General features: G+C 43.9%; 6 protein-coding genes and 1 pseudogene across 7 annotated transcripts in view; 5 read left to right on the top strand and 2 right to left on the bottom strand.

The window, feature by feature from the left end:
- The window catches only part of LOC146219522 (ribonuclease inhibitor-like), a 6,103-nt gene extending 2,232 nt beyond the window's left edge, over nt 1–3,871 (top strand). The window contains exons 4-7 of the mRNA XM_084695286.1: nt 518–691; nt 1,617–1,790; nt 2,091–2,264; nt 3,601–3,871. Coding sequence (XP_084551412.1) covers nt 518–691; nt 1,617–1,790; nt 2,091–2,264; nt 3,601–3,871 — 793 coding nt within the window. The remainder of the gene's footprint in view (nt 1–517; nt 692–1,616; nt 1,791–2,090; nt 2,265–3,600) is intronic.
- Nucleotides 3,872–4,761: 890 nt separating this feature from the next.
- LOC146219521 (ribonuclease inhibitor-like) lies at nt 4,762–16,921 on the top strand. The gene is made up of 9 exons (XM_084695285.1): nt 4,762–4,873; nt 5,174–5,347; nt 6,684–6,857; nt 7,783–7,956; nt 11,435–11,617; nt 13,073–13,246; nt 14,166–14,339; nt 16,461–16,631; nt 16,879–16,921. Exons 1-9 carry the CDS (start codon nt 4,818–4,820, stop codon nt 16,919–16,921), a joined length of 1,323 nt encoding a protein of 440 aa, XP_084551411.1. The 5' UTR covers nt 4,762–4,817.
- Nucleotides 16,922–19,266: 2,345 nt separating this feature from the next.
- On the top strand, nt 19,267–27,356 carry LOC146219520 (stonustoxin subunit beta-like; the record flags this gene model as incomplete). Its single annotated transcript, XM_084695284.1, has 3 exons — nt 19,267–19,454; nt 23,438–23,484; nt 26,818–27,356. Coding segments are annotated over 3 exons (774 nt in total), but the record flags the coding sequence as incomplete, so codon positions are not given.
- A 24,547-nt stretch (nt 27,357–51,903) lies between these two features.
- On the top strand, nt 51,904–80,396 carry LOC146219519 (stonustoxin subunit beta-like). Of its 2 annotated transcripts, XM_084695059.1 has the most exons (8): nt 58,367–58,418; nt 58,584–60,354; nt 60,484–60,651; nt 63,942–64,112; nt 64,912–65,082; nt 70,795–70,968; nt 75,419–75,465; nt 79,547–80,396. In XM_084695059.1, the coding sequence occupies exons 1-8, from the start codon at nt 58,382–58,384 to the stop codon at nt 80,083–80,085; spliced, it is 3,078 nt and encodes a 1,025-aa protein (XP_084551185.1). In that variant the 5' UTR covers nt 58,367–58,381; the 3' UTR covers nt 80,086–80,396. The 2 variants fall into 2 exon arrangements, with proteins under 2 accessions (XP_084551186.1, XP_084551185.1); XM_084695060.1 differs by lacking the exons at nt 58,367–58,418; nt 58,584–60,354; nt 60,484–60,651; ... (1 more) ...; nt 64,912–65,082; nt 70,795–70,968 and adding exons at nt 51,904–51,992; nt 52,116–52,235; nt 54,337–54,453.
- Nucleotides 80,397–89,561: 9,165 nt separating this feature from the next.
- On the bottom strand, nt 89,562–92,950 carry LOC146219518 (uncharacterized). Its single transcript, XM_084695283.1, has 9 exons — nt 92,832–92,950; nt 92,496–92,598; nt 92,274–92,386; nt 91,987–92,032; nt 91,715–91,816; nt 90,991–91,494; nt 90,773–90,853; nt 90,100–90,669; nt 89,562–89,597 (listed from the first exon to the last, which is right to left on the bottom strand). The coding sequence occupies exons 1-9, from the start codon at nt 92,948–92,950 to the stop codon at nt 89,562–89,564; spliced, it is 1,674 nt and encodes a 557-aa protein (XP_084551409.1).
- Nucleotides 92,951–109,470: 16,520 nt separating this feature from the next.
- LOC146219517 (uncharacterized) lies at nt 109,471–118,048 on the top strand (annotated as a pseudogene).
- Nucleotides 118,049–130,485: 12,437 nt separating this feature from the next.
- On the bottom strand, nt 130,486–135,128 carry LOC146219516 (uncharacterized). Its single transcript, XM_084695282.1, has 9 exons — nt 134,988–135,128; nt 134,766–134,878; nt 134,538–134,583; nt 134,266–134,367; nt 133,546–134,064; nt 133,347–133,427; nt 132,608–133,243; nt 131,045–132,262; nt 130,486–130,890 (listed from the first exon to the last, which is right to left on the bottom strand). The coding sequence occupies exons 1-9, from the start codon at nt 135,078–135,080 to the stop codon at nt 130,486–130,488; spliced, it is 3,213 nt and encodes a 1,070-aa protein (XP_084551408.1). The 5' UTR covers nt 135,081–135,128.
- Nucleotides 135,129–144,179: the final 9,051 nt, after the last annotated feature.

Below are 144,179 nucleotides of genomic sequence, written 5' to 3'. Positions count from 1 at the left end.
GATGAAATAGAGGAAGAGATTGATGACAGAGAATATGTTTGTAAAAATTGCTGCGTGAAATCTTCTTGATAAAGGATGACTAGCCTTAAATCATCACACGTATATTTATATCATAGAAAGCCCTAGTGCTTCTCTGCAATGTGGTATAAACAGTTCAGGTGTCTGGTTTAACATGAAAATTAATGTAATATGAATATGCATATTAAGATAATATTCGAGCAGCAAATTTAATTCTTCTGAATGTTGGCTCAGGCTGGAAAGGCTTGAATCATTAACTTGACTTCTGGACTGGAACAAAACACAAGTGATACTTGTGGAAGGATTCATGTTCAGCACCACTATTAGACAAGTCCTTCTTCCTTCTCAGCAGTGGAGGGGAGCCGTGTGACGAGCTATAGCCTCAATACACAGACAGAAACATGGAAGATAACATCTTGACACATTGGACTAAAATATTCGACTTATGTATACGTATATACCTAGATGAGTCAAGTATGTTATTTGATCAATTTTGCAGGCTGTCATGCTGTGGGGTCACAGAGGAAGGCTGTGCTTCTCTGGTCTCAGCTCTGAGGTCAAACCCCTCCACCCTGAGAGAACTGGACCTGAGCAACAATGACCTCCAGATTCCAGAAATGCAATTGCTGTCCGATCTACAGTGGAATCCACTCTGCAAACTGGAGACGTTGAGGTCAGTAAGCATGTTCAACAGCAAACTACTAATAGTTACTATCACACATCACACTTTGTATTTGGATGCTGGATTTAGAGAATGTGGTTGCTATTGAAATGATTTAGTAAACGTATGCCTGCAAGGACAAATCTGAGTTATGAAAAACTAAAAGTAGGAGATGCGGTTGTCAACGTGAGTCAGTCTTTCAATGATCAACAAGAGAATCTGCAATCTTCACCCTGTATCAGGTTTAATCTGGTCAACAACAGGGGCCAGTTGCATACACTTAGTTTTAGCCTCGTCTTGGCTTTAGACGGTCTTAAATTGTAAGGTCAGATTAGTCTAATTAAGCCTGTCTGTTGTGTAAATAGTAAGACTATCTTAATTTGCAGTAGGAAAGTTAGCCACTTCTTCAATCGGGCTAAGCCTGAGGTAAGAGCTGTGTTGCTATGCCAACGATCTGCTAGTACGTCCTTATCGTAGCATCATTTATTACAAAATAAATGCCGTTTGTTAATGTTACTGCAGAGATGTTGGAGTGGGCTCTGCGTTTCCACTAAAATGGCATGACAGCATAAATCATTGCATTGACACTAGCCATCTGCGTTGGAGTTGTTGATAAATGGAAGTAGTGTTGGGGTTAAATTAAGACGTTTGAAAACACATTATGTTAGTCACTCACCGGGAAGCTTTATGCAACAGGTTAATAGAAGTGTCTATGGCAAGTCAGACTTAAAGTCGCATTTAAGTCTAAGATTAATTCTATTTGTATGCAACCGGCCCCAGCATGTAGTACCCTGTATCAGGTTTAATCTGGTCAACACCAGCATGTAGCACTGTGTATCAGGTTTAATCTGGTCAAGACCAGAAATGAAGATAATCCTTCCAATACCAGAGGGCAGTAGAGATTGTAATGCTTTTTGTAATAATGATCCTTTCACAGGGTGTCCAGCTGTAACATCACAGAGGAAGCGTGTGCTTCTTTGGCCTCGGCTCTGAAGTCAAAGCCCTCCTCTCCGAGAGTACTGGACCTGAGTAACAATGACCTGAGGAAATCAGATATGAAGCTTCTCTCTGCTGTTTTGAGGAGTCCACTCTGGAAATTGGAGACACTGAGGTCTGTAATCATGTTTAGTCTTGAACTAATAGTTTCAATCACACATGAAGGGGAAAGACAGGAGGGAGGTTAACTGGTGAACACAAGCTTTAAAAAGGTGGGTTTTGAGGGCCTCAATGAAAAATAGCAGGCATGTTGGAATTTGGTTTGGGAGGGAGGAAGGGAGGGAGGGTGCTGCAACTGTCAGGTCCAGAGCTTGGTCCTGGGCTTGAGAGTGGTTGTGGTGGAGGAGGAGGTTGGAGAAGTAGAGCGGGGCCAGACACAGTGTTTGTAATCTTTTTTGTAATGATCCTTCTACAGGCTGTCAGGCTGTCACATTGCAGAAGAAGGCTGTGCTTCTCTGCCTTCAGCTCTGAAGACAAACCCCTCCCTTCTGAGAGATCTGGACCTGAGCAAAAGTGACCTGAAGGATTCAGGCATGAAGCTGCTCTCTGCTGTACTGGAGGATCCACTCTGCAAACTGGAGACACTGAGGTCCGTAAACATTTTCAAGGGGCAACTAGTAGTTACACATTCAATCACATTTGCGTGTTTGATTTAGATAATGTGGTTGCTTATTGGTTACATTGAAACTGCATGACTGGAAGGAGATACAGGCATAAGGATGTGATGGAAATTTGTGGGAGATACATAGTTCCTTTGATGAATTAAGAGTTTTTTAAACGACCAAACAGAAATCCTTTATAGCGATTAATCATGAAGAGTTTAACACAGTAACACAAAGACAATTCGCTACACAGCTCCATTTAGTTTCCTAGACAGGGCTTGAGAATGGTTGTGGTGGAGGAGGAGGTTGGAGAGGTAGGGAGGTGCCAGGTCGTTTATGACTTTAGAGGGGGTGAGTAGTATTTTAAAGTGAATCCTGTATTCAACCTGGAGCCAGTGGAGGTTGTGAAGGACAGGGGTGATGTGATCTTGGTGGAGGTGAGCATATGAGCACCAGAGTTCTGGGCTTATTGAAGTTTATTGAGGAATTGACTGCAGCGGCTAAGGACAGGGAGGGTAGAGGAACCCATGATGGATTAGGATCTGTCCAAGAGCAAGGCTGTACAGGAGGAAGAGGAGGGAGGTGACCAAGCACTGAACCCTGGATGTCACCATGGTGACTGAACACTGGAGGGTGCCATGGTGACTGAACACTGGAGGGTACCATGGTGACTGGGTGGTGGAGCATTTGCAGTTGTGTAGATGTTTGAAGATATATTTTCTCGAACCTAAATTGTTTGCAGATTTCTGTGAAACTTGCTAAATAAACATATCTTGTAATCAAAGTGGTTGAAAATGAAGTTGTCTGATGAAATAGAGGAAGAGATTGATGACAGAGAATATGTTTGTAAAAATTGCTGCGTGAAATCTTCTTGATAAAGGATAACTAGCCTTAAATCATCACACGTATATTTATATCATAGAAAGCCCTAGTGCTTCTCTGCAATGTGGTATAAACAGTTCAGGTGTCTGGTTTAACATGAAAATTAATGTAATATGAATATGCATATTAAGATAATATTCGAGCAGCAAATTTAATTCTTCTGAATGTTGGCTCAGGCTGGAAAGGCTTGAATCATTAACTTGACTTCTGGACTGGAACAAAACACAAGTGATACTTGTGGAAGGATTCATGTTCAGCACCACTATTAGACAAGTCCTTCTTCCTTCTCAGCAGTGGAGGGGAGCCGTGTGACGAGCTATAGCCTCAATACACAGACAGAAACATGGAAGATAACATCTTGACACATTGGACTAAAATATTCGACTTATGTATACGTATATACCTAGATGAGTCAAGTATGTTATTTGATCAATTTTGCAGGCTGTCATGCTGTGGGGTCACAGAGGAAGGCTGTGCTTCTCTGGTCTCAGCTCTGAGGTCAAACCCCTCCACCCTGAGAGAACTGGACCTGAGCAACAATGACCTCCAGATTCCAGAAATGCAATTGCTGTCCGATCTACAGTGGAATCCACTCTGCAAACTGGAGACGTTGAGGTCAGTAAGCATGTTCAACAGCAAACTACTAATAGTTACTATCACACATCACACTTTGTATTTGGATGCTGGATTTAGAGAATGTGGTTGCTATTGAAATGATTTAGTAAACGTATGCCTGCAAGGACAAATCTGAGTTATGAAAAACTAAAAGTAGGAGATGCGGTTGTCAACGTGAGTCAGTCTTTCAATGATCAACAAGAGAATCTGCAATCTTCACCCTGTATCAGGTTTAATCTGGTCAACAACAGGGGCCAGTTGCATACACTTAGTTTTAGCCTCGTCTTGGCTTTAGACGGTCTTAAATTGTAAGGTCAGATTAGTCTAATTAAGCCTGTCTGTTGTGTAAATAGTAAGACTATCTTAATTTGCAGTAGGAAAGTTAGCCACTTCTTCAATCGGGCTAAGCCTGAGGTAAGAGCTGTGTTGCTATGCCAACGATCTGCTAGTACGTCCTTATCGTAGCATCATTTATTACAAAATAAATGCCGTTTGTTAATGTTACTGCAGAGATGTTGGAGTGGGCTCTGCGTTTCCACTAAAATGGCATGACAGCATAAATCATTGCATTGACACTAGCCATCTGCGTTGGAGTTGTTGATAAATGGAAGTAGTGTTGGGGTTAAATTAAGACGTTTGAAAACACATTATGTTAGTCACTCACCGGGAAGCTTTATGCAACAGGTTAATAGAAGTGTCTATGGCAAGTCAGACTTAAAGTCGCATTTAAGTCTAAGATTAATTCTATTTGTATGCAACCGGCCCCAGCATGTAGTACCCTGTATCAGGTTTAATCTGGTCAACACCAGCATGTAGCACTGTGTATCAGGTTTAATCTGGTCAAGACCAGAAATGAAGATAATCCTTCCAATACCAGAGGGCAGTAGAGATTGTAATGCTTTTTGTAATAATGATCCTTTCACAGGGTGTCCAGCTGTAACATCACAGAGGAAGCGTGTGCTTCTTTGGCCTCGGCTCTGAAGTCAAAGCCCTCCTCTCCGAGAGTACTGGACCTGAGTAACAATGACCTGAGGAAATCAGATATGAAGCTTCTCTCTGCTGTTTTGAGGAGTCCACTCTGGAAATTGGAGACACTGAGGTCTGTAATCATGTTTAGTCTTGAACTAATAGTTTCAATCACACATGAAGGGGAAAGACAGGAGGGAGGTTAACTGGTGAACACAAGCTTTAAAAAGGTGGGTTTTGAGGGCCTCAATGAAAAATAGCAGGCATGTTGGAATTTGGTTTGGGAGGGAGGAAGGGAGGGAGGGTGCTGCAACTGTCAGGTCCAGAGCTTGGTCCTGGGCTTGAGAGTGGTTGTGGTGGAGGAGGAGGTTGGAGAAGTAGAGCGGGGCCAGACACAGTGTTTGTAATCTTTTTTGTAATGATCCTTCTACAGGCTGTCAGGCTGTCACATTGCAGAAGAAGGCTGTGCTTCTCTGGCTTCAGCTCTGAAGACAAACCCCTCCCTTCTGAGAGATCTGGACCTGAGCAAAAGTGACCTGAAGGATTCAGGCATGAAGCTGCTCTCTGCTGTACTGGAGGATCCACTCTGCAAACTGGAGACACTGAGGTCCGTAAACATTTTCAAGGGGCAACTAGTAGTTACACATTCAATCACATTTGCGTGTTTGATTTAGATAATGTGGTTGCTTATTGGTTACATTGAAACTGCATGACTGGAAGGAGATACAGGCATAAGGATGTGATGGAAATTTGTGGGAGATACATAGTTCCTTTGATGAATTAAGAGTTTTTTAAACGACCAAACAGAAATCCTTTATAGCGATTAATCATGAAGAGTTTAACACAGTAACACAAAGACAATTCGCTACACAGCTCCATTTAGTTTCCTAGACAGGGCTTGAGAATGGTTGTGGTGGAGGAGGAGGTTGGAGAGGTAGGGAGGTGCCAGGTCGTTTATGACTTTAGAGGGGGTGAGTAGTATTTTAAAGTGAATCCTGTATTCAACCTGGAGCCAGTGGAGGTTGTGAAGGACAGGGGTGATGTGATCTTGGTGGAGGTGAGCATATGAGCACCAGAGTTCTGGGCTTATTGAAGTTTATTGAGGAATTGACTGCAGCGGCTAAGGACAGGGAGGGTAGAGGAACCCATGATGGATTAGGATCTGTCCAAGAGCAAGGCTGTACAGGAGGAAGAGGAGGGAGGTGACCAAGCACTGAACCCTGGATGTCACCATGGTGACTGAACACTGGAGGGTGCCATGGTGACTGAACACTGGAGGGTACCATGGTGACTGGGTGGTGGAGCATTTGCAGTTGTGTAGATGTTTGAAGATATATTTTCTCGAACCTAAATTGTTTGCAGATTTCTGTGAAACTTGCTAAATAAACATATCTTGTAATCAAAGTGGTTGAAAATGAAGTTGTCTGATGAAATAGAGGAAGAGATTGATGACAGAGAATATGTTTGTAAAAATTGCTGCGTGAAATCTTCTTGATAAAGGATGACTAGCCTTAAATCATCACACGTATATTTATATCATAGAAAGCCCTAGTGCTTCTCTGCAATGTGGTATAAACAGTTCAGGTGTCTGGTTTAACATGAAAATTAATGTAATATGAATATGCATATTAAGATAATATTCGAGCAGCAAATTTAATTCTTCTGAATGTTGGCTCAGGCTGGAAAGGCTTGAATCATTAACTTGACTTCTGGACTGGAACAAAACACAAGTGATACTTGTGGAAGGATTCATGTTCAGCACCACTATTAGACAAGTCCTTCTTCCTTCTCAGCAGTGGAGGGGAGCCGTGTGACGAGCTATAGCCTCAATACACAGACAGAAACATGGAAGATAACATCTTGACACATTGGACTAAAATATTCGACTTATGTATACGTATATACCTAGATGAGTCAAGTATGTTATTTGATCAATTTTGCAGGCTGTCATGCTGTGGGGTCACAGAGGAAGGCTGTGCTTCTCTGGTCTCAGCTCTGAGGTCAAACCCCTCCACCCTGAGAGAACTGGACCTGAGCAACAATGACCTCCAGATTCCAGAAATGCAATTGCTGTCCGATCTACAGTGGAATCCACTCTGCAAACTGGAGACGTTGAGGTCAGTAAGCATGTTCAACAGCAAACTACTAATAGTTACTATCACACATCACACTTTGTATTTGGATGCTGGATTTAGAGAATGTGGTTGCTATTGAAATGATTTAGTAAACGTATGCCTGCAAGGACAAATCTGAGTTATGAAAAACTAAAAGTAGGAGATGCGGTTGTCAACGTGAGTCAGTCTTTCAATGATCAACAAGAGAATCTGCAATCTTCACCCTGTATCAGGTTTAATCTGGTCAACAACAGGGGCCAGTTGCATACACTTAGTTTTAGCCTCGTCTTGGCTTTAGACGGTCTTAAATTGTAAGGTCAGATTAGTCTAATTAAGCCTGTCTGTTGTGTAAATAGTAAGACTATCTTAATTTGCAGTAGGAAAGTTAGCCACTTCTTCAATCGGGCTAAGCCTGAGGTAAGAGCTGTGTTGCTATGCCAACGATCTGCTAGTACGTCCTTATCGTAGCATCATTTATTACAAAATAAATGCCGTTTGTTAATGTTACTGCAGAGATGTTGGAGTGGGCTCTGCGTTTCCACTAAAATGGCATGACAGCATAAATCATTGCATTGACACTAGCCATCTGCGTTGGAGTTGTTGATAAATGGAAGTAGTGTTGGGGTTAAATTAAGACGTTTGAAAACACATTATGTTAGTCACTCACCGGGAAGCTTTATGCAACAGGTTAATAGAAGTGTCTATGGCAAGTCAGACTTAAAGTCGCATTTAAGTCTAAGATTAATTCTATTTGTATGCAACCGGCCCCAGCATGTAGTACCCTGTATCAGGTTTAATCTGGTCAACACCAGCATGTAGCACTGTGTATCAGGTTTAATCTGGTCAAGACCAGAAATGAAGATAATCCTTCCAATACCAGAGGGCAGTAGAGATTGTAATGCTTTTTGTAATAATGATCCTTTCACAGGGTGTCCAGCTGTAACATCACAGAGGAAGCGTGTGCTTCTTTGGCCTCGGCTCTGAAGTCAAAGCCCTCCTCTCCGAGAGTACTGGACCTGAGTAACAATGACCTGAGGAAATCAGATATGAAGCTTCTCTCTGCTGTTTTGAGGAGTCCACTCTGGAAATTGGAGACACTGAGGTCTGTAATCATGTTTAGTCTTGAACTAATAGTTTCAATCACACATCACAAGCTGTATGGGGTCATAACCTGGCAGCCCTACTGTCTCTGTACCTACCCCAACAGGTCTATGTACCTTCCGGGGGGGGGGGGGGGGGGGGCGGGGGGGTTGCCTCTGGCAAACCACAACCTATATTCTCTCTCACATACATTTATTATTATTCGGTGTGCTTGCGTTATCTCACATATCAGTTTATTTATTTATTTATTATAATGTATTTCCCCATTCTGTTTCCCATTCTCTCAATTACCTAATGAATATGTTTTGTCTTGATTTGCTGAAGCAGGCAAATGTGGGGTTGAATGGCTCTTGCAGTAATATGTTACAACTGTGATATGCTACATGTGTGTATAATTCATTATTATTTATTTTTACCAGGTTAGTTTTGCAGCATAAGCTGCCTTAGAAATTAAAGTACCCAAAAACAGTTCACTAGACAGCTCCATCTAGTTTCCTAGACAGAACTGGAGTATCCAGTAACATCAGCACTTCCCAGCTGATGCACACTGAACCCCAAAGAACTTCAGACAACATTGGGTACGATGTATTATAAAACAATGTTTTATAATACATCGTACTCAAGAGTCATTGGTCCGTCCCACAATCACAAGACAGACACACAGCTGCCCCAAGGCCCTTCAGACTTTGGCTCACTGCACATCAAAGACTTATTTCAGCCTAATCAATGATATGGCGCCAGGGCCGCGTTTGTGCAAAGGGCAGGAGGGGCTGCTACCCCGGGCCCCGGCCACTAGGGGGCCCCGGCACGGGAGATAAAAAAAAAAACACAACAATTTTTTTCATGCATTTACCCACCCGTCGTGAGGTCCACGTTCTCTTAGCGTCACGTGTCGTTGCTGGTATCAAAACATGCAAGACAACAATGGCTTCGCATGAAGATGATGTCAAACGATGTTGACCTGATTCGCCAAATTGACGATTAACGATTTAATTCGTGACTTTGCCTTCAAAGAAATTAGACGAGTGGAGTCCCACACTGATTATCTAGCTTATGTTCTTTTCAGTAGGCGGCCACAGCCTGATAATTAAATTATTCAATCGAGTTGTTTGTTAATGTGTGTTCGCTGGGCTGTGTGTGTGCACGCTAGACTGCATGTTCCAATGTATTTTGACATTGTGGCTGGCTAGGGGTGCGTGTTACAATGTATTACAATCAGTGGCGATTTCTTTAAGAATGCAAGGGAAGCTCAGCTTCCCCTGCAATTAAAACACGTTTCCTTCTCATACATTCCCGTAGCGTCACAGTGCATTTCCCTGTTGAAGCTCAGCTTCCATGGACTTCAATGGGGCTGCTCTGAACAGTTTTTTTCAGTGCTTCGAAACTATACGGTCATTGGATGAATGCTGAGATTTGTCCCGCCTCGGACGCTCAGCATCTCTGGGGGTGAATGGAGGAGTGGGCTGGACTGGACGCTGGGCTTCCGCGTGATGATTAGAGGGTCTGTCTAAAGACTGCATCTCCTTTTGATTGACAATAATCTTGTACTACAAAAAGTCACCGAAGGTATTCAAGCTCAGTCCCATCGTGGATTTTGCAACTGTAGTTGAAGGACAAACTGCAGCAACCTATTTCTTGCTTCTTTGCATGGCGAAATTGCTAACCAATATTCATCATACATTTCATACAATTATACACCACGTTCTTTGTTTCAGTTTAACCTCATTTCCACATTTCCTCCTTGATTAATATTGTTTTGTTAGATTGTTCGTTCATTCATTAATTAGGCTAGGCTTGTTGTAGGGGTGAACTAGCCAGTGAACTAGCCAAATAAATAAAACATTTTTAGGATGTAGGCCGAAAATGAGCTTCCCCTCTTCGAAAGACCAGCAGCCGCCACTGAAATTACAATGTATCACATACGGATATTTTTTTCTGTCATAATTTAATTACCAATCCCTCTCTCTCTCTCTAATATATATTGATCATAGTAATAATATATATATATATATATATATATATAAATATTTTGCGTGTTGGGGGGGGGGGGACGACTCGGGTCGGCTTCCGCCCCGGGCCCCAGATGTCCTTAACCTGGCCCTGTATGGCCCTGTCCTGGATACAGGGCAGAGGTCACATCTGTGGTAAGTTAACACATACGAGGTTGTTGGTTGGGGTGTAACAATAGAGTAGAAATATAAACACAGATACAAAAATAATGTACAAAAATACAACCTTATTTACAGTAAATACAGACTTATTTACAGCAAATACAAAAGTGAACAGTATTACAAAAATACTGCAGTAAGATACAAGCCAAAGATGCCTTAGGCCATGTTGGGTAGCGTCAGGAAAAATAAGCTGTGCGTAGGACTATGGACTCTGCACAGCAACCTGAGGAATATTTGTCTCAAAAACCCTAACTGCCAATTGCAGAATTGTCAGTTTGAAATGCGGATGATATGCTGCAGTCTGCCTTTAACCTTGGCACTGACAGCAGTGTACCAGATGGTGATGGCGGAGGTGAAGATAGACTTAATGATGGCTGTGTAGAAGTGCACCACCCTTGTCTTTAGCAGGTTGGACTTCTTCAGCTGCTGCAGGAAGTACATCCTCTGTTGAGCTTTCTTGGTGAGAGAGCTGATGTTCAGCTCTCACTTGAGGTACTGGGAGATGATAGAGCCCAGGAAGCTGAAGGCTCCACAGTGGAGTTAGGGTGGAGGAGTCACACAGCGTGATGGGGCTGAGTGGGACCAGGCTCTTTCTGAAATCCACAACCAACTCCACTGTCTTCAGAGGGTTGAGCTCCAAGTAGTTCAGGCTGCACCAGTTCATCAGATTCATTGATTCATCAGACCATTCATTGACAGTGCGCCTTATAATCCAGTGCGCCCTATAGTGCAAAAGAATACAGTGCTGATATTTTCTGCCAGCTTGGCAGCAGCAACTTTGTTGAATTTTGCCTGTATTATATGTCTGTATTCCTGATATGTTTGTATTACAATATTTCACGCAGGAGGAGTAGACCAAGTTTGTAAGATTGTTGTCTGATCCTGCGTGAAATATGTGGCGCTTGTTTCGTCCATGTTTGCGATTGGACATACGGTGCAAACACCGCCCCTTTATGTGAACGCGCACGTCTCTAGATTGGAAAGATCTGGGTTGAGTTAGAGAGTTGATAATCGCCGTCGTGATACCACTTATCGTGATTGCGATTGTTACACTTTCGCGTAGACGGGTAACTGAAAGTGATTCACATCATGTTGACCTTGATTCGTAGTGCAGGCCCTTTTTTTACATATTAAAGGATGGTATTGCATTTAAGATAAAGGGAAAGTTAACCAACCAGGACAGACAGTCATCCGACTTATCAAACCTTCTTCGTGTTTGAGAAGAAAATGATCAGACTGATATTCTATATTTCTACCTCTAGAGGGTAGTAGTGTTTTTGATCCCTCCCTAACGATAACCTTCTACAGGCTGTCAGGCTGTCACATCACAGAGGAAGGCTGTGCTTCTCTGGGCTCAGTGCTGAAGTCAACCTCCTTCCTGAGACAACTAGATCTAAGTAACAATGATCTGAAGGATGCCGGCATGAAGCTGCTCTCTGCTGGACTGGGGAACCCACTCTGCAAACTTGAGACACTGAGATCTGTATTTATGTTTTACATGAGACAATAGCAAAGTTATAATAGCACAATGTCTTCGTATGGTTGATTTTAGACAATATAATTTATTCTCAAGTTGGATATTAACATCATGCCAAGATTAAGATATGCTTTCTGTCATCAGTGAGGACTAGTTTGATAAGTATTCGATGGTAATTCTGCATACCTTGGTTGTAACGAGTGATTATTTGAGTTATTGTTGCCTTTCAATCATCTCGAACCAGTCTGCCCGTTCTCCTCTGACCTCAACAAGGCATTTTGGTCCACACAACTAGAGATGGTTGTGCGTGAAAATTCCAGATCAGCAGTTTCTGAAATACTCAGACCAGCCTGTCTGGCACCAACAACCATGCCACGGTCAAAGTCACAATTACCGGCTTTGGGAAGTGAACCTCGCCTAACAATTTAGGAATGAGAGCGCTCACAAACTCAGTCGGATTTCCCTTTTCCTCTCCTTCGGGGATCCCCACAAACTTGATTTATTTATTACGCCTCGAGTCGTTCGTCCTGGTTCGGAGAAAAGCGTTCTCCATAGACTGCAGACGGGCGTTGTCGTCTGAAACCGTCTCATCTATTTTGTCCATTCGGGTCGCCAGGCTGTTGTGCGACGACTGGAGAGACGCAAACTTCTCATCCAGTAGGTCGAACCGGGTGTTGATGGTCTTCAGGATCGTATCCTGCATGTTTTTCAAGTCCTCCATGGAAGAGGCGTGTTGCTCGCCGGGGGCGTCCTCGTTAGCCACGCTGCTGTTAGCTAGCCTCGGCCTCGACGGTCTGTCTTTCTTTTCTTTGGCTTTAGAGTTAGCGATAGTCTACATTTCTTGGTCTCAAACGATCATGCAGGGATATAGAAACATAAGTGTGATGATATTTTCGAGCAAACTTTGTTAAAGACGGCAAATTTAAACATATATAAACTGAACAGAGAGGAGCTCTCGCAGAGACGTCTTACTCCATACACGGCACACTAGCGCCCCCGTCGCGTGAAATCTTCTTGATAAAGGATGACTAGCCTTAAATAATCATACGTATATTTATATCATAGAAAGCCCTAGTGCTTCTCTGCAATGTGGTATAAACAGTTCAGGTGTATGATTTAACATGAAAATTAATGTAATATGAATATGCATATAATACATATAATATTCTAGCAGCAAATTAACATTTTCTGAATGTTGGCTCAGGCTGGAAAGGCTTGAATCATTAATTTGACTTCTGAACTGAAACAAAACACAAGTGATACTTGTGGAAGGATTCATGTTCAGCACCACTATTAGACAAGTCCTTCTTCCTTCTCAGCAGTGGAGGGGAGCCGTGTGACGAGCTATAGCCTCAATACACAGACAGAAATATGGAAGATAACATCTTGACACATTGGACTAAAATATTCGACTTATGTATACGTATATACCTAGATGAGTCAAGTATGTTATTTGATCAATTTTGCAGGCTGTCATGCTGTGGGGTCACAGAGGAAGGCTGTGCTTCTCTGGTTTCAGCTCTGAGGTCAAACCCCTCCACCCTGAGAGAACTGGACCTGAGCAACAATGACCTCCAGATTCCAGAAATGCAATTGCTCTCTGATCTACAGTGGAATCCACTCTGCAAACTGGAGACGTTGAGGTCAGTAAGCATGTTCAACAGCAAACTACTAATAGTTACTATCACACATCACACTTTGTATTTGGATGCTGGATTTAGAGAATGTGGTTGCTATTGAAATGATTTAGTAAACGTATGCCTGCAAGGACAAATCTGAGTTATGAAAAACTAAAAGTAGGAGATGCGGTTGTCAACGTGAGTCAGTCTTTCAATGATCAACAAGAGAATCTGCAATCTTCACCCTGTATCAGGTTTAATCTGGTCAACAACAGGGGCCAGTTGCATACACTTAGTTTTAGCCTCGTCTTGGCTTTAGACGGTCTTAAATTGTAAGGTCAGATTAGTCTAATTAAGCCTGTCTGTTGTGTAAATAGTAAGACTGTCTTAATTTGCAGTAGGAAAGTTAGCCACTTCTTCAATCGGGCTAAGCCTGAGGTAAGAGCTGTGTTGCTATGCCAACGATCTGCTAGTCCTTATCGTAGCATCATTTATTACAAAATAAATGCTGTTTGATAATGTAACTGCAGAGATGTTGAACTGGGCTCTGCGTTTCCACTAAAATGACATGACAGCATAAATCATTGCATTGACACTAGCCATCTGTGTAGGAGTTGTTGATAAATGGAAGTAGTGTTGGGGTTAAATTAAGACGTTTCAAAACACTATGTTAGTCACTCACAGGGAAGCTTTACGCAACAGGTTAATAGAAGTGTCTCTGGCAAGTCAGACTTAAAGTCACATTTAAGTCTAAGACTAAGTCTATTTTAGTGCAACCGGCCCCAGCATGTAGTACCCTGTATCAGGTTTAATCTGGTCAACACCAGCATGTAGCACTGTGTATCAGGTTTAATCTGGTCAAGACCAGAAATGAAGATAATCCTTCCAATTCCAGAGGGCAGTAAAGATTGTAATGTTTCTTTTAATAATGATCATTTTACAGGGTGTCAAGCTGTAACATCACAGAGGAAGCGTGTGCTTCTTTGGCCTCAGCTCTGAAGTCAAAGCCCTCATCTCCGAGAGAAATGGACCTGAGTAACAGTGACCTGGGGAAATCAGATATGAAGCTTCTCTCTGCTGTTTTGGGGAGTCCACTCTGGAAATTGGAGACACTGAGGTCTGTAATCATGTTAAGTATTGAACTAATAGTTTCAATCACGCATCACAAACTGTATGGGGCCATAACCTGGCAGCTCAGCTGTCTCTGTACCTACCCAACAGGTCTGTGTACCTGCCAGACAATTCTTTTTGTGATATGCTACCTGAATTTGTATAATTTATTATAATTAATTTTACCAGGTTAGTTTTGCAGCACAAGCCGCCTTAGAAATTAAACTTTATTTAATGGAAATAATGTGAACTTCCTTTTCTGGAACCCAATGAACTAAAAATGAGTGTGACTACATGCACGGTCAGAGAGAGACTGTTCTCTCAGCCCAGATGCTGTGACTACCAGGGCTGCAACAACGAATCAATTAAATCGATTAAAATCGATTATTAAAAGCGTTGGCAACAAATTTCATTATCGATTCGTTGTGTCGCGCGATTATTACGCCACTCAATATGTTGCGGAGATGTTTAAGTATTTAAAAAAAGTTTAGTTGAGCGCGGAGCGGAGGTAGAGGAAAGGCCATCGGAGAGACGTTGTTCTGAAACACATGGCGGAGGCAGAGAAATCAGTACGACCCAAGTCATCCAAGGTGTGGGAGCATTTCACACTAAATACATTGAAACAGTGTGTTCATTGACCGAGGTGAAGTTATTTTCATATTCGACATTCGTCTCACTTTCGGAAGACGCTACTTTGCAGCATCGCGTTAGAGACCGGGTGAAAATAACCCATACCATTTTGAAAAATGTAGACTTTTATAATATTTTTAGGAATATAAAACCTCAAACAGACACTAGAGTATCTTAACAATGTCTGGTATACTTCCACAGCCTTTACCTTTTCAATTAAGTTTGAAATAAAATGATAGAAAATCACTAATCTTTGAAAATAGCTTAATCCTCACAAATCTTAACTTTTTTCAAAATGGTGTCAAAAAAATTCTAATAAAGTCTGGCCTACTTCCACAACCTTTCAATTTTCAATCGTTTTAAACAAAACTCAAATAAATTGCTCATCTTGGAAAATAGCATTAAATCCATGCTAATATTAATAATTTTTTCAAAATTGTGTGCCTGTTTGTGCACATTCTGAAGATTTTTTGCACTGTGAATTTGCAGTTTGTCAGTTGTGTTTTTGAATAATGGGTTGGAAATTAATTAATTGTATTTTTATCCGATTCATTGATGAATCGAAAAAAGAATCGACAGATTAATCGATTATTAAAATAATCGTTAGTTGCAGCCCTAGTGACTACCTGCAGGGTCAGAGACTGTTCTCTCAGCCCAGATGCTGTGACTCCCAGTTCTTAAGTCCTCCTATCTTGGGCTCCACCTTCAGCCCTCCAGTTATCCTCAAGGGGGATGTTTACCTGTGGCCATGGACACTCACTCACACATTAATAACAGCAAATAAAGAATGAATATCAACTAAAAACTCAATATAATAATAACCATATTTATTAATATGTACAATTAATAATTTATAACACAATCAAGCTAACTATTCCTGAACAGTGTCATATAATCATTCATAGTTTGATCATGTCAGTACAACAGTGTCATCTATAGCACTAATAATAGGAGATACTAAACCTAGTATTGATCCTAGTACCAAGGGGATTGTGATCTGATTGGCTCAGAAAGACACTAGACAGTCAAGAATGAAAGATTCACTGATGGCCTACATTTCACATTATATGATTTAGAAATACCTCAGGAAGACCACATGATGTCTCAGTATACATTAGACGGGATCGTTATTGGAATATTTCACAAGTACAATCCAGTTTAGTAAAATCAGCTTCTCAGGCAGGTTCATTTTCTTGAACCTGCCTTCATTTTCACATTGGTTACTGGCTACTATGTCATTGTGTTCAAGTCAAATGTTATTTGTATAGCTTCACACACACCCATAGAACTGCAACTAAACCAACCTAAACCCTCAAGAAAGACAAGGACAAACTCTCAGGGAAACTTAGCAATTCAGTGGGAGAGTTTCACTCCTCCAGAGGTGGTCGATGTTGAAGAGGAGGTGCAGACCATAAGTAAAGCATAATCATGCATCAAGAGTAGAGATAACAATAAAAAGTGTTTGTGATCCCTCCCTAATGATCCCTCCCTTCTACAGGCTGTCAGCCTGTCACATCACAGAGGAAGGCTGTGTTTCTCTGGGCTCAGTGCTGAAGTCAAACTCCTTCCTGAGACAACTAGATCTAAGTAACAATGATCTGAAGGATGCCGGCATAAAGTTGCTCTCTGCTGGACTGGGGAACCCACTCTGCAAACTGGAGACACTGAGGTATGTATTTATGTTCTACATGAGCCATTAGTAAAGTTATAATCAATGCATTTGTGTGGCTGATTTAGACAACAGAGTTGAGTCAAGTTGGGTATAAACTTAATGCCAAGAATGAAATATGCCTTCTAGTCATCAGTGAGGACTAGTTTGATAAGAAACAGGCAGATTTGCTGCATCTGAAACACTCTCAAACATGCTGTACATAATGATTGGCTTATATTTTATTTAATGTTTTTGTTTATTTTAGACAGAATAAAAATGATGCAACTGTTTCTGAATGTGCAACATGATTGCAGTCTCTTTGGGTACTGTTAACAATCTGTATGCCCTTGCCCAAAGGGTAATAAAATACAGCTTAATTTAATTTTCAACCTTAAATATATTTCGCATTGAAACACAACCTGTCATTCATCAAACTTTGTGAACATCTGGGGTTTCCCTCTTCACAGTGGAAATACATTGACTTTAATCTGTGAACACCACCAGTTTTATTACAACATTGAAATGTGCAGTCATGGCTTTCGCAAAGAGAGAAATGGAGGTACTGTCATCTTCAGCACCTTTTATAGACTCTGTAACCTACATCTGTAGCACACATAATCTAAACTTCTTATTGTGTACGTGTGTGTCGGTGATTGTTGTGATGTATTTTTATGAATGTTAGGGTCAATAGGAAAAGTACGACATTTGAAGTTAAAAAAAGACTATGAGGGTTTTCTCTGCTGTTAAATATAATAGCAGTCATGTTTTTGACCCTAAGACAACACAAGGGTTAAGATATTCTAATCACCATGTACATTTACCTGAGCAGTGAGTTTAGCATCTGGCGGCTGTTGTTCCTGTGGTTGACGCCTTTTCCACTACATGAAGGGTTTCAAATTAGGATAGCAAGAAAAGTGTGCTTGATGTATAATACTACTGTATATACTGTATGTATGTATGGAACTGGATTTTTACATTTATTCTGACATCCTATCTTCATAGGATGGTAGTATTCCATCTGAGATGCAGGGAGAGTCAGCCAAATTACCCTTACTGAGTGAGATTTCAAACACACATCTGCTCTTTATAAAAGGGAAGAAAGAAAGTTGAACACAGAACGTCAGTCTTTTATTGGTCCTTTACACCGATCACAAAAGTTGACATTGGCCATTTAATTTATTGAGGTTGGCCCTGCTAATGCGTCCTAACATTAAAGCAAAAAGAGCACAGAATGCAAACATGACTGTTACAACTTTAAACTCGAATTTTGGAAAGAATATAAAATGTTAAAATAGCCTATATAAAGTCATAAAAATGATTTTTGTTAAATGATTATCTGTAATCCATGAACAGCATGCTAATATAGCAGTTCTTCTTCTCGCAGGGGGTGCAGAGCCAACGGGCAGTCATTATCTAATGACTTAACAGTTAAATACATACTGACAGGCATTCTCTGTTATTAAAAAAATATGTTTATTAGCTAGATACTTTTTTTGAATACTTTTGGTTAATTTCACTTCCATTAATTTCCCCTTTAATTTTTTAGAAGAACTTCTTTTACAATGCTAATATTGTCCAATAGCCTGAAGTGTTTTTTGGCACGCACTGTCATGTGATCTCTGTCTCTGGATCAGCTAGCCGTGTTGCTAAAAAGAACCATGTTAACTGAAGGCGTCTGAAGGGAACCATGTCTATCTGCTCAGAAAGATAGAGAAAAATTGACCATCTGAAAGTTAAAGTCTATAAGTAGCCGGTCCAGAACAAATAAGTTTACTGAGGCTTTTTACAGTTATTTAGAAGCAAATTACCTCAGGTTTACCACAAAAAATTATCAGGGTATAAACCAGGATGTTTTGTAGCTAATAGGCTACAGAGCGACTGAAGTGGGATATTCTTCATTTGGAATCCATCTCAGTTGAACAAGTTGGGCAGGTAGGCTGATATTTTACCACTTGATATGTATAAATTACGTTTTAGTTGACTGCGGCAGGGTGTGGGGAATGGGAGGTAGTGACAAATAACTAGAAAGAGGCAGCAGGAGAGGGCTTTATGTCCTAGTCAGGGTTTTCTCTGGGATTTTTCTCAGCAGCGAAGGGAGGAGGAGGAGCGGGAAAGGGGTTGTAGTATCTGGTCGCTGTTGTTTATTAGGTTGTCATGACTTCATGAGTGATTAATGTCCTGTCACTGTTAAGTTGGTCATCCTCCTTGATATCGTGATATTTAACACAATTCTGAAGCAGGAGGGAGAAGGGCAATGATTTACGCTTCATCGAGCTGTCATAGAACTTATTAAAGGGAAAGGTCATGTGGCCGTGAACATTGCTTTCTGCAATGGTGGATAGACATGATCCATGTTCTATATCTCGTACTGCTTAAGAATAGGGGCTATAGCCCCAACTAATTTGTTGTGTTCTTTCAAGTCAAGTTTGGGACTTGAATCCTAGTTTTTTTGGAGCGGTCTTTATGTAGCAGACGTCCTGATGTTCCATAGAACTACTAGCCCCAAACTGAAGACAAACCTAACCTTCCTGAACTGGGGGGAAAGGTCACTCTGTCTAATGAGGGGGAGGAGCAGCTATGACAGCACCTGCCAAATGAACCCCTCTGTGCTGACTCACTCTGGAGGCCCAGATGGATTCTGTCCCAACATTGATCCTCTTTCTACAGGCTGTCAGGCTGTCTGGTCACAGAGGAAGGCTGTGCTTCTCTGGCCTCAGCTCTGAGGTCCAACCCCTTCCACCTGAGGGAACTGGACCTGAGCTACAATCATCCAGGAGAAAAAGGATTGAAGCTGCTCTCTGCTGGACTGGAGGATCCACACTGCAGACTGGAGAAACTCAAGTAAGGAGATGTTTGTGTTTTTATATACCTCTTCATGTAATGTTGCTTAACACTCAATAGACATCTATGTATGTTAACATGCCTTGCATTTCATGATGATACAATCACAGACTGCATGTTTATTTAGGACAGTGGGTTAGGAAGAGAGAAGCCCTATATAATCTACAATAGCCTTTAGTGCAACTGGGGTCTATTGCAGAAAGTGGGTTTAAGTGAAAACAGTGAGTTTGTTAACCCCGGGATGAGGGAAACTCTGGGTTTTCTGTTCCAGAAAGAGAGGAAACACGAACTCTGGTTACGTTACCACGGTAACTGATGGTAACTAACCTAACCTGCTTGCTGGCAGCAACAAACCATGAATTTCTCCCTCTTTCCTCCCTCATGCCGAGCCTGAAGCAACTATCAGACATGGGGTGTCCTTTCCTCATCCAGGGCTCCAGACTAACTTGTTTTACTAGCAGCCCTGTAAGCCCCTAACTGAACATGTTGGGGGCACATCCAGAACATGTAGGGGCCTACACCTTAAATTGACCTGCAAAGCAATTATTCACTTTTTCCCCATTTTAAATGTGTTACTGATAATGTGCTGTTGTATTTTAGTTTGCAGTAGGGCTGTGCGATATGACCAAAATCTCACATCCTGATATAGATCCTTTCACATCCCGATAACGATACATAACACAATATGGCACATTTTCTTTCAATTCATTGAATAAATAGTTGATATAAAATGACCACATGGAGAGGCTCTAAATTGCAGCCATTTTGGTTGCATATGTTCCCGAAATGTTATCTGTGCGACCTCTAAATATATTTGGGAGTGTAGCAGACTACTTGTACATAATTCCGTGGACAGGTTCAAGTGGACACTGCACCTTTAAGGGTGCAGTGAAGTCTGGGCTACGTTGTGGGTAGTTAGCATAGACTGTATATATAATGGACATAGTCATCGTGACGTCACCCTATTGGTTTGTGAAAGCCCGTTTTGAAGCCTTGATTTTTGCACTTCCTGGTCGCCATCTTGTGTTTTTGGAGCCAGAAGTGACCATATTTGGACGAGAGGGTGAAGTTGTGGAGGGGCGAAGGGCGTGTGGTTTAATTTTTCAGCCCTGAAGGTAGCCAGCTACGTTTTCTGTTCAAAAAGTAATGTCTGTGTGGGCCTTTGTGACTAGGCCTGTCGCGATAGTCAATATATTGACTTATCGCACGGTATATGGAAATGAGTGCAATCATTTTTGGTGCCTTGTCTGCTTTCTGTGTCGAAAGCGTAGGCGGGACTAGCGTCTCCACACACACAGAGTGGACACCGACAGGTGAAGGCGTGAACTCACTGTGTTGTAAAGTGTTCTGTTTCGTGACACCTACAGCTAGTAAGGAAGAACAAGTAATATTGACTTGGTTTCAAAGCCGCAATCTTTAGCTCCGGTGTGGGAACATTTAGTCTTTAAGCCGAATGAGATGAGAGCCAATTAACGTGAACAAGCCGGTTTGTTGACTTTGTTTAAAAACTGTGTAAACGAAAAGAGGCAACTAACCTAACATCTCACCGAGCAATACATAACTATCCCACCCAGTTTTTCAACTTGTGAACAACAACTGCAGCTGGAGCTGGAAAGGGGTCTTCCATAGTTCTGTTACAGATGCCTTTTCCCGACAGTGCAAATATAAACGTGACAGCACGAAATGGCGCACACTCACGGATAGCGTAACTCACTATATAGCCAACGAGATGCAGCCATCAAACACGATCAAAAAAACAGCATTTACAAATATGCTGCAAACTTTTGACAAACACAGGGCTGCCAACTCTCACGCATTGGCTGGGGGGGGGGGGGGGCAGTGGCATAAGATGGACTGAAAATTACAATTGACGTGTGTGCAATAATATCGTTTATCGCAATTAATTTTGGTGCAATATATCGCACAAGGAAAAGTAGTTATCGTGACAGCCCTATTCGTGACAAAACGTTTTCATATCTCAGTAGTAAACTAAAACTACAGTAGTATGTGCCTGCTGTGAGCTGATACAGTGACCGGTCCACCTTTCTATCCAACGTTACACAACCAATTAAACTTCATCTTTAGACTCTTAACTTAAATGCAGTTTCGATTGGTTAATATTACCCGTCAATCACTCCCTTTGCGAGACACAAGAGAGACACACGAGTGTAGATGACGTTACACACACAGTTGAATAATCACTCCTGGACCCTCCCCCCTCACACACGTTGGCCAACTCTGGCAGACTCGCTCCCTCCTCCTTTTTCTACTTGAAGAAAAAAAGTATTTATGTTCAAATCTTAGAAATGTCAATGACCTTTGGGAGAAATGAACCCCCCAAATGAAATCTCCACAAACACACTAACATGTTATGTGGGCACTTGTGTCCTCGGGGCTGATAGGCTTGGATGAGCTCCCTCCAGGGATGCCTTCAGCCACTGGTCGCCCAGCGTTCTGGCTCAGAGCCAGCTCTTCTGCCTCTGTCAGAGGTGGTGCCCTCCTCTGCCTTCTTTCTGTTAGTCCACTACAAGTCCAATGTTCATATACTGAGCAGGATATTAGGTGACAACATCTATGTGTTAAGACAGCATTTGTTGAGACAGCCACTGAATGATTTTTACTTTACTGTTACTTCCTGTCAAACATGATTAAAACCATCATGTGTCTGGTAGGCCTAAGCAAAATATGCCCTACCTGTTTGAACTGATTTTATATTTCATTTTCAGCTGCTGCCAAGTGTGTTTTGTGCCCATAGGATTGTTCCACCACTTGTTCAGCTGTAGTAAGATGTGTGGTTAAATGTCAAATAAATAGACTGCACTGAAATGTACTCATTGACCAATTGTCTGTTGCAGTTGTTGTTTATCTTTCAGAAAATGTTTGCATACTTGCCTACAAGCATGAGAATTTCTAATTCCAGTGAATGAGCGAAGCAGGTTCAGGCATGGCACTCGGGCAGCGCGCCATATCACCCATCGCCGTGTTCTCAGCCCATAGGCTCAGCTTGATAGGCGGCGCTATAAAGTCGCGTCCTCGATGACCTTGTGTTCTGTGCTGCTGCCACCCAGGGGCGGTTTTAGGCACGGGCCGACCGGGCAGTCGCCCGGGGCGCCACCAAGTTAGGGGCGGCATTTTCCACTGAGAGGGGCAGCTTTTCCTGGAATTTGTGTGTTTGGCCCTCTGCCATTTGTCATGTGGATGAATAAATGGTGAAATCAATCACGTGAGTGTCTTGACTGAAATTAGAATTAAACTAACTCTGATCTGCTTTTCTGGAACTGATAACTCTGTGCTTCCCATCTCAGGGTTCATCAAGTCAGAGTTCAGGGTTAGGCTCAGAGTTTGTAAAACCTGCTTTCTGGAATACATCTCTGATAAACATAGAAACAACATGTTTACTTTAGTCGCTTAGCAGCAGGTGAAGTGTTGTTGGGAAAATTGAAGATGTAACACATTTATCCTGTATAAGAATGATTCTGTGTTCAGCATTCCTTGTGTGTAGAGAGAGGCCTACCCCCAAATCTGAACTTTGGGGAACACGAGGCATATGTAAACAAGGAGACCTGGGCTGACCACTCTCTCTTACTGGAGAGGCCATAAAAGATGTTTGGCCTTATCTGTGTTGGGTGAATCATGTGGTCAAGCTTACAGGGGTCAAAAGGCACACACACTCAAACACGCACGCACAAACGCCTGCGCCAGGTCTATGCAAGGAGCCAATGAAGAAGAGCAATGGAACATTTGCATGCCTTTGTCTTAACCAATGACTGTAAAGAGCGGTTCTGCTTAAATAGCTAGCTAGCACAACATGCTAGCAGACGAACTTGTAGCACAATGGCATGTGATGTTTTTGTCTCCTTGTGGGCCGGCCGCAAGCAATAAAGCTTTCTTAAACTTGTTCACCGACTGACTGTGCAATGCTTGATAGATTAATATTTCTGACAGGTGTTATTTCCTCATCATTCCTCTGCTTCTCCCTACAGTGTGGATCATGGTGGAGAGTGCAGGATCAAACCTGGTCTCAGGAGATGTGAGTATTGACTGCTACTTAGTTCTAGTACACAGGGTCATACAGGGACAATACCATGAGTGACTTTGACACTGTCAGAAATGGACACACGTATGTGCCCTCCCTTCACCCTCTCCTCCTTCTCCTCCCCTGTCCCCCTCCCCTCTCTCCACCCTCCCTTCTCCCCTCCCCTTTTCCCCTCCCTCCCTTCCCCTGGACATGTCTGCACATTTGCCATGACATTATACGAACTACAACAGTGATTTAAGAGAAAACTACAGCTCTGAATTAATCTGTCTGACACGCCCCGAGCGTGGTGCACTGTGGGAAGGCCAGCAGTGCAGAGCGGTAAAAAACGCTGCAGTGTGAACGCACCGTAACAACGTTGTCACTGGAAGTATTTCAGATGGAATTGCGATTCAAATAGTACCGTCTGCTAACTGAAAATAAGCCCCCCAAAACGTAAATAAGTTCAATATTAATTTAGGGGGACATGGCTAATTCAAACGCAGTTTGCTAGAGGCAAGCTAGCTGCCGTTGCTATCCACACGACACTGATTGTTTGAAAGCGCAGGGAATTAGAACGTTTCTTTTGTAAGGGATAATTAAGCAATAAGCCCCAAGAGGCCGTGGTTTGCGCTGATTTTAGAACAGGTAAGGGGAGTTGTAAGGCACAACACGAATCAGAGTTTTCGCCAGTTTTGTTACGCCATGAAGGGGCTTATTTCCCCAATAATGACCGGCGTTCTATACATTATCCCAACAAAAATGACTTAACAGTGTGTCTTTTTACAATGTATTTGTTACCATTCCTATTGTTGATCAGCAGAGAAATAGTTCGCCAAAGACGTTGAACTTCATAGACTTTGAACATTATTTCGGCTTCAAAGCAGCTGACGTTGAGGCAAAAAGGCCACTTCCCTTGACAGCGGTCAAATATGCATAGCAACGGTCAAATATGAGAATTGTTTACCGCAGAACGTTGGGAAGCCCCATTCAAGTGAATGGAGCATTCTACAGAACTAAGAACAGCCGTGTAGTAAGACATAATAAAGTTTAGCTATAGCTGTTCATTTAAGACAGTACTGTAGCCCAGCGGTTCTCAAAGTGAAAGGTTTTCGGGGGGGTCGTTAAAAATGTTCGGAGGCAAGATGATTCCTGCCGGACAATTCAAACATGGGAAATAAAATTCCCATTTTTCCTGCCTTAATATCTTTGCCGTCCAATCACCGATTTTATTTCTGAAAACTGCAAGATACTTGTGACAACTTAAGCTCAAAGCACATATCATTGGTTAACGGGTTACTGGGAGGGGGAAATAAATGTATCCTCAGCAATGGCAGCCATTGTTTTCCGAGGCGAGGCAGAGCGGATACCATGGGAGATAGCCTACAGTGTTAGATTTACAGCTTCGAATTGAAATCGGAGACGATATTATGAGTAAAGACATCTTAATATGCGTTGTCAATATTGTCAATTAAAAGTCTAAACTTTTTACTTACGAAGAATTTGTTTATGGGAGTGACGCAAGTTTTTTTAGGAAAGAATTACATGTCCGACAGGACAGGCAGCTATGACAGTACTGTAGTAGTAGCAGCACTGTTAAGCCTCAATTTGAGCAGATTTCTAGAAAACAACATTAACTAGCTAAATGTACACTGTAAGGTAAATGTAAATGCCATGTTTGGCCAATTCGGACGATTGTGGAAGAAACTCGAAAGTTTTTAAGTTATCGAGAGGAGTATCCAGCCATAGCGCTAGCTACTTTTGGGGGAGGATAATTCCGGTTTCCCCCATGTTTCCACTAGTCACTAGAATGGTCATACCTTTTAATCAAAAAATGATATTTCTAATCTGTCTTCTGTTCTACATTTCCCACAGATTTGTGGATATTTCAACTACTCTATTTCAAGAAAGTATTTCTCCATCTTGTAAATAAAGTGGTTAAAAATGTATTAAATTGTCTGATGAGGTATGGTGGATGGAGAAGTTTATATAAAAAATGGCTGCCTGAAATCACCTTGATAAAATATTATTTTCCTTTAGTAATCATATATTTATTCATATCATAAAAATCCCTTAGATCTCCTCTTCAATATGGTATAAACAGTTCTGCAGATCCACTGTTCTGTCGTGTTTAAGTTCTTGTTATAAATAAACTAGTCATCTTGTTATTTTTCCTTTGATATAATTGTTTCTTGTTTGATTATTTTCCTTTCAGTTTGTACAATTGTGGGAACATGCAATAAACAGGTTTTAAAATAAGAAAACAATTAAATAGGGGGTCGCCAGACGTCACTACGGCTTTTGGGGGGTCGCCAGGGGAAAAGTTTGAGAACCGCTGCTGTAGCCTACTACACTGCCAGTGGGTGAGCAGAGTCTGTGACTCTGTGGCTAACTCAAAACAAGACGCAGTCTCACTCAAATACCAAGTTTTACACAAATAACAAACTATGCTGACCCGCTGGCTGTCTTTGCAATCGCCATATCTTTAAAACACTGCTGTCCATTTAGATGTAGAATTGACCCTGGTACAAAATTAAGAAAATACTCACCAGACGCAGATCGACAGTTGACTGAGTGTCAACACTGTTGACAACACTGTTGTTGCTGCCGCAATCGTCAATGGAGGCTGACAGGCTCTCACGTAGCAAACAAATCAACGTTTTTACAGCAATCTATATTAAAATCTCGACACCTGGCTGTTTTCACAATAGTCATATCGTCATAACATTTCCCTCTTTCAGTTTTTTTGTGTGATATTGAACTATAAAATTAGCTAGCTACAAAAAATACTACTATGAGGCTTTCTAGCATGGCTGCCGCCTAAAAGACGAGGCGGTCTCACGGGCGACCCGCACTCGCTCAAATTTCAAAGACTGTCACGATCTAAGTCAAAAATGCGAGATTGCAGTTCCACTCAAAATCGCTTTCTCTACAAAGCCAAATGGTTGTGATTTTTTGGGGGTGGTATTTTTCACTCCTAATCCAAGCTCCAATTTGCGAGCTAGAAAGTCTCCATCACGTTGTATCCATGCGTCGTTGCTAACGTGTGTTGACGTGGTGACGTAGCTAGCACAGATTACCCTTCGTCAACTAAAGGCACTTTGTCCCCACAAAAACGTTGTAACCTCCTAAACTGTGCAACGGAACGTAAATCCAAATACAAGCAACTCAATCGAGACCAAGACACACATTTTGACACAGGCATTGTGTATGTAGTCCAAATATTGACAAAGTTTTAGGGGGGCAAAAATAAATAATAATAATAATATATATGTGAGATAACAATGGTTTGTGCTTGCCCCAATGATGATGATCAGTAATATAATGTGTCTTGGTCTCCCCCATCAGATGCCTGTAAGCTCACACTGGACCCAAACACAGCACACAGAGACCTCTCTCTGTCTGAGGAGAACAGAAAGGTGACATGGAGGAGAGAGAAGCTGGTGTTTCCTAATCACCCAGAGAGATTTGAGGACAGTCCGCAGGTGCTGTGTAGAGAGGGTCTGTCTGGGCGCTGTTACTGGGAGGCAGAGAGGAGTGGAGGAGGACGGGTTAATATAGCAGTGACATATAAAGGAATCAGCAGGAGAGGATGGGCCCACTGTAGGCTTGGACGCAATAACAAGTCCTGGAGTCTGAGGTGTGATGGTAACAGATACTATGCCATGCACAATAATGAGTTCACTGTCATATCTGCCCTCCCCTCCAGCTCCCACAGAGTAGGAGTGTATCTGGACTGGCCGGCCGGCACTCTGTCCTTCTACACAGTCTCCTCTGACACACTGACCCACCTGCACACATTCCACAGCACATTCACTGAGCCCCTCTATCCTGGGTTCTGTGCTTACAACTATGACTCCTCAGTGTCCATGTGTCAGGTAGAATAGCCCACACACACTCTCACACACTGTGCTCACATAGTGATTGAAGATTGAACTGTATACAGTTGTAATTTATATCCCAGACGTAAATATTGGTGTGTGTTGAATGTTTGTTTTGTTGTCATTGTTGACAAACAACAATCCTGTCTTTGATCTCAGTTCCACTGAATGTGATGAACTAAATAGTGTCTTACTGCCTAAAGGCCCTTGCACACTGAGTCCGAAATTCGTATCTGAAATGTTCGCACGTAAAAATAAAAATAAACGACCTCACCTTATGTCAATCGCGCTTGCACACTGCCTCCGAAACTTTCGTCCGTCAAAAAAAAGTTAGGATCGGGTTCGATTTTCTGCGTTTTTCGCATCCGTAGCCAGCATTTTGAATGTTTTTTTGGCAATTCAGAGCCACCGTACAAGCGAACGACAAAATCCATAATGGTGTCAGACCATAGAGTTGCGTCTGACAAGTTGATACACTTGGTCTCACAGCACAGAGCACTGTATGACAAGAAAAGTGTGGATTGCTAATGTCATTCATTCATTCGTTGTCAAAAGTGATAACGTCGTCCCAACCAGGGTGTATTCACTCAGTTGCTAGTATACTTGGACTTTTACAGTTTTTCTCCATTGCATTGGCTCATTTCACGAAACAGAAATGACATTCTCAAAACAACACGTGCAAACCTCCAAATCGCTGGGCACTTGTTCACAACAGATTGGAATTGTTCATTCCTTTAATCAAATTGCAATTGTATTGGCACATCCTTCTAAATGACAAGTGCAATTGCCTACAGTTTTCACACATTTCAAATGATTTAGCACATCTTTGAAATGGTTAGGTATAATTGCCTTCAATTAGGCCAACTATCAATTGAAAATATCTTGCTGGTCTAAACTGACTGTTGTTTCTCAGTCAAGTGATTGTTCTCTGCAAAACATATTGGCATAATTTCCTTGTTTACATCATCACCTGCACAATAGTTAACTCCACTGTCAAAATCTTTCAGGCACATAATACCATAAAACACATTATGGTATATACTGTAATATGGATCTCTTGGATCATCTGCTTACAGTCATTGTCAGGTGCAACTAGAACTTTACAAAACAAGGGGACACATCCGATCACCAATCACACAGTAAGTTTAGTTAGCTGACAGGAGCAATGCAGCAGTATAAATGCTTCCATCAAATATATAGAGCTTGTCCCAGGCCAGCTCGGTGGAAACATCTCTGTTTGTGCTGCCATTTCAGAGAATGGTGTAGTCACCCACATTCCCAGTCTTGGTCCATACAATACCCAGACGCTCCTGGTGTCCTTGGACCGCCTGCACTCCGATCTTATCCCTCTTCATGAAAGGGGTTTGGTAGGGCCTCACTTCCTTAGATTTGTCAAGGATGAGCAGTAGAGTGAGGACGACAACTAGTGAAACTCCAGCTTTGCTTTACTTTCTTACTGTATGTGTTTCCTTCTTGCCATGAAATGCACCCTCTGCAACTCTGACTACGAAGGGGTCACATGCCTGAAAAGTACCATGGTTACTCATACTAGTCCCCTCAGTGTACAATAGGAATCATTTGATGCTGGGATATACAGAACAGACAATAGAGGAGGTGCATTTCATGCCAGGCTTACTGTAATGCACCCCCTGCTAACTCTGACTAGGAAAGTGTCACTTGCCTGAAACTTACTGTTGTTACTCATACTACTAGTGTACGTTATACATAATGTTAGTTTTGTGCTTATTGTATGACAGTATATTGTGCTGTACATATTTCCTGTTACAGTAACCATGATGTATGGCAATTACAGTAACAATTTCCATGGCGGTGTAAGTGCAATATGTGATGTGAAACCTTGTAGGCTACTTTTGAATTACTGTAATCTTTTTTCTGTTTGATACACATTTTACATGTATTCATTTAGCTTTTATCCAAAGCGACTTCCAAGAGAGAGCTTTACAAAAGTGCATAGGTCAATGATCCTAAACAACGAGATAACATTATGGTTAGCCAAAACATGAAGCATACATTACAGTATTGTTGCTTGCTTTTCTACAGGTACACTCCTGCACTTTTGAGGTTCATGTTGTTTAGTTGTAACTTGTTTAACTACATGCTCTTATGGTTCTTCTCTTTGGCACTTCTTTGGGTTTTTCACAATGTATGCTTCATGTTTTGGCTACCTGCAATGTTTGGGGCTATTGCGTTGTTGTGGTCAGTGACCTATGCACTCTTGTAGAGCTCTCTTGGATGTAGCTTTGGATAGAGACATCTGCTAAATGAATACATGTAAATGTAGATTGAGACACATTGTATTCTGGAAAGAAAACATCTACTACAGAAACTGTAGCACAGTGCACATAAGGGATATTTCAAAGGTTCACTGCCATACTGACAAAACATCTAAACATTTTGACCTGCAGTGTTAAACAATGCCAAAGGGACTTTTCATTTTGGGGGAACTGTTTATTTGGATGAGAAAAGGATTTAGTTTTGACTGATAAGTTGTCTGTTTTAGATGACCCTTTGCAGGTGTTCCATGGTGTTTTGCTGAACCATCTGGGTTATTTTGGCAAATGTATTTAAAGGTTTGAGAATGTTCTCTTTTTTCTCGAGAGATGAGCCAAAGCAATCGAGAAGGAACTTTTCATTTTGGGGGCACTGACTATTTATATGAGAACATGATTTGGTTTTGAAGCATGAGTTGACTGTTTTGGGTGAGATATGACCTTTTGAAGGTGATCTATGTAGTTGTGCTGAACCATATAGGCTATTTTGCAAAATGCACGTGGAGCTTTGAGAATGTAATTTCTGTTTCAAGAATTGAGCCAAAGCAATGGAGAAAAACTGTAATAGAATACACGCAATGCCCTGGTCACCTAAATGACTGCAATAAACTACATAACAATATATCTGTTAAGTTATAATATATGACATTAGATAATCAAACTGATCCACTGACATTCTGAGGTAAATTTTAAATTCCTCCGGATAATTTCTGAGCTCCTTAATAAGGGAGATGAAACTCTCCTTCCTCTCTGTGCATCTGGGCAACAAAACCATCCTCACTGCTTGACGAATCCATTTAGTATTCTTTCCGTTTTTTTCTCGCAAACGTTTAATAAATACGCATCGGACTCAGTGTGCAAGGTGTCTGTGCGTGACGAATTTTAGTCTGACGAATACGAAAAAAACGCATACGAAAATTTCGGACTCCGTGTGCAATGGCCTTAAATAAGGAGAAATTAAGATGTTTTATACAGGATGATAGAAGACATGCTGTGTGTTTGTTGGTGACCCAGTGGTCCTACACACACACACACACACGTACACACACACATATACACACACAAACACGTACACGCACACAATGTTAACACTACATTTAGGACCAGTAATGGGACACTATTACACACTTGAATATGCACTGTGTGTGTCTAGTGTGATCCCCACTCCCCCTGACCTCCTCTCTACCCACCACCTCCTCTAACTCACTGTGAGTGATGAAGAGGGGTGTTGGGAGGGGGGGGGGTGTAACTCACTGTGGGTGATAAAGAGGGGTGTTGGTAGTGGGGGGGGTCTAACTCACTGAGTGATAAAGAGGGGTGTTGGTAGGGGGGGGGGTCTAACTCACTGTGAGTGATAAAGAGGGGTGTTGGGAGGGGGGAGACACAGATCAGGGTTCAGTTTGAGAAGCTGCACCAGTTCCTGAGAGAGGAAGAGGACTACAAAGTAATACGAGAGATAGCTGAGTCATTGGAAAAACCTTAAAGTAGGACATGAGTTCAATTTAGTGTGTGGTGTTATGACAGTGTTTACAGCAGCTTGTGACTGCCAATAATAGTTGACCCTTTTTTACATTCAGAGAACACATACAACAGGAAAGAAGGACTGGTTTAAGGCAAGGTCCAGGCCTGATGTTATTTTATCTATTGTCAGACACTTTGTTTAATATGTGAAGTAAAACTTTCACTTGTTTAGTTAATTGATGATTTGCTGTATGACAAAGAAATACATCATTATGTACCATATTAAATTGCATAGCATCATATTCTTTTGCACCACATCTCATTGAATCACATCTTGTCTAATCGCACTGCATTGCAATAGGGGTGAATCGTATCGCATTAGTAGTTGCTTTTATGTATCGGATCGTTGGCAGTGCATCGAGATGTGTATTGCATCGTCCTCAGTGATGGAGATGCACATCCCTACTGAGAAGGGGAAAAAAGGAGTTTAATATGGCTATTAAATGTGACTAAAACTAGACTAAATCTAGACTAAAATGTAATTAGTTTTAGTCGACTAAAACTAGACTAAAATGTTTTGAGTTTTCATCGACGAAAACTAGACAAAAACTAAGAAGGATTAAAATGACTAAATGTGATTAAAACTAATAAGCATTTGTCTAAATACTAAGACTAAATCAAAAATAGCTGCCAAAATTAACACTGCCTGGAACCTGGGGTGGAGGAGAGCAGGAGGGAGGCTGGATCTAAACTGTTACTGACACATCTGTCAACCACTTATACACTTCAGTGCAGACTGTGGAGTAGATGGTCATGACTTCCATGTCCCTATCTAGACATGGTGATGTCACTGCAGCCCTGTGATGTAGGACCGGGGAGGCGGGGCTCTTACGGTGACGGGCGGCTGGTGACGGTGCAGCTCCATCAGGCCCAGCAGAACCAGCTCAAACACCACGTCTGGGACGCTCAGGGGACGCATCTGAAAACAGCTGACCAGGAGTCAGGGTTAGGGTCAGCTCTCAGACTCTCACATCTCTGATTCTGATCATGTCAGGGGAGATGAGAGGAGTCAGGAGGTGTCCAGGTCATTAGACTGTGCATATTGCCTGGGCTTCGAGGCCAATTTGTCCTTGAATAACAATGTCAGTCAGACAGGTTGGTTTCCACAGAGACGGTGTCTCACACCTTCTAGAATGTGTAAGGTCACAGCCCCCATGCTAAAGCTGCACAGTGGGACTGACTTGCTCAGTAAAAGCTTTGTGAGCTGGGCACATTTGAAAGAGTATTACATTAGAAAGAGCATTGCTCTTTGTGCCAAGCACAGGGGTGCAGTGACCTCACCATGTCTAGATAGGGACATGGAAGTCGTTACCATGTACTTCACGGCCCACACCAAAGTGTGCAAGTGGTACAGCTGTATGGCCTACTGCAGGGTGTCAAACTCATTTTAGTTAAGGGGTTAAATACTGCCCACTTTGATCTCAAGTGGGCCAGACCAGTAAAGTCATAACATAATAATGCATACATAACGACTATATTTATCGGTGTTTAAATCATTGGTGAAGGTCTTTTGATGATAAACCCTATTTTAAGGTTTTTCTACAATAGACTAGAAACATAAAGACCAAAAACTCAGACATCAACCCACTGTGTATCTCCTCTGCTGATTCCCTTGTTTTGTGACGCGTCTGACGTCAAACGCGTCACAAAGCGAGCAGCGAGCGCTTCTGCCTCCGGAGCAGACATCGCATCTACGCTGTTTCTTAAGCAATTACTGGATCGATTCAAAACATGACAAGACGTTTGTACTCATAAACCTCCATATTCTTAAGAGACATTTGGATTCGGAATAACACTTTACTTTTATAGAAATAAAATTCAGGTATTTTCTGTCATTTTCTAACTTAGCAAAGACATCCGCCGGGCCGAGCTGGACCACCTGGCGGGCCGTATGTTTGACAGCCCTGGTTAGAGGCTGAGCTAATGATACCTGATGAGAGAGGGGAGGGAAGGAGAGGAGGAGAACGGCCTCCTCTGTTGATCCATTAGGAGAGGATGAGGGCGAGAGAGAAGGACGAGTGGGACTGAGGATGACAAGCAGGAAGAGAGAGAGAGTGGAGGAAAGGAGGAGGAGAGAGGGAGGGGGTAGGGGTGCCATGTCCCAGTCAGAGAGGGACAGGGCAAGAGAGGAGGAGAGTTCCCTGGACCACGGTTCATCAGGGGAGTTTAGGGGGTTTGAGTGATACTGGGAGGGCGGGCCTGGGGGTGTGACCAGTGGTGGGGGGGGGCATAGGGGGGAGGGGCATCAGCACCCACACACTCTCCCATGTCCACACCTTCTATCATTGGCCTGACACGGGGGAACTGGGAGCTTGTTGGGCTCCCCAGGAACTGGAGGGGACCATCTCCCAGGAGACCCTCCACGAGGCCATGACCTATCTGCTGGTTACCATCTACCCTCAGCAACAAGGTCCCTCCACCCTCCTGTGTCCACATGGACAGTGGAGCCATCCAGCCCACTTCCACCTGCTGTTTGTGCCCTGCAGGCCCCACCTGGGAGAAGGGGACCCCCAGGCCGTCACCTCCCAACCTGCCACTCTGCCACCAGGGACCCTCTCTCATGGGGGACAGGCCCCCTCGACCCGGGGGGTCTCTACGGAGGAACAGGGGCGCCGTGTGGAGGTCGCTGACTCAGAGGAACCAATGGACACAGACCACCAACCGTCAGGGGAAATGTCCTCCTCCGATCGTCCCCTCTGCCCCCCATGACGAGCCCCCCGTGGTGGAGGCAGTGGACTGGAGTGACATCAACGATCTGGAGGGTGCTGTGTGAGCAGAACCAACACGGACCACACGGCACCTGTCACAGTGAGCCCCTCAACCAATCATCACCTCTACGTACTGCAGTGGACCTGTCACAGTGAGCCCCTCAACCAATCATCACCTCTACGTACTGCAGTGGACCTGTCACAGTGAGCCCCTCAACCAATCATCACCTCTACGTACTGCAGTGGACCTGTCACAGTGAGCCCATCAACCAATCATCACCTCTACCTACTGCAGTGGACCTGTCACAGTGAACCCCACAACCAATCATCACCTCTACCTACTGCAGTGGACCTGTCGGAGTGAGCGTGTGGCAGGATCTGGACGAATCAGAGCCCCCAGATCCCGCCCCCTCCTGCCCCCCACAACAAGCCCCCATGGTTGAGTCTCTGAACATGTCTGTGTAATCCATGACTGACAACATGTAGTCTGTATGTTCCAGGTACTGCGTGCGTCAGAGGGGGAGGACCATCCTGCAGCAGGGCTGGCTCTCTGCTCCTGGACCAGCCTTGCTGCCCAGCCTCTCCCTGCAGCAGGGCTGGCTCTCTGCTCCTGGACCAGCCTTGCTGCCCAGCCTCTCCCTGCTGCCAGGCCGCTCCAGCAGTACCTGGAGGGACACCAGCAGCCCTTCCTCTGTGTGATGCAGCAGGACCAGCAGCACGCCAGGCTACCCAGCAAGGACGGCCCAGCCCTGCAGCCCCCACTGCCATGCCTATCCTGCAGCCCCCACTGCCATGCCTATCCTGCAGCCCCCACTGCCATGCCTATCCTGCAGCCCCCACTGCCATGCCTATCCTGCAGCCCCCACTGCCATGCCTATCCTGCAGCCCCCACTGCCATGCCTATCCTGCAGCCCCCACTGCCATGCCTATCCTGCAGCCCCCACTGCCATGCCTATCCTGCAGCCCCCACTGCCAAGCCTATCCTGCAGCCCCCCTCACAAGGTGCCAAAGGGGTAGGATGTCTTACAAGTCGTGTTATTACATATTGGGGAGGACTTGAACATATGCCTCCATCTATTCTTATAGTAGCAGAGTTAACAGTGTTTGGTGTCATTTCTTTGTGTTGACGACTGAGAACTGTAAGTTAAAGACTTCATTCAGTGCCGGTCCTAGCACATTTGGCGCCCTAGGCAGGGTTTACTTTCAACCCACCCCCTCTCCCGGGGCGCAAACCAGGACGAACGCCCCCCCCAATGGTCAACCACAACACGGACATATGACGTGCCGCGGTTGGGCTAGTGCGTTTGAAACTCAAGGAAAGCTGGAGGGTTCGTTTAAATGGATGCACTTGGGAAATTGCCGCCCCCCTCTTCATGCCGCCCTGCGCGGCTGCCTATGTTGCCCATAGGAAGGACCGGCACTGACTTCATTAAGTCTGTCTTAAAGTATTATCATATTGATATTAAACAGTGTTACCTGTTAGGAGAGAAAGTTCAGTAACACTCCACTGTTTTGTAGCAGTGTCTTGTAGCAGTGTCCTTCCTCATTTAGTCTGTCCATATGTATTATTATAATGACTTACCCTTTCATTCATCACCTTTCCACATTTCACACTACCTTTCATTTGGCTTTGTGTCCAGATTATTCCTCCTTGGCTGCAGAATGGTGCATGTTCTTGAAAGCTATTTCAATCATTTCTGATGCCTGCTTCCTTCTCCTAAAATTTACTTTACTCACAAAGCAATGCAGTGCAGATTAACTTAACATCTCATTAAATGTACTTTACTGTTTTGGTGAAGCTTTATAGATTTTCTAACGTATCATTTTACTGTGCCTTGAGCGTACAGGTCCACCATGCCCCCAGCCCCAATGAGGGAGGCCCCTCCCCCTCCAGTGAGGGCCCCCAGCCCCAATGAGGGAGGCCCCTCCCCCTCCAGTGAGGGCCCCCAGCCCCAATGAGGGAGGCCCCTCCCCCTCCAGTGAGGGAGGAGCAGGAGGAGCAGCAGCAGCTGATGTAAATCAGTATCTACGTTTTACTGATAATTCTGCTGCACTGATAATACTTAACCTACTAAAAGTTCCACAGATCAACTCTGGAATAGTAATGAGTGAATATGAAGATGTTCTCTCTCTCTCTCTCTCTCTCTTGTTGTGACACAGCTGTGCCCCCCTGGCTGGCAGCCACTCTCAGCACTGCAGCAGCAGAGGGTCGGCCGGGTGCTCTTCATCTGGAAGAACAACCTCCCAGAGGTGAGGCCACATCTCCAGCTCCAGTGGATTGGAGGGACATTGACCGTCTGGAATGAGCTGGCATGGACCCTCAAATACACCAAGCCATGACCAGGGTTTACAGACTCATCACCGCACCTCTGATAGGAAACACCCAGAACCCTGGTCAGGGGTTGGTTTCTCACCACTGTTGTCTCTGATGACAGCTGAATGACACTCTCACCACTGTTGTCTCTGAGGACAGCAGAATGACACTCTCACCGTTCACAAATCACTTCACGGAACTCAGACAATCAAAGCGAAAGTTTACAATGCATGTTAGGAGGAGAGAGACAGTGAGAGAATCAAAAGCTGAAGAGAGAGAAGTTTTAGAATGGTGTGTGCAGATGTCAAGGTATCTCCATAAACAACCAGTACCAGGATTCAATACAACATGAACCATCTTCTGTCCTTAATACCAGAACACTTGTAAAGTCTTGACATTTAATGAGACAGGTGTAGCACCACTAGGGGGCAGCATTAAGACATGGCTGCATTGTGAACCACTGGTCTGGGCCTCCTGTTTGTGTGTGTCTGTGTTCACCCCACTACCACAGTACAACCACACACATTTAGTTAACAATGAAACACATTGTTAACTATCTCTATCTCTTTCCCTCTCTCCTCTCTCTCTCTCTCTCTCTCTCTCTCTCTCTCTCTCTCTCTATCTCTCTCTCTGTCTCTTTCTCTCTCTCCTCCCCTCTCTCGCCATCTTTCACTTATTTTTACTCCCAATAGCTACTTTAAATGTCAAGTGTTTCGCTGGCATGTTTGGATATATAATTGTAAAGAAGCCTGTGACAAAGTGGGTGAGAACGCTCCTCTTCTCACCACATGGGTTAGGGTCAGAGGTCACCACTGTACCATGTGTGTTCTAGGATTTACCTGTTTGTTTGTGTTAGCATTTGGTTGCAGCTTGCATCAAAGCACATACACACAACACCTTGCTAGCATAGATACCTTTAATTATGATGCAGGATGGAACATAAAAACATGTTTGATTATTTATGTTCATACTCATCACTTGTTCCTTCCAATCATAAATACATACACACACACACACACCTACATACATACATACCTACATTCATAGTGATACACATGGTTGACAGAGTATTGTCTATAGTGTGACGCCACGAGAGGCTACACAGCCCTCAGGGGGACAGCTCAGAATAGTGCGAGGACACCGGGGTAGAACAAAAACAAGGGGTTTATTAAAGATCCTCAGAATTAACAACACTTCCAAATTTTACATAGGATTTAAAGAAAACGTGTATGGCGCCTCTTGTAGCCACAGGAATCCTTCTCCTCACCCCACCCCACCTAACTGTGGCTCTCCCTCTTTAACCAAACCCTTTTGGTCATCAGGGTCTGATCAGTCCCAGTGCACGGGACGCCCCGCTTTGAGGGAGGGATGGAGCTCCCGACTCCCCCAGCAGAGGGAGCTACAGCTGCTCAGGGCTGCAGCCACCTCCGGGAATGGAGCACCCCTCCAGGACCCAGCCTCTCGTGACGTCACAATAGTCTGAGGTCCCGTCTCTCCTTCTCACCTCCCCTATGTTTCCTCCTCACCTCCTTATATCTCCCCTCCTCACTTCCCCTATCTCCCCTTGCTTTCCCTCCCCCTCTGTCCTCCTCAAATCCACCTCTTTACCCTTCTCTCCTTCTCCTCTCTCCTCCCTTCCTCCTCCCCGCCTTCCTTTCTCCCCTCATGTTAGGCCATGCATATACCCTTACAGAAGGAAGTTCTAGTAATGACTCTCCAAACAGTGAGGCATGTATGTTTGGAATTGTGAATTATACTGAATGTACATACACCGCATTAAGTAGAGCTTAAAATAAAACAGAATCTATTTCCTTGTTTGTTTAATGTCTCTGTATGTCTCTTTCCCCATCATTCTTATAAGTCATGGGACCTACAAATCTTGGCAACACTCAACATTTCTACCTGCAGCGTCAAGTTCCAAACCATAGCATTTCCTCATACATGAAATGGTTTCTACAGAACAGGCTGACAGACAGATAGACATCAGACAGCAGGAATGATGTGTGGAGTTGAGGAGTGAGGGCCTGTTGTCAGAAAGAGGAGCTTCATATCCCTTTTCTACATATGTAATACATTCCATCAGTTACAAAAAGAAAAAAGAATAACCTTGTTAACCTTTAAGAATTTATATAGGAAGCAAGTCCAAGTCTTTCTACTTTCTGCCAAAGCTCACAATGAATGTCACAGACTATCTTTAATTAACTCTCTGTCACCTCCCTCTCCCTCTCCCCCTCCCCCTCCCCCTCCCCCTCCCCCTTTCCCTCTCCCCCTCCCCCTCCCCCTCCCTCCCTCCCTCCCTCCCTCCCTCCCTCTCTCCTTCCCTCTCTCCCTATCCCTCTCCCTCCGTCTCTTTTCCTCTCTCCATCTTTTACTTTCTCCCAATAGCTACTTTAAATGTCAAGTGTTTTGCTGGCATGTTTGGATATATAATTGAAAGAAGCCTGTGACAAAGTGGGTGAGAACGCTCCTCTTCTCACCACATGGGTTAGGGTCAGAGGTCACCACTGTACCATGTGTTCTTGTGCCTAGGATTTACCTGGGCTGTTTTAACAGTGCTTCAATTACTATCTCTGTTTGTTTGTGTCAGCATTTGGTTATAGCATCAAAGCACATACACACCACACTGCTAGCATAGATACCTTTAATTATGATGCAGGATGGAACATCAAAACAGGTTTGATTCATTATGTTCATACTCATCATTGCTTGTTCCTTCCAATCATACACACATACACACACACACATACATGCATACCTCCGTTCATATAGTTATACACATATGGTTGACAGAGTATTGTCTATAATAACTCCCACACCACAGGGTGTTCAACTTCGGTGTTCAACTTCGGTGTGCATGCACACTTACAGAAGTAAGTTCCAGACAAGTTAAAACGAGCCTCCAAACAGGATCAACTGGTCCAACCAGAAGTGTGTGTGGGTGTGACACATTCAGATATGTACTGTATGTTCCATGAACAGAAACGATAACAGCAGTAAGAGGAGTCTTCAAGGTTGGGATCAGATGAGTACAAGGCAGCACTACAGGTGATCAGACTGTCAGCATTACTGTCAGACACACACAGAACCAGATGGAGCACAGAGAGGAGGCTGATGGTGAAACCAGAGTTTTATAAAGGTCAGTAGAATGCAGTTTATTCACATGTTGGAGAGTGGATGATTTACTGTCAGTCCAGAATAGGTTATGATTAAACACACAAGTGTGTCTGTAAATGTGATCATAAGCTAAAATGTGTTAGCAACACAGTCAGTCAGTGGTTAAGGACCTCCTATTGATTTACAGGAAGAGGATGTACTGTGTTATCAGTTAACAGTGACCAGGGAAGGAGACAGGCTATGACAGTTGACAAGGAAACTATACATGTGTAATTAAGGGTTTAAATGAACATATCAAATGTATATATCCTTTTTAGAGTGCTTTCGTCCTCTATAGACCGGGGAGCTAGTGCTAACAGCTTTTGGTTGTGGTTCAAAGAGATGGCTAGCCCATGACAACCCATAATGACATAAACCTTCACTCAAAACACCCCCAGGTGTAAACCTGTTCCACATGTTCCTCTGTGCATTGGTAAAGGTTTCATTTGCACAGTGCAATACTATCATGAGCATGAGAGAGACCCTGATCAGAGACAGGACAGAGAGAGGATGGTTCTGGCAGGGCAGGTGATCAGAGACAGGGCAGAGAGAGGAGGGTTCTGGCAGGGCAGGTGATCAGAGACAGGACAGAGAGAGGAGGGTTCTGGTAGGGCAGGTGATGTAGACTGTAGGTGAGGGAGGACACACATCCAGAGTTACAGTACAGAACACAATACAGTGATAATCATAAGAGAGGATGAGAAGTCACGTTTCTGGAGATTATTGTACATTTGACTGAGTTACGAGTTACATAATTTGTCATAATTTGTTCAGATTGTGTTATATTTGCCCATCATTGACCAAATGATGGGACCCACAACTCCTAAAACCGCCCATAATTTCTACTGGCGTCAAGTGAAAAACAATAGTGTTTCCTCATACATGACATTGTTTCTACAGAGCACTGTAACAGCTGAAATGTAACAGAGAGGACATCTGAACCAGATAGACGAGAATCAGACTAAACTCTACAGTGGAAAGAGAGAGAGGCAGAAAGAGAGATTAAGAAGTAAGACTTTATTTATATAGCACATTTCATACAAGAATTGTAGCTCAAGGTGCTTAACATTAAATCAATAAAAACAATAAAAACAATAATACAAGTGATAAAAGTCATAATTAAAATAGCAACAATAATATAACTAATAAAAGTAGTAAAACGACTTAAATGCTTCAGTAAAAAGGTAGGTTTTAAGCTGTCTTTTAAAAATATCTAGCATGTTTGCTTCCCTAATATTTATGGGTAATTTGTTCCATAGTTTTGGGGCATAATTAGCAAAGGCCGAATGACCAATCTTCTTATGACTGCTTCTGGTGACCTCTAATAGGCCTGCATTTGATGATCGCAGTGTTCTAGCTGGTGTGTAGTTTATAAGGGAGTTAGCAATGTAGCTAGGTCCTTGTCCATGTAGAGCTTTTTATGTGAGGAAAAGGACCTTAATGGACATGAAACAATGTTATTGTACAACCTAGGATCTATGCTGTCAAACAAACACACATGTAATACAAACAATATTTGAAAGGAGAAGACATCAGACCAGGGTTAGGGATGCTAATTTACTTAAAGTCAATTCTGAAGGTAACAGGGAACCAGTGTAAATAGCTAGGACAGGACTAATGTGTTCTCTCCTTTTAGTTTTGGTTAATAATCTAGCTGCAGAATTTTGAATGAGCTGTAGTCTTTCAATGGTTTTCTTGGGAAGACCATTGAAAAGTGCGTCACAGTAGTCCAGCCGGCTGGATATAAAAGCATGAATTAACTTCTCTGCATCATTTTGGTTCATGAATGGTCGTACCTTTGCTATATTCCTCAGGTGAAAGAAAGCTGTTTTGGTCACTTTATTTATGTGAGAGTTGAAATTCAAATCTGAGTCCAGGATTACACCGAAACTCGTCACCTCTAGTTTAAGACAGGGGGTTAAGCCCCCTATGATACCTGAAGTGTAAAGTGGAATTCCTGCACTTCTACAAGCCCATCTAAGTAAGCCTGAATGGTGTGTTATTTGGAATAAAAACAACCTGTTTTGGTCTTTCAATGTCAGGATCCTATCCACTATTGTAACGTAAATGTACAAAGCGATAAAGCACAGTATTAAACTTAAGAAACAAGTTTGTTGAGATAAGTTTTAAATTATTATTACAATCCTGAATATGACACATACTCATGAGCACAATAGACATCTAATGCTGAGAATAACGTACTTCTGTAAACATGTCAACATGTAAAAAATGCAGTGAAATACAGTTTGTCAGTAACATCTGTCCTTATGTTCACAAGTAGTTTGGAAACACACTATTTAGTCGAACTGTCACAAAAAAAATCAACCAAGACAGAGAAGGTATTTCAGACAACTTTATTTGTAAATCACTTTTCAAATCCGTTTGACAAAAGGCTTTACACTTACCAACAAAGCTAACAGAAACCAAGGCCAAGTGATAATGAAGTATCGACGTGAAGCAATGAATATCAATTCAATAGGCAATTTTATCCAAAGCAACAAGTAGTGTATGGAGAAAGAACAGCAGAAAGAAAGTTCAGAACAACAGGACTTCAATATAGTCTGAGTAAATATAGACAGAACATAAGTCAGTATTGTCTGAAATATATTCAGTATGGTCCGAAAAACCATAACAAATGATCACTTGGTGTGAGACACAGTAACCCTCCACATCAGAACCACCAAGTCTACTATCACAGGAAATGCTTATACTTGTTCATAGTGTGTTTGGAACAACCCACACGACCCTCAAAACACTGAAGGCTTCTCTTCAGTGTGGATCTTGCGGTGACATTTGAGATTAAAAGCCTGGCTAAAGGTTTTGCCACAGAGGTCACAGCTGTATGGTTTCTCCTCAGTGTGGACCCTGCGGTGACCTCTTAAATGGCCAGCCTGGATAAAGGTTTTACCACAGAGGTCACAGCTGTAGGGATTCTCTCCAGTGTGGATCATCATGTGCTTTTTGAGGCTGCTGGATGAGGAAAGGCTCTTCCCACAGGTGTCGCAGTGATGTGTCTCCATAACTCTGGTCTCTCTTTGTTCTCTGTCTAGTCTCTCTGGATCCTGTCTTGTATCTAGTCTCTAGAAGCTTGTTCTTCTCTGGGAACTGTAGTGTCTGGTTGAGTGTCTCTCTGTAGTCTGTCTGGTAGAGTCTCTCTGGAGCCATAAGATGTCTTCTCTGTCTAGTCTCCGCCCACGATCAAATATTGTTGGCCAATGGGGGATCTCAAGGAATCAGCTCCAAGTTAATGAGAACTCAGATTTTACATATAAAGGAAATATTTTGTCTGTGCTAATGGCCACTCTGCATATGTTATGGTTATTATTTGGTGAGAGGTGTATGTTTCTCAGGTTTATTTTGTCTGCAGAAACATGTAACACTGTGATAAAAACTTAATCTCTGGCATACAACTCCTTATAATAATTTGATTTTCTTCAGAATAATAATGTGGGATTAGTTACTACACAAGCATTTCATGCAACTTAATAATACTCTTAGGATATGTTAGATTTTGGATTGGAATTGCAAAGTTTTAAATCCAATAATAATATTCTCTATTGAATATCTCATTTTCTATTTAAACATACAGAGGACTGCTGTAGGAAGTCCTATAAAGGGTTTATAAACATACCGAGACTGACATACTGCTTTAGGAAGTCCTATAAAGGGTCTATAAGGCAAGTTTTTGTACTCTTTTTGTTCTCTCTCTGTCTCTCTCTCTTTCCCTCCCCCATTCTCTCTCTCTCTTTCCCTCTCTTCTCTGCCTCTCTTCCTCCTTCCCTACCTCTGTCTCTTTTCCTCTCTCTCCATCTTTCACTCTCTCCCAATAGCTACTTTAAATGTCAAGTGTTTCGCTGGCATGTGTGGATATATAATTGGAAAGAAGCCTGTGACAAAGTGGGTGAGAACACTCCTCTTCTCACCACATGGGTTAGGGTCAGAGGTCACCACTGTACCATGTGTGCTCTTGTTCCTAGGATTTACCTGGGCTGTTTTAACAGGGCTTCAATTACTATCTCTGTTTGTTTGTGTCAGCATTTGGTTATAGCTTGCATCAAAGCACATACACACCACACTGCTAGCATAGATACCTTTAATTATGGTGCAGGATGGAACATAAAAACCGGTTTGATTCATTATGTTACTCATCATTACTTGTTCCTTCCAATCATACACACATATAAATACATACATGCATACCTCCGTTCATATAGTTATACACATATGGTTGACAGAGTATTGTCTATAAAAACTCCCACACCACAGGGTGTTCAATTCGGTGTTCAACTTCGGTGTGCATGCACACTTACAGAAGTAAGTTCCAGACAAGTTAAAACGAGCCTCCAAACAGGATCAACTGGTCCAACCAGAAGTGTGTGTGGGTGAATGTATGTGGGAGTGACACATTCAGATATGTACTGTATGTTCCATGAACAGAAACGATAACAACAGCAGTAAGAGGAGTCTTCAAGGTTGGGATCAGTCTGACCCTCCCGCGAATGCATATGCATGACACGGAAAAGCGCTATTTACCCTTTTCAGTTCCTGTGACTGGCAGTCTGCGCTTTTAACTCATTGTGGCATGTTTGTACATACCTCGCCATGCTTTTACGCGCAAATTGCGAAACAAATACGCCTGAAGTGGTCGCAAAAGCGTTAGTACATAAGGCCCTTAATGTTTAGTTCCTGCCTTGCCTGCCTCTCCCTGTGTTGGGGTCCAGCCCCCACACTCACACCGTGACAGTAGGCTGCAGGTGAACGAGGAACATCCAGACTTACAGTACTGAACATAGTACTGTGATAGGCTAATCATGTTAGAGGATGACGGAAGTCATCGTTGTGTCCATAGAAGTCAGATTTCTGGAATGATTAGGCCGCCTAATCATTATCAAATGACCCCTAATCATTAGGGGTTATTGTACATTTGATTTGTCCATAATTTGTTTATGTTGTGGCATAGAAAGAGGTCGAGTGGAGCGTGAATGCTTTTTTTTAATACAACCAACTGAAAGTACACGGCAGACCATCTGGTGGTGAACCAAACTGTGGGGAAACAACGTCTGGGAAGGAGGGAGAGAGCATAACAATACAGCACGTTAGTCCTTCGTCTTCCTGAAACAGGGTGCTCACAAGACCGGCCGCCTGGGCTTGCTCTCTCTTCTCCCTTTATGGCACGGCTGACGTGGTCTAATCCTGTGCAGGTGTGTTTCCTCATGATCCCTCACCAGCCGTGCATCATGGGAGGTGCAAGCTCAGGAGGAGCTGTCCAGGGTGCTGGTGGTCCTTTGTGGGCGGCTGGACCCCACGCTGATAACAGCCTTCATGTGGTTGCGCCTTCACAATGTAATCTAATTTAGTCATCCTTTTTATGGGACCCACAACTCCTGGGAACACCTAACATTTCTGCTGGGAGCGTCAAGTCAAAAACAGCTGCATTTCCTCATACAGGACATTCTATAGAAACCATGTAGATAGATAGATAGATAGATACTTTATTAAACCCGTGGGGAAATTCCAGTATTTCTCACAGCTCTCATACCACAACAACCACAGACACTATGTACAGACAACACAATAAGGCCATGATGTACAGTGTACAGTAGATAAGATGCAGTAGCAAGGGTGTTGAGCCGCCCGCTACGGAGCCTGCTGGACTGTCCTGCCAGGACACGGCGGAGATGATCGACACCGCCCACGATGGCCAAGAGCTTGCCCCGCGTCCGTATCTTGATCTTCACAACAGTCACACCTTCCTGACCAGGGGCCCGTTCGTCGTAAGGGTTGAAGCTAAGTTAATCATTTGTCCCTTTAGCCCGTTAACATTAGCGAGCTAACTGAGAACCGCAAATATCGGTTTGTCGACGGCTGATCCGCATCCAAATCATGTGGTTAATTCCAATCAGGCTAAACTTATCAGGGCAAGTGCACGAGCACGTCCTACTTCAAAAGGCAGGAAAGGTCGATAACCAAAACCATGATTTTCTAACGGTATGATGGCGGAAAAGACAAAAGTTAGAGCGGTGATATTCTCGCCATCTGAGCAAACTATTATAATAAGTCTCTACGAAGACAATAAGCATATTATTATGGCTAAGTCAAACACCGCCACCGCTGCCAGAGCAAGACAGGCATCTTGGCAATAATAAAATATAATTATTTAGGCCCTACAGTTCTTGAAACATCAGCTGTGCCAACTTTTTTTGCACGAGCAGTTTCAGGTAAAATGGGCCAGTGAAACTGCAAAGGGAAATTTTTATTTTAAAACACAGTTGCTTATACAGCCACATAACATTTAAACTGCATTAAACAAACATATTCATATGTGCCATAATAAAAAAAAAATGATCCTGAAGCCCAGACTCGTCACATATATATATGTGACGGTGGGCCCTCAATACCCAGCTCGACCATAAGGCTCTCATACTGGTTAAACCACTGGCTAACCACCTCTTTGTTGAGTCCAGCAGCCCGTGCTGCAGACAGGACCTCTGGCTTGAGCATCCCAAGCTCTGGGTTGTGCTTTAGAAAGTTCTTAAACCAGTAATTTCCGGTCCTCCCTGCTGTCTTGGAGAAACCAGATATGTTGTTATCGGCTGCAAAATCAAAGGCCACTTGCTGGACATCACGTTTTGTGAAGGGAAACCCCCTCTGCGCCAATGTGTTGAGGGTGGCAGCAAGCTCCCTTTCCGCCTCCTGTGGAAGGTAGGGCTTCCGCCCTGACACATGTTCACTGCCAGTCACCTTTCCACTGATGCGTCTTTGCAGTGTGGATCGCGGCACACCCCATGCTCTTGATAAGAGGTGCACACTCACTGTAATTCCTTTCTTCTCTCCCTCCATGTATTCATCTAAGGCCCCCTTCATCCTCTCCTCTTTCCACTGATTGTAATTGTTTGGCCTTCCTTTCCATCCCTGTTTTATCTTTGTATCTTTTCCTCTCTGGTCCTTGCTCCTCCTCTCTTTTCTCTCCCTTTCCTTCTCCCTCTCTCCTCTCCTCTCGCTTCCTTCTCGTTCGCCATACTCACTGTACATAAAATATCTACTACCATTATTACTGTTGGGGGGGTCATGGTGTGACACACACACCCTCACACACACACACACACACTCCAACATGTGTATGTGTGTTTGTGAGGGACACAGATGATGGCCCATTTTAGCTGAAACCATGTTGCCCATTTTACCTCAGTGGGTTAAGGTAAATTGGGCCACCAAGTAAAACATCACTTTAAAAAATATGTTCATATAACAAACTAACCACATTATTTCTGATTGATGCCATCAAGACAGATATTATGCATAGTTTTTTATGCGCATGTTTAAAAAAAAAAAAGATTTATCATCCTTATAATAGTTTAGTTAGATTTGGTATGCCAGGCTACTTACCATGCAGCTTTCTGGTGCAGTCTTGTTTGAATTATTGGTCCGCTCACCATAGCAACCATAAAGCAATCAAATCCCCTGTTACTTGTCAGGGCTGGGAACCCCAAACCTTAAATGCTCCATTTTACCTGATGGCCCATTTTACCTGATATCACCCTATATATATGTATATGCATGTAGGCCTATGTGTAAATCCGTCTTTGATTTCATTGACTGGGACATGCCAGGGAATATGATGAATTGATTCATCAGCTGGTTAAGCGCCAAGTAGGCCTACACTTTTCTTACAGCAACGCATGCTGCGGCTTTGCCAATGTTTTCTGCATCGCCTATAGGCTACTGTATAAAAATGTAGCCTACCTGACGCAAAAAACCTCAAGGCTATGCAGAGAGTCTGAAGCACAGTAAAAGTTTCAAGTAGCTTTATTGTCAACTTCTTCACGTCAAGACATAAAAAGGAATCGATATGACATAGTTTCCCACTCTCCCACAGTGAAACATAAAAAGCACAGGCACAACAGATAAGACATTTCTTAAAACATAGCGTTACATATTCACATACAGCAGTATAAAGTCATAAAGCATAGCTTGCTGCGGCGTGTGATATTTGCAATGTACGGCCCGAAAAGGTTTTGCAAATAAATGAGTCCTTGTCGGCTGAATCGATATCGCTCAAACAAGAACTAATCCATGTGAAATAAAGGATTGGCGATCGCGAAGAACTCTATTGGTATGGAAAGCTAATCGAACTATATATCTCCTTGGTCAGCTGGGTTTCTCAAAAAGGGAGCTGCCAATTATTTTCCGGGGGTGTGGCAAGCTTATCCAGCTACACTTACGTTAGCCTGCTCTCGAGCAGGTTAGTGCTAATTGATATGTTACTATGGTGATTTATCTAAACTTGCTTCCACGAACCAAAAAGAGGGGCGTGTTTTATCTTAGCCTGAAAGTTAGCTCGCTAAACTGCTTAGCGAGCTACGACGAATACCCCCCAGTCGGTCCAGCCTGTATCTCATCCTCGACTCTGTGCCACTAACGGTGCGTTCACACTGCAGCGGGGCGGGCAGAGCGGGGCGTCGGCTTCCCATTCATTTTCAATGAAACCAGGCGTTGACGCCCGCGTAGGGCATTGTGGGAAGGCGAGCGGGGCGTCGCCGCTCGCGTAGGGTATTGTGGGAAGGCGAGCGGGGCGGCGAAAGTTGGATTTTCTCAACTTTATGTAAATGAGGAGCGTGAAAACGCCAGCGATGGCCAATCCGGCTGGTTTCTTGTTTCTCGTCATGGTAAACATTTCTAGGTTTGACAATTTCAAGATGGAAGAGCAACTCATCGTATGTGTGTCTACGCACTCAGTCTTGTTTTATACGCCTCTGTACGATTAAAGAGACGTTAACAAAAAATGTATAACTGGCGCAGGGTTGCCGAGGTTGTCGATGTCCCTGGTGTGTTAAATTCAGTCTCGTCACTTTAGCTAGCTACAGTACGTAACTTATCTCTAACTTTCTTCTGTGCTAGCCGCATACTACTAGTCTAGCTACAGTAGTCTATTACCCGTCACACGATTGACATTCAACGTTGAAATTCTGGTTGGCAGTCACTCGCTAGCCATACAGTAAATGTGTAGTGGACATAACCTAGCGAATGTTACTGGAAAAATGTTTGAAGTGCTGTACAGTGCTGTAGCCTATAGCCTATAGTTGACACGATCATGCAACATCTAGTCAGCGTATCTGATTCCTTGCATCATGCCGTGTAAAAGCTGTATTTTGATCAAGACAGGAGCACCTATATATCAATAATGATCGCTATTGTAAATACATGAACCCAAGTCTGCACACTTGTCCATGACACCGTTTTACACAAACTACAACAGTGACCTTAGAGAACTACAACTCTATTAACTTTTTTAACACGTCCCCGAGCGTGGAGCACTGTGGGAAGGCCAGCGTTGCAGAGCGGTAAAAAAGTCTGCAGTGTGAACGCACCGTAACCCAGCCTTTCGCTTAACTCCAGCTCTGCACGCCTCGCCATGGCAACCAACAAACAAATCAAATAATGCCGTATCCGCTGCTCCGGCTGGTTTAAAAAAAGAAAAAACACGTCTAACCGGCCAAGCGAGACCCCCCCAAAAAACATTCATGTAGGTAGATCAGTACACTACCCCAATACAAACAAAATCATCACAATAGAACAAAAATAAAAACAAAAGAGCTGTTGACAGCTGCCACTCACAGCGGCACTACAGGACTGGAATGTAGCACAGACACGTCTAAACCAGACAAACGAGAATCAGACTAAACTCTACAATGTAGAAAGGGAGGCAGGGAGAGAGCTTAAGAAGGGGAGTGAGAGAAAGAGGAAGGGGGTGGAGGGACAAGGAGCACATGTACAGAAAGTGGGAGAAAAAGAGGGGGGAGTTTGACTTGGTACAATCCTCTGTAAATCTTTGTTAGGTTTGCAACTCAGACTTCCTGACTACCTAGACCTGTATCTCCCTCAAGCTGTCCTCGACCTGACTACCTCCACCTGTATCTCCCCATACCAGATCAGCCTAACCTGATTCATGGTCCCCACACCAGATCTGACCTATCAGCCTATCCTGATTCATGGTCCCTGTACCAGAGCTGACCTATCAGAACACGTATAAATTGCTTTATGCGTAAAGACCTTTAGTAGTACAAAATCCTTGACTGACTTTTATACTCCTCCTAATGATCTGTAGTCACACTCGTGGTGCCGATTTTTATTTTATTTTCTGAAGTGTCTTCTGAAATGTGTTCTTACGGACTTCGGAAGTTCAACGTAAGAAATGAAACGTATATGATGTCATTTCTTCGTAATCATCCAAAATAATGCTAAGTGTGTTTTGTTTGGTATTGTACTTTTGGTATTTTTCCAAGTAGGCCAATGAATGGTCGGTACGTGTGATGCATTGAGTGGACAACATGCCGTTTACTGAGTGGGCCGGTCTGACAGTATAACTCCCGGGCCACTTTTTTCCCCCAGTCCGCTCCTGGTTGTAACCTACAGTATATATACATGTTAAGGTTGTAACCTGCAGTATATATACATGTTAAGGTTGTAACCTACAGTATATATACATATGGAGGTTGTAACCTACAGTACACAGGGCTCGACATTAAGGCTTGTCTGCTTGTCCGGGACAAGTGGATTTTTTGTAGGGCACGTGAAAGAGACCTTTACTTGTCCCACTGGACAAGTTAAAACTCAAACTAAATAAAATGCTATGTTACTTCACGTTATGTTCCAATTATTATGTCTATTTTACCGAATTTATTTGACCAAATTCTGCATTAGCAAAACACAAAATAAGTGGCTTCGTCCCAAGATCTCTACAGTGCAGCTTATTTAATGCTATAACACTTAAATGGGGGCTTATTACTTGAAAGAGGAATGATTTACAGTGTCATCGCAATTACACTATCAGGGCTTAAAAAAACAGTGACTTGCTCAAGTAGGCAAATGGCTAGTGGAACATTTCAAAACAAATTCAGTAAATCAAGCAACGCTGTAAGACCCAGTGAAATGTTATACAGCTAGCAAACTAACGCTGGCTAGCATCGCTACGGCATTGGCTACGTCTACTTCGGTAGGCTATCTTCAGTATTTGCAAGCTATCTAAACTTATACTCTATCTAAAATAAGAGAAATAGCCCCGAGAAGAGCTTTCACGGGTGTTCGCGTGCACCTCGTCCATTACTGTTTACAACGTTAGCAGGATTACTTGGTTGGCGTTGCCTTCTCAGCGTGAGAAGTAGGCTACAAGGTTTGGTGTGAGAGCGTCTGAGCAGGGGCGATTCTAGGATCAGACTTCTAGGGGTGCTCAGGCCCCAATTAGAATGTGACATGAATACAGTGCCTTGCAAAAGTGCTAGACCCTCTAAATCGTAAAAAGTGCTAAATCCCTAATTTCACTTGATAACAATTAATAGATTTAGTATTATTATGCAAAATATTGAATGAATGAAACAACTAAGGATGTCCCTTTCTTCATGAACTACCAGCATCAAATGATAATAAAGAATAATATTTTTTTTTATTTATTTCATTTTTTAAGGGTGCTTGAGCACCCCTAAAAAGGGTCTAAAATCGCCACTGGTGTATAGCCTACTTTACAGTTGAATATTAGCTGATATTTAACTACATACATTTAACCGATACAAATGCTGCTAAAGCTTCCTAGGTACACCACTGCCGCTAGCAAACTTTTTACATAAAATGATAAATCTTTACCCGGACAAGTGACTTTTGTTTATGGACAAGTGAAACGTTAATGTACTTGTCCAAAGGACAAGTGCCTCAAAAAGGTAATGTCGAGCCCTGGTATATATACATGTGGAAGTTGTAACCTGCAGTATATATACATGTGGAGGTTGTAACCTACAGTATACTGTATAAGGAGCTTCCTGTATCGACGGCCGTGCAGGAAACAGGGCAGCTGCATGACATGCTGGTGTCCAGAGACAAGTTGCTGGTCTCTCTACTCACTGAGCAGCCCAGTCTCTCTGGGGAAACATCACATTTCTGACAGATGCAAGTCTGCACATGATGTCACAGAGGGACTCAAAAGGCCTTAATACTGGATGTGAAAAGCATAGATATATATATACACTAGATGTCTTACGGCGGCGTCTAGAACGTCCGCACATGGCAGCCATCTTGCCACAGGCAACTTGCTCACCCATAACATTGTGTTGATGCTACATGTACTTTTTGAATGACCATAACTTGCTCAATTTTCAACCGATTTTTAAACGGTTTGGTTTGTTATCAACGTCAGAGATGTCGCTATTCCACTGCATACTTATGAATAATTCTGTAATTTTTAAAACATTTAATAGAATTATGCAGTGGAATAGCGACATCTCTGACGTTGATAACAAACCAAACCGTTTAAAAATCGGTTGAAAATTGAGCAAGTTATGGTCATTTAAAAAGTACATGTAGCATCAACACAATGTTATGGGTGAGCGAGTTGCCTGTGGCATGATGGCCGCCATGTGCGGACGTTCGACTCCGTTGTCCAGCAACGCGGACGAGACATCTAGTGTATATATATATCTATGGTGAAAAGATCCATGTATCAACATTGTAATCCGTGTTTTAGAATTATACTAAGCAACCAACAAAACATTACTGTGTTTCAGGGTGCTGCCTCTAAAATGAGTCTCTCAGGGAAGAGAGAGGAGGGGGGCACTGCTTCTAAAATAAGTCTCTTTGGGGAACATGACATGGACACCAAAGCTAAAAGGTAAGATGAGAATCCATAACTGTTCATGACTGTTCTCCATCTCAGAGCTCAGCAGTGATATTATGACATCATCATTAGTCAGAATAAATGAGAGACTGAAGGTCTGTCTCTGTTGTGTTGAAGCCCAATCCAGCAGGAGAGACCAGCCTCACCTGTACCCAGCTGTGTGTCCATGAAAAGTGACAGGTCCATGAATCCACCTATAAAGTTAAATGATGGAGGAGGACCTTCTAATGAGGAAGGGTATGTACTGACCTCTGCTGGTGTTCAATGTTATGTGATGAAGGTGACATGGTGTGAAGAAGCTGTCTCTACTGGGACTCAACATTCCTATATTATAGTTGTCTTATAGTTTATTTATGATGAGTGTTTAAATTTGTGAAGCAGCAAATGATTCTGTGCTGAAAACGCCATATTTTATATCAGAGATGTTTGAATGTATTTGAAATGAATATTAATTAATACAAAATAGCGTATCCAATTCAGAGCACAACCTACCAGCCTCAGCCCTACTGTTCATTGTATTTACTGTCTAATTGTTAAGACAAGGCCACACACATTACCTGTGCCATCGCCTGTTTGTTGATAAGAATGAGCAAGTAAAATGTTTGGAAAGTAAAAATCTCAAATGGAACTAGTTTAATCTATTTGTACTGACAAGGATGTTTTAAAGGAGACATGACATGAAAACGTCATTTTATGAGGTTATTTAACATTAATATGAGTTCCCCTAGCCTGCCTTTGGTCCCCCAGTGGCTAGAATTTTCGATATGTCTAAACAAAGCCCTGGGTGTTCTTCTCCGCCTTTGACAAAATGAAGGCTCAAACGCTCTGTTTGAAAATCTCCTCCAAGTGACGTAGATACGAGAAAGGTTACCTCCCCTCTCTCTGCTTTGCCTGCCCACATCATCTGGCCCGCCCATGAGAAACTGAGCTCACCATGCAAGGGCAAGTGCGATATCGGTTTTTCCTGGAGACATCATGGCGAGCAAACAAACGAAGCACAACAGTTGCTCAGTGCTTGGATGTACACATGCACAAATCTTTATTTAATTCCTTCATCCGAGCCTCTGCACAACCAATATCTCAATTGTATTTTCGCTGGAAATGCTCCGACACAACTTCCCAAAGTTTTGCATGTCTGCGCCAAACATTTCAGCCACTACTGTTTCCTCAACTTGAGCCAACACAAAGCTGGCCTTGCTGAAATTAAATTCTGGATCATTACTAAATCTCCTTGGTCAAGCTACAAACCTTGGACAAGTAAGTTAACTAAAGCTATATCATTTTGTTGCTTTACTGTATATGGTTACCTAGCTTGCTACCCTTAGAATGTGGCTGTTACATTAGCTCTGCAGCCAACAGCTGAGTTACTGTTGCTAACGTAAAGATAAATGGCATCAAGTGTGTGTGTGAATACAAACGCTGTAACGCCAGTGTTGTACACTTCTTTGTTATTTGGATAACCGTTCTGCTGTTGGTGTTATGGCTCGCGATATCTGCCTTTCTCCACATTGAAATGACTGAGTGTGCACCTCTGCAAAACAGGGTGATCAGATGAGAATGGCTAAATTAGAGGCATCTTACAGCAACGGGGGCTACGAGCCATTGCGATACATCCGTTGTAAACATTAGCGCATGTTGCCGCCCCTCTCCTCCTCATTAGCATTTAAAGCTACAGACACAGAAACAGCGCGGCTGTTCAATATATAAAAGCATCCAAAAACAGCATTTCATGTCTCCTTTAAGCATGGTAGATAGATAACGTTGTTAAATAAATCACAAGTACAAAGTAGTATTCATGAAAAAAAGTCTAATATAGCCCTTTGCTTCGTCACATCCCTACTAAAACACAGGATTAGCGCTACTGACTGTAGATACTAAGGCATCCCTCATCACTTCCCTACTAAAACACAGGGTTAGAGCTGCTGACTGTAGATACTAAAGTATCCCTCATCACATCTCTACTAAAACACAGGGTTAGAGCTGCTGACTGTAGATACTAAAGTATCCCTCATCACATCCCTACTAAAACACAGGGTTAGAGCTGCTGACTGTAGATACTAAGGCATCCCTCATCACATCCCTACTAAAACACAGGGTTAGAGCTGCTGACTGCCAGCCTGGCTGACATACAGACCATGTGGTAAAGGTTCACAGTGAGAGATACAGAGTAACAACAGGTCTGGAAACCTGCCTGTCTGACTCTCAACAGCAACATTCAAGCCTGGTTCTGACCCTACTAATGAATGAATCTTGCAACAAATGTTTGTTGAAATGATGGCTATGTCTGTGGTGTCTACTTTAGTGATTTATGTTTGTAAGACACTGTTGTGTTTGATAGGATCAGACAGCAGAGACCAGCCTCACCTGTATCCAGCTGTGTGTCCATGAAGAGTGACAGGTCTATGGATCCACCTGTCAATTTCAGTGATGGAGGAGGACCTTCTAATGAGGAAGGGTATGTACTGACCTCTGATGGTGTTCAATGTTAAGTGACGAAGGTGACATGGTGTGAAGAAGCCATCTGCACTGGGACTCAGCATTCCTATATTATAATATATTTGTCCTATAGTTTATTTGTGATTATACTGATAGTGTTTAAATGTATGTGGGCCCATATGAATAGATGCAGTATTTCTTATTAATGTCAGAGCACAACCTGCTGTTGTGTATTTTATTCAAGTTTTCTCCAAATTCTAAGTACAAAAACTGTCAGGAATCTCAGCAGAGTTTGAAAAGTGTATTCAGTCTTTACAAAGGTCAACATGTCAACAAACAACAAGCCAGAGACCGTTCGTCAGGTAGTGTGAGCTAGGAGATGTGATTATGAAGACAGTCTTGTAGTACAGTTGTAGGGTGCTAAACTCTTCACTCTGGTGGCAGAACTAGGGTTAGGGTTAGACTAGAGCAGGGTCATAACTGGAGCAGGGTCATAAGGAGCAGGGTCATAACTGGAGCAGGGTCATAAGGAGCAGGGTCATAACTGGAGCAGGGTCATAACTGGAGCAGTGTCATAACTGGAGCAGGGTCATAACTGGGGCAGGGTCATAACTGGAGCACACATCTGTGTGTGTGTGTGAGGCCCACATCACCAAAACAATGTTGCTTTACATATATGTGTCACAACCCTGCTCCTGGAGAGATACCCTCCTGTAGGTTTATATTCCAACCCTGCTATTGAGAGATGCCATCCTGTAGGTTTACACTCCAACCCTGCTCCTGGGGAGATACTCTCCTGTAGACACAAACAGCAGCTCTAACTAGTTCAGCTAACCTGAATGTGAGTTTAGAACACATCTCTTCCTAGTGGAAGCCTTCAGTTAAACCAGTCCTAAACTAACCAGATAGTTATAACTTCTCAATTTAAAAATACTTGACATATAATGTAAACACTTACTTATACTTACTAATACTTTTTGTATAATAGCTTTACATGCAATAAAAAGAGATTAGTGACTGTTTGACAAACACAACCTCCCCCTCCCTACACAAACATTCACACAAACACAAACACACACACACATACACAGATGCATCGTCACCCTAGTCATAACCTCCATGCACACACTCACACACACACACAGACAGCATGAGAGTCAAAGCCCTGCGGGTACCAGGCCTGGTATGAGCACAAGACTATGTCTGTCCCAGTGACGTGCGGTCAGGGGAGGCAAGGGAGGCAGTGCCTCCCCTGTGTCATCATGAAATGTAAAAAACGAATAATATAAAATTAGAATATTTGTCCACTGATCTCTGATAGAATAACTACTTAATAACCAAGAGTGAGGTCATGCCGGGAAATATCAAACTGAGGCTGGAAAGTATCGACCGAGCGACAGTGAGGTTGATACGGCAAAGCCGAGGGACAGCATCCAGATGAGGTTTGATATTTCCCGGCATGATCGAACGGTCGAGGTTAGTAAGTAGTTTATTATATGGCATTTTTAGCTTCTTTTCATTTTGTAAATGAAAATAAATGGTACCTCTAGGCTAATTGTAGCTAGCTCTCAAGTCTTCTCACGGTGTGTTTCATGTGTTGCCTAGAAACTCATTACTTTTGATAGAAAGCGGACAACATGGTTCTGCTAAAATGGCTTTAATTTCAACACAAAATAACGACACAAGTGATTCAAAGAGTCTAGTCTTCATCCTCACTTTTGATGACAAATTTTTTCAGCCTCATCTGGATAGTAAAACTCAGCAGCTGACTCGTCAATATCGCTCATTTTGAAGCTGACGTCAGAGGGCAATACGGATCTGTATTGACCGGCGAGGAGGGCAATACGCGGCTGGCATGACTACCCATTAGCCAATCAGAAAGCTCGTACCGTCGTTGCCATATAATAAATATAATTATTGGATGACTCCAATAATTTTTATAGCCAATATCGCTGAATTTGTGTATTTTCCTGTTCAAATACGGGGAAAAAAGCGGAAGGAGGCAGCGACTAGCTGTGCCTCCTCTCGGATTGCGCAATCCCACATAAACTGGGCTGACCTGCTAATTTCTTTTGCTCAATTCGAGCACGTGCAATTTGATCTCTCTGTATGTCACCAATGTAATGTCTGTACACATTTTTATTATATGTCCTCACATTTCATAGTCTTGGTCATGTATTTTACGTATTTGTATAACATATTAGTCTTGCTGATCATACATAACACTGCAGTCAAAAAGCAGGAGGGGAGGCAGCCAGTAGCTCTGCCTCACTGAAGGGGGCGTGTGTGAGCACACGGGCTTGTTCTGCTATTGTTATTCTTCATATATTACAGACAATTGCCATTGTATGGTCAGAGAATGTCCAATAAAGGGTTAGGGTTCCTTAAACAGGCTCTGGTACGGTTGTTGCTAGCTAAAAAAGTCAAATAGAAAAAGTGCACCCTATCGTTTATTTTTTTTGACCTGACTGATTATAAGATTATATATATATAATATTGTATTTTTATAATCTTGCATATATATAAGCTTAACATTTCTCAAAACTGGTCTTTCAATCAAAACTGGCAGTGATAAATCATGGAAGATCGATGCCTGGAGCAAAAAGATTTGCTTCAAACGACGGGAAAGAAGATAACAAAATTATATAAAACCAGATAAGAAAACATTAAGTAATTTTTAAGAATAAAACAACATTTGTATTTTTGTTATGGACTGGATATACTTTCATTTCTATTGAATGAGTATGAATTGTGGAATTGTGATGGCAAATTATAGCCTGGCTGCCAGCCCAACTTCTCCCCACCCACAAAAAAATTTGGTCGGGAAGTTGGGTCTGGAGGGTCTCGTATTGGGAACAACTACATAAAACCATGATCTGGACGGACCAATGAAATGGCCAGGGCGGGCTTTATACGATGATGATGGACAGATGATCAACAGTAACGTAACAAACAACGTCACGAAAGAGCCCTTGGGTTGAATTCGTTTTCAACAAACAACATATTACGTTGCTCTGATTGGTTATAGGTCTATCCAATTGAGCGAAGAGGCATTTGTTTTATGAGTTCGGTTGAAACACGCCCCATAGTCACAGCCCAACGGAGAGTTTTCAGACTCATATTCTGACTAGAATTATGAGTATGACAACGTCAGGCTAGGCAAATTAAGAACACTGAGCCTCTATAAATTTAACGCTTTTATTTGGCCAAATATGTGTGTGTAAAGAATGCTGCTATGGTATATGAAACATAACCTTAGTCAATGTGCAAGCAGCCAGTTGAACGGTGAATTGATGCTGCTCTGTTGAATTGATATATTTGTAAATCTGACTTTGAAAGAGTCAGTGCCTCCCAGCCACGAACCTCACCGCACTTCACTAGTCTGTCCATACAAATGTATTAACAAACAAACAATTGAACACAGAAACAACCATCTTTAACACACAAACATTAGACAATACACATAACAATCTGCAGATCGGCTCAAACACGGAGAAGGTCTAAAGTCATCACCTGTCTCCTGCATTTCATTCATCAGACAATAACACTAAACCATCTGGCCATGAAACATATGATCAGAGTCCACGTGCATCTAAAAGCACCAAAATACCTCAACAGATTCTGATGCCCAACACTTCTTCAGCTACAACATTTAAAGGAGTGACATTTAATTTGTCAAACGTGGTTTAAGGAAATTATTGATTACTCAGACAGCTAGTAAACAGGAAACCCCCTAATGGAAAGGAATGAATCAGTGCCATCTAGTGGTATAGAAGATAGTTTACTCTGTATCACTCAAACAGTGTGTCTGTGTATGCAGGAATGGATACAGTTCGGTATTTTAGTCGTAGATATTTAGCCCATGTGGTTCATGTGTTTAAGTAATGTCATCTCTTGTCCACAGAGATCAACAGAAGTCAGACCAGAGTCTCCACGTCCTGAGGAACATGAACCAGAAGGAGCTGGCTGACACTCTGGAGGAAAGTAAGAGACTCCATATTTAGTCTAAGTTGACCAACTGATGGTATATGATGAAGATACAGGTTAAGAGTATTAGAGTAACTTTTAACTGGCAATGTGCAATGATGGAAAATCCATGTTTTTGTATTGTGGTCTTGTTAAGAATAACATCTGTGTTTGGTCCTTCAGGAGAGCTTTCTCATCATAGAGTCTCACGTCAACTCAAATCTAAACTGAAGAAGAAGTTTCAGACTGTTTTTGAGGGCATAGCTCAACAAGGAAACCCAACTGTTAATAAGATCTACACAGACGTCTACATCACAGAGGGTGAGAGTGCAGAGGTCAATAAAGAACATGAGGTGAGACAGATTGAGAAGGCATCCAGGAAATCAGCAGGACCAGAGACAGCCATCACATGCAACAACATCTTTAAACTCTCAGCTGGACGAGACACACCCATCAGAATTGTTCTGACAAAAGGAGTTGCTGGCATCGGAAAAACTGTCTCTGTGCAGAAGTTCATCACGGATTGGGCTGAGGGACTAGCCAATCAGGAAATCCAGTTAATCTTTCCTCTGCCGTTTCGAGAGCTGAATCTGTTGGATGGCAAAGAGTTCAGTCTGATGGAACTTGTCCATCACTTCTTCTCAGAAACCAGGGAATCAGGAATCTCCAACTACAACAAGAACAACGTTCTGTTTGTCTTTGACGGTCTGGATGAGAGCCGACTCCATCTAGACTTCAGAAGAAACAAGAGCTGGTGTGATGTCACAGAGTCCACCTCAGTGGATGTGCTGCTGACCAACCTGATCAGAGGAAACCTGCTTCCCTCTGCTCTCATCTGGATCACCACTCGACCTGCAGCAGCCAATCAGATCCCTTCTGAGTGTGTTGACCTGGTGACAGAGGTACGAGGGTTCAATGATGCTCAGAAGGAGCAGTACATCATGAAGAGATGCAGTGATGAGATCCTGGCCAGGAGAATCATCTTACACATCAAGACATCTAGGACTCTCTACATCATGTGCCACATTCCAGTCTTCTCCCTAATGTGTGTGACAGTCTTGGAGCACATGCTGAGAACAGAGAAGAAAGAGAAGATGCCCAAGACCCTGACTGAGATGTACACAGCCTTCCTGGTGTTACAGACCAAACAGAAGAAGGTGAAGTATCATGGGAAAACTGAGACAGATCCACACTGGGATGAAGAGAGCATTAAGAGCATTCTGTCACTGGGAAAACTGGCCTTTCACCAGCTGGACAAAGGCAACCTGATTTTCTATGAGAAAGACCTGACAGAGTGTGGCATTGATGTCCATGATGCCTCAGTGTACTCAGGAGTGTTCACACAGATCTTCAGAGAGGAGAGAAAAGTCTTCCAGGAGAAGGTGTTCTGCTTTGTCCATCTGAGCTTTCAGGAGTTTCTGGCTGCTGTGTTTGTGTTTCTCTCATTCATCAACAACAACAACAAGAATCTAATGTGTCATTCCACCTCAGACACATCTAGCGTGTACAAGACTGCTGTGGACAAGGCCTTGCAGAGTAAGAATGGAAACCTGGACCTTTTCCTCCGCTTCCTCCTGGGCCTCTCAATGGAGTCCAATCAGACTGACTTACGAGGCCTGCTGACTCATACAGGAAGCAACACACAGAGCCATGAGGAAACAGTCAAGTACATCAAGGAGAAGATCAGAGAGGATCCTTCTCCAGAGAGATGCATGAATCTGTTCCACTGTCTGAATGAACTGAATGACCATTCTCTGGTGGAGGAGATCCAACACTACCTGAGCTCAGGAAGTCTCTCCAGTGAGGAGCTCTCATCTACACAGAGGTCAGCTCTGTTCTTTGTGTTGCTGACTTCAGAAAAGAAGATGGATGTGTTTGACCTGAAGATATACTCCAGATCAGAGGAAGGTCTTCTGAGGCTGCTGCCAGTGGTCAAAGACTCCAAAACTGCTCTGTATGTATAAATCAATTTTGATAATGATAAAATTTAGGACATATTGTGATGTGATATTTGATTATCGTATGATCCTATTGTACACACTATGACTCTGATGATGTGTCACGTTCTCCTTATGTCATGTAGGCTGAATGACTGTAACCTCTCAGAACGGTGCTGTGAAGCGCTGGCCTCAGCTCTCCCCTCCTCAGAGCTTACAGAGCTGGACTTGAGTAACAACAACCTGGGGGATTCAGGCATGAAGCTGCTCTCTGCTGGACTGGGAAATCCACTCTGCAAACTGGAGACACTGAGGTCTGTATTTATGTTCTACATGAGTCAATAGCAAGGTTACAATAGCACAATGTCTTTGTATGGTTGATTTTAGACAATATAATTTCTTCTCAAGTTGGGTATGAACATCATGCCATGAATAAGATACGCTTTCTGTCATCAGTGAGGAGTAATTTGAGAAGTATTCAATGGTATTCTGCATACTTTGGTTGTAGGTATGGTTATTTGAGTTATTGTTGCCTTTCTATTATCTCGAACCAGTCTGCCCATTCTCCTCTGACCTCTGACTTCAACAAGGCATTTTGGTCCACACAACTGCCGCTCTCTGCATATTTTCTATTTTTCGGACCATTCTCTGTAAACCCTAGAGATGGTTGTGCGTGAAAACCCAGTAAAACAGGCGGAAACAGTATCTGAATAGACAGTTCCGTCGAGTGAATTCCAGTACACAAAGCACTTCTATTCTGTCTGTGTTCGGAAACATAAGTGCAGACTATTCATCTTACAATATGACCCAGCATGGATGGATTTACGTGTTTACTTTATCTCCAAAGAATGTATTAATTTAAATAAACAAGTTAAGAAATAATGTCACTTTAACTTTTTTCAAAAGTCATTGGTTAATTGACATAAAATAAGGCCTAAACTAAGCAGTGGGTTCGAATCAATTATGGCATATCCGTTCTTTGACAACCCTGTGGATGAAGGTGTTCAGATTATACAAAGAGTGTTTATCCCACCAGCCCATCGGGTCTTCAGAAACAAAAGTAATGCTTCACTGACCAGTATTTGTGGAAAAGGTATAGGTTCAGCAGGCCCAGCGTAGTTTATCTAGATAGATTTTATTGTCATTCTTAAAATATATGGAATAATACTTTAGCCTTTAGTGGATGCATACGTGAACGTTTGCTGTTAGAAGATAAACGGTCTCTGGATAAAGTCATACAGATTGATAATCAAGTGGAATCAGCCACGTGCAAAACAAGTGAACTCTCAAACAGTGGAGGGCTGCTGAGGGAGATGAATACGCTGCCAGAGAAGGAACAAAAACGTCAGAGCAGCACAGGTTACTCAAGAAAATGTCAAAAAAATTCTAAATGTACACAAACATTTTACTGATGTGACTCAGATAAGCACCTGTCAAACTCCACAAAATGCCATGCCGCAAACAAAATATTCAAATCATGTGGAAAGACTGGACTACTAGACTTTTGCTACAGTGTGCCGCTCAGGTCAAAAACATGAGGTGAGGGAGGTGGTTATTCCCAAGCTGCCGGTGTTCTTTCTAAAATCAAATCAAATGTATTTGTATAGCCCTTTTTACACGCAAGCATGTCATAGAGGGCTTCACATATGCCCATAGAACTGCCCCTCAACTAACCTAAACCCTCAAGAAAGACAAGGAAAAACTCCCAGAAAACAGAAGAAAAAATTGAAGAAACCTTGGGATTCAGAGAGGGATCCCCTCCTCCAGAGACGGTTGGTGAAAGAGAGGTGCAGAACACAGGCTAAACATAGTCATACAGTGTCAATGGGTTTTGAAACACCAAAATCCAATCCATTGTTGGTGGATACTGTCTCAAAAGATAAGAAAATAATGTGCACTGTAGAATTAGACACGTCACCAAATATGCAGCCATTCCAGATGATAGTGGATACTGGATCATCAGTGTCATTGCTGCCTGCTGTGGTCTATGAGAATTCATTCTGTCCTTGAAACAAACTGAGATTCCTCTGGTGACGTACTCAAGACAGAGAATCCCAGTATTGGAACAACTGGATACAAATGGATACATGATGGATGTTCTGCTCCAGCCTCATTTGACATTGTAGAATCAGGTTCACCACTGCTCAGGTTAGACTTAATCCAGGCACTGAAAATGGTCATTGTGGGAAACAGAGTAAAACTCAGATCAGAACAGACAGTGAGAGAAATAGCGGTTCCACCCTTGCCTGCCCCTACAGCTTCACCTCTACCTACCTTGGGCTGTGTGAAAAACTTGGTGCAGAAAGTAAAAGTAAGAGATTATGTGAAACCAATGCAACATAAATTGAGGAGGCTGTCCTTCTCTGTCAGGAATGCTGTTTCTGCTGACATCATCGAGAAGACGGTTCTCTCTGGGTGTCGCCAATCGCTGTGACTCAATGAAAGAGCTCAACAAGAATACAAATGTGTATGGACCTCAGGGAGCCCAACAAGGCGTGGTAACTGATTCCTCACATGGAGGAGCTCCTTTCAGAACTCAGGGGAGAAACCATGTCTCTCAGGTCATTCTTTGGCCTGACATCTTGGTACTGCAAGTTCATACAGAACTACGCTGCCGTCATGGAGCCGATGAGAAATGTACTCTGTGGTGCTACATTCACATGGACCAGGGAGGCAGAGAAAGCTTCCAGCGGGTAAAACCACTAAGAACTGACAGTTCAGCACTTGCTTTGTTTGACCCCTCTCTGCCCACCATTGTGTCCACAAATGCCTCAGACTATGGCATAGGTGGTGTTCTTCCGCAGCTACATCCAGACAACTCTGAAAGAACCGGGGCTTTTGCTTCTGTCACTACTGTCTGAACCAGTATCATGAGGAGTAGTGTGTATGTGGTCACTACTGTCTGAACCAGTATCATGAGGAGTAGTGTGTATGTGGTCACTACTGTCTGAACCAGTATCATGAGGAGTAGTGTGTATGTGGTCACTACTGTCTGAACCAGTATCATGAAAAGTAGTGTGTATGTGGTCACTACTGTCTGAACCAGTATCATGAGAAGTAGTGTGTATGTGGTCACTACGGTGTTCGAACCATTCCAAAACATACCAAAGGATGTATTGTATTATTTTATCTCACTGGGGAATTCATCTTTTTGAAGTTTTTTCACAATAATACAATCAAGCTAACTATTCCTGAACAGTGTCATATATTCATTGATAGTTTGATCATGTCAGTACAACAGTGCCATAGATCTCATCTATAGCACTGATAATAGGAGATACTAAACCAAGTATTGATCTTAGTACCGAGGGAATTGTGATCTGATTGGCTCAGAAAGACACTAGACAGTCTAGAACAAAAGATACACTGATGGCCTACATTTCACATGATATGATTTAGAAATACCTCAGGAAGATGACATGATGTCTCAGTATACATTAGACATGATAGTTTTGGGAATATTCGGTGGGAGAGTTCCACTTTTCCAGAGGTGGTCGGTGTTGAAGAAGAGGTGCAGACCATAAGCAAAGCATCATCATGCATCAAGAGTAGAGGTAACAATAAAAAGTGTTTGTGATCCCTCCTTAATGATAACGTTCTACAGGCTGTCAGGCTGTCACATCACAGAGGAAGGCTGTGCTTCTCTGGGCTCCGTGCTGAAGTCAACCTCCTTCCTGAGACAACTAGATCTAAGTAACAATAATCTGAAGGATGCCGGCATGAAGCTGCTCTCTGCTGGACTGGGGAACCCACTCTGCAAACTGGAGACACTGAGGTATGTAATCAAATTCAACACGAGAGAACAAGTAGTTACACAATACAACACACCACACACTGGCTGCAGGTTTGGGGTTAATTCAAGATACAAGGAGGCCGGCCAAAGCATATTCAGGGCAGGCTAGGGTCATATTCCACAAGGTAGAATCATTCAGGTACAGGGCGGCTGGCAGGCTCAGAGTCAGGGCAGGCAGGAGGCCAAGCAGGTAACTAAGAGTCAGAAAAGACTAAAGGAGGTAGAAAAAACACAAGGAAGGCTGCTGTAGGATTGAAAAACAAAAACTGTCCCCAAGCAGAAAACAGAGATAAATGAAGGTAGGAAGGAAGATGGGAGACACCTGGAGGGGTGGAGAGAAACATGACATAGGTGAAACAGATCAGGGTATGACAGGAATCTGTATAAGACAAACTATATTATTGTAGGTTGACCTGGGCAGTATGTTTTGTATTGTTCTGCTAATGTACTGCTTCACATGTGGTTAACGCCCTAACTCTGCAGTAAAGGTTATGGGTCAGAAAAGGTGCCTTGTATACTGAGAGACCTGCTACTGGATGTAGTATGTAATACATTCTTGGAGTATTGTACAACTATGTAACTGGATGTACAATTTTTTACATATCAAAGGATGGTATTGCATTTAAGATAAAGGGAAAGTTAACCAACCAGGACAGACAGCCATCCGACTTATCAAACCTTCTTCGTGCTTGAGAGGAAAATGATCAGACTGGTATTCTTTATTTATACCTCTAGAGGGTAGTAGTGTTTGTGATCCCTCCCTAATGATAACCTTCTACAGGCTGTCAGACTGTCACATCACAGAGGAAGGCTGTGCTACTCTGGGCTCTGTGCTGAAGTCAGCCTCCTTCCTGAGACAACTAGATCTAAGTAACATTGATCTGAAGGATGCCGGCATGAAGCTGCTCTCTGCTGGACTGGGGAACCCACTCTGCAAACTGGAGACACTGAGGTCTGTATTTATGTTCTACATGAGCCATTAGTAAAGTTATAATTGTACAATGTATTTGTGTGGTTGATTTAGACAACAGAGTTGAGTCTGATTGGGTATAAACTTCATGCCAAGAATGAGATATGCCTTCTTGTCATCAGTGAGGACTAGTTTGATAAGAAACTCACAGATTTGCTGTATCTGAAACACTCTAAAACATGATGTACATAATGATTCGCTTATATTTTATTAAATGTTTTGTTTATTTTAGACAGAATGAAAATGTGGATGCAACTGTTTCTGAATGTGCAACATGATTGCAGTCTCTTTGGGCAGTGTTAACAATCTGTATGCCCTTGCCCAAAGGGTAATAAAATACAGCTTAATTTAATTTTCAACCTTAAACCTATTTCGCATTGAAACACAACCTGTCATTCATCAAACTTTGTGAACATCTGGGGTTTCCCTTGTCACAGTGGAAAAATGTTGACTTTAATCTGTGAACACCACTTGTTTTATTAACACTGAAATGTGCAGTCATGGCTTTCACAAAGAGATAAATTGAGGTACTGTCATCTTCAGCACCTTTATAGACTCTGTAACCTAAATCAGTAGCACACATGATCTCAATTTCTTATTGTGTACGTGTGTGTCTGTGGTTGTTGTGATTTATTTTTATGAATGTTAGGGTTAAGACATTTGAAGTTAAAATAATAATTTGAGGGTTTTCTCTGCTGTTAAATAAAATAGCAGTCATGTTTGACCCTGAAGACAACACAAGGGTTAAGATATACTATTCATCATATTATTGTACATTTACCTGGGCAGTGAGTTTAGCATCTGGTGGCTGTTGTTCCTGTGGTTGACGCCTCTTCCACTACATGAAGGGTTTCAAATTAGGAATGGCAAGAAAAGTGTGCTTGATGTATAATACTTCTGTATATACTGTATATGTATGGAAGTGGCTATTCACATTTATTCTGATATACTTTACTTCATAGGATGGTAGTATTCCATCTGAGATGCAGGAATAGTCAACCAAACGCCCCATACCAAGTGAGATTTCAAACACATATCTGCTCTTTAAAAAAGGGAAGAACGAAAGAATATAAAATGTTGAAATAGCCTATATAAAGACATAGTATGGAACGCAGAGTTAGTCAAAATTAAATAAATAAATAAATAGGTAAATAAATTGACTTTTATTTCCTAAAGCTACATTTATTTATTTTCTGAGACTTTTACACACCACATTTATTTCCACATATACAGGTATTTCCACACCACATTTATTTCCACACCACATTTATTTCTGTGCTGTATTTATTTCCGATCTCACGTGCAAACTAGAGGGGCGTTGTTATCTTCAGACCAACGCAGCTGCATAATGGCCTTATAGATCAAATTGATCAGCATGGCTTGTCAGTATGTATTATTTTGGCACACATTGTAGATTTTGTAGAGGTACTTGGGCGGATAAGTGCTAAGACAAATGGTTTGAGACTTATCGAACACCGTGTTTTTGTTCAAGACGGCAAGTGTAGAAAGCCACAACAAGAATCTTCCTTTAGGGTTTAGCGTATTTTGATCGTATCCTATTGTCTGGGTTCACAGTGATGATTTAAGTAGGCTAATTTGTAAGATGTAGTTTCATAAGGGGCTGTGGTATCGTGGGAAATGTGGCTATTGGGCTACCCCAAATAGGCCTATGCGATCAGCCTACACATTTGTGTATTTTCTGGTGGGCCCACGATAACCAGCTGTTTTCGATGAACCCAGGCCTTACAAATGTTTCTTAAATACCAATACATTTAGGTCCTTTCATCCATGAGCTTGAATAGCTACAACAGACCAACAATCGTGTTTTTGCTCTAGTGCAATCGAATCCCACTTCATGCCAGCTTGCAACTGTTTTATTTTCTTAGCCTACAGCAGCAAATATGAGATACGACTTGAAATTTGCCAATGGTGTTGAATGTTGTGTGAATTTGTGACAAATCTGGTGATAGAGGCCAACGGCAGCTACTGCTGTTGGGTGCACGCACAGCTTGCATGCTTACGAAAACCAGGTAGTCTGGGAACCAGGGCAATAACACCGTGGGTGTCCACCACCTTTGCTAAGGGGATAGCTGTAGAGCTACTTGTTTGGGGGGTGACAGTGGCATCGCACTGCCGAAAAGCATACAATGTAGACAAGCTTTGCCCACAATGTCTGTGTCGTCTCTGCCTTTTTATCATTGGTTCTCAATGGGAGTGATGGCGGTGACCTAGTAGCCTACTTCTTTGATAGCTGCGACGTAGCGCTGAAGTTACCTTTGTAAACATTGCTTTAGCTCGTGTGACGTGTACCAAATGGTAAGGCTAGATACTTATAGCTAGTTGCCTTATCAACCTAGCTATCCACATAATAGCAGAGCGATGTAGCGGTGGCAGTGATTGTCTTCTTTGTTAGGCGTAGCGATGGTTGCTAACTGTGTCAGCTAACATTACCTGGCACTAATCACCCCCCACTACCTGCACATCTTGCACACGAACAGTGCTCGATAAGTCTCAAAGTATTTAAGACTTAAATATCTATGTTCTGTAGAGCACTTATCCCCCGCCCAAGTACCTCCAGAAAATCTACAATGTGTGCCAAAGTAATATATCCTGACAAGCCATGCTGATCAATTTGATCTCTAAGGCCAGCATGCTCTCTGACACTATAATGTCTTCCATCATCTACCGAATCTAGGTGTCCCTATCTGCCTTATTTATTTATATATGTATTTATCTATTACTTAGTTATTTATTTATTTAATTTTGACTAACTCGGTGTTCCATATATTAGTAGCCGGTCCAGAACAAATAAGTTCACTGAGGCTTTTTACAGTAATTTAGAAGCAAATTACCTCAGAATTAGCACAGGAATGTGGTAAGGAATTCCCAGGAATGGCCAGGGTATGAACCAGGACCTTTTGTAGCTAATGGGCTATAGAGCGACTGAAGTGGGATATTCTTCAGTTGGAATCCAACTCAGTGCGACAAGTTGGGCAGGTAGGCTGATATTTTACCACTTTATATGTAAAAAATTACATTTTAGTTGACTGCGGCAGGGTGTAGGGAATGCAGGGTTTTTCCTGGGTCAAAATGGGTCTTCGGTGCTCAATATATATATATATATATATATATATATATATATATATATATATATATATATACATATATCTTTTTTTCTCCCCCAAACCCACATATTTTTGTCCTATTTCCGCAAAGCAATAAAGTTAGGCTACTTAAAGACACCTTACACTCATAAAGTATGTTCTAAATGGTATAAATGCTGCCAATTCATAATTGACGTAACAACTTATTGTAAATGGTCAGTAGCCTAGCCTATCGATAAAGGTTGGCCACTCTGAAGCATGTACACTGCCTGCTGAAGCATGTACACTGCCTGCTTCATTTGATCCTGATAGGCTAAGCATTATGCAGCAAACATAAAAATAAACCCACTTTTTATTAATTAAAACTACCTCAGCATAATACTGCACCTTAAATACAAACCTGAGTAAGGGCAGAAATCGCTACCGAATCAACAGACATGTGCAATTTAGCTAGCAGGGGAAGAATACATACAACGAAAATCACCAGTTAACTTGATTTAAACTTGCAAGAACTATAGACTTTACAGGCTCACATAAACTGACAACATAAGTTATAGGCTACGACTTACAGTTCTCAAAGACGCACACACGCAATCTCAATTGCGTTGTGAAGCGCGTGTCCTTGCAATTCTCCGACATGCACTATAACAATCACTGCTGATACGACGGCCAAAAATGTTGTACAGCCTGATTTCTGATACCGTGGCGGCAGAAATGTTGCCATAGAGCAAACACTGCACTATATATTATCATTCCAGGTTAAGAATACCAATGGAGGCTGCGTTTGAAATCATAAATCAAACTTTTGTCAGCATTTTGAGTGGAAATTCAATTTGCATTTGTACAGGTGTATTTGTGCACGTCGGGCTGGCCCTCGCAGCGGAATGACAGTTTAGTGGCCACTCTGTCCATTCGCGCACCTCACAGTTGCGTATTGTTCAGACAAGAAGACACGCTTATTAACTCGATTACTATTGATCAAAACAGAGGGTTCGGCTGTAGCCTGCTTGAAACATACTGTTGAGAACAAGGGCGTAACCATGGTTTAGACATTGGGGGGTCCAAATAAATAGGCTACCCTTCCCCATAATTGTTTTTGTTAAGTGATTGCCTCTATGAAAATGTGTAAATTTAGCACATAGTTTTGAGGACTACATTGACCATTTGAAGTCACATCTAAAGGAATAGTGTAATTTCTCATAGACAGTGACTGCCTGCATTGTGACCACATGTCATTTTATCAGATAAACAGCGACTCATGTTTTTATGAGACTACTCCTTTTATTTGCACACATTTAGCTCGGAATCAAGTTACTGTCTGAAAAAAACACGTATGCTTGGCTGCTGGTGCAGTTTCATCCGCTTTTTAGGTCACCTCAAATCCTCCATTAGCCTACTCTACCTCCTCTCCAACAAGTTAAGCTAACTAGCTTTAACATTACTTTCTTTGCGCTCAATTGACTGACGAAAAAGTGTAAGGTAACCATGACAACGCAGAACGACGCAAGGTGGATTCAAACGAAATCACACGACGGTGCAATTGGAAGGGGGAATTCAAAAACTTGTTTTTCTTAACAAATGGAAATAAATAGAAAATAAATAAGACATAACAAGAGACTGATCCATTGACAGGGTTCATTAAAGGAGAACATATATTTTACATATTTTCTTCTGTATATTGGGGGGGACAGATAAGTATTTTCTCAATATTGGGGGGGACACAACCCCCCCAAAGAATGTGTAGTTACGCCCTTGATTGAGAACATATTCGCTGACATGCATTCCACACTTTTTTTTTTCTTTTCATTGCAGACTTTTTTTTGCCTTTGGCGCTCGGGATTTGTCATTGGCGCTCAGGAAAACGGCTTTGGCGCGCGCCAAAATTTTCTCTATGCAGGAAAAAATCCTGGAACGGGGGGTAATGCTAGTTACAAATAGCTAGAAAGAGGCAGCAGGAGAGGGCTTTGTGTCCTAGTCAGGGTTTTGTCAGGGATTTTCCTCAGCAGCAGAAAGGAGGAGGAAGCGGGGGGTTGTAGTAGCTGGTCGCTGTTGTTTATTAGGTTGTCATGACTTTGTGGGTGATTAACGTCCTGTCACTGTTCAGTTGCTCAACCTCCTAATTGCGATATCGTGATATTTAATACAATCCTGAAGCAGCGGCGGCAATGATTTACTCTACGTCGAGCTGTCATCGAACTCGTGTTAGAGAGAACTTATTAAAGGGAGAAGTCACGTGGCCGTGAACATTGCTTTCTGCAATGGTGGATAGATATGATCCATGTTCTATGTCTCGTACTACTTAAGAATAGGGGCTATAGTCCCTAATTTGTTATGTTCATTCAAGTCAAGTTTGGGACTTGAATCCTAGTTTTTTCTGAGCAGGCTTTATGTAGCGGACGTCCTGATGTTCCATAGAACTACTACCACCAAACTGAACACAAACCTAACCTTCCTGAACTGGGGGAAAGGTAATTCTGTCTAAGGAGGGGGAGGAGCAGCTATGACAGCACCTGACAAATGAACCCCTCTGTGCTGACTCACTCTGGAGGCCCAGATGGATTCTGCCACAACATTGATCCTCTTTCTACAGGCTGTCAGGCTGTCTGGTCACAGAGGAAGGCTGTGCTTCTCTGGCCTCAGCTCTGAGGTCCAACCCCTTCCACCTGAGGGAACTGGACCTGAGCTACAATCATCCAGGAGAAAAAGGATTGAAGCTGCTCTCTGCTGGACTGGAGGATCCACACTGCAGACTGGAGAAACTCAAGTAAGGAGACGTTTGTGTTTTTATATACCTCTTCATGTAATGTTGCTTAACACTGAATATACATCTAAGTATGTTAACTGGCCTTGCATTTCATGATTATACAATTACAGACTGCATGTTTATTTAGGAAGAGAGAAACCCTATATAATCTACAATAGCCTTTAGTGCAAATATGATTATATAGCTACAATCACAATTGTATTTCCTGGGGTCTATTCCAGAAAGTGGGTTTAAGTGAAAACAGTGAGTTTGTTAACCCTGAGATGAGGGAAACTCTGGGTTTTCTGTTCCAGAAAGAGAGGAAACACAAACTCTGGTTACGTTACCACGGTAACTGATGGTAACTAACCTAACCTGCTCACTGGCAGCTTTTGTTTAACAAACCATGAACCTCTCTCCTCCCTCATGCCGAGCCTGAAGCAATTATCAGACATGGGGTGTCCTTTCCTCATCCAGGGCTCCAGACTAGTTTTTTTTTACTGGAGCACTGTAGCCCCTAACTGAACATGTTGGGGGCACAGGCAGAACATGTAGGGGCCTACACCTTAAATTGACCTGCATTTTCCCCATTTTAAATGTATTACTGATAATGTGCTGTTGTATGACCAAAATCTCATATCCTGATATAGATCTTTTCATATCCCGATAACGATACATTTTCTTTCAATTCAATATATAAATGGTTGATATAAAATGACCACATGGAGAGGCTCTAAATTGCAGCCATTTTGGTTGCATATGCTCCCGAAATGTTATCTGTGTGACCTCAAAATATATTTGGGAGTGTAGCAGACTACTTGTACATAATTCACTGGACAGGTTCAAGTGGACATTGCACCTTTAAGGGTACAATGAGGTCTGGGCTACGTTGTGGGTAGCTAGCATAGACTGTATATATTAATGACGTGGTCATCGTGACGTCACACTATTGGTTTGTGAAAGCCTGTTTTGAAGCCTTGATTTTTGCACTTCCTGGTCGCCATCTTGTGTTTTTGGAGCCAGAAGTGACCATATTTGGACGAGAGGGTGAAGTTGTGGAGGGCCGAAGGGCGTGTGGCTTCATTTTTCAGCCCAAAGGTAGCTAGCTACGTTTTCTGTTCAAAAAGTATCGTCTTTGTGGGCCTTCGTTTTCATCATGGGCCTTTCTTCTACAAAATGCTGGCTAATTGCACAGCCTGCTGTGAGCTGATACAGTGACCGGTCCACCGCTCTGTCCAATGTTACACCAATTAAACTTAATCTTTAGACTCTTAACTTGAATGCAGAGCAGTGTTTCCCACACATAGAATACATTTGTGGCGGTGCGCCACAGAATCAACACCGGCCGCCACATTTTGCGTTTCGTAAAAATGTTTTTTTTTAACACTATTTAAGTTAAAACACGCAGCGTATTCATTCAGCTGCATTTCCTTTCCCTGCTCTCCCTCCGTCTCTCTGTCACTCAAGTGTCTTTCTCACATACACAGTCACAACGTCAACACAGGTTAGCAACAATGCATACCTACGCCGTTCTAGTAAGACAGACAGCTATAACAGCGAGCCTTCAGCATTAGTGGCATAGCTAAAGGTCTAGGGAGTTGAGGCTACTTTTCACTAGGTACCTATGAACATGTCTTAATTGAAGGTTCTCCTTTGTTCTTTTGGTGAGAAGTCTCAGTAGCTAGCTACTTACCTGGCGTCATGGAGCCAATCAATTAAATAGTTATTTAGCACTAGCGTTGCTACCTGCACATGCAGAAATTATTTGTTTGTTGTTGTTTATTTTGTCCCCTCCGCCACAAATCGGGGGGTGTAAGGGAAAAACGGGGCGCCAAATGTGCTAGGACCGCCACTGTGTATAACACATAAGAATGACATGAAAGGATGTCAGGGAGTCAGGTGGCTGAGCGGTTAGGGAAGCGGGCTTGTAATCAGAAAGTTGCCAGTTCGATTCCTGGCCCTGCCAGATGACGTTGTGTCCTTGGGCAAGGCACTTCACCCTACTTGCCTTGGGGGGATGTCCCTGTACTTACAGTAAGTCGATAAGAGCGTCTGCTAAATGACTAAATGTAATGTAAATTCTCCAGTTTTCCATGCAGAGCTAACCTGGTATTTCCCGCAGCACTTAACGCCAGTTAAGGCGGCCGCCTAAACAACACTCGCCTGCCGCCTTAACTACGTCGTCCAAAAAAAACACATTAGGCTAAACTCTACAACCCCCCCCCCCCCCCCAGAACACATTAGGCTTGACTCTACAACCCCCCCCCCCCCCCGGTCTAACGGCAAACCCTACTACCTTAACTAACACATTTTCTGTGGGAAACCCTGCTCCTCCTTGTAATGCCCAGTCATGCTCTGTTATAAAGGAGAAGAATGTGCCAGTTGTTTTACCATTCACTCTTTTTTCTCATCACGTCAATGTACATGTCAAACCCATAATTCCACACAAGAACCTCAAAACAATGTACATGGGGAGAGAACAGTGTAGCTCAGCAGCTACCATACAGTAAGACGTATACCTCTGCAGGTCTTTCTGAATCCTTCTCTGTGGCAGCAAACAACATATCTTTATCATTCTGTGATGAAGAGCATTCTTTTCTACTGTACTGTACACATTCTTTGCAATATTGAGAACTTAAACTTCAAGAGGTTCTGTTGTGGCAGAAGGCTCAACAAGGCAGGTAACACCATCAATGACCTTTGGGAGGAATTAACCCCCCAAATGAAATCTCCACAAACACACTAACATGTTATGTGGGCACTAGTGTCCTCGGGCGTGATAGGCTTGGATGAGCTCCCTCCAGGGATGCCTTCAGCCACTGGTCGCCCAGCGTTCTGACTCAGAGCCAGCTCTTCTGCCTCTGTCAGAAGTGGTGCCCTGCTCTGCATTCTTTCTGTTAGTCCACTACAAGTCCAATGTTCATATACTGAGCAGGATATTAGGTGAGGCAACATTTATGTGTTAAAACAGCATTCTCACAAGTTGAGACAGCCACTGAATGATTTTGACTTGGTTTAATCCTGTCAAATATGACTAAAACAATCGTGTGTCTGGTAGGCCTCAGTAAAATATGCCCTACCTGTTTGAACTGATTTTATATTTCATTTTCAGCTGCTGCTAAGTGTGTTTTGTGCCCATAGGATTGTTCCACCACTTGTTCAGCTGTAGTAAGACGTGTGGTTAAATGTCAAATAAATAGACAGCATTGAAATGTACTCATTGACCAATTGTCTGCCTTTTGCTGTTGCAGTTGTTGTTTATCTTTCAGAAAATGTTTGCATACTCGCCTGCACGCACGAGAATTCCTAATTCAAGTGAATTAGAATTAAACTAACTCAGATCATCTTTTCTGGAACCGACAACTCTCTGCTTCCCATCTCAGGGTTCATTAAGGGTGCTTTCACACCTATTAGTCCGTTTGCTTGGTCCGAATCAGTGGATGAGTTGCTACTTTGTTGCATTTTTCATTAGGTCCGGTTAGTGTTCACACGGTCCTGTTTTAAGCGAACCAACGTTTGAAAAAAAACTGACATAAAAAAAAACTATGACACGCGGTCATACAGGTTGTTAATCTATTGGCCAGAAAATGTGTGAGGGAAAATCACTTCCTTGTCACAAACAACAATGGAGCAACAGCAGCGTATTGCGATCGCAATACTATCTTTAATTGTTATTTGGTGTTGCACGACCACGTTTTTTGGGTTGCTCGTTGGTGTTTTACTCAGGATTAGGCTATATCCAGGTTATCAAACCATGGGAATGATATGTTTTCGTCTGACGAGCTACCACTTTTCCATAGAACATCACGCACTTTTAGCTGTCTAAGTTTGTAACTTTCAACCAACATTGGTCCACTGTGCAATATTGACGCTTTATTTCAGTACCTAGGCCTATATCACTAAATCATTTAAATACCTCGCTACTCTGTCTCCACAAGTATCTCTGCAATATGATCATCATTTGCCGTTCCTTCACTTCATCATTGCCCCACGCTTTCCCTCAACTAATTTCGCTGCTAATGACAGCTGTCTCCGCCGAGTGTCAATTCCTTTTTCAACCCACAATGCACTACATTTTGGTTTGCTTCCTGGAATAGGTCAATATTAAGTCCAATTACGTTCACACCTAAAGCGAACCGAACCATGGTTCACTTGGAACCGGACCGAGTCCCATCTTTTTAGGGGGACCATGGTTCGGTTGTTTGGTCCGCACTAGAGTTCGAATGCGTGTTCTCACCTCTCCAAACGAACCGTACTTTCAGAGAAAACGGACCATGGTCCGATTGAAACGGACCAAACATGTCAGGTGTGAAAGCACCCTAAGTCAGAGTTCAGGGTTAGGCTCAGAGTTTGTAAAACCTGCTTTCTGGAATACATCTCTGATGATAAACATAGAAACAACATGTTTACTTTAGTCACTTAGCAACAGGTGAAGTGTCATTTCCTCATCATTCTTTGCTTCTCTCTACAGTGCGGATCATGGTGGAGAGTGCTGGATCCAACCTGGTCTTAGGAAATGTGAGTATTGACTGCTACTTAGTTGTAGTACACAGGGTCATACAGGGACAAAACCATGAGTGACTTTGACACTGTCAGAAATGGACACACGTATGTGCCCTCCCTTCACCCTCCCCTCTCCTCCTTCCCCTCCCTCTCTCCTCCACCCTCCCTTCTCCCCTCCCCCGTCCCCCTCCCTTCTCCTAGCTGGTGTGTGTTTCCTCTCCACCTCCCTCCCTCCTCGCTTCCTTCCCTCTCCACTGCCCTACCCTCTCCTCCTCCCTCCCCTCCCATCATCTCCTCTTCCCCTTTCGTCTCTCTCCTCTTCTCCCCCCTCTGCCCCCCCACCCCACCCCGGGCTCGCAAATAACTTTGTTTCTCACTGTTCATTACCTTCCAGAAGTAAAACAAATTAACCGTCCCAACCTGAACTTGACCTGTTTTTGTATTTTGACATTCTGACATTAGATGAGTTGGGGGGCAGAGAGTAGATAAGGGCGGTGGGGGGAGAGGAGAGGGGGGTGGGGGGAGAGGAAGTTGGGGGGGGTAGGTCAGGGGGGTGGGGGGAGAGAGTAGATGATGGGGGTGGGGGGAGAGAGAGTTGATAAGGGGGGTAAGGGGAGAGGAGGTCAGGGTGGGGGGAGAGGAGGTGGGGGGGAGAGAGTTGATAAGGGGATTGGGGGAGAGGAGGTCAGGGGGGGGGGAGGTCAGGGGGGTTGGGGAAGAGGAAGTCAGGGGGAGAGGAAGTCAGGGGTGGGGGTAGAGGAGGTGGGGGTGGTGGGCAGAGAGTCGATAAGGGGGCTAGGGGGAGAGGAGGTGGGGGGAGAGGAAGTCAGGGGGCTGGGGGGAGAGTTGATAAGGGGGGTGGGGGGAGAGGGGGCTGGAGGGAGAGAGTAGATCTTGGGGGTGGGGGAGAAGAGGTCAGGGGGTGGGGGGAGAGTCGATACGGGGGGTGGGGGGAGAAGAGGTGGGGGGAGGAGGTGGGGGGGGACAGGAGGTGGGGGGGTAGAGTACATTTATATTTCTTCATTTAGAAGATTTTATCCAAAGCGACTTCCAAGAGAGAGCACAGGTCAATGATCATAAACAACGAGACGCCCCAAAAACATTGTGGGGAGCCAAAACAAGCATACATTGTGAAAAGCAAATAAGTGCCAATGGGAAGAACCAGAAGAGCATGTAGTTAAACAAGTTACAATTAAACAACATGAACCTGTAAAGTGCAAGAGTGTACCTGTAGAAAAGCAACAAGAATAGAATTCACAGCGAGTACAAGAAGTTAAATCAGTTCCAACTAACCAACAAGAGCAACAAGTCCCTCAATAAGAGTCATTCTGTTCCTGGAGGAAACTCACATTAGGTCCAGCAAATCACAGTACCGTTGTACAGAAGTAGATAAGGGAGTATGGAGCTAGAAAGCTGACAAAAGTATCTGAATTTGAATATGAAAGATCTGAAATATTTGTGTCGAATTTCACAAAACTGAAATATTTTGATCCAAAAATACACATTTCTAAAATTCAGATTGCAGGAATTCAGATTCTTGACATTTAGATTGCAGGAATTCAGATTGCAGGAATTCAGATTCTTGAAATTCAGATTGCTGAAATTCAGATTGCGGAAATTCAAATTCAGATTGCGGAAATTCCGATTTTGTCTGAACTAGGCCAAAGGTGAAACAGCTTGCTTTCACAGGAAAAAGTAGACGATTTCAGAACGACCGAACTTTACCTCAGAACAAACTGAGTTGTTAGTTGGAGGAAGACCCAGATCACACATACGTATCTCGGATAGCACACATACGTCTTGCCGACGTCGGCCCGATGTGTAGAAGATACGTCGGCAAGATGTAGTATGCTGCCGTGCAAAGGCAGAAGACCGTAACTTCAATTTTGTCGAAAATGATTTTTTTTCATTTTCAGAACAGTTAAGGTCTGCTTTATCATGTGGCCAAATATCTTAAATGAACTTGTCTGTTTTTCTGAGAAAATAAGTTTGTTGTCTTCACCGTACCTTCCAAAAGCCTGCTTTGGCTTTAGAAATCCAATGCAGAATGCTGTAACATCAGTTACGGTTCTTTGCCTTTGTTTTGCCGCACTCAAAAACGTTCAAATGGAGTTACGGTTTCAATTGAACTAATACGTAACCTAGCAACAATAAACACATCTAGCATTAGCTTAGCCTACTCGCTGGCATTTAACACCAAACATGAGTCGTTTGTAAGTATCTTACCCTGGCAGTTAAATCAAAAACACTCTTGTGTTGTGAGTCTTGTGACACGTATCCACGTGTATGTTACATTGGCTTATAAAATACAGAGTTTATATCGTGATAAGCAACTAAGTGAGCGAAGAAACGGAAGTTACTGTATTTTGCCTTGGCACGACCGCTTACGATAGATTATGGTATACTACTGTTACTTCAAAATATGGGTCAAAAGTGCAGTTTAAGATCAACAATTTTGAAAATGTCTAGTTTAGATAATGTGTAATCACTAAAACATCAAACTGCTAGATTTCCAGTGTCCTACCTAAAATGCATTTGGCATGACAACTACTTTGAAAGTGCAAAAACTTTGAAGTCGTTTTTCTCAGTTCTACACTTCGGTGAGTTACGGTCTTTTGGCTTTGTAGGGCAGTATGGAGATAGTTGGTATTTGATCGAAACTGACTTCCAGGCAACGTGTGGACGATGAATCAAATCACACCCGGCCGCACTACAGATATATTCTGATAGATAACTCCTTATTTGCTGTTTAATACTCGGCTATGTCCGATCTCTCAGAAAGCAAATATTTCACTATCCAAAACCGACATGAAATGTCACTTAGCAAATGAACATAGCCTATAGGCTGAACATTGACTATGATAGGAATAAGGAGACAATGAAAAATATGCTTGACCATCCAAAATTGGCTATTAGCAATACAGTAGCTAGCTAGCATGACTTGATTCAACCTGGATTTTCTGTGTGTGTGTGTGGGTATTATAATTAGTAAGTAAGTAAGACTTTATTTATATAGCACATTTCATACAAGAATTGCAGCTCAAGGTGCTTTACATAAAATCAACAAAAACAATAATACAAGTGATAAAAGTAATAGATAAAACATAAAACATATAACAAACTAGACTAGCCGCACTCTATCTGCGGTCTCTCAAATCTGTCTTAGACCCGAGCTACCACTTGCAGTTTCCACACACATAACAACCCAGACAAGCCGCACTCTGTGCGGTCTCTCAAATCCGTCTTGGAAGAGAGCTGCCTCGTGCAGTTTCCAAACATATAACAGCCCAGATAAGCCGCACTCTATCTGCGGTCTCTCGAATCCGTCTTAGATCCGAGAATTGAGACACAATTGAAGTTCATGATTTTATATCAGGCTGGATGTTGATGCCATCAAGCCCTTAAAAGAACTCCAACACAGAAAAGACAACAACGGAACATAAATATATAGGCTATAGCTTTGCCAGTTGTTCCGCGTCTTCCATCGGTCTCCGTCGCCCTGTCTGTCTCGACTCACTTGGTAACAGCAACTGCCAATTTTGGCAAAGGAGAAGACACAAGTTTTTACAAGTTTCATAAGCACTTGCTCCATACTCTTCCTCCAACGAGCAACTTAGCTTTTGTTCTGAGGTAAAATTCAGTTGTTCAAGCTGTTTCACCTTTGGCCTAGTTCAGACAAAATCGGAATTTCCGCAATCTGAATTTGAATTTCAGCAATCTGAATTTCAGCAATCTGAATTTCAAGAATCTGAATTCCTGCAATCTGAATTCCTGCAATCTGAATTTTAGAAATGTGTATTTTTGGATCAAAATAATTCAGTTTTATTAAATTCGGCATACAAATAATTCAGATATTATATATTCAACAACAAAATATGTCAGTTTTATGAAATTCGACACACAAATATTTCTGATGTTTCAAACATCATATTCAAATTCAGATACTTTTGTCAGCTTTCGAGCTCCATTAGGGAGGTGGGGGGGGGGGGGGGAGGGAGAGAGAGAGAGAATGAAAGGGGGAGGGCAGGAAGAGGGATACATTCTAATGTAAATGATGATGATCAGTAATATATTGTGTCTTGGTCTCTCCCATCAGATGCCTGTGAGCTCACACTGGACCCAAACACAGCATGGAGAGACCTCTCTCTGTCTGAGGAGAACAGAAAGGTGACAAGGGGAGAGAAGCAGCCGTATCCTGATCACCCAGAGAGATTTGAAAACTATCCACAGGTGCTGTGTACAGAGGGTCTGTCTGGGCGCTGTTACTGGGAGGCAGAGTGGAGTGAAGGAGGATGGGCTTCTATAGCAGTGACATATAAAGGAATCAACAGGAGAGGAGAGGGTGATGACTGTGTGCTTGGACTCAATAACAAGTCCTGGAGTCTGGAGTGTGGTGATAACAGTTACTCTGCCTGTCACAATAATAAGATCACTGCCATACCTGACCCCCCCTCCAGCTCCCACAGAGTAGGAGTGTATCTGGACTGGCCGGCCGGCACTCTGTCCTTCTACACTGTCTCCTCTGACACACTGACCCACCTGCACACATTCCACAGCACATTCACTGAGCCCCTCTATCCTGGCTTCAGGGTTTATAGCTCTGACTCCTCAGTGTCCCTGTGTCAGGTAGAATAGCCCACACACACTCTCACACACTGTGCTCACATAGATGTCAGGGTTTTTCATGCATATAGAAAATGTTGGCGCACGCCAAAGCAGTTTTCCCGAGCGCCAATGACAAATCATACAATTTATCATACAATTTATACAATTATTGTCTATAGTCTATAGTTCTTGCAAATTTTAATCAAGTTAACTTGTGATTTTTGTTGTTTGTATTCTTTCGCTGCTAGTTAAATTGTCTGTTGATTTGATAGCGATTGCTGCCCTTGCTCAGGCTTGTATTTTAGGTGCATTATTATGCTGAAGTAGTTTTAATTAATAAAAAAAGGGTTTATTGTTATTATTTGCTACAGAATGCGTAGCCTATCAAGATGACACTGCCTGCATCAAATGAAGCAGGCAGTGTACATGCTTCAGAGTGGCCTACCTCAATAGATTCAGCTACTGACCATTTAGGCTACAATAAGTTACGTCAATTATTAATTGGCAGCATTTATGCCATTTAGAACACACATTATGAGCCTAACTTTATTGCTTTAGGGGAAATAGGATGAAAATATGTGCAATATTACATTAGCTATAAGACTATTACATTAACCTGTTCCGTTTCGGCGGTGGGGGGGGGGGGGGGGGTGAATAAATACAGATTAGAAAAAAAAAATATATATATATATATATTAGTGCTGTCAGTTTAACGCGTTATTAACGGCGTTAACGCAAACCCAAATTAACGGCGTCAATTATTTTATCGCGCGATTAATGCTCTTTTTGGCCTAGCAAACTTTGTAGTTTTTTTCACATGCTGTTGCAACAACTACCGACGTTAGAAAAACTACAACACCACACCGGATCTAGCTAGACCGGAAACAAAACAACAGGCACGCCAAACACTAGTTTGGCTTGCGAGCTGGCTAAAGAGTAGTAGCAGAGCCCGTTTATGGATATTAGACATTCTCTGGTAGTAGGCTAACGTTACGTTTTGAGTGGATGACGAGCGCGAGATGCCGAAATGGATGCCAATAAGATTCTGAATGGAAAGTTTGCTTTTAAAAAGTTGCCAAATGGTTCTATTGACAAGACCAGTGATCTGTGTGTTTTGTCGTTGTAAACTGAGCTATCATCGCAGCACATCCAGTCTGAAATACCACTTGATGGCCAAGCACACAGCTGATGCGAATTCTCTGCCCCCTCGTCAAAGCCAGGCGATTGCAATGTTGTTTTCAATAAAAAAATATTTGCACAAAGCAATCCGAACCACTTTTCTATGTTGATAAGAGCATTAAAATTTGAAAAAAGATTGGGACAAAAAGAAATCAGGGACATTTAGAATAGATAAAAATGTGCGATTAATTGTGATTAATCGCGAGTTAACTATGACATTAATGCGATTAAATATTGTAATCGTTTGAAAGCACTAATTATATATATATATATATATATATATATATATATATATATATATATATATATATATATAAAAATTGGGGGGAGCACCCATTTTGACCCAGGAAAAACCCTGGATGTGATTGAAGATTGAACTGTATACAGTTATTGATATCCCAGAGTGTTTGTAAATATTGGTGTGTGTTGAATGTTTGTTTTGTTTTCATTGTTGACAAACAACAATCTTGCCTTTGATCTCAGTTCCACTGAATGTGATGAACTAAATAGTGTTTTACTGACTAAATAAGGAGCAGTGTTGGGTAACGTTACTTTTTAAAGTAACTAATTACAGTTACTAGTTACATTCCTTGTAAACGTTACTTAGTTACTTGCTGTAGAGAGTAAGGCGTTGAGTTACTTTTGCGTTACATTAGACCCCCTCGAAAACGAGATGCTGCATCTCAAGGGGTCTACAAGGGCTAGGTTTGAATCTAGGAGCAAAACGAAGCTAAGCTATAGCTAGGTATATGGTTGCAAAATGGTGTTCACTTATGTACTGAACCAGACTATTTTACTTACTGTAATATAATCCTAAACTGAAACCACTGAACGATACAGCAACACATCACAAAAGCTTGATTTCAATACATTATTTAATGTGACATTACGTTGGCCTGTATATGCAAGTCTTAAATAACTATTTAGCTGGTCGGCTCCATGACACCGGGTAAATTGGGCTCGTGAGACTGCGCACCAAAAGAACGAAGGGGAACCCACCTGTCTAGCAGATTAAGACGTTTTCGTAGGTGGGCTACCTAGAGAAAAGTAGCCTCAACTCCCCCTGACCTCTTCTCTACCCACCACCCCCTCTCTACCCACCACCTCCTCTCTACCCACCACCCCTTCTCTACCACCACCCCTTCTCTACCACCACCCCTTCTCTACCACCACCTCCTCTCTACCCCCCCCCCCCATTTGAAGGGGGGGGGGGTCTAACTCACTGAGTGATAAAGAGGAGTGTTGGTGGGGGGGGGGGGTCGAACTCACTGTGAGTGATAAAGAGGGGTGTTGGTGGGGGGGGGGGGGTCTAACTCACTGTGAGTGATAAAGAGGGGTGTTGGTAGGGGGGGGGTCGAACTCACTGTGAGTGATAAAGAGGGGTGTTGGTGAGGGGGGGGGTCTAACTCACTGTGAGTGATAAAGAGGGGTGTTGGGAGGGGGGGGGTCTTACTCACTGTGAGTGATAAAGAGGGGTGTTGGTGGTGGGGGGTGTCTAACTCACTGAGTGATAAATAGGGGTGTTGGGAGGGGGGGTGTAACTCACTGTGTGATAAAGAGGGGTATTAGGAGGGGGGTGGGGTCTAACTCACTGTGAGTGATAAAGAGGGGTGTTGGTAGGGGGGGGGGGTGTAACTCACTGTGTGATAAAGAGGGGTATTAGGAGGGGGGTGGGGTCTAACTTACTGTGAGTGATAGAGAGGGGTGTTGGTGTGGGGGTGGGTGGTGTAACTCACTGAGTGATAAAGATGGTATTGGTAGGGGGGGTGGTCTAACTCACTATGAGTGATAGAGGGGTGTTGGTAGGGGGGGGGGGGCTAACTCACTGTGAGTGATAAAGAGGGGTGTTGGTTGGGGGGGGGTGTAACTCCTTCTACCTTGGAGTCTCTCTTCCTCTCCTCTTCCTGGTTCTGACCATTCACTCATTTCCATCCTTTCTGCTCTCTGGGTCTGGAGGACAAAGGCTTTTTCACAGGACGACAACAGAAGGATTGTTATACGATGTAACCTCCACCTGTGTGTCACCATGTATTTAACATGAATATGATGTTCAGAAGTCTAAAACAGTGTCCATGCACTAGAGCCAGATCCAGGGCGTTCCTCTCACTGACACACTGGAAGTGAGGGACCTCTGAGACTAAGATCCACAATGTCCTCTCCACACCACTGGGGGGCGACATTCCTCAGAGGCTGAGAGCAGCAAGAGAGCCAGACAGAGACATGCAGCTGTGGAGGAACCTGAGCAGAGAAGAAGAGCTCCAGTCACAGCCCCGCTCTGCTGAGCCACCAGAGCCTCTCTCTGTGTTGAGGAGACACTCGTCATGGTGGACAAACACAGGGGTTCCCAGAGACAGAGCCCAGGTACTGGAGAGGCTTCCCTCTGCACATCAGGACATTCATCACTCCCTAGCCAAGAGGGATGGAGCACATGAGGTCAGGGGATTGATGAACTTGGTGGAAGGCTGTGTGCAAGTGAGCCAGTGTGTCGTTTTGTGTGTGGGTGGGTGTGTGTGTGTGTGTGTGGACTTGTGGCATCAGTGTTGTTATGATTCTCCTCTGCTTTAATATGAAACAGTCATGCAGTCAGTCCTTATGGCTGTATACAGGTCACATGACTAGACACTGGATAGACAGTTCCTTTATAGAGCTCTGTAGTTTTTCATTAACAATCTCACACATCAGCTCTCATGTAACTTGTGTTTCCACATAATACATGATGTTGTCTATTGTGATTTCACTGTCTCACCGTTGTAAAAGCCTTGAAGTCACAATGCTAAAGAGAGAACAATATCTTCACATGACACCCTCCACTCCACCCCCATCCTTAATGTGAAATGAATCGCCATTGTGACAACCACGGAACGTTCCGGTCAGAGCCACACACAACAGAAGGGAGAAGTCACACACCAAAGGCCAGCTTTACCCTTTCAGAAGCATCTTTATGAGTCACATCATGTTTTCAACCAACTTAGGAAAGCAAACAGGAGCGCGGCGGCCCTGGGCGTCCACACACTGGGTGAGGAGGAAGGAGGAGATGCAGGCGGCGTCCTCGCCCAGCAGGTGGACGTGGGGGTTTAGGATGGAAGAAGGGGGGTCAGATGGCTGAGCGGTTAGGGAATCAGGCTATTCATCAGAAGGTTGCCGGTTCAATTCCCGGCTGTGTAAAATTACGTTGTGTCCTTGGGCAAGGCACTTCACCCTACTTGCCTCGGGGGGAATGTCCCTGTACTTCCTGTAAGTCACTCTGGATGAGAGCGTCTGCTAATTGACTAAATGGAAATGGATGAAGAAAGTAGGAACCCAAAGTGGGGAGAAAGAGCCCAGGAGGAACTGGAAAGAGCCGACTACTGAGAGGAGATGGAAGCAGCAATACCTTTCATACCTCATAAAACCAGACTTTCCAATATGACCAACTTGAGTAGAACTGGGCATTTATTAATGAAACACACAAACAGGTTAAATAATGTTTTTCCTCAAACTGCTCACCAGGGTACAGGATAGCTCTAGGCCTGGTGTGACGGTCCTCCCCTTCCCTGTGCGACCATGCTGCCCAGGACTGGTGGGTGGGATGCTGGGGGCTCATCAGGACTGGTGGGTGGGATGCTGGGGGCTCATCAGGACTCAGTGGACACACCTGGACCCAGGAAGGCTTGAGGCTCCAATGCCTGTGCCAGAGTCCATGAGCTCTTTGGAGAGAGATCCAGGGTACAAGGGAGGAGAGGAGGAGAGGAGGAGGAGGGTGGGGAGGAGGAGGAGGGTGGGTAGGAAGAGGAGGGAGGTAGAGGAGGAAGGTGGGTAGGAAGAAGAGGAGGAGAAGAGGAGGAGGAGGAAGGTGGGGAGGAAACACGTGTCACTAGTGGTACACAGTCACCTGTGGTATCCCAGCTTGTCAGTATTGTGTTTGTTATTGTTGGTCTCCTCCCCTTTGTGTTTTTCCTTTCCACATGTGGTCAGCTACTCTGTCAGTAGAGTTCTCTGTGGTGGTAAACCTTCAGTCAGCTACTCTGTCAGTAGAGTTCTCTGTGGTGGTGAACCTTCAGTCAGCTACTCTGTCAGTAGAGTTCTCTGTGGTGGTGAACCTTCAGTCAGCTACTCTGTCAGTAGAGTTCTCTGTGGTGGTGAACCTTCAGTTAGCAGATCAGCTGGTTTGGTTGGTCCTCAGGTTCATATTTATTGTGATCATTTATGTATTTGATCAGACATGTAATTGTGCTTTTCTTGAGTTTCTCTTTGTTTCAGCAATGTACAGCTCCTTTACATGTGCAAATATTGTCCCTTCAAAGTGAGGAACAGCAGAGGAGGTAAGACGGACGCATCCTCAGGTCTGTGAACACAAGGAAGGCAGAGGGACCAGATGCCATTCCAGGAAGAGTGCTCAAAGAATGCTCATACCAGCTTGCAGATGTCTTTACGGACATTTGTAATATGTCTCTAGTCAAAGCGGCCGTACCAACCTGTTTTAAAACAGCAGTCATGATTCCAGTGCCCAAACAAAGCAACATCAGCATGTTAAATGACTAGAGATCTGTGGCGCTCACTCCCATCATCGCCAAGTGCTTTGAGAGGCTGGTGGCGAAGCGCGTTAAGGCTGCCCTCCCTCGCTCCCTGGACCAGCATCAGTATGCTGACAGGGAACACAGGTCCACTGAGGACGCTATCGTCACAGCCCTCCATACAACGCCGACACACCTGGACAAAAAGGGGACATATGTAAGACTACTCTTCGTAGATTACAGCTCGGCTTTTAATATTATCGTCCCCAACCGACTGATCACCAAACTCCTTGATCTGGGCCTCAGCTACAGCCTGTGTATGTGGATGAATGATTTCTTAACAGATCGCCCACAGACAGTGAGACTGGGTCCTCACCCATCATGGAGCCTGTCCCTCAGCACTGGAGCTCCACAAGGCTGTGTATTGAGTCCCCTGCTCTACTCCGTCTACACATATGACTGCACCAACACCCATCCTTCAAATGCAGTGATCACATTTGCAGATGACACGACTGTGGTAGGACAAATCACCGACGGAAACGAAAGTGCCTTCAGAGACGAAGTTGACAGACTGACAGGATGGCTTCAAGAAAACAACATGACCCTGAATGTCAAGAAGACAAAAGAGATCGTGGTCGACCAAAAGAGATCGTGGTCGACAAGAAGACAAAAGAGATCGTGGTCGATCGTGGTTCGCAAAAGGCGAACCCTTGACCCCTCATCATCAATGGTGAGGAAGTGGAGAGGACCTCCTGCTTCCAGTTCCTGGGGGTTATGCTCTCAGAGGACCAGAAATGGAAGATGAACACAGTCCAGAAAGCACAGCAGCGGCTCTACTTCCTGTGAACACTGAAGAGAAACAGAGCTGTCTCCAGAGCTGCTTCAGTCTTTTTACCACTGTGGCATTGAAAGCGTCATCACAGACTGTATCACTGCATGGTACGTCAACTGCACAGACAAGGACAGGAAATCCCTCAGTGGGGTCAGAAGGTCTGCTGAGAGAAGAATCAGACTTCCACTGCCTCCCCTGGACGACATCCTGAGGACACGCTGCCTCGGCCGGCCAGGGGGCATTTGGAAGGATGAGACTCACCCTGCAGATCTCTTCTCCCTGCTGGCCTCTGGGAGGCTCTAGCGGGCCACCACAGCCCACATTCAGACTGCAGGACAGCTTCATCCCCAGGGCCATCACAGAACTACACACCCACACAGCCCTCCTACCCCCCACCCAACACAACTATTCATGTTTTTCATATATTTATGTGTGAGTGGGGTTGCAAGCATGCTTAAATGTGCTGTAGTGTTGTTAAAGGGTGTATGTGGATGTAAGCATTGTTTTTTGTTTTTTTTAGGGGGGGGGGTTTAGTGGTTGCACAAGAAAATGTTGTTGAGTATCTAATGCACTATGACAAATAAAGTCTATTCTATTCTAATGGTCAACCGGTGTTCAATCAACTATTGTTGCCTCAAGATGATTGAATAAAACGTATGGTTACATGGCTTGCTTCTATGTGTGCTCAGTGTCAATGCAGACTGCCTTCATTTTACAGTTGAAAACCTCAGGATCACCTCTGAAGCATTAGCCTCTCCAGTGACTTGTACTGCTACCTAGCATGTTCCTGACAGCAGCAGAACTATGTTCTGTACCAGCTTGGCTGGAGGTAGCACGATCACCTGCAGTTCCACCAGGAATCCACTAGGGGGCAGACCACACACACACAGCTAATGCACAAACCATCAGGGAACAGATTGAATCACCATTGTCAAACGCTGTGACTGCAAATTATGGTTCTTAATTATGTTTTTTATAGACTGTAAAGTCTATCTAGATTGCAACACTTTTGAACCATGTCATACAATGCCATAACTTTTATCATGTTGATTTCACATATGAATATATCAAGGATGAAATGGCTCGCTGTTAAAAGAGTCAAGATGACACTTTATTTTGGTAGCTCTAATCTGCTACAGCACAACAGCGCTCTCCCCCCTCCCCACACCAGTGACCATGCTCATGGCCCGGGCCCTTCCGGAACAGCACAGGGTTTCCCTGGAGCTGTTTGGCTGTGACCACTAGCTGATATCCACAATGTCGACAAAACAACAAACCTACCATGGAAGCGGGTCTTAATATCACCCGATCTTTCTTTCGACACAGGCACCCTGGTGTTCACATACAAGATGTACTTTGCCTAAAACCTGTAGTAGACCTCATGTTCTGTTCTGTTACCTCTGAGCTGTCTCAAGCCTCCTCCATGCTGTTTCTCTGTCTCCTGCCTCTGGCTCTCTTATGGAATGCTCTGCAGGGTTCTAAGGTGCTTGGGTTTGTGTGTCTTTTTCATTGAAGAATTGAACCACATGGAGAGTCTAAAAGGGCTTCTTGTCTTAACCCTCTGCTGCATTGTGCGCCGTGTTACAAAATGTTTACATTAAAATGATGCCACATTTGAACTTTAATGTTCAAATGTTTGAATGTTGTACTTCAATTGTTTGAACCCTAGTGTAGCAGAGACTATATATTTTCATTTTTATGTATATATTTTGTATATATGTATATTTGTAAATCAAAATAATGAACACTGACAGACACACTCTTTTCAGTAAATCCCCATAAATAAAAAGTCAACCACAAAAAAAGACATGGCTTCAAATGACATTTTATTTTGTGCTCAGGCTCTGTGATGAACACAGGTTCTGTCCAAGGGGTCCATATTGATGATATTTCCTGGTCCTCAGGTCCCTCTCACTGTTGGGGAGCCTCTCTAGTCCTCTTCTTCTGAGGAGGCAGAGCAGCAGGTAAAGAGCTTCCTCATTCGACGGAGGAATCCTCTCATCCCCCCCCTTATCTCCTCCCCTCCATCCTTCTCCTGCTGTCCGCCCACTGAGGAAGAAAACCTGCATTAACACTGTATCTGCATGTTCTCCACACAGCTTCCTGGTATATCTGAGAAGTGTGTATGTAGTAGAACGTGTGCATGTAGCTTCCTGGTAGCTGAGAAGGTACTCACCAATGCAACTCTCCTGTTCCACATCAGCTGGGACCTCACTGGTCTGTGAACAGACAATAGTAAGCATGTAAGACCATCAACTATACTGTAGAGCAATGGCATCAACTTCCAAACTGATGTATATTCATACCACATGTGCAATGGTAATATTCAGTCTGATGAAACGTGTCAACAAAAGAATGATGTAATGTTCACACCATGAGGAGTCTTGGAGCCTCCTGAGGGAAGAAACCATGGATGCTCAGCAGTGGCTCATCTTCTAGAAGCAACAGCATCTTGGCAGAAGCTCCATCCAGGGTCTTGCTGCTGGTGAGGCCAGCTTCCAGGGCCGGGGTTGTGGTGCCTCTGAGGCCAGCCTCTAGATCCAGGGTCTTGGTGCTGGTGAGGCCAGCCTCTAGATGCAGGGTCTTGGTGCTGGTGAGGCCAGCCTCTAGATCCAGGGTCTTGGTGCTGGTGAGGCCAGCTTCCAGGGCTATGGTCTTGCTGCTGGTGAGGCCAGCTTTCAGGGCCGGGGTTGTGGTGCTTGTGAGGCCAGCCTCTAGATCCAGGGTCTTGGTGCTGGTGAGGCCAGCGTCTAGATCCAGGGTCTTGGTGCTTGTGAGGCCAGCTTCAAGGGCCAGGGTCTTGGTGCTGATGAGGCCAGCTTCTAGGGCCAGGGTCTTGGTGCTGGTGAGGCCAGCTTCCAGGGCCAGGGTCTTGGTGCTGGTGAGGCCAGCTTCCAGGGCCGGGGTTGTGGTGCCCCTGAGGCCAGCCTCTAGATCCAGGGTCTTGGTGCTGGTGAGGCCAGCTTCCAGGGCTAGGGTCTTGCTGCTGGTGAGGCCAGCTTTCAGGGCCGGGGTTGTGGTGCTTGTGAGGCCAGCCTCTAGATCCAGGGTCTTGGTGCTGGTGAGGCCAGCGTCTAGATCCAGGGTCTTGGTGCTTGTGAGGCCAGCTTCAAGGGCCAGGGTCTTGGTGCTGATGAGGCCAGCTTCTAGGGCCAGGGTCTTGGTGCTGGTGAGGCCAGCTTCCAGGGCCAGGGTCTTGGTGCTGGTGAGGCCAGCTTCCAGGGCCGGGGTTGTGGTGCCTCTGAGGCCAGCCTCTAGATCCAGGGTCTTGGTGCTGGTGAGGCCAGCCTCTAGAACCAGGGTCTTGGTGCTGGTGAGGCCAGCTTCCAGGGCCAGGGTCTTGCTGCTGGTGAGGCCAGCTTTCAGGCCCAGGGTCTTGGTGCTTGTGAGGCCAGCTTCAAGGGCCAGGGTCTTGGTGCTGATGAGGCCAGCTTCCAGGGCCAGGGTCTTGGTGCTGGTGAGGCCAGCCTCTAGATCCAGGGTCTTGGTGCTGGTGGTGCCAGCTTCTAAGGCCAAGGTTTTGGTGCTGGTGAGGCCAGCCTTTAGATCCAGGGTATTGGTGCTGGTGAGGCCAGCTTCCAGGGCCAGGGTCTTGCTGCTGGTGAGGCCAGCTTTCAGGCCCAGGGTCTTGGTGCTTGTGAGGCCAGCTTCAAGGGCCAGGGTCTTGGTGCTGATGAGGCCAGCTTCCAGGGCCAGGGTCTTGGTGCTGGTGAGGCCAGCCTCTAGATCCAGGGTCTTGGTGCTGGTGGTGCCAGCTTCTAAGGCCAAGGTTTTGGTGCTGGTGAGGCCAGCCTCTAGATCCAGGGTATTGGTGCTGGTGAGGCCAGCTTCCAGGGCCAGGGTCTTGGTGCTGGTGAGGCCAGCCTCTAGGGCCAGCTTTGAGGCCTTGCTTCTTTCCAGCTTCCCCTCAGCAGCATGAGCCTCAGCCTCCCTCAGGGTGAGGTCGAGTTCAGACTCAGCCAGAGAAGCTGCGGACAGCTGAGATGCAGTCAGATGTCTGGTCTGACTGGTCTTCATGTCACCTCCAGCACTGGCCAGGGCCTTGATGTCCTTCTGGTCCTGGATGATGGCCTTGATGGTGAGGCCTTTCTCCATTGAGGCAGACCAAGACTGGAGGGAGAATTAAGGTTCAGTTGTCATTGAAAACAATCTCCCATTTGGTCACGATTACACTGAACCCAAAGCCAACTATGAATCAATCTGCTTTCTTCACCTTTTCTGCCTGGGGATCAGTGGCCACGGTGATGCTCTCCTTGATGCTGAAGGAGCTCTCAGCACCTGGCTTGTTATGACCCTGTTGATAGACAGTTCAAACAGTGAGACTTAGTTTAAGAGCTAGTTTATGCCCATATGTTCTGGAGCTGTCGTGAGAGAAACGTGAAATGTGAGTGATTTTGACATCTATAAGCTACAGACTGAAAACACAATGACCTTGTTCCCCTTTGCCAACTCATCGACCACCTTCCTGGTTGCCTCCAGAGAATGCAGGTTGTAGCTGTCATTCAGCAGGCAGAAAGTAGTAGACTCCACCTCAAACCTGTCAAAGACAGCCTTCACCACATCCCGGGCCAGAGCTGAGGTGATGAACACAATCTTGTGCACCGGGACGTCCCCGTACGGAGCCAGGACAGAGGTGACGGTGTCCTTCAGCAGCCACCGGATCTCCTCCATGGCGGCCTTGGCCCTCAGCCCGTCTACGGAGGTCCAGGTGGTTCCTCCCTGTGTACCTCCACCCAGCAGGTGGCGGAAGGTGATGGTGACCAGCCTGGGGGTGAGCTCTCCAGTTTCCTGCAGGAGACTGGGAGCTCCGGGGACCTCAGAGGTGGAGTGAGAGGGCATCAGGCTGTGAGGAAGGCCAGAGAGCAGATGTCGGACCTCTGTCTCTACAGACGGTCTGAAAATCTTCATGCTCCGACGAAGTCCCTCCATGGTGACCTTCACCAGTGAAAAATAGAAGAGAGTTAGAGAGAGACAGAGACAGAGAGAGAAAGAGAGAGAGATAGAGAGAAAGAGAGAAAGAGACAGCGCGAGGAAAGAGAGAGAGAGGGAGGGAGGGAAAGAGAGAGAGAGAGGGAGTTTTCAGTCAGGGAAATAAAAGAAATCCTTTGTTCCAGAATGTGAAGTACTGTACTCTACACCAGGTTGTTGTCCATACCTTTCTGCCAAACAGCCCAGAGAGACGACACTCCTTCTCGGTCTCTCTAAGAATCTCCTGCTGGATCTTCAGAAGCTGGTCGCGTCTCTTCATATACCAGACCTGAGTACAGAAACACCATCAAAAGATCAATTCTGTGCAATCACACACTAACACCTTGAATACATTAATGTAACTTGCACTGTTACTGTCTTCAATATAGAGACCGTAATACGAGTCTTTGGTTCTCTGGGAGTTTGTACTGCGAACAAGGTCCACTATGAAGCTCTTACCCTTATGGCAGTCAGCTGTCGCAAGTCTTGATTGCAGGCCCGACACCTTCAAAATAGAAGAAATAAAGAGCAAACCATCACTTTTTGAATGACAATTGTTCTTTCTCTCTCTCCCTCCCTCTCTTTCTCTCTCTCTCTCTCTCTTTCTCTCTCTCTCTCTCTCTCTCTCTCTCTCTCTCTATCTATCTCTCTCATACACACACATTCACACACAACAATCACATATACACATATGTGCACAGACATGTATTTTGTAACTCCCGAGAGAAAGACTAAGCCTGTCTCACTTGCTGATGAAACATTCTTCCCCAAAGAGCCACTTGGTGATGTCCTTCAGAGTAACAGAGGATGGAACCGCTCCTTGCTCCAGTAAGGACATGAACTGCCTCATGGTTGTTCTCTGGGAGACAATTGTGTCAATGTCTATGCCAGTCATCATATATAATGCCACTGTCGTGAAGCACAGTGATACTGTTGCATTTGGTTCTGGTTTATCACCAAAATCTTACCTCATCCAGACATTCTGGTGGTGTCAAAAAGTTATACAGCTCAGTGAACTTCACAGGAGCATGTGGATCAATGGTGGGAAGTTCCCAATTCATGGCTGCAGGTCTGTGTGGAGAGAAACGTGTATCAAGACTACAGGGAGTAACATTGGCATGCAGGTTTGGTAATGTTATGTTTTTATATCTAATTATTTGTGTTGAAATATGGTTTTTGAGGACAAAAAAACACACTGGTCTCCTGTTGAGACACCAAAAGTCATGAATAGGCCTATACAGTTTGAACATAGTACATTGTTTTGTACATACTGTAGGCAATAACCTTCTTAGGCGTTAACTTACCTCGCAGTGAATGAGGAATTTGTTGGTCTGTCTTTCGTTTTTTGTGTAATTGTAATTGTAAAGAGGCAGTGCTTGTCTTGTGTTGATGATTTCTGCTGTGTTTGGTACATCATATTCATGGTAACTTTAGAATGGAATGTTCGACACTGTGATTCATTCATTGTGACAATGGTTTGGAATTCCATCAAACGTGTTTGATCTTCTTGGGATTGTCATGGATACAAATAAATAAAACATTTTAGCACCCTAATAGTCGTTGATCTTGTATTGAGTTAATGTTAAAAATCACAATATTTACCAAGATCTTTTGAATTCTTATTGCTATTCAAAAATATGCATGTCACAATAATCGCTAATCCAACAAAATGTACATTATGTAAATGATCATCAGATTTTACTGCTCACTAAACTGTCATCCATCATGGGGAATCAAACATAGGTTTTAACAAATTAAATGTGACAAAAGACTTTTGGTGTGATAGATTGATTTTGTTGTTGATATATTTTATTTTGAAATCTGATCAAGAAGTTCAATAGGTATTAAAAACAGTCAAAGGGGCATAAAATGGAAATTCATTAATAAACAGTGTTAATATATGATCGACTTGTTGAGCCTTTGAGAGCTGGGATTGTTTAGTTATGCCTGCAGAAGCCGGTAGGGGGAGCTTTCGGCCAGGATGCCTCATTCTCAATGAAGCTGCCAGAAGAAATGCAGCGTGTCCAAGCGTCTTTATTGATATCTCCTGTTTTCAGGTACAACATGAGTATTTGTGCTCTTGAACTTTAGAATATGTTTAATAAATTGTTTTATTTGTGTTTTATTAACATGCCAATGTGTGTGATAAAGAGGGGGGGGGGGGTCTAACTCACTGTGAGTGAAAAAGAGGGGTGTTGGGAGGGGGGGTCTGACTGCAGCACTCAGTGACTCCTCCAGACTCCTGCACTGTGTTGTGTCTATCTGATGACTCTAAGAGCGTGGAGGGTGGTGTCGTCACTCAGGGACTCCCTCAGTTTAAGGAGGTGGGCAGCATCACCACTCTCAGTCAGGTATCTGCACCCCAGTCCTGGTAGCCAATCACAGCACTTCTCTCCAGTTGTCAGACATGTCTCCCCTCCTCTCCTGTGGCTGTGTCTCTGGGCTTCTCTCCAGTGGCCCTGGTCCCAAGTGGCCCCAGCTGGGGAGCTCAGTGGTGCTAATCAGGGAACGAGCTGGGAGAGCTTGGAGAGGAGTGCAGCAGGGGTGCTGTCCATGGTGCTGCTGTCTGATGGCTGGTCACTTCCTGCTGTAGAGACCAGGGCTGCTGTCTGATGGCAGGTCTCTTCCTGCTGTAGAGACCAGGGCTGCTGCCTAATGGCAGGTCTCTTCCTGCTGTAGAGACCAGGGCTGCTTTCTGATGGCAGGTCACTTCCTGCTGTAGAGACCAGGCCTGCTGTCTGATGGCAGGTCACTTCCTGCTGTAGAGACCAGGGGTCTCATTTATAAAGCTTGCGTACGCACAAAACGGGGCTGAAAATGTGTGTACGACACTTTCCACGCAAAGGTTGTGATTTATAAAAAACAAACTTTACGGGAGAATGTGCGGTCCTCCACGCAAACTCTGACCCTCCCGTAGGCCTACGCACATTTTGGAGACAGTTGGAATTGGCGACGCAGATGACCGTACTGTAGTCAGACTGCATGAAGTAAAAGTGGGAAAAACGATTCTACTCGTAATATTTAGATATTTGGTTTTCATCATACACGTTTTTTTCATTCAATTTCATGATTATCATGAAGATTACATCCAGCAGTATTATTTGAGCTTGTACTGAGTGATAATTGTTCCATAAACACCTTGTACAATCAACTCAAATTTTAAATCAAAATTCAGCGCTGTCTCACCATCATATTGTCCACTACCGGACTGCAGGAGGGGGAAATGCCTGACTGCATGAAATGCAGATAACATCACATATCCTACCTTTAAATAACTGCAGAATACATTGTATAACTAAATATGTGTCTTTAATACTGTACATATATCATATGTCAAAAACTGGAAATACAATGTTAAGCTCCCGTGCAATCGCTAAACTTCACGTCCTTGTTATCAGTCCAGACTTTAATAGATTACTATTCATAACAAAACGCTTTTGTTTTCAAATTGTATCTCGATTCGCGGAATCACTGGCACAGTTGACGCCACTCGCACAGTTTTTTAAATTGGTGATCTACCGGCCACCACATTTTCAGAGTTTTTGGGCTCCACCAATAGGATAACAGTGTCTGACAAGTTGTCATGCGCCATGATTCACCGTAAAGAACAATCGCATGCCAGGGTCAGGATGAGATACTAGATTAGCATGAGGTGCTTTGCATTGACTATTTATGGTTAAAAATGGGCTTGTTCAGGGCGGGGTACAATGCTGATTCACGTACGCACACTTGTGGGTAATCTGTGATTTATAAAGGGAACATTGCGTACAGGTGTGCGTACGCACGGTTTTATAAATCTGAATTTTCATATGCCATTTTAGGCTTTTGGGCGTACGTACACTTTTAGTAAGAATCCTACGCACAGTTTTATAAATGAGACCCCAGGGCTGCTGGCCAGGTGGTGAGATTGCTCCAGCTCATCTCCACCTCCAGCCTCCTCTCCCTGCCCCTCCTCTCCTCATCCACACCTCCTCCAGCTCATCTCCACCTCCAGCCTCCTCTCCCTGCCCCTCCTCTCCTCATCCACACCTCCTCCAGCTCATCTCCACCTCCAGCCTCCTCTCCCTGCCCCTCCTCTCCTCATCCACACCTCCTCCAGCTCATCTCCACCTCCAGCCTCCTCTCCCTGCCCCTCCTCTCCTCATCCACACCTCCTCCAGCTCACCTCCACCTCCAGCCTCCTCTCCCTGCCCCTCCTCTCCTCATCCACACCTCCTCCAGCTCACCTCCACCTCCAGCCTCCTCTCCCTGCCCCTCCTCTCCTCATCCACACCTCCTCCAGCTCACCCCCACCTCCAGCCTCCTCTCCCTGCCCCTCCTCTCCTCATCCACACCTCCTCCAGCTCACCTCCACCTCCAGCCTCCTCTCCCTGCCCCTCCTCTCCTCATCCACACCTCCTCCAGCTCACCTCCAGCCTCCAACCTCCAACCTCCAACCTCCTCTCCCTGCCCCTCCTCTTTTCGTCCTCTACTTTCCTGTCCTCTCTCCTGTCCTCTACCATTATGTGTTTTCTAGGGCAAATGATGAGAAGTGCTAGTTTGCTGTACTATTTACTTGATCATTTTGGTGACAGGAGGGGACACGCCCCTGCCGGTGTCCACGCTGGTGACAGGAGGGGACACGCCCCTGCCCCGTATCAAAACACCCCACAGCGCTAGAGGTCAAAAAGGTCTTGAGCAGTCTTCAGTGTGGAGGCCGCTAGGAACTGGAGCGTTACTGAAGCCGAGCGCATACGTTGGTCCCTGTTACCTCATTTTGGAGTTGGATTTTTTGCAGAACATATTCATATTATTTACCTTTCACTAAATACATTTTCAGATCTCACTGTAGCAGGATTCAAGACGCTGAAAGATGCTAAACCGCCGTCTGGTATTGATAAAACCTGGTCTGGCCCTAGACTAACTTTTAGTTACGGAGGGAGGGATGTGCGATGTGTTCAAGTTGAAAGGAGACAGATGTGCCACTCTGCTCCCAGCCTCCACCAACATGTCCACCATCATTCAAAACCTGGAAACGCCAAAACATTCAGTGAATCCCCCAAGATGATGGGTGGAGGGGAAATAGGTTCATGGTTAAGGGGTACATTTGGAGATCTGGGAGGTCAAATGATTTCCTTCCTCACTCCAGTGTCTGCTGTCATAGTAACTTCCCGTTGCTGTATGTTTGTGCTTCTGTTGTGCTGTGAAGCTCATGTGTAAACGCTGTACCAAGACAGCCTTGCCTGAGGCCTTGATGATGGTGATGCTCCCTAGAGAACAGACACAGACTCCTCCTAGTGTGTGTGTGGCCAGAGGGGGCTCCTACAACACCTGGACCCACCCCCCTTTTCTAGGGCAAGGCAGCACATACATACATCCTCTGTTATAGGGCAAGGCAGCACATACATACATCCTCTGTTATAGGGCAAGGCAGCACATACATACATCCTCTGTTATAGGGCAAGGCAGCACATACATACATCCTCTGTTATAGGGCAAGGCAGCACATACATACATCCTCTGTTATAGGGCAAGGCAGCACATACATACATCCTCTGTTAGAGGTTCTCCTCACTACTATTTGTAACCTCCGCTGACTACTGTTGTATGACCCTTTAAACAAGCACATGTTGTGATGATTCAGAGGATCCTCAAGAGGGGACTCGTTAAATGTATCTCCCAATACTGACACAGAGAGACTCCTTGTTTGTGGAGGTCCAGAGACCTCGAAGAGGGGAACGAAGAGGTCTGTCCTTAACCACTGATCAATTAACAAGAACTAATGATGACTTTATTCCTTTAATACTGTTTGGAATGCTCTGAATATAATAAACAATTTTTGATCAATACCCTGCTATGTTAAGCTCATAAGAACATAACCCTTGGTTATGTCCAGGAGAGAAATATGCTTATGTATGAATGATGTTGCTTTTATCATTGATAAACTGCTGTTTGCTTATGCCTGCATAGCCTTAAGTTATTTCTTTCTAAGGTGCGACTAGGAAATTCCTGTGACACTACTGTAAGTCAGAGGTCACAATATTACCAAAGTGTATACTGCCATGCAACTATGAACGAGGAAAATAGGAGGAGCGTCAAGGCCATTTCTAGGAGCCCTATATCTAAAGACCTCAACACAAGCTATCCAGCATGCAGCGGCCTTTTTCTGTGCTTGCGAAGGCTGTTGATTATCCCCCCTGACGTTTCTTGTGAGAGTAAAACCCCCATATTGTGATACTATTTAACTGCCCTGATTCCTGTATTCATGGTCCAGTCTTCTGAGATAATCAACTTGAGTGTATCAGACCCCCTGCACCTTATAGATCTATAATAAATACGTTGATTGTTGTCTTGAATTTGTTGCTTGTTGATTCACTTCATTGACTTGGTACATTCACAGCAATTGGGTACTATCTAATACGTCTTCACCAGACACTGGGGGGGCAGTGGGAGTGAGGTGACTGTCTCTCAGATGGAGAGAGGGATGGAGAGAGAGACAGTGGGAGAGAGGTGAGTGTCTGTGCCCTAAAAGCCCAGGCCGACTGGACATAATGACTACAGACCCGTCGCCCTGACCTCTGTGGTAATGAAGTCTTTTGAGCGCCTGGTGCTGGCACACCTTAAATCCATCACAGACCCTCTACTGGACCCCCTGCAGTTTGCCTACAGAGCCAACAGGTCTGTGGACGATGCAGTTAATATGGCCCTCCACTTCACCCTACAGCACCTGGACTCCCCAGCATCCTATGCCAGGATCCTGTTTGTGGACTTCAGCTCTGCCTTTAATACCATTCCCAGCTTAAGCAGTGCGTTAAGCTGGGAACACAAGTCTCTGATTCCCAGTCCATCAGCACTGGATCTCCCCAGGGCTGCGTCCTTTCTCCTCTACTCTTCTCCCTGTACACCAACAGCTGCACCTCCAGTCATCCGTCCGTGAAACTCCTGAAGTTTGCGGACGACACCACCCTCATTGGGCTCATTTCTGGTGGAGACGAGTCTGATTATAGGTGGGAAGCAGACAACCTGGTGACCTGGTGCAGCCAGAACAACCTAGAGCTCAATGCTCTCAAGACAGTGGAGATGGTTGTGGACTTCAGGAAGAACACAGCCCCACTCACCCCCATCACCCTGTGTGACTCCCCAGTCAACACTGTGGAGTCCTTCCGCTTCCTGGGCACTATCCTCTCCCAGGACCTCAAGTGGGAACTGAACATAAGCTCCCTCACCAAGAAAGCACAACTGAGGATGTACTTCCTGCGGCAGCTGAAGAAATCAACCTGCCATAGACAATGATGGTGCACTTCTGCACAGCCATCATTGAGTCCATCCTCACCTCCTCCATCACCACCTGGTACGCTGCTGCCACTGCCAAGGACAAGAGCAGGCTGCAGCGTATCATCCGCACTGCAGAGAAGGTGATTGGCTGCAATCTGCCTTCCCTCGACGACCTGCACACCTCGAGGACCCTGAGACGGGCGAAGAAGATTGTGGCTGACTCCTCCCACCCTGGACATTCCCTGTTTCAGTCACTCCCCTCCGGCAGAAGGCTGCGGTCCATCAGGACCAAAACCTCACGCCACACAAACAGTTTCTTCCCTTCCGCTGTTGGCCTCCTCAACAGGAGCTCACACTGACTGTTTAAAAAACTTTTTACATTTTGCACTACATTCAATTACTGTAATATTTGTATTTTATATTGTATTTTATATTGTGAATTGGCAACTTATATTTTTATTTTATTTTAACTGTATTACACTTAGTATTGCTAGTTTATGTATCCTTAGTATAGTTAGACCACATATTTAAATTTAACATTCCTATATGTTTACTGTATGCACCTTCCTGCCAAAGCAAATTCCTTGTCTGTGCAAACATTCATGGCGAATAAATCCCATTCTGATTCTGATTCTGATTCTGATTCTGTCTCTCAGATGGAGAGAGGGATGGAGAGAGAGACAGTGGGAGAGAGGTGAGTGTCTCTCAGATGGAGAGAGGGATGGAGAGAGAGACAGTGGGAGAGAGGTGAGTGTCTCTCAGATGGAGAGAGGGATGGAGAGAGAGACAGTAGGAGAGAGGTGAGTGTCTCTCAGATGGAGAGAGGGATGGAGAGAGAGACAGTAGGAGAGAGGTGAGTGTCTCTCAGAAGGAGAGAGGGATGGAGAGAGAGACAGTGGGAGAGAGGTGAGTGTCTCTCAGATGGAGAGAGAGACAGTGGGAGAGAGGTGAGTGTCTCTCAGATGGAGAGAGGGATGGAGAGAGAGACAGTGGGAGAGAGGTGAGTGTCTCTCAGATGGAGAGAGGGATGGAGAGAGAGACAGTGGGAGAGAGGTGAGTGTCTCTCAGATGGAGAGAGGGATGGAGAGAGAGACAGTAGGAGAGAGGTGAGTGTCTCTCAGAAGGAGAGAGGGATGGAGAGAGAGACAGTGGGAGAGAGGTGAGTGTCTCTCAGATGGAGAGAGAGACAGTGGGAGAGAGGTGAGTGTCTCTCAGATGGAGAGAGGGATGGAGAGAGAGACAGTGGGAGAGAGGTGAGTGTCTCTCAGAGCAGCCAGGGAAGCAGGTCTGTGGAGGACTCTAAGGGAGGGCTGGACCCTGAGCTGGCCACAGTCACATCCACCACACCAGGCAGTGCAGCCTCAACTGAATGTGTTCAACAACAACCTGATATTGCTGTGGAGGTGGTCGCCATGCTAATGTTATCAGCACTAACCACACAACCAGAAATCTGCTTCAGGAGTTCTACTTTTGTCCAGTAGATGTCAGTCTAAGAGTGTGTATTACTTGTAGGCTGTCTTTAGTAAGTAACTGTTCTAGATCTAAAGCAAAGCTGCTTGAGAACACACTGAATCATCAGTTTAGGTGTCATAGACAGAACAGAACCCCGTGATATTAATAATCATATCCTACTGAAATGTGAACATTAGCGCCATACATTACATATATATTCATCTAATTGTAGCGTCTTAGACATATGTTGTGGATTCATTCAAATCAACTATATAATGAAATAAAATGAAATAGATAATTACATTTCTTATGTGTGGTGTTTCCTGTGTGTTTGTCTCTTTTCAGCTCCTGCTCTCAGAATCAAGTTTCAGCTCCTCCTCCTGTTTCCTATTGGCTCATATAAGGAGGCGGGTCTGACGGAGGGGGGATATTTGTTTTCTAACCTGGAAGAACATGTGGAAAAAAGGTCCACCAGGACACGAAAAGGCATGAGCGGATAATCATTCCACATGACATCCCACCTACTCAACCACCAGAATTCTGAATCTGGACTCCAACTGACCCTCCAAAATGGAAAGAAGTTGAGAACGTGCAGATGGCGCAACGAAAGCCTCCAGGATAAAGATCAAGTGCAGCAAGTAAGGCAGGACATCGCTGACGGTCTTGAGAACGTCAACAAGACCCTACTGCCTGGGAAGCTCAAGCTTTGGTGCCTCCAGTTTGGACTTCTCCCCCGGGTAATGTGGCCACTCACCGTCTGTGAGGTCCCGATAACAACAGTGGAGAAGATGGAGCGAACCATCACCTCATACCTGAAGAAATGGCTGGGTGTCCCACCATGTCTGAGTAACATCGGCCTCTATGGCAAAGGGGTCCTTGAACTACCTCTTACAAGTCTAATGGAGGAAACAAGTGCTCTGAAGTAAGACTTCAGATGACATTGAAAGACTCCAAAGACCAGACCATTAGCAAGGCTGCACCTGCCCTACAAACTGGACGGAAATGGACATCATCCAAGGCTGTGCAGCGAGCAACATCAGCCCTGAGACACCCAGACATTGTGGGGAATATCCAGCATGGAAGAGGAGGCTTTGGCCTGGCAGCAAGCAGACCAACGTTCCATAAGGCAACAACATCTGAAGCAGGAAGCTGGTGGTCGAGGAGGAGCGCAGACAGGAGGAGACTACAAGAAGTGCAAAGGCTGTCTCTCCTGCTCAACAAGGGCAATGGACGCGGTGGGAAGGCCTGGAGAGGAGAAAGATCAACTGGAGTGAGCTTTGGCAAATGGAGGCAAGCAACATGAGCTTCATCAGAAGAGCTGTTCATGATGTGCTTCCATCACCAAAGAACCTCCATTCATGGTATGGCGAGGACCCGACCTGCCCCCTCTGCCCAGCTCCAGCGACTCTCAGGCATATCATGACAGGTTGCAAGACCAGCCTCTCACAAGGCCGCTACACCTGGAGGCACAGTCAGATCCTCGAGAGCCTGGCTGCTGCACTTGAGACCAAAAGGAGTGAGGAGCAACCAATTCATTACCTTCAAAAACAAGCAATCCTGTTAAAACGGCAACATTCATCCGGGAGGGACAGAAAAGGCCCAAGCATCCTCCTACGAAGCCAGACACTGGACACCTAGCCATGGCCCGGGACTGGAAGATGTCTGTCGATATTGGCCAGCAACTCATTTTCCCACCTGAGATTGTTCAACCTTAACAAGCAAAGCAGGTTCATGCAGGGGGACGCGAGACCGAGCGCGTCAGCAATCGTCATCACGCGTCCGGGCACACCCTCCTAATAGGGCGGGGTATATAGCAGGGATCCCAGCTCCTGCATTGCTAGTTCGACACAGACACTCTCGGTCTCCTGCGGCCTCCACCTCCCCGGCCTCCTCCCTTTTGTCTGGTTCTTCTTTCTCAGGGGGAATGCATCGCTGTTCTCTGCCCGGATGTCGAGACGCTGTCTCAGGAGACGGTGTCTCAGGAGACGGTGTCTCAGGAGACGGTGTCTCAGGAGACGGTGTCTCAGTCCTGAGACGGTGTCTCAGTCCTGAGACGGTGTCTCAGTCCTGAGACGGTGTCTCAGTCCTGAGACGGTGTCTCAGTCCTGAGACGGTGTCTCAGTCCTGAGACGGTGTCTCAGTCCTGAGACGGTGTCTCAGTCCTGAGACGGTGTCTCAGTCCTGAGACGGTGTCTCAGGAGACGGTGTCTCAGGAGACGGTGTCTCAGGAGACGGTGTCTCAGGAGACGGTGTCTCAGGAGACGGTGTCTCAGGAGACGGTGTCTCAGGAGACGGTGTCTCAGGAGACGGTGTCTCAGGAGACGGTGTCTCAGGAGACGGTGTCTCAGGAGACGGTGTCTCAGGAGACGGTGTCTCAGGAGACGGTGTCTCTGTTGGGTGCGGTAGGTAGCCGCTGCGAGCACAACCATACGCCAAATCAAATATTACAATGATGTATTGTAATGTGTGTAATAAAGTATCAAGTAACATAACATTACTGAGTCCTTCTGCCTGAACCTGGTGTTGTTCAACAGGATAGAAACTATGTGATGGGATGCAGGCCCATGGGCAGCTTCATGATCCTCTTTCCACTGTATGAAGGTGGAAACAAACAAACACAAAGCTCTATACAGGGTACAGGCATAAAGACAACAAGATCAACTCCAGCTATTCTCCTACCAAGTACAAATTCAACAAAAAACCCAGTCTTCATACAAACAGCTCTTTCTACATCATGGATCAGTTCCCTCTCCTGGGGCCGAAAAAAAGTGCAGCTTCTATGGGAGGCAAGTCGTGCTGATGGTTGTGATAGGGAAGGCTGCTGATTGGACCTGGGAAGAGACCGGACTGGACCAATCAGACGGCAAATTGGATTGAGTGAGAGTGAACAAACAAAACACAGACATCATACAGACCAGTACTAGAGACATGATGTCTGGTGACATAACGGTGTACTATGTGTGTGTGTATGTGTGCATGTGTGTGTATGCGGGTCTGTGTGTGTGTGTGTGTGTGTGTGTGTGTATGTACTGTGTGTGTACTGTGTGTGTGTGTGTACTGTGTGTGTACTGTGTATCTGTGTGTGTGTGCAGATGTCTCAGCAGGCTCTGGTCCAGGAGCTGCTGTGTCCAGAGGAGGGCCATGGCCAGGCTGCAGCTACTGAGGGCAGAGTACAGCAGTGCCCAGCTCAGCCTGCAGGAGGCGCTCAACCACAGCTTCCAGGAGCCTCAAACAACCTACAGACCAGGAGCAGCTACTGACACATCCTTATGGGCTCTTGTATACATGAATAATCATAATTTAAAAGTAAACGTAGACTCACTGGAGGTTGTGGGAGATGTCCATTCACCACACGTGTTAACCAAATCAATCAAATGTGTAAATGTCACACACTGAGTGTGTGATTCTTTGGATACCAGTAATTTAAAATTGATTCCACTGTCAAAACAGAAGAAAACTGAATACAAAAATGGTATAACGACACAGGGTGCACTACAACGATTTATTAATAATAGATCAAATTAAGTAAGAACGAGGCATAAAAAGTAAAAAAGTACCGTGGTGAACATGAAAGTCCAGGGTCTCTAAAATACATCAAACACAAATCCAGAGTAGCAGAGTTCTATGATGTGAGTAGCAGAGTTCTATGGATGTGAGCAGCAGAGTTCTATGGATGTGAGTAGCAGAGTTCTATAGATGTGAGTAGCAGAGCTCTATGGATGTGAGTAGCAGAGTTCTATGGATGTGAGTAGCAGAGCTCTATGGATGTGAGTAGCAGAGTTCTATGGCTGTGAGTAGCAGAGTGGTATGGATGTGAGTAGCAGAGTTGTATGGATGTGAGAAGCAGAGTTCTATGGATGTGAGTAGCAGAGTTGTATGGATGTGAGTAGCAGAGTTGTATGGATGTGAGTAGCAGAGTTCTATGATGTGAGTAGCAGAGTTCTATGGATGTGAGTAGCAGAGTTCTATGGATGTGAGTAGCAGCCGCGGGGGTTCCAGGGTCCGTCCTGCTGCTCTACTGCAGCCTCCTCCCTGGACCCGCTGAGGGCACTGAGAGAGAAGGGAGCGTCTTTAGTCACGGTCCACCTGCACACAGGGCTTCTTCACACCACTTCCACTCTTGCTCTTTCAGTCTCTTTCCTCTTCTTATCTGTGTTGGTCGGTGTTGATCTGATCTTTGCTCGACCTCCCGTCCTCCGTTTCCCGTCCGGGGGCTTGTCCTCTTTCTTTCTCTCCTGTTCCTTTCCTCCCTCTCCCCCCCACCTTCCCCCACACCTTCCCCCACCTCCTCCATATTGGTTGCACAGCCCCTCCTTCCTCTCTCTCTCCTCCGTTCTGTGTCTTCTTGTTCCCCCTTGTTCACCCCCGTCTCTTCTCGTCTCTCTCCTTTTAACACCATCTCCTGGCAGCTGTGGGGTGGGCTCCAATTTACACTGGGTGTTGACAAATCGCCTGGATCCAATTTAAAACATAGCAAAACTCTACACATGAATACAAACACACTGACACAAACTCCATAGTAAACACATCAAACCAAGAAAACCAACTGTTGAATATCTAGAACTAAACAAAACCCAAACAAAAGAATAAACATGCACATATAAAGATCAAGCAGCAGACATCCTATTCAAACCATTGTCCCACTTGGACATCGTCTCTCTCCTGATGATTCCCCTCTCTGCAGGACCCAGACATGTGGCTCTGGACGGTCACCTGCACTACCAGACTGGGGAGCACAGGAAGGCTCAGGAGGGCTATGAGAGGACCCTGGACTTAGTGGTGGACGCCTCAGACACACATCCCATCTACCTGCACCTGGGCTCCATCTACCTGGAGGAGGCCAGGGGGAGATGGGCGGGGTCACACCACTGGACCACTTGTCCTCTCTAACAGTCAGTCAGCGTGGAGGAGACTGACAACAGTCATTTGCAAATGTTAAGAGCAATCTGTTCTCCTGCTCTGGCAGTCATCAGTGTATAAAATATAGATCAGTGGAGAATGGACACATCCCTGAGGAGACCCTGTAGATGAGGACCAGACCTCAAACAAACAACCATCCACCTTTACTCTGAATTCTGTCTGTCAACAATCAAGGATCCAACCCACAACACTAGAACCAAACCACAGAAGCCATCTTCTTCAGTGGCAACCCCTATACTCTGGAATGATCTCTGTCTCTAGTCTCTCTCCAGGGGGCCTTCAGAACGTGTTTATTTCCCCCAGCTTTTAATGAATTGCATTATACATTTGACCTTGTCAGTTTCTCTTATCCTGTCTTTGTTGGTGTTAAACGCTTGTTGTATTCTCAGCTGTTGTATGTGATCTTATTTCTGTAACTCCATGTACAGCACTTTGGTAGTTAGTTTTTCACAATTGTTAACACACAAAAAGTAAAACTTTGGCACCATTTTCACAACCTTAACGTCATGTACCAATTGCTCGACCCAATTTATCACTACTTTACACTCCCTTATCTGCATTAGACTCTGACTTTCCTTGTTTACACACTGATGTCAATTACACATCACCTTGTTATCAAAACACTACACACAATGTTCAGTTATTGTGCAATAATAATACACTTCTCAAGTAAAGTCTCAAAGCATCAACCTACAACACACAACTATTCAAATCTCTAAACACTCAGGTCTGGTGAGCAATTTGCGATCAGGACTGCAGCATAAAACGGGCCTTGAGCCTCTGTTTTGTTTGGTGAACAAAGGAAAACTTAAAACATATCAACAACCAGAGAAGGAGGGGTGTAACAGTGAGAGGAGGAAGAGGACAAGGAAGAGGAAAAGGAAGAGGACAAGGAAAGGAACAAGGAAGGGGACAAGGAAGAGGACAAAGGAAGAGGATAACAAGGAGGAGGAAGAGGAGAAGCAGAATGAGGTGGAGGAGAAAGAAGAAGGAGAACGGTGATCTCTAATGAGATTCGTGCCACTGTGGTTGACCATGTGCTCAACCATGGTTTGAGCATGAGGAAGGCTGGCCAGAGGGTCCAACCAAATCTCAACCGCTTCACAGTTGCTGCCATCATTAGAAACTTTAGAATGAAGAACAGGTATGAACTATTTTTGCCTTGTGTACTGAAATATTGCATATCAATAGAATACAGTGTGCTCACTGTATTTGTATTTTGCAGGACTGAAAGAGAACCACGACCATGCCACATTCAGAAACATCCAGACCGTTACCCTCTGTACACTGTACCGTGTTCTCCGCAGGAATGCCTTGCGGATGAAACAAGTGTACAGGGTCCCATTCGACCGGAACACATCAAGGAGTTACAGCAAGAGTTTGTAAGTCCCATACGCTCAGCACTGACACACACATGTATTGCACCTGTAATGTGTCTCACTGTACCCCACTGTGTTGACCCATCTGTGTCCATACTATACAGTAACTTGCATTATCATGCTGTCTGTTCCAGCAGATCCAGGATCATGACACAGCTAATGATCTATATGAATACATATTCATTGATGAGGTTGGATTCAACCTGGTGAAAAGGAGGCGCCTGGGCAGAAATGTCATTGGCTAGTACACCATTGTTGAGGTCCCCGCTGAGGGTGGTGGGAACATCACTTTGTGTGCTGCAATGGGTTGAGCAGGCCCGCTGACTGTACTGTACTGTTCAAAAAATAAAACTTTTTTTGCTGCATATGTGTGCTGTTTTATGTTTGACTATGAAAAAATGTGGCCTACACTGAGACATTTTACAAAAGTTGAAATGGCTCATTCTCCAGAGTCAGTCATTCATATGGTGTGTTCCATTTTGAGAATTGTGTTTTCAATTTTGCACCACTGTGTGGTGTGAATGCTTGGTAGTGTGCAGCAAATTCTTTTTGTGTGTACTGTTATGAATGGTGTGTGTGTTTCATTTGAAAATATGGCTTTGTGTACCAAATGAGAACACAAGTTCCATTTTGTGAACAGGTGAGATATTTGATGGCAAAGAGTCCTCTTGCAAAGGGAGTGTCAGGTTTAGCACGTTGTGCGTGAGGTTTGCAGTTTTGTGTTTGCAGTTTTGAGAAAGACATTATTGTTGTGAGAAACGTGTGTTAACAATTGTGAAAAACTGTAATCAAGGTTTATTTGGAATCAATGTTTATTTGGAATGCCCCCAAATTAATACGTTTTAACTCAAAAACATTAGGCTACATTATTATGGAATATTAAAGCCTTAAATCAAAGATATTGAGGAAACACAAATCAACATGTATGTTTTAACTGATTTATTAGCTATTGGTTAATCAATAATAAACAAAACAAAACCGAAGATGGACAACTTGGTCAGCTAATAGTAGAAGAATGTGAAACAAGTTTGAAGTTTGTATGGTCGATTTTGACAAAGATATTGAAGAAACACTGAACATTGTGTGTATTCCAATGTTTGTTAGGTTTTTCGACATTCAGACTGTCTCTTTTACCCCGGTCGCCAAATTTGACACGGAGCCTGAACGGAGGTACAAATATGAATGTCTGTTGAATCTCAGATATAAAACAGATTGCACCAATTGGTCTCAGCACATTGGGGACTCTGCATTTTTATATGTTTTACAGAAGTCTGTTATTCTCAGCATTTGATGTCCATTGTGCTCATGAGTATGTGTAATATTCAGGATTGTAATAATAATTCAAATTGTATGTTAACTAACTTGTTTCTTAAGTTTAATACTGTGCTCTATCGCTTTGTAAATTTACGTTACATACACTATGTACATAGTGGATAGAATCTTAACATTGGAGGCCAATTTTATTCAAAATTACCGACCATTTAGGATTACTTAGATGGGCCTTTACTGTGAATAAATTCACCCATACAAGTATTATAGAAAAAGATTTGCTCAATTGGATAGCAAAATAGTCAGACACTATATCAATACTGTCCAAAACAAACCATCCTGAATAATGTTGCTGATGACCCTGATCCATTGTATAGTATGGTCACACATTCTCTGTATTTACATTCGCAAGTCAAGGGTCATGAGACTGAATGGTTGTAAAACAAAGGGTTGATATTCCTATTTACCAGAACAGAATAAGAATTGAGTTTAATCGCCAAGTGAGTGGTCACATTTGTGACCAAATGTGAGTGGAGTTTACTTCGGTGGGCAGGTGCAAACAGTGATCATTTAAACAAAATGAACAAAAAGAAAATGTAGAGAATGTACAACAAAATACAATAAAGATGATTGCCTGATAACGGGGCAGTTTCCACATATCTCTCCTACCTCACTGGAATATTCTCATACAAACTGTATTTTTCTCTCCAAGTTAGTTTAGATTTGAGATCATTAGACTATTGCATAACATGTGTCTGCAATATAAACTTAGATAAAGTTCCGCTTTGTTTGGGTTTAATGAACGTCTTCAGATGTGCAATTTGTACAAACTTGATGCGTGCATGAAAAAAAGGGTGGATATTGTTTTTCGGAAAATTACGTTAACAATATAATTACAGAATAAGGAGTGAGTCAGGTAGATCAAGGGTTGCAGTCTACAGAGGTGGGAACCGATACGGTAATATTTCAGATTAGTAATGTGTGTTGTGTGTCTCATGGTATACTGTTTTGTGAACTTTTATTTTACCACTCCCGTGGGCAGCGTAAATATAGTTTGCTGTGTTTTGTATTGCAGCAGTGGAGTCACTAAGCTGAGAGCTCAAAAACCTTTCTACGTTGTAATTCTCCCTTTTTTCAAACAGAAAATGAGAAACGCAATATAGGTTGGATTGAAAATGTTGCAATTAATATCCAAAGTCTCAAAATAAAAAGTGTATTGATAATTTGCATTTAATTCTTATTGTGAAGTAACTTATCCTATGTTATTATTTTTAAAGAAAATTAAATTACTATGAAGACTAGTTGTATGCCAGAGATTATGTTTTTATCATAGTGTTACATGTTTCTGCATACAAAATAAACCTGAGTAACATACACCTCTCGCCAAATCACCACCATTACATATGCAGAGTGGACATTAAGAAAACCAACCAGAAAGAGCAGTAACCACAGCAGAAATAAGCTTCTAGTGACTAGATCCAAGACGGGATCCAGAGAGACCAAATAGAAAACAAAGTAAAACCAGAGTTAGGGAGACACATCACTGTGAAGAGCATTTCCTCATCCAGTAGCCTCAAGAAGCACATGATGATTCACACTGGAGAGAAAGCCCCACAGCTGTGACCTCTGTGGTAAAACATTTAGACAGGCTTACCATTTCACAGCTCACCGCAGGATCCACACTAGAGAGAAGCCCTACAGTTGTGAATGTTGTGATAAAGCCTTCTCCACCTCAGATGGGTTGAAGAAACACAGCAGGATCCACACTGGAGAGAAGCCCCGTGACCTTTGTGGTAAAACCTTTAGCAAGGCTGGTACTCTCAACATTCACTGCAGGATCCACACTGGAGAGAAGCCCTAGAGCTGTGAGCTCTGTGGTAAAACCTTTAGCCGTGCTGGTATTCTCAAAGTTCATCACAGCATCCACACTGAAGAAAAACCCTACAGCTGTGACCTCTGTGGTAAAACCTTTAGACAGGCTGGCCAGTTCCCAGCTCACAGCAGGATACACACAGGAGAGAAGCCCTACAACTGTGACCTCTGTGGTAAAACCTTTAGCCAGAATGGCCATTTCACAGCGCACTGAAGGATCCCACTGGAGAGAAACCCTACAGCTGTGACCTCTGTGGTAAAACCTTTAGCCAGGCTGGTACTCTCAACCCTCACTGCAGGATCCACACTGAAGAGAATCCCTACAGCTGCCCACACTGTGACTACTCCAGGAAAACAAATGGCAATCTGAAGAGTCACCTGCGTATCCACAATAGAAACAACCCAAAGCAGTGATGTCTGGGGCCAAGCTGTCCCATCAGTCACCAGTTCTGTATGACACACAGTTGAACTAATGGCCTACACTTACTGGGACAGCAGATGCAGTAACGCACCATGAACATTTCCTGTGATAATAGACTTGGTAGTTCTGATGTCGAGTGTGACTTTGTCTCTCATCAAGTGATCATTTGCTATGTTTTTTTAGGACCATACTGAATATATTTCAGACAATACTGACTTATGTTCTGTCTGTATGTACTCAAACTATATTGACGTCCGCTTGTTTTATGAACTTTCTTTCTGATTTTCTTTCTCCATACACTAGTTGTTATTTTGGATAAAATCGGCTAGTAAATTGATATTCATTGCTTCACGTTAATACATCATTATCACTTGGTTTCACTTGGCCTTGGTTTCTGTTAGCTTTGTTGGTAAGTGTAAAGCCTTTTGTCAAACGGATTTGAAAAGTGATATACAAATAAAGTTGTCTGAAATACCTTCTCTGTCTTGGTTGATTTGGTTTTTGACAGTTTACCTAAATATGTGTCAAATACAGGGTTGTAATAATAATTAAAAACCTATCGCAACAAACTTGTTTCTTGCGTTTAATACTGTGCTTTATCGCTTTGTACATTTACGTTACAATAGTGGATAGGATCCTAACATTGAAAGACCAGAACTGTTTTTTTTCCTTCTAAATAACACACCATTTAGGATTACTTAGATGGGCTTGTAGATGTGAAGGAATTCCACTTTACACTTCAAGTATCATGATAAAATAATTGCTCGTTTGGATACCAAAATAGTCAGTAGCTATTTCAATCATTACTTGTCCTAAACAAACATCCTGAATAATGTTGCTGACGACCAGTCCAATGCACACTGATCTTCATCCATTGTAGAGTATGGACACACATTCTCTGTGTTTACATTCGCAAGTCAAGGGTCATGAGACTGAATGGTTGTAAAACAAAGGGGTTAATTGTCCTGATGATTGCCTAATAACAGGGCAGTTCACAAATTTCTCTCCTTCCTCACTGGAATTTTCTCATACATACTTTATTTTACCTTCCAAGTTAGTTTAGATTTGATCTTATTAAACTATTGCATAACCTTCTGTTTGTCTATTATATGAAATTTGATAAAGTTCCTCTGTGTTTGTGAGCGGCATAAAGAAAGTTTGCTGTGTTTTATTGCTGCAGTGGGGTTAATATAAGTTCAGAGCGTAACACCTTCCAAAATGTATTTTAAAGGTTAGAATTCTCAGACTTAAATAGAAATAATTAGCTATAAAGGATATTGTTACATGATTTGTAACTTTGCAAATCCAATCCAAAGTCTCCAAATCCAAAGTAGATGCTTATTGTTTAGCAATTAATCCTATATTACTATTTTGAAGAAAATCACATTACTATAAGGAGGAGTTCTATGGCAGAGATTAGGTTTTTATCAAAGTGTTGTGTGTTTCTACAGACAAAAGAAACCTGAGAAATATACACCTCTCACCAAATCATCACCGTTATATATGCAGGGAGTCAGATGGCTGAGCGGTGAGGGTGCTAGTAATCTGAAGGTTACCAGTTGGATTCCCATTTTTCCTCCAGATCCCACATTGGCCAATCACACTTGATTGTGGGAGGAGACTAGACAGAGAAGACAATTTATGGATCCAGAGAGACTCAACCAGAGATACTACAGAGAGAGACTCAACCAGAGACAACAGTTCCCCGAGAGATGATGAACCAGAAAGAGCAGTAACCAGAGAGCAACAAGATTCTAGAGACTGGATCAAAGACAGGATACAGAGAGACTAAACAGAGAACAAAAATAGGTCTGAGTTATGGAGAAACATCACTGTGACACCTGTGGGAAGAGCATTTCCTCACCCAGTAACCTCAAAAAGCACATGATGATCCACACTGGTGAAAAGCCCTACAGCTGTGACCTCTGTGGAAACACTTTTAGCCAGGCTAGTACTCTCAACGTTCACCGCAGGATCCACACTGGAGAGAAGCCCTACAGCTGTGACCTCTGTGGTATAACCTTTAGCAAGGCTAGTAATCTCAACGTTCACCGCAGGATCCACATTGGAGAGAAGCCCTACAGCTGTGACCTCTGTGGAAAAACTTTTAGCCAGGCTAATACTCTCAACGTTCACTGCCGGATTCACAATGGAGAGAAGCCCTACAGCTGTGACCTCTGTGGAAAAACTTTTAGCCAGGCTAGTACTCTCAACGTTCACTGCCGGATCCACACTGGAGAGAAGCCCTACAGCTGTGACCTCTGTGGTAAAACCTTTAGCCATGCTAATACTCTTAACATGCACTGCAGAATTCACACTGAAGAGAAGCCCTATAGCTGTGACCTCTGTGGCAAAACCTTTAGCCAGGCTGGTACTCTCAACAATCACCGCATGATCCACACTAGAGAGAAGCCATACAGCTGTGACCTCTGTGGTAAAACCTTTGCACGGGTTAACAGTTTCAGAAGTCACCGCAGGATCCACACTGGAGAAAAGCCATACAGATGTGACCTCTGTGGAAAAGCCTTCAGCCGGGCTGATAGTCTTAACGTTCACCGCAGGATCCACACTGGAGAGAAGCCCTACAGCTGTGACCTCTGTGGTAAAACCTTTAGCCATGCTAATACTTTTAACATGCACTGCAGAATCCACACTGAAGAGAAGCCCTACAGCTGTGACCTCTAGGGCAAAACCTTTAGCCAGGCTGGTACTCTCAACAATCACCGCATGATCCACACTAGAGAGAAGCCATACAGCTGTGACCTCTGTGGTAAAACCTTTGCTCGGGTTGACAGTTTCAGAAGTCACCGCAGGATCCACACTGGAGAAAAGCCATACAGATGTGACCTCTGTGGTAAATCCTTTAGCCGGGCTGGTACTATCAACGCTCACCGTAGGATCCACACAAGAGAAAAGCCCTACAGGTGTGACCTCTGTGGTAAAACCTTTAGCCGGGCTAGTCTCAACCTTCACTGCAGTATACACACTGGAGAGAAGCCCTACAGCTGCCCGTACTCTGACTACTCAGGTAAAACAAATGGCAATCTGAAGAGTCACCTGCGTATCCACAATAGAAAAAACCCAAAGCAGTGATGTCTGAGGCCAAGCTGTCCCAGCAGTCACCACCTGAGAGAACTTCTGTATAACCCACATCTGGAAGAACTACTGGCCTACACCAACCGAGACAGCACATGCAGTAACACCAGATCTACAGTCCAACATGACTGCACACAAACAGGAATGATAGAGGGAAAGTTGTCAGACTTGGCAGAAACCTGGTCAATTCTGGCTAACACCTTCCTGTTCTGAAGTATTTTGAATTCAAGCACATGGAATATTCCGTTGTCGTTTAAAAGGATGTGGTATAGTAAAGTTGTTTAGGGGCATGTGTGTTGTTCAGAACACAAAAAATATTGACAAAAATAAGAATGTGTTAGCGTTTCCTGTGATAATAGACTTGGTGGTTCTGATGTCGAGGGTTACTTTGTCTCTCATCAAGTGATCATTTGCTATGGTTTTTTAGGAACATCCTGAATATATTTCAGATGTCTATTGTGCTCATGAGTATGTGTCATATTCAGGATTGTTATAATAATTCAAAACGTATCTCAACAAACTTGTTTCTTAAGTTTAATACTGTACGTTATCGTTTTGTACATTTACGTTACAATAGTGGATAGGATCCTGATTGGAAGACCAAAACAGGTTGTTCCAAATAACACACCATTTAGACTTACTTATATGGGCTTGAAGATGTGAAGGAGTTCACCTTTACACTTTGAGTATCATACAAAACAATTTGCTTGATTGGATACCAATATAGTCAGAGGTTATTTCAATAATTACTTGTCCTAAACAAACATCCTGAAGAATGTTGCTGATGACCAGTCCAATGCACACTGATCTTCATCTATTGTAGAGTATGGACACACATTTTCTGTATTTACATTTGCACGTCAAGGGTCCTGAGGCTGAATGGTTGTAAAACAAAGGAGTTACTTGTCTCATTTACCAGATGATAGCCATATAACAGGGCAGTTTACATAATTATCTCCTACCTCACTGGGATGTTCTCCTACAAACTGTATTTTACCCTCCAAGTTAGTTCAGATGTGATCTCTTTACACTATTGCATAACCTGCCGTGTGTCTATAATATAAACTTAAATAAAGTTCCACGTTGTTTGGCTTCAATGAACTTTTTCAGATGTGCAATTTGCATCCAGGAGAGAAATGACTCACAAAGAAGTGGAAACTATGAAAGTTTTCATATTTGAGTCAAGTTCCTCTAAGAATACAAAATGTCACATTAATCAACTGTCTATGGGTGGCTGTAGACACACATCTTGGAGACACACACAAGAAAGGGCCTGGCCATATTCCTCAGAGCAAGAACAGACTTCTCCAGGGGTGCATACTGTTAGACGAAGAAATAGGTGACGCCGTTTAATACAATCTAGACAATCATTTCAGTAAGTAGCAACATTCCATGTACTTAAAGAGATCTTGTTATTTAAGCTGACACATAGGGTACATGAACCATTTTTTACAATATAATTACACCTCCCACTCCCTTTGAAGGTCATATTAGCTGCAAACACACAACAGAGGAACAGTTTTGGTAAAGTGCAACAGTTTCCATTAAAGCTGTGACAAAGGCTAATACATTTCACCTAGAGTGACAGTAAGAATGCTTTGCTGGAAAAGAGGGGAGGATGCACTGATGTTACATGTCACCGCGCATTATGTACTGTACCAGCAGACTTGAACCTACCTAATATGGTCACACAAAAGCATCAGAGACGCGAAAAGTGATATTATCCTACTTCATGAACATCACTCGTTAAATTGAACTCTAAAATGTCCACAGCCACGCGGAGAGAGTAGCTTACCTTAAATCATTCTGTGTTATAGACCAATACACTTCATAAACTTCTTATTACATTTAAAACACAAACTGTACAGCACCCGCCAAGTCCTGGTTATTCACTTGCTCCATTGAAGTCGACTTTGCCATCTCATCTACTGGCAACTCTGGGGAGAGTTCAGAGAAACTGCCTCAATAGCCCCTTACACTGACTAGGGGACTGAAGGCCATGTAAGATGCTTCACCCATCCCCCAGACCCAGCTAAAACCCTCTGGCTCTTAGCTAGGTATCATAAAACAACCATAAATTCAATTCAATATTTATTTGTCATTGTCATAGAAAACAATGAAATTCTGTTTATAGCATTCAAAGACTGCATAGTTTGACATAAAAGTGTAATACAAAGTGCAATATCCCCCCAATAAACTTAAACATAAATAACCCTTGTGTAAACCTTAGCACAATCAATACACATAACAGTAACAATAACAATATTCAGTATTAGCAGCATTTTGAAGGGCTTTAACAACATGGACGACCTAGCAGAACATAACAACGGCGGGAACAGTCAAGAGATGTAGAGTATTTTGTCATTTGTGCAACAATACAAAACTGTTCAGAAGCCTCACAGCCTGTGGGTACAGACTGTTGGTCAGTCTTGATGTTTTGGCCCGTATGGACCTGTATTTTCTACCTGAGGGCAGCAGGTGGAACAGATGGTGAGCTGGGTGGTGACGGTCCCGCAGGATGTTGTGCATTCTCCTCAGACAGCGGGTGGCGTAGACGGTACTGATCTCGGGGAGAGTCGTCCCAATGATTCTCCCCGCAGTTTTTACCACCCGTTGGAGTGCCTGCTGTTCAGCCTTAGTGCAGCTGTAAAACCACACTAAGAAACCATTAGTTAAAACGCTGCTGATGGCACAGTTTTAAAAGTTTGCCATCAGTGGTTTTTGGCCGGATGGTGTTCAAAGCCGAAGAGTAGTCCACAAAGAGGAGCCGTGCATAGGTGTTCTTCTGCTCAAGGTGCTCCAGTAGTGTGTGGAGCACAATGGAAATTGCATCCTCAGTTGATCTGTTCTCCCACCGGCTTCAGGGAGTTCAACAGGCGATAATAAAGAGTTAGGACTCAAAGCAGACAGGGGCCAGGAAGAGTTGGCAGTTCTGAGACTATTATGTTCGTGCATATTTCAAATAGTGAGGTTGCTGTGGGTTCCAGAGTGGTAAACATGGCTCCCTAGGACATTTTATTTTACAGCTCTTGTGAGCAACATAAAGATGTTCTGTATTGCTGCAGTGGAGTCAATATACGTCGAGTTCTAAAAAACCTTATGTAAATTATTTTCTAGGTTGTAATTCTCTGTTTTTAAATAGAAAATGAGACACGCAAAGAGAATATTATTATTGGATTCAAAACTTTACAATGTCTATCCAAAATAGAACACGTTTTTTTAATTTGCATGAAATGCTTGTGTAATAACTAATCCTATGATATTATCGTGAAGAAAATGAAATTATTAGAAGGAGGAGTTATCTGCCAGAGATTACATTTTTGTCACAGTGTTACATGTTTCTGCAGACAAAATAAACCTGAGTAATATACACCTCTCACAAAATGATCACCATTTCATATGCAGAGAGGCCATTAAGACAGAAAAAGGATTTCCTTTATATGCAAAATCTGAGTTGTCATGAACTTGTAGCTGTTTCCTCCAGATCCCCCATTGGCCAACCATACTTGATCGTGGGAGGAGACAGAGAAGACATCTTATGGCTCCAGAAAGACTCAACCAGAGAGACTACAGAGAGAGACTCAACCAGAGATAGCAGTTCCTAGAGAGAGGATCAACCAGAAAGAGCAGTAACCAGAGAGAAACAAGCTTCTAGAGCTTGATCCAAGACAGGATCGTGAGACCAGACAGAACAAAGAGAGGCCAGAGTTATGGAGACACATCCCTGTGACACCTGTGGGAAGAGCCTTTCCTCATCCAGTAGCCTCAAGAAGCACATGATGATCCACACTGGTGAGAAGCCCTACAGCTGTGACCTCTGTGGTAAAACCTTTAGGGAGGCTGGTACTCTCAACATTCACTGCAGGATTCACACTGGAGAGAAGCCCTACCGCTGTGACCTCTGTGGTAAAACCTTTAGCCTGGCTAGTACTCTCAACCTTCACCGCAGGATCCACACTGGAGAGAAGCCCTACAGCTGTGACCTCTGTGGTAAAACCTTTAGCCTGGCTAGTACTCTCAACCTTCACCGCAGGATCCACACTGGAGAGAAGCCCTACAGCTGTGACCTCTGTGGTAAAACCTTCAGCCAGGCTGGTACTCTCAACATTCACTGCAGGATCCACACTGGAGAGAAGCCCTACAGCTGTGACATCTGTGGTACAGCCTTTGGACGGCTTGAGAGTTTCAGAGTTCACAGCTGGATCCATACTAAGGAAAAACCCTACACCTGTGACCTCTGTGATAAAACCTTTAGCAGTGCTTCTAATTTCAGAGTGCACAGCATGATCCACACTGGGGAAAAGCCCCACAGCTGTGAAAGCTATGATAAAGCCTTCTCTACCTCAGGTGCTTTGAAGAAACACAGCAGGATCCACACTGGACAGAAGACCCACAGCTGTGAGCTCTGTGGTAAAACTTTTAGCAATGCTGGGATTGTCAACGTTTTACCGCAGGATCCACACTGGCGAAAAACCCTACAGCTGTGACATCTGTGGTAAAACCTTTAGCCAGGCTGGCAATTTCACAGCTCACCGCAGGATCCACACTGGAGAGAAGCCCTATAGCTGTGACCTCTGTGGTAAAACCTTTAGCGAGGCTGGTACTCTCAACGTTCACCGCAGAATCCACACTGGAGAGAAGCCCTACAGGTGTGACCTCTGTGGTAAAACCTTTAGCCAGACTGGCCATTTCACAGCTCACCGCAGGATCCACACAGGAGAGAAGCCCTACAACTGCCCAAACTGTGACTACTCCGGTAAAACAAATGGCAATCTGAAGAGTCATCTGCGTATCCACAACAGAAAACATCCAAAGCAGTGATGTCTGGGGCCAAGCTGTCCCAGCAGTCACCACCTGAGAGAACTTCTGTATGAACCACAGCTGGAAGAACTACTGGCCTACAACTACTGGGACAGCACATGCAGTAACACCAGATCTACAGTCCATCATGACTTAACACAAGCAGGAAGCAATACTCTACCCCTGTAAAGATAGAGGGAAAGCTGTCAGATGGTTTTATTAGACCATACTAAAGGCAATACTGACCGATTATGTTGAATCTATTTTTATTTACTCTGACTATATTGAAGAACTGTTTTTCTATGAACTTGCTTTCTGCTGGGGGGTTTTACATGCACTAGTTGTTGTTTGGTTAAAAGTACCTGCTTAATGAATATGAATTGCTTCACGTCGATACTTCATTACCACTGGGGTGTGTTACATTTGTTGGTCAATGTAAAGCCTTTTGTAAAACTGATTTGAAAAGGGATATACAAATAAAGTTGTCTGAAATACCTTCTCTATCTTGGTTATTTGTTTTGTGACAGCTCACCTACATTTGTTAAAGTGTGTTTCCATAGTACTTGTAAACATAAGACAGAAGTTACAGACAAACCGCATTTTATTTTTGACATTGCAGTGTTAACAGCAGAGTTATTTTCAGCATTAGATGTCCATTGTGCTCATGAGTATGTGTAATTTTCGGGATTGTACTAAGAATTCAAATCGTATCTCAACTTGTTTCTTAAGTTTAATATTGTGCTTTATCGCTTTTTTTACATTGACGTTACAATAGGGGATATGATCCTGACATTGGAAGACAAAAAAAGGTGGGGAACTTGTAGTTTGCGACAGCAGCAGGGTACATTACAGCACCCAGAGTAACAATTTAAAATATAGAAAATATAAAATATATGAGATACAAGATACAGATTCCTATAAAATATGAAGGTAAGGATCTAAGTGTATATGATCCTAACATTGGAAGGCCAGAAATAGTTTTTATCCTAAATAACACACCAATAAGGCCTACTTAGTTGGGCTTGTACATTTGATGGAATTCCTCTTACACTTCAAGTATCATAGAAAACAATTTACTTGTTTGGATAGTGAAATATTCAGAAGCTATTTCAATAATTAATTGTCCTAAACAAACCCCCTGAATAATGTTACTGATGACCAGTCCAATGCAAACTGATCTTTTTCCATTGTAGAGTATAGACACACATTCTGTGTATTTACATATGCAAGTCAAGGGTCATGAAACTGAATGGTTGTAAAACAAAGGGGTTAATTCTCCTATTTACCAGATAGCCTGATAACAGGGCATTTTACACTTTTCTCTCCTACCTCACTGGAACCTTTTCATACAAACTGTATTTTACCCTCCAAGTTAGTTTATATCTCATTACATATCCTGCTGTGTGTCTATAATATAAACTTAGATAAAGTTGCAATTTGTTTGGGTTAAATAAACGTCTTCAGATGTGCAATTTGCATCCGGGAGAGAAGGTACTTACAGAAATGGAAACATGAAAAGTTTTCATATTTGAGTCACGTTCCTCTAAGAATACAATGTTTCTCCTTATTCAACTGTCTATGGCTGTCTGCCGTCTTGTGTGTGTGGAGACAAAGAACACTATGGAACAGAGAAGTGTTAAACACCAATTTTATGGAAGAGTTCTGGATACATTGGGAGCCTTTAGGAGTTATCATCAAAAAGGGCAAGGCTGCCTCAATTAACAGGGGGAGGGAGATGGCTAAGCAAAACTTGCCGGACGGTTAAGTACATAAGTCATAGGTCTAGCCTCGGCTTGTAGGCTAATGGACAAAAACAGACATTACTGCAACGCTGTTCATTAACCAAATTGGAATTGGACCAAGTGAAGCCTTTCTGAAAGTAATCATTGTTCTGTGTTCTCAACAGGAGCCATCTCAACAGCCAAAAAATAACCTGGCAGTAAGTAAAAACAGTTTTTGGACAAAAACACTGCAGAACCTCTTTGTTTGGATGTAATAAGGTAACTCTCTACTCCACCCTTTGCAGGGCACTCAAGTTTTATCAAAAGTTTGCTGGTATTATTTCTAATTGGCTGGCTTATAACTGTGCAACTTATTCCATTAATTTTATGTAGTAATTGAAGGGACAAGTTATCCCTTACTTCTCATCAAGATAAATGGTTGAAATGCGTGAGAAATACAATTTGTTGCCTTAGAAATTGTTGAAATGAGTGAGAAATACAAGGTATTGCGTGAGAAATTGTTGAAGTACATGAGAGCCCTGGATTAGTTTATTTGATTTGAAGACGGGCTTGCATAGTAGATGCTTCAATCCAAAGCCATTTAGAGGGGGGATTTGAACTTACCACCTCTTAAGGTGCTGTCAAATGCTCTGCAATTCTGCTATATCAAACTATTTTGAATAGTTACAAAAATGACTCCCATATCTTTCCAATAAAGCTATATATATATATATATATATATTACTTCTAAATAAGACATTTTATAATCAAGAAGATTCAAAGAGTGATGCCAACTGTGTTAAAACAATTTACCTCTATTATATGCGAAGGGTCTCAAAACTATTTCAAAGCAGGATAGATTCTAAATGTAGAATAAATAGGAGGTTGTCTCTCTCTTGACAGGATAAAAGGCCAAATCTGTGCTCTTGCATCAGTTCATTAAATGCTGAAAATCCATCCGCTCACATCATCAAAAAATGACATAACAAGCACGTTAACACTTAACCCTCGTGTTGTCTTAACATTCTGTACACTCCCCTTGTCCTAAGCTTCAAAAATGACCCACCTTCACCAAATCCCTAAAATAAAGCAGCTAAATTGAATTTTAAACTCCTAATCTTTTTTGCATGAAGAAACAACCTGTACTTTATCATAGCATTTGTGAATATGCAAGTTTTACCTCTTCACATTGCAGAAAGACTACATTTAATCAGTGGACAACTATTCGTTTTTTATTACAGCAGACCTGTCATAACTTTACAAAAGTAGATGTGTATTATTGCTTAATGCTCCGGGTTGTATTATTCCCCATGTTCTTCTTCAGATACCTCCTCTTCTAAATCATTGTACTCTTGTTTCTTCTGGACACCTGAAAATATCAGATCTACAACCTGTAGATCTTAGAGCTGAGACCCTAACCCTGTTGAGCACTGAAATATGCAATTATGGGTTCAGCAAAGAATACTGGGGGTACTGCCATTTGCAAGACCTTTGTAGCCTCTGACTACATTCCCCATTAGTAAACAATGCTTTGAAGACATTTTTATTTGGTCTGAAATTTGGTTTAGTTTGTCTGAAATTGTTTTTATTTTGTCTGTGAGCTTGAGTCATGTAGGGAGGGGAGATGCTGCACCTGCACACGTAAGTTTTAGCTTTGTAATTTCGGGTGTTGCTCGAGCTTGTTCAGACAACAGTTTATTGATGCGTATCGACTGAGCGATAGCGAGGCATGAGGGAACGGTCGAGGTTAGTAGCGGTTTATTATATGGCATTTTAGCTCTTTTCATTTGGTAAATGAAAATAAATGGTATAGGCTAATTGTAGATAGCTCTCAAGTTTTCTCACGGTGTGTTTCAGGTGTTATCTAGCAACCAATTACTTTTGATAGAAAGTGGACGACATGGTTCGGCTAAAAATGGCTTTAATTCCAACACAAAATAACGACACAAGAGATTCAATGAGTCTAGTCTTAGTCTAGTATCCGAATTAGACCGCAGATGTCGTCAGAGCGGGGCAATAAGCACCCCTGCGTTTTGCGGTGCTGTTTGCCCTTTCCAGTAGCGCCTTAATGCACGGGCTTACCTGAACCCGGGGCCTCGGGTAATCAGGGGCCTCTTAATAATAATACAAAATAATAATGATGATAAACCTGTCAGTACTCTGCTCTACAGTGGCATCTGGTGATGGATGTGGAGGGAGCCCCCCCTCCTCTCCCCTTTAGCTAAACAAAATGTAACGAAAGCTAGAGAGGGTAGAGTGTGCTTGCTTGCGTCAATTGCAGATGGGGCTTGTTCATGAAACAAGCTGAACCCCCTTTAGACACGCTATTTTAACAACGTTGCACCACCGGCAGTAGCCTATTTTTCAGATGGAATCGCGATTCAAACAGTAGCTACCATCTGCTAACTGAAAATATGCCCTTAAATGCGACTTTTTGGTCTCAGTCAGTCTAGAGCCCTGCGTGGAGAAGCTGAATTGTGCTACGATGAGCAAGGTAGCCTAGCTGCTGTTGCTAACCAAACTACACTGAGAGGATTGTTTGAATGCGCCGGAAATTAAAAACGTTTCTTTTGACATACATTTTAGGCTTATGCTTTAGTGATATGTCGTCATAGAGTTAATATAAGTAGAGACAGCTACTTCTGTCTTCCAAGATGGCGTCCCCATTCATTTCTATGAAAAGTGCTCATTGGCGCAGTGAGGCAAGCGAGAGTGCTAAATGGACGAGAAGGGTCCAAAGGCAGTGCTCCCTCCTCAGGCCCCTCTAAACCGGAACTCTCTCCTCAGGCCCCTGAAGCCGGAACTCTCTCCTCAGGCCCCTTTTTTCATGTGTATCCGAGGTATTAGCGCCACCGCTGGTCGGAGGATACTGTAGGCTATTTATATTAATAGGCTAACTTACATTGAACTTCGGTTTTAGCATAAGTCAATAGTGTTTAACAAAGCGGAAATTAGCATTGCGGCTAGCGTTAGGTACAGAGTTCTAAATTAACACCCGCCAAATGCGGGCTGAATTTCATTTTCTTATTAAAAACTCGCTAGCCAGTTTGGCCGGTGATAGCCTAAATGAGGCATTTCATCAACGATACATAAGGCTATGTTCTCGGCATGGTTATTGTTAATTTATCCCCCTGCAGTAGCCTAAGTTTCCCATGAACACCGTGCCGTAATCCTACGTTATTGGAATATGGAATATATGTTTAGTGCTATTACACATCTTTATGATTGAAGTGGTAATTGATGAAGCAACATTTAACATAAATACAAGGATGGATATTGATTTCAGATTAAGAGAGTAGTGTTGTTTGTATTATCAACGTTAAAAAATGAATTATTTCAGAGCCGGCTCTTGTTGCCGTGGAAACAATAAACAATAACACGAGCCAGCTGTTGCTGCTGCAAATGACCAACGGAAAACATGTGATATTCTATAATGACCACTAGATGACGCTAAACTGCCAAACCTATTTTCTATGCTTGCCAGGGTTAGAACAGTGATCATGTTTGTAATGTTAGCAATACGTAACGCTAGCCGCAATGCTAATTTCCGCTTTGTTAAACATTATTGACTTATGCTAAAACCGAAGTTCAATGTAAGGTAGCCTATTAATATAAATAGCCTGCAGTATCCTCCGACCAGCGGTGGCGCTAATACCTCGGATACACATGAAACAAGGGGCCTGAGGAGAGAGTTCCGGCTCTAGGGGCCTGAGGAGAGAGTTCCGGTTTAGAGGGGCCTGAGGAGAGAGTTCCGGCTCTAGGGGCCTGAGGAGAGAGTTCCGGTTTAGAGGGGCCTGAGCAGGGAGCACTGCCTTTGGACCCTATTGAAATGGACCGCGCCTCTTTCCAGACCGACTCGTCCGGTCTTGCGCAGAAGCTTGTTCCTAGCTCCGAAACTCGTGCAAGCTGTATACGTCATACTTTGCGACAACCAGTCGCCAGCTTGTGAGCTGGAGCTAAGGCGTAGCATAAAACTGTTAAAATGTGGTACAAGTCCGATCAAGAAGCAGATACATGTGAACCTTACGGAGATCAATACTATTAGTACTGTAGTATTATACGTTAGTGATGGGGGAAACGAAGCTTTTCGAAGCAACGAGCTATTTGACACAATTGTCTCGAAAAAGTATCGCTTTTTCGAAGCGTTCGATACATCTTCTCCATAGGGACATCTGCTGGTCAGTTTATGGTATGGCGACTGTATCGAGCGATGGAAGGAATCAAGTGACGTCAAGTCCTCGAGCTGCAGTCTCATAATCGTCATTGACAACTTGATAAGTTGATAAGTTATGTGACAAATGTTTCGATTTGCAATTGTCAAAAATATGTTATCATATATCTTGTTGTATTATAAACAACGTAACGTCTTTGCTACTTTACGTTTATGAAATTTATTTTTAGGTTCTTATTACATTACCTACACAGTTGAGCATGGCCTCGTGGTAAGAGCGCAACCCCTCACTCAGATACAGTGAGATCTCATCCCCTACCCTGTTTTAGTAGAAGTATATGCTAAAAGCATATATTACTATATGACAATGTAAGCTAGCGGTGAAGGTTTTGGAACATGCTTTTGCAACCGGGAAAGGGATGGCCACATTTGAAGGCAGGTAAAACTAGAGAAAGATGTAGGCTATGTGCTTGTGTACACCTACTATCTCATATCTGTATCTATCTCTGTTTATCTAGCTCTGGCAATCTATCTGTATCTGGTTCTGTCAATGAATGTAGTGTCCGTAAATAGGCCTGTCTCCTCTTTATAACCTACAAATATTAGCGATGTCTGATGTCTTGTAAGTGTTTGAATAAAACGCCGTTTGTCTCAGCTGCTCGTGTGACGTGCAATGCTTCGGACGTCACTTAGACTCTGATCACGTGGTTTTTGCCCATTTGAAGCCACGCTCGACACGTTTGTATCGGTACAAATGGTTTCGAAAGGTCGATACCGCTTCGTGAGCACGGTATCGAGCGTAACATCACTATTATACGTGCAGGGCCTATACGTTGTTCTTTTTGCTTCGTGTTTATAGTTTGACTGCTGTATTGTGTCGGATAAATAAACTGTAAACTTGTATATCTGGCTCCGTCGTTGTTCTAGCTTTGCAAAGCAAGCTAAATTAAGCCTATTACCCTACCTATGTTACTATTATAATGATGATGAGTGTTGTTTACTATTACTATACCTTATTGTTAATGCCATCGTTAGTGTTGATATAAAGTTATAACAATATAACGACCATATTGTGGCTATCAGACATGATTTATTCATATTCGTCTTTACTCCAGAATAACATGTCAACAATCAATAATGACACCGCAACATGCCATGATATTTCATGGTTTTATTATGCTATAATTACGTTTGTCATGCCGTGAGCATAGCGTTCATTACGAAATGGTTAAATCTGCTTTAAAATAACGGGCATAAACTCTACAAACAACCGTCGTGTATGTGTGCAACCATTTGTAAAACGTGCTACAAGAAAAGCAGGCAACTGTAGATTATCAAGCCCTTTCTCCTTGTCCTCATTCAGCTCAGGTAAATCAGCGATTTGCTGATGTTCCCTTTTGTGCTCGTTCATTGTTCGTATCCGCGAGCACGTTTCCAGGCAACTTTTCTTGAAGTAAGCAAATAAATGGGCTGCTTTACCCATTTCGAATTGGTTTCAATCTTAGCAAAAATCAGGAAAAATTATTCTATGAAAAAGCTAGTAGTATGAGCCAGGTTCGAGAATCGAACAAAAATTATTGGGGGAGATAGTTTTGTAAATGTTGACTGGATTGGAGTTAATAGAATAACGACCGGAAGACACGGGAACCTAACCATAAATGCAATACCACCTACTTCTCTCAGCTTGCTTTCTGATTGGATATGTTTCGTTTCACATGATAAACTCGGCGTTTGTCCTCGGGGTTCCCCCCACACATATTGTTGAATATTTAGGATTCACTTCACACCAAGGGAACATCTGATAAAATAATCTGTAGAACCATCAAGATAATCGTGATGTTACCTAGGATTGTCGGAAGGGGCGAAATCGGCCCAATTATCCTGTAGTTAGTGTTTCACCAGCATAAGATGCTTCCTTGTTCCAACACACCTGATTCAAATGAATGGTCATTAGCAGGTTTCTGCATAACTAGATAACGACCCATTCATTGGAATCAGGTGTGTTGGAGCAGGGAAACATCTAAAACATGCAGGGCAGGGAGGCCCGAGGACCAGGATTGGGAACCCCTGCCCTATATACATCCACTCTGCTAAAGTCAAACCTATTTCCATGTCTATGGTTATCAAGAAATGCTCAAATCTAATATGTGAGTGGCTTGACTGAAATACACACACAGAAACAAACAAATACCAACATGCACACACACACACATCCAGTATATCCCTGCTGAACATGCTGAAAATGATTAGACTGGCATGCAGCTCTCAGAAACTACAAGTGTTGGTCAAATGTATTGACACCAATCAGAAGAGAAGCATTTCAAAGGGATGCTGATTATTGCCTTGTGAAAGACAGTTGCTTCATGACATTCTGATGTGTGTCACACCACAGGTGTGGTGAAAAGATACTGTCATTTGGTGTGTCAATTGAACATGTGAACTCATTGGGACCCCCAAGGCGAGTGGCAAAGTCAGTTACCTCACTATATTCTACACTTGAGATTTACTTGTGTAATAAAAACTGTTTTAATTTAACCGATTAAATAACCGTTTTCTGATTTTTTGGGAGCAGCAGTTAAGCGATGGCAGCGTTTAATTGAAGAAATATGGTACTTGTAATAATACTGTAGTACCAAAGTGATCAACAAAAAAACATATTATTCTGCCGTCTGATCCACGTCTCTGTTCATCCCACACTGCTGTGGACCTCTACTGGTGTGGACTTCAGACGGCAAAAGGCAAACCCTCGACCCCTCATCATCAATGGTGAGGAAGTGGAGAGGACCTCCTGCTTCCAGTTCCTGGGGGTTATGCTCTCAGAGGACCAGAAATGGAAGATGAACACAGTCCAGAAAGCACAGCAGCGGCTCTACTTCCTGTGAACACTGAAGAGAAACAGAGCTGTCTCCAGAGCTGCTTCAGTCTTTTTACCACTGTGGCATTGAAAGCGTCATCACAGACTGTATCACTGCATGGTACGTCAACTGCACAGACAAGGACAGGAAATCCCTCAGTGGGGTCAGAAGGTCTGCTGAGAGAAGAATCAGACTTCCACTGCCTCCCCTGGACGACATCCTGAGGACACGCTGCCTCGGCCGGCCAGGGGGCATTTGGAAGGATGAGACTCACCCTGCAGATCTCTTCTCCCTGCTGCCCTCTGGGAGGCGCTAGCGGGCCACCACAGCCCACATTCAGACTGCAGAACAGCTTCATCCCCAGGGCCATCACAGAACTACACACCCACACAGCCCTCCTACCCCCCACCCAACAAAACTATTCATGTTTTTCATATATTTACAGTGTTATGCAAAAGTTAGGCACCCCTCTGAGGCTGCATGATAATTTACTGTCTTCACCAAAAAAGATAAATATAATATTGTAATATTCTTTTTCTAGTTAACACTGAATGCTGGGGTGTTTTACAGAAAAGGATATTTGGTGTAGCAGTATTTAGTTGTGTGAAATTAAATCAAATGTGAAAAATAGGCTGTGCAAAAGTTTGGACACCCTAATCATTTATTTGATTTGAATACCTCTGCCTACTAAATGCTGATTAACTGCAACACATAATTAGTCTGATTAACTCGTTAAGCCTTCAATTACATAGAAAGGTGCATTCAATCATTAGAAAGGGTATTTAAGTTGGCCAATTGCAAGTTGTGCTTCTCTTGAATTCTCCTCTGAACAGTGGCAAAATAGGGGCTTCAAAACAGCTATCGAAAGATCTAAGACAAAGATTGTTCAGCAGTATGGTTTAGGGGAAGGCTAGAAAAAGTTATCCCGGAGGTTTCAGCTCTGTTTCCACTGTGAGGAATGTCATTAAGAAATGGAAGGCAACAGGCACAGTTCTTGTTAAGGCTAGAAGTGGCAGGCCAAGAAAAAACAAGAGGCAAAGGTGAAGAATGGTCAAGGACAACCCTCAGACCACCTCCAAAGACCTGCAAGGTCATCTTGCTGCAGATGGTGTCACTGTGCAGTGCTCGACCGTTCAGCGCACAGAGAACAGCTGTATGGGAGAGTGATGCAGAAGAAGCCTTTTCTGCACACGCGCCACAAACGGGCTCTCTTGAGGTTTGCCAGACTACATTTGAACAAGCCGGGCTCATTTTGGAACAAAGTGCTGTAGACTGATGAGACAGAGAGCTATTTGGTCACAATGAGGCGTTACGCATGGAGGCGAAAGAACACAGCCTTCCTAGAAAAACACTTGCTGCCCACAGTAAAATGTGGTGGGGGGTCCATCATGCTGTAGGGCTGTGTGGCTAGTGCAGGAACTGGGAATCTAGTTAAGGTTAATAAAGGTCTCATGGATTCAACTCAGTACCAGCTAATTCTGGACAATGATGTTCAAGAATCTGTAACAAAGCTGAAGTTACGGCGGAGTTGGGTGTTCCAGCAGGACAACGACCCGAAACATTGCTCCAAATCCACTAAGGAATTTATGCAGAGGAACAACTACAATGTTCTGGAATAGCCATCCCAGTCCCCAGACTTAAATATAATTGAAAATCTATGGGGTGACTAAGTGGGCTGTCCACGCTTGGTACCCATTAAAACTTACTGAACTGGAGATGTATTGTAAGGAAGAATGGTCCAAATTACCTCAGTCAAGACACTCATCAGAGGATATAAGAAGCGTCTAGAGCAGGGGTAGGCAACCCTGGTCCTAGAGAGCTGCTGTCCTGCATGTTTTAGATCAGAGGTCTTCAACCCTGGTCCTCAGGGACCCCCTGTCCTGCACGTTTTAGATGTTCCCTACTCCAGCACACCTGATTCAAATGAATGGGTCGTTATCAAGCTCTGTGGAAGCCGGGTAATGAACATTCATTTGAATCAGGTGTGCTGGTGCAGGGAAACATCTAAAACATGAAGGACAGCGGCTCTCTAGGACCAGGGTTGCCTTCCCCTGGTCTAGAGGCTGTTATTTTTGCAAAAGGAGGCTCTAGTAAGTATTAATGTGATTTCTGTTGGGGTGCCCAAATTTATGCACTATTTAATTCTCTTATGATGCGTATGACATATTTTCTGTTTATCGAATAAACCGTGTGTGTGTGTGTGTGTGTGTGTGTGTGTGTGTGTGTGTGTGTGTGTGTGTGTGTGTGTGTGTGTGTGTGTGTGTGTGTGTGTGTGTGTGTGTGTGTGTGTGTGTGTGTGTGACAGAGATCCCCAAAGTAATGGAGATTATCAGGGGTGCACAAACTTTTTCATACAACTGTGTGAGTGCGTGGGGTTGCAAGCATGCTTAAATGTGCTGTAGTGTTGTTGAAGGGTGGATGTAAGCATTGTTATTTACTTTTTTGTATATTACTTTTTTTTTTTTTTGGTTGCGCAAGCAAATGTTGTAGAGTATCTAATGCACTATGACAAATAGTCTATTCTATTCTAATGGTCAACCGGTGTTCAATCAACTATTGTTGCCTCAAGATGATTGAATAAATGCAGACTGTGTCAATGCAGACTGCCTTCATTTTACAGTTGAAAACCTCAGGATCGCCTCTGAAGCATTAGCCCCTCCAGTGACTTGTACTGCCACCTAGCATGTTCCTGACAGCAGCACAACTATGTTCTGTACCAGCTTTAATGGAGTCAGCACGGTCACCTGCAGTTCCACAGGCAATCCACTTAGGGGCAGACCACACACACACACACAGCTAATGCACAAGCCATCAGGGAGCAGATTGAATCACCATTGTCAAATGCTGTGACTGCTAATTGTAGGTTCTTAATTTTGTTTTTTATAGACTGTAAAGTCTATCTAGATTGCAACACTTTTTGAACCATGTCATACAATGCCATAACCTTTTCACATATGAATATATCAAGAAAAATATCACATATTTATTTCACATATGAATATATCAAGGTTGAAATGGCTCGCTGTTAAGAGTCAAGTTGACACTTCATTTTGGCAGCTCTAATCTGCTACAGCACAACAGCGCTCTCCCCCCTCCCCACACCAGTGACCATGCTCATGGCCCGGGCCCTTCTGGAACAGCACAAGGTCTCCCTGGAGCTGTTTGGCTGTGACCACTAGCTGACATCCACAATGTCCACAAAACAACAAACCTATCATGGAAGCGGGTCTTAATATCACCCAATCTTTCTTTCAACACAGGCACCCTGATGTTCACATACAAGATCTACTTTACCTAAAACCTGCAGTAGACCTCATGTTCTGTTCTGTTACCTCTGATCTGTCTCAAGCCTCCTTCATGCTGTTTGTCTGTCTCCTGCCTCTGGCTCTCTTATGGAATGCTCTGCAGGGTTCTAAGGTGCTTGGGTTTGTGTGTCTTTTTCATTGAAGAATTGAACCACATGGAGAGTCTAAAAGGGCTTCTTGTCTTAACCCTCTGCTGCATTGTGCGCCGTGTTACAAAACTTTTACATTGAAATTATGCCACATTTGAACTTTAATGTTCAAATGTTTGAATGCTGTACTTCACTTGTTTGGACTGTAGTGTAGCAGAGACTATATATTTTCATTTTTATGTATACAGTATATATGTATATATATTTTTTAATCAAAATAATGAACACTTACAAACACACTATTTTCAGTAAAATCCCAGAAATAAAAAGTCAACCACAAAAAAAGACATGGCTTCAAATGATATTTTCTTTTGTGCTCAGGCTCTGTGATGAACACAGGTTCTGTCCAAGGGGTCCATATGGATGATATTGCCTGGTCCTCGGGTCCCTCTCACTGTTGGGGAGCCTCTCTAGTCCTCCTCTTCTGAGGAGGCAGAGCAGCAGGTAAAGAGCTTCCTCATTCAACGGAGGAATCCTCTCATCCCCCCCCTTATCTCCTCCCCTCCATCCTTCTCCTGTTGTCCGCCCACTGAGGGAGAAAACCTGCATTAACACTGTATCTGCATGTTCTCCACACAGCTTCCTGGTATATCTGAGAAGTGTGTATGTAGTAGAACGTGTGCATGTAGCTTCCTGGTAGCTGAGAAGGTACTCACCAATGCAGCTTTCCTGTTCCACGTCAGCTGGGACCTCACTGGTCTGTGAACAGACAATACTAAGCATGTAAGACCATCAACTATACTGTAGAGCAATGGCATCAACTTCCAAACTGAAGTATGTTCATACCACATGTGCAATGGTAATATTCAGTCTGATGAAACGTGTCAACAAAAGAATGATGTCATGTTCACACCATGAGGAGTCTTGGAGCCTCCTGAGGGAAGACACCATGGATGCTCAGCAGTGGCTCATCTTCTAGAAGCAACAACATCTTGGCAGAAGCTCCATCCAGGGTCTTGCTGCTGGTGAGGCCAGCTTCTAGATCCAGGGTCTTGGTGCTGGTGAGGCCAGCTTCTAGGGCCACTGTCTTGCTGCTTGTGAGGCCAGCCTCTAGATCCAGGGTCTTGTTTCTGGTGAGGCCAGCTTCTAGATCCAGGGTCTTGGTGCTGGTGAGGCCAGCCTCTAGATCCAGGGTCTTGGTGCTGGTGAGGCCAGCTTCTATGGCCAGGGTTTTTGTGCTGGTGAGGCCAGCCTCTAGATCCAAGGTCTTGGTGCTGGTGAGGCCAGCCTCTAGATCCAGGGTTTTGGTGCTGGTGAGGTCAGCTTCTAGGGCCACGGTCTTGGTGCTGGTGAGGCCAGCTTCTATGGCCAGGGTTTTGGTGCTGGTGAGGCCAGCGTCTAGATCCAGGGTCTTGGTGCTGGTGAGGCCAGCATCTAGATCCAGGGGCTTGGTGCTCGTGAGGCCAGCCTCTAGACCCAGGGTTTTGGTGCTGGTGAGGCCAGCTTCTAAGGCCAAGGTCTTGGTGCTGGTGAGGCCAGCCTCTAGATCCAGGGTCTTGGTGCTGGTGAGGCCAACCTTTAGATCCAGGGTCTTGCTGCTGGTGAGGCCAGCTTCTAGATCCAGGGTCTTGGTGCTGGTGAGGCCAGCTTCTAGGGCCACTGTCTTGCTGCTTGTGAGGCCAGCCTCTAGATCCAGGGTCTTGTTTCTGGTGAGGCCAGCTTCTAGATCCAGGGTCTTGGTGCTGGTGAGGCCAGCCTCTAGATCCAGGGTCTTGGTGCTGGTGAGGCCAGCTTCTATGGCCAGGGTTTTTGTGCTGGTGAGGCCAGCCTCTAGATCCAAGGTCTTGGTGCTGGTGAGGCCAGCCTCTAGATCCAGGGTTTTGGTGCTGGTGAGGTCAGCTTCTAGGGCCACGGTCTTGGTGCTGGTGAGGCCAGCTTCTATGGCCAGGGTTTTGGTGCTGGTGAGGCCAGCGTCTAGATCCAGGGTCTTGGTGCTGGTGAGGCCAGCATCTAGATCCAGGGGCTTGGTGCTCGTGAGGCCAGCCTCTAGACCCAGGGTTTTGGTGCTGGTGAGGCCAGCTTCTAAGGCCAAGGTCTTGGTGCTGGTGAGGCCAGCCTCTAGATCCAGGGTCTTGGTGCTGGTGAGGCCAACCTTTAGATCCAGGGTCTTGGTGCTGGTGAGGCCAGCCTCTAGATCCAGGGTCTTGTTTCTGGTGAGGCCAGCCTCTAGATCCAGGGTCTTGGTGCTGGTGAGGCCAGCTTCTAAGGCCAAAGTCTTGGTGCTGGTGAGGCCAGCCTCTAGATCCAAGGTCTTGGTGCTGGTGAGGCCAACTTCTAGGGCCAGGGTCTTGTTTCTGGTGAGGCCAGCCTCTAGATCCAGGGTCTTGGTGCTGGTGAGGCCAGCTTCTAAGGCCAAGGTCTTGGTGCTGGTGAGGCCAGCCTCTAGATCCAGGGTCTTGTTGCTGGTGAGGCCAGCCTCTAGATCCAGGGTTGTGGTGCTGGTAAGGCCAGCCTCTAGGGCCAGGGTCTTGGTGCTGGTGAGGCCAGCTTCTAAGGCCAAGGTCTTGGTGTTGGTGAGGCCAGCCTCTAGATCCAGGGTCTTGGTGCTGGTGAGGCCAGCCTCTAGATCCAGGGTGTTGGTGAGGCCAGCCTCTAGATCCAGGGTCTTGGTGCTGGTGAGGCCAGCCTCTAGAACCAGGGTCTTGCTGCTGGTGAGGCCAGCTTCTAAAGCCAACGTCTTGGTGCTGGTGAGGCCAGCCTCTAGATCCAGGGTCTTGGTGCTGGTGAGGCCAGCCTCTAGATCCAGGGTCTTTGTGCTGGTTAGGCCAGCTTCCAGTGCCAGGGTCTTGCTGCTGATGAGGCCAGCCTCTAGGGCCAGCTTTGAGGCCTTGCCTCTTTCCAGATTCCCCTCAGCAGCATGAGCCCCAGCCTCCCTCAGGGTGAGGTCGAGGCCAGACTCAGCCAGAGAAGCTGTGGACAGCTGAGATGCAGTCAGATGTCTGGTCTGACTGGTCTTCATGTCACCTCGAGCAGTGGCCAGGGCCTTGATGTCCTTCTGGTCCTGGATGATGGCCTTGATGGTGAGGCCTTTCTCCATTGAGGCAGACCAAGACTGGAGGGAGAATTAAGGTTCAGTTGCCATTGAAAACAATCTCCCATTTGGTCACAATTATACTGAACCCAAAGCCAACTATGAATCAATCTGCTTTCTTCACCTTTTCTGCCTGGGGATCAGTGGCCACGGTGATGCTCTCCTTGAGGCTGAAGGATCTCTCAGCACCTGGCTTGTTATGACCCTGTTGATAGACAGTTCAAACAGTGAGACTTAGTTTAAGAGCTAGTTTATGCCCATATGTTCTGGAGCTGTCGTAATAGAAACGTGAAATGTGAGTGATTTTCATATAAGCTACAGACTGAAAACACAATGACCTTGTTCCCCTTTGCCAACTCATCGACCACCTTCCTGGTTGCCTCCAGAGCATGCGGGTTGTAGCTGTCATTCAGCAGGCAGAAAGTGGTAGACTCCACCTCAAACCTGTCAAAGACAGCCTTCACCACATCCCGGGCCAGAGCTGAGGTGATGAACACAATCTTGTGCACCGGGACGTCCCCGTACGGAGCCAGGACAGAGGTGACGGTGTCCTTCAGCAGCCACCGGATCTCCTCCATGGCGGCCTTGGCCCTCAGCCCGTCTACGGAGGTCCAGGTGGTTCCTCCCTGTGTACCTCCACCCAGCAGGTGGCGGAAGGTGATGGTGACCAGCCTGGGGGTGAGCTCTCCAGTTTCCTGCAGGAGACTGGGAGCTCCGGGGACCTCAGAGGTGGAGTGAGAGGGCATCAGGCTGTGAGGAAGGCCAGAGAGCAGATGTCGGACCTCTGTCTCTACAGACGGTCTGAACATCTTCATGCTGCGACGAAGTCCCTCCATGGTGACCTTCACCAGAGAAAAATAGAAGAGAGTTAGAGAGAGACAGAGAGAGAAAGAGAGAGAGATAGAGAGAAAGAGACAGCGCGAGGAAAGAGAGAGAGAGGGAGGGAGGGAAAGAGAGAGAGAGTTGTCAGTCAGGGAAATAAAGGAAATCCTTTGTTCCAGAATGTGAAGTACTGTTTCTCTACACCAGGTTGTTGTCCATACCTTTCTGCCAAACAGCCCAGAGAGACGACACTCCTTCTCGGTCTCTCTAAGAATCTCCTGCTGGATCTTCAGAAGCTGGTCGCGTCTCTTCATATACCAGACCTGAGTACAGAAACACCATCAAAAGATCAATTCTGTGCAATCAAACACTAACATCTTGAATACATTAATGTAACTTGCACTGTTACTGTCTTCAATATAGAGACCGTAATACAAGTCTTTGGTTCTCTGGGAGTTTGTACTGTGAACAAGGTCCACTATGAAGCTCTTACCCTTATGGCAGTCAGCTGTCGCAAGTCTTGATTGCAGGCCCGACACCTTCAAAATAGAAGAAATAAAGAGCAAACCATCACTTTTTGAATGACAATTGTTCTTTCTCTCCCTCTCTCTCTCTCTCTCTCTCTCTCTCTCTCTCTCTCTCTCTCTCTCTATCTCTCTCATACACACACATTCACACATGTATTTTGTAACTCCCGAGAGAAAGACTAAGCCTGTCTCACTTGCTGATGAAACATTCTTCCCCAAAGAGCCACTTGGTGATGTCCTTCAGAGTAACAGAGGATGGAACTGCTCCTTGCTCCAGTAAGGACATGAACTGCCTCATGGTTGTTCTCTGGGAGACAGTTGTGTCAATGTCTATGCCAGTCATCATATATAATGCCACTGTCGTGAAGCACAGTGATACTGTTGCATTTGGTTCTGGTTTATCACCACAATCTTACCTCATCCAGACATTCTGGTGGTGTCAAAAAGTTATACAGCTCAGTGAACTTCACAGGAGCATGTGGATCAATGGTGGGAAGTTCCCAATTCATGGCTGCAGGTCCGTGTGGAGAGAAACATGTGTATCAAGACTACAGGGAGTAACATTGGCATGCAGGTTTGGTAATGTTATGTTTTTATATCTAATTATGTGTTGAAATATTGTTTTTGAGGACAAAAAAACACACTACATGAGACTGGTCTCCTGTTGAGACACCAAAAGTCATGAATAGGCCTATACAGTTTGAACATAGTACATTGTTTTGTACATACTGTAGGCAATAACCTTCTTAGGCGTTAACTTACCTCGCAGTGAATGAGGAATTTGTTGGTCTGTCTTTCGTTTTTTGTGTAATTGTAATTGTAAAGAGGCAGTGCTTGTCTTGTGTCGATGATTTCTGCTCTGTTTGGTATATCATATTCATGGTAACTTTAGAATGGAATGTTCGACACTGTGATTCATTCATTGTGACAATGGTTTGGAATTCCATCAAACGAGTTTGATCTTCTTGGGATTGTCATGGATACAAATAAATAAATACAACATTTTAGCTCCCTAATAGGTCAATCTTTTATTGAGTTAATGTTAAAAATCACAATATTTACCAAGATCTTTTGAATTCTTATTGCTATTCAAAAATATGCATGTCACAATAATCGCTATTCCAAGAAATTCCCCAAAACAAAATGTACATTATGTAAATAATCATCAAGATTTTACTGCTAACTAAACTGTCATCCATCATTGGGAATCAAACATAGTTTTTAACAAATTAAATGTGACAAAAGACTGTTGGTGTGATAGATTGATTTTGTGGTTGATTTATTTTATTTTGGAAGCTATTTTGGAATCAATAAGTTCAATAGGTATTAAAAACAGTCAAAGGGGCATAAAATGGAAATTCATTTATATACAGTGTTAATCTATGATCGACTTGTTGAGCCTTTGAGAGCTGTGATTGTTTAGTCATGCCTGCAGAGGCCGGTAGGGGGAGCTTTCGGCCACGATGCCTCATTCTCAATGAAGCTGCCAGAAGAAATGCAGCGTGTCCAAGCATCTTTATTGATATCTCCCCTTTTCAGGTACAACATGAGTATTTGTGCTCTTGAACTTTAGAATATGTTGGATAAATTGTTTTGTTTATGTTTTATTAACATGCCAATGTGTGTGATAAAGAGGGGGGGGGGGGTCTAACTCACTGTGAGGGATAAAGAGGGGTGTTGGTAGGGGGGGGGGGTCTAACTCACTGTGAGTGATAAAGAGGGGTGTTGGTAGGGGGGGGGGGGTCTCACTCACTGTGAGTGATAAAGAGGGGTGTTGGGAGGGGGGGTCTGACTCCAGCACTCAGGAACTCCTCCAGGCTCCTGCACTGTGTTGTGTCTATCTGATGACTCTAAGAGCGTGGAGGGTGGTGTTGTCACTCAGGGACTCCCTCAGTTTAAGGAGGTGGGCAGCATCGCCACTCTCAGTCAGGTATCTGCACCCCAGTCCTGGTAGCCAATCACAGCACTTCTCTCCAGTTGTCAGACATGTCTCCCCTCCTCTCCTGTGGCTGTGTCTCTGGACTTCTCTCCAGTGGCCCTGGTCCCAAGTGTCCCCAGCTGGGGAGCTCAGTGGTGGTAATCAGGGAATGAGCTGGGAGAGCTTGGAGAGGAGTGCAGCAGGGGTGCTGTCCATGGTGCTGCTGTCTGATGGCTGGTCACTTCCTGCTGTAGAGACCAGGGCTGCTGTCTGATGGCAGGTCTCTTCCTGCTGTAGAGACCAGGGCTGCTGCCTAATGGCAGGTCTCTTCCTGCTGTAGAGACCAGGGCTGCTGCCTAATGGCAGGTCACTTCTTGCTGTAGAGACCAGGCCTGCTGTCTGATGGCAGGTCACTTACTGCTGTAGAGACCAGGGCTGCTGTCTGATGGCAGGTCACTTCCTGCTGTAGAGACCAGGGCTGCTGTGTGATGGCAGGTCACATCCTGCTGTAGAGACCAGGGCTGCTGATGGCAGGTCTCTTCTCATGTATTAACGTTGTGTACGCTGGTTTCACGCACACCGTGTGATGTTTAAAAAATGAACTTGACGTGAGAATGTGCGGCCCGTCCGCAAAGTCTTGTCTGGCTCTGTAACGTGGCGAATTCTAACTGAAAAGTTCCGAAATTCACCAAATATTACAAAATAAAGTTTCCACTACAGTTACTGTCATACGTCTATGACGTTGACGATTCAAAAAACATAATTACCTCCGCTAATAAAAGTTTGATAATTGATGTGGATGATTCACATCAAAATGCCAAACCCAAACTGGAAATGCTTTTAACTGTTTAATACGCCACCACTTAATAACTCCTGTTAAACTTGAGGGTATCAAACGAACAACAAAATCACTCAGGAAATGCATGTCACTCTCTGTATATGGTTAATATTGCACGCAGCACAGATTCTTTACCACAGATGATATATACTGGCTGTGCTGTGCAGCTCCAAGACAGTCATGGGAAAATGCCCTTGTCTCAGTGAGCCTGACTCTGGCTCATCCATGACCCACAGGAGGCCTGAGGCAGGGTCCACCTCCACAGGATGAGACACAGTAACAGGTGGGCTGAATCACTCCGTATGATGCTCAGTTGATCCGGTGGATGATGTGTAAACCACACTGGGCTTCCTCCCAGCGGGGGCTTTCCAGAGAGAGCTGGCTGAGCGCTCAGGCATTTCCCAAACCTCCCTGAGCCGCACCATGCCAGCTGGATGGAACGCTCTCATCCGTATGTCACCCCGGTACAGACACTTTCCCTTCACTGGCGCTGAGCAGGCCAACATTACACTGCAGTTCACAGCGATGAGCCGATTTCCTAATGTAATGGGAGCCATCGACTGCACTCACGTTGCTATGAGGGCCCCATCTGATCATGAAGTCGCTCATGTGAACAGAAAACACTTCCACTCTATTCATGTGCTGGGATCTGGGATGCACTCATGTGTTTGACACATGTTGTGGCACGGTGTCCTGGCTCTACTCAGGATTCATTTCTCCTGTGAAACAGCAGTGTGGGGAACAGACTCACACAGGTGCTGTGCAGGATGGCTGGCTTAGTGCTCATATGTGTCATTTAGGATCATTAGGCTACGGTCAAATAAGGCAATGATCTTGTATTGGCATCTGAGTATGTGGTTAATGTATACCCCTAGGTGACCATGGTTACCCGTTGCAAACTTGGCTCCTCACCCGCTGACAAACCCCCAGAATGAGCAGGAGCGGCGCTACAATGCTGTACATAGTGGGGCTGGGTCAGTGGTGGAGCGGACCAGAGGGCAGCTGAAAGGCTGTTGGTGCTGCCTGGATACAACTGGTGGCATGCTGCTTTCCAGTCCACAGAAGGGGTGTGGCATTGTGCTGCATGCAGTGTGCCGGCATGCAGTGTGCCGGGATGCAGTGTGCCGGGATGCAGTGTGCCGGGGTGCAGTGTGCCGTGGTGCAGTGTGCCGGGGTGCAGTGTGCCGGGGTGCAGTGTGCCGGCGTGCATTGTGCCGGCGTGCAGTGTGCCGGGATGCAGTGTGCCGGGGTGCAGTGTGCCGGCGTGCAGTGTGCAGTGTGCCGATATTGCAGTGTGCCGATATTGCAGTGTGCCGACATGCAGTGTGCCGACATGCAGTGTGCCGGGGTGCAGTGTGCCGGGGTGCAGTGTGCCGGCGTGCCGTGTGCCGGTGTGCAGCGTGCACGTGTGCACGTGGTGTGCCTCCCTCCACCACAGGCCGAAGCAGAGATGGAGGAATCTGACCCGGGGCCCCCGAACATGAGGCCCAATGCAGCAGGCTTACAGCTTCAGTCAGAGGTCAAACACAGCATGGGGAAAAGCCAGACAAGATGGATTTACTTTTTGAGTTATTTTATTGCGTCACATAAGTTCAGACCATCATTAACATGTCAGACTTCTGTCCCTGTTTCCCTCATGGTGTTCACAATGTGGTTTTGTGACTGCAGCACAGCGCAGGTCAGGACACGGCCAGTCTGTGACTGCAGCACAGCACAGGTGAGGACACGGCCAGTCTGTGACTGCAGCACAGCACAGGTGAGGACACGGCCAGTCTCTGACTGCAGCACAGCACAGGTGAGGACACGGCCAGTCTGTGACTGCAGCACAGCACAGGTGAGGACACGGCCAGTCTGTAACTGCAGCACAGCACAGGTGAGGACACGGCCAGTCTGTGACTGCAGCACAGCACAGGTGAGGACACAGAGAGGAGGCTGATGGTGAAACCAGAGTTTTATAAAGGTCAGTAGAATGGTGTTTATTCACATGTTGGAGAGTGGATGATTTACTGTCAGTCCAGAATAGGTTATGATTAAGTAAATGAGCATCCCTAACCCTGGTCTGATGTCTTATCCTTTCAAATACTCCAGGTGTGTTTGTTTGACAGCATAGATCCTAGGCTGTACAATAGAACATTGTTTCATGTCCATTAAACATGTCTAGTGTGTCTGTAAATGTGATCTTAGGCTAATGTGTGTTATAAAAACACCGTCTAAACAGTCAGTGGTTAAGGACATCCCACCTGTGCTGATTGACAGGAAGGGGATGTACTGTGTTATCAGTTAACAGTGGCCAGGGAAGGAGACAGGCAGTGACATTTGGCAACACTGTACATGTCTAATACAGGGTTTAAATTATTTTATTTTTGTATCGTATTTAGAGTATTTTGGTTCTCTTTAGACTGGGACGCTAACACCTTTTGATGGTGGGTCAAAGAGATGGCTAGCCCATGACAACCCAGTATGACATAAACTCAAACACTTCAATACACCATCTAGTGTAAACCTGTTCTACATGTTCCTCTGTGCACTGGTGAATGTTTCATTTACACAGTGCAAGAGGATCCTGAGCATGAGAGAGACCCTGATCAGAGACAGGACAGAGAGAGGAGGGTTCTGGCAGGGCAGGTGATCAAAGAAAGGACAGAGAGAGGAGGGTTCTGGCAGGGCAGGTGATGTAGGCTGTAAGTGAGGGAGGACAAACATCAAGAGTTACCATACAGAACACAGTACAGTGATAATCATGTGAAAGGATGAGAAGTCATGTTTCTGGAGATGATTTTACATTTGACTAAGAGTTACGATACGAGAGAGATTAAGAAGGGAAGTGAGAGAAAGAGAGAGGGACAAGGAGCAGGACTGGGTACAGAAGCATCTGTACAGAAAGGGGGAGAAAAAGAGAGAGGGGTAGGCAGAGGGACATTCACACTTCCTGACTACCTCCACCTGTATCTCCCTCCAGCTCTCCTCCACCTGACTACCTCCACCTGTATCTCCCTCCAGCTCTCCTCCACCTGACTACCTCCACCTGTATCTCCCTCCAGCTCTCCTCCACCTGACCATTTTACATACTAGATGTTACATATTCAGGTGTATGTGTGAGAGGTGTTCACTGTGGTGTAAGAGTTTCCCACTCATGAGTATGAGAGGTTTTCAGTTGTCAACGTGTGAGGTTTCGTTTTCACTAGTATACTTGAGAGGTGTTCAGTAGTGACTGTGAGTGTATTTCAGTTGTGTTTATGAAAGGCAAAAGGTCTTCAATAGTGTGTATGAAAGGTGAGTTTGAATTATGGCCTACAAGGCCCCTCATACTACACGGCCCCTAATACCTCAAAGTGACCTCCCTCTGCTGACCTCAGACCAGCTCCTCTGCTTCGTCCCCTTCCATCAGAGCCACCTGCTGACAGTCTCACCTGCTGACACAGTCACACCTGCTGACACAGTCACACCTGCTGACACAGTCTCACCTGCTGACACAGTCTCACCTGCTGACACAGTCACACCTGCTGACACAGTCTCACATGCTGACACAGTCACACCTGCTGACACAGTCTCACATGCTGACACAGTCACACCTGCTGACACGGTCACACCTGCTGACACAGTCTCACATGCTGACACAGTCACACCTGCTGACACAGTCTCACATGCTGACACAGTCTCACATGCTGACACAGTTACATCTGCTGACACAGTCTCACATGCTGACACAGTCACACCTGCTGACACAGTCACACCTGCTGACACAGTCTCACATGCTGACACAGTCTCACATGCTGTGTGAGGGTGTCCAGACTAACTTGTTTTACTAGGAGCACTGTAGCCCCTAACTGAACATGTTGGGCCTACACCTTAAATCAACCTGCAAAGCAATTATTTACATTTTCCCCATTTTAAATGTATTACTGATAATGTGCTGTTGTATTTTAGTTTGCAGTAGGGCTGATATAGATCCTGATATAGATCGTTTCATATCCCGATAACGATACATATCACAATATGGCACATTTTCTTTCAATTTAATGAATAAATAGTTGATATAAAATGACCACATGAAGAGGCTCTCAATTGCGGCCATTTTGAAAATATTTGAAATGTTATCTGTGCAACCTCAAAATATATTTGGGAGTGTAGCAGACTATTTGTAAATAATTCTATGGCCAGGTTCAAGTGGACACTGCACCTTGAAGCGTGCAGTGAGGTCTTGGCTATGTTGTGGGTAGCTAGTCTTTTTCAGCTGATGCTCAAATTACCAACTTTTATCTCGTCCTGTTTCCTTTTTATATATATATATATATATATATATATATATATATATATTATATAAAGGGGTGTACCTCCTTCTGGTTCCTATTGGTCCATATATGCAGGTGAGCACATACTTTGGTTTCCTATTGGTCCATATAAGGAGGCGGATGAGGCATGAAATGAGAGAAGTAGGGTGAGGTACAGGTAAAAGTGAAAGTCTAAATGTTTTGCACAGACTATGTGAATCTGTAAGGCAGATTCTCAGACTGAAAAGCAGACTTTAAAGTAAGTGATTTTACAATATTATTTCAGAGTATCAATGTACACATACATTGACAGACAAGGTTATATTCTGTAGGGGGTAAAATATTGTCCAAACAAAACGAATTCCCCTATGGTTTAAAGGAAGATGGGAAACTAGAACAGTGTATTAGCATGAACCAAATAATGCCAATACCAATAGAATTCCAGTTGTTTGACTATATGGGTTAAATCAGAGCAAGAATGGTCAACGTATGGTTAAATGAAATACACATTTAATAACATTGCAAATTAGTGAAATCAATTACAAGGCAAACATGTTACAAAATGAAAGCTTTAAATCTTACCTACTCTACCATGATCATTGTAAATCAGAGAGAGAGAGAAAGAGGTGAGCAAGGAGTAGGACAAGCCAGAACTGAGGAGAAGGTCTCAGGAGATGAAGAATCCACAGAACAATGCATTACAATCCCTTTATGCACAAAGACAACCAATCACACCACGTCTTGAATGGGGTGTGAGGGCAATCAAGTTGAGACCGTCCAGAAACTTCAGACTTTAGCATATGAGAGGTGGGGGCAGGTTTGACACCCAGCTTTACAATTCCATATTTACTTCATGGCCGATGATATGATGGATATTCTGGAGAAGGCAGGCCGGAAGGAGTCACAACAAAGGAAAGGAGTTGACTTTGGTTTGTTAGTTGAGTGGCCCGGATCAAAGAATCAGTTCAAGACAAACTGATGGCATGAGTGAAAACTCTGTCTCTCCGCCATGCTTAAATACATGAGTTGGACAGCACAGATATAGAATGCACAGAATTACTTCCTTAACGGGTCTTCAGTGGTCAGTGTACTGATACACTAGAACGTTCAGCAGGTGAGCTGGTCCCACTGTCTCCCCACTGTCTGGCCTGCGTGCGTGCCATGTCTATATTCTGCTCAGTGGAGGCCTCGCTGCAGGACCTCTTTACCTTACAGAGACTCAGGCTGCACATGTACACAGAAAATCTGCAGTACCAAGTGAAAACAAATCCAACTATGATCTAAAAAACGTTCATTGTTTCACTTACAGTTTTTTTACAATCGCTATGACAGTTTTTTCAATACCTTTAACATTTTTCTAAACTCTTAACGCACCAACACACCTACCACACACAATTGCCAAAACAAAGCATACAAAAAATGACACCATGTCTTCCAAACACTAACACACGTTCTCTTTTCACAGTAACATTTAGTCAATCATAGCACAATGTCATAAAAAACACTAACATCAGATGGAATTACAGAAACTGCATTCATTTATGCAGGTATGTGTCAGGTCTCACAGTATATGGATTATAGATTGTGTTTGCAATGCAGTTTCTTTTGAAGCCTCTACATTTGTGTTTTGTTGGGTTTAGAAAATGCATGCATTTTGTTTTTTTGCTGCAGAAATTCAGAACAAAAAATGAATGACCGATGTCAGAATAGCTTTACAGAATGTATGGTTACTGTATTGAAAAAAAAGAAGACAGAAACATAATTGCTGCAGTAAAGGACACGCTGCCTCGGCCGGCCAGGGGGCATTTGGAAGGATGAGACTCACCCTGCAGATCTCTTCTCCCTGCTGCCCTTTGGGAGGCGCTAGCGGGCCACCACAGCCCACATTCAGACTGCAGAACAGCTTCATCCCCAGGGCCATCACAGAACTACACACCCACACAGCCCTCCTACCCCCCACCAACACAACTATTCATGTTTTTCATATATTTATGTGTGAGTGGGGTTGCAAGCATGCTTAAATGTGCTGTAGTGTTGTTAAAGGGTGTATGTGGATGTAAGCATTGTTTTTTGTTTTTTTTAGGGGGGGGGGGGGGGTTAGTGGTTGCACAAGAAAATGTTGTTGAGTATCTAATGCACTATGACAAATAAAGTCTATTCTATTCTAATGGTCAACCGGTGTTCAATCAACTATTGTTGCCTCAAGATGATTGAATAAAACGTATGGTTACATGGCTTGCTTCTATGTGTGCTCAGTGTCAATGCAGACCGCCTTCATTTTACAGTTGAAAACCTCAGGATCACCTCTGAAGCATTAGCCTCTCCAGTGACTTGTACTGCTACCTAGCATGTTCCTGACAGCAGCAGAACTATGTTCTGTACCAGCTTGGCTGGAGGCAGCACGATCACCTGCAGTTCCACCAGTAATCCACTAGGGAGCAGACCACACACACACAGCTATTGCACAAACCATCAGGGAACAGATTGAATCACCATTGTCAAACGCTGTGACTGCAAATTATAGTTCTTAATTATGTTTTTTATAGACTGTAAAGTCTATCTAGATTGCAACACTGTCATA

The sequence above is a fragment of the Hypomesus nipponensis genome, chromosome 28 (assembly GCF_054491055.1).
Source record: "Hypomesus nipponensis isolate SF chromosome 28, ASM5449105v1, whole genome shotgun sequence".
Classification (NCBI taxonomy): domain Eukaryota; kingdom Metazoa; phylum Chordata; class Actinopteri; order Osmeriformes; family Osmeridae; genus Hypomesus; species Hypomesus nipponensis.
This window is presented reverse-complemented; position numbering and strand designations above follow the sequence as displayed.

Excerpts from the sequence above, each read along its gene's own strand:
- LOC146219521 (XM_084695285.1), top strand. The coding sequence starts at position 4,818 with ATGAAGCTTCTCTCTGCTGTTTTGAGGAGTCCACTCTGGAAATTGGAG. Across the intron at positions 6,858-7,782 it reads TGCAAACTGGAGACGTTGAG|GGTGTCCAGCTGTAACATCA; the intron begins GTCAGTAAGCAT and ends ATCCTTTCACAG. Across the intron at positions 14,340-16,460 it reads TGGAAATTGGAGACACTGAG|GCTGTCAGCCTGTCACATCA; the intron begins GTCTGTAATCAT and ends TCCCTTCTACAG.
- LOC146219519 (XM_084695059.1), top strand. The coding sequence starts at position 58,382 with ATGAACCAGAAGGAGCTGGCTGACACTCTGGAGGAAA. Across the intron at positions 60,355-60,483 it reads AAAGACTCCAAAACTGCTCT|GCTGAATGACTGTAACCTCT; the intron begins GTATGTATAAAT and ends TATGTCATGTAG. Across the intron at positions 75,466-79,546 it reads CCAACCTGGTCTTAGGAAAT|ATGCCTGTGAGCTCACACTG; the intron begins GTGAGTATTGAC and ends CTCTCCCATCAG.
- LOC146219518 (XM_084695283.1), bottom strand. The coding sequence starts at position 92,950 with ATGAATATGATGTACCAAACACAGCAGAAATCATCAACACAAGACAAG. Across the intron at positions 92,599-92,831 it reads AATTCCTCATTCACTGCGAG|ACCTGCAGCCATGAATTGGG; the intron begins GTAAGTTAACGC and ends CTCTCCACACAG. Across the intron at positions 89,598-90,099 it reads CCAATACCCTGGATCTAAAG|AGGCTGGCCTCACAAGCACC; the intron begins GCTGGCCTCACC and ends CCCTGGATCTAG.
- LOC146219516 (XM_084695282.1), bottom strand. The coding sequence starts at position 135,080 with ATGAATTGGGAACTTCCCACCATTGATCCACATGCTCCTGTGAAGTTC. Across the intron at positions 134,584-134,765 it reads GAAGAATGTTTCATCAGCAA|GTGTCGGGCCTGCAATCAAG; the intron begins GTGAGACAGGCT and ends TCTATTTTGAAG. Across the intron at positions 130,891-131,044 it reads AGGCTCCAAGACTCCTCATG|ACCAGTGAGGTCCCAGCTGA; the intron begins GTGTGAACATGA and ends GTCTGTTCACAG.